The sequence below is a fragment of the Haemaphysalis longicornis genome, unplaced genomic scaffold (assembly GCF_048455015.1).
Source record: "Haemaphysalis longicornis isolate Haplotype H1 unplaced genomic scaffold, Haemaphysalis longicornis Haplotype H1 scaffold_2, whole genome shotgun sequence".
Taxonomy (NCBI): Eukaryota; Metazoa; Arthropoda; class Arachnida; order Ixodida; family Ixodidae; genus Haemaphysalis; species Haemaphysalis longicornis.
This window is the reverse complement of record NW_027526295.1, coordinates 55,955,247-56,099,425: the sequence shown is the minus strand read 5'-3', so window position 1 is coordinate 56,099,425 and position 144,179 is coordinate 55,955,247. Positions and strand designations below refer to the sequence as shown.

The 144,179-nt window shown below is 47.8% G+C and overlaps 2 long non-coding RNA genes across 2 annotated transcripts; both read right to left on the bottom strand.

Moving 5' to 3' along the window:
• Nucleotides 1–27,091: 27,091 nt before the first annotated feature.
• Nucleotides 27,092–113,572, bottom strand: LOC144167124 (uncharacterized). The gene is made up of 6 exons (XR_013321851.1): nucleotides 113,396–113,572; nucleotides 111,101–111,247; nucleotides 99,501–99,673; nucleotides 40,880–40,962; nucleotides 36,463–36,564; nucleotides 27,092–27,340 (listed from the first exon to the last, which is right to left on the bottom strand). It is a non-coding gene; the product is annotated as an uncharacterized LOC144167124 (long non-coding RNA).
• LOC144168910 (uncharacterized) lies at nucleotides 62,381–74,117 on the bottom strand. Its single transcript, XR_013322288.1, has 3 exons — nucleotides 73,829–74,117; nucleotides 70,864–70,937; nucleotides 62,381–62,673 (listed from the first exon to the last, which is right to left on the bottom strand). It is a non-coding gene; the product is annotated as an uncharacterized LOC144168910 (long non-coding RNA).
• Nucleotides 113,573–144,179: the final 30,607 nt, after the last annotated feature.

The following is a 144,179-nucleotide window of genomic DNA, read 5'->3' as shown; positions in this document are numbered from 1 at the left end:
GGGCGGACATTGCGGCAATTCGCGGCGCAGGTGGTAGGAATGCCCATGGTCGCAATTTCTTGGCGCACGACGGCCGGAATGAGGGGCAGCATATGCATGCCGCTATCAGGCGCTTGGTTGGAAAGTGCCGGGGCCATTGCCTCCAGCTCCCGACGTACGACCTGAGTTATACTTGCAGTTCGGGTAGGACTAACCTCAGCTGCCGAAGCAGGGCGTGAGGTAAGGTCCCCACACGACGAAGTCGCGGCAGTGTTGGGGAGGCGGGCGTACTGCGGTGCGATGCGGCGACTTTTTGCCTGCTCGAAGCGACGGCACTCTTTAAATATTGCGTCGACACTCGTGCAGTCCTTGCAGACAAGCAGGTGGAAAGCGTCGTCGGCGATGCCCTTCGACACATTCGCTACTTTGTCGTCTTCAGACATCTGGTTGTCGACCTTTTGACACAGTGCGAGAACGTCCTGAATGTACGCCACATACGATTCAGTAGACGTTTGCGCACGGGAGGCCAACTTGTTTTTGGCAGGAAGGCGGTTAGCTTCGGGCTGGCCGAAAATGGCGCGGAGCTTCTGCTTGAAGTCGTTCCAGGTTGTTACCGTGGCCTCATTGGTGTCGAACCAAGTCTCTGCTGCGCCCCTCAAAGAATAGGAGACGTTCGCCAGCATCAAAGTGTCGTCCCAGCGGTTGTGAGAACTAACTCGCTCATACCGGCGGAGCCAGTCTTCAACGTCGAGGCCATCTGTTCCATTGAACGTACCGGGTTCTCTTGGATGGGAAACGATGACGACCGGTGCCGTGCCAACCGGCGCTTGAGTCGATGACATGGTCTGTAGACCGATGTGGCGACCGCTACGCAGCTCCGTGTCGGGTGAATTTGACTGATAGGGATCAGACCGCAACCTCCACCATAAGATGTTACGAGGAAGGCGCAAGGGATACTGGTGTATTCGCAGGTATTTACACAAAATCAGTCCCAGTAGAAATAGTCACCAGTCCGGCAAGATGGCTGCAATACGAGCGAGAGACAAATCCTCGTCTTCCTCTTCGTTCCCTGTCAGCGATAGGCACATAGCCCCATGGTCTCTCAGGCGGCAGCCATGAGGTTTAACCACATCATCCTCGGAACAATATGAATGAAAATGCTTTTGGAAACGTTGTGCAGTGTCTGTAATGATTATACGACGCCCCAGTACTATGTTTCTAGTGTAAAGTGTATGCGGCAGTCAAAAGTTACCGTAGGCTTATTCACTACATAAGCAGATACGCAGCCAGAAACGCCTGCTCCCCTCAAAGTTGGACGCACGTGGGAACTCACTCGTGTGCTCCAAGAACGACGCAGACCGCAGCTACAACCAAGCTGAGCTGATTAAACTTCTCTATGACAGGTTGCTCTGCCAATCATTCACTGTTCTTTGGTTCGTAACATCCGTAGAAGGGTATACCGACAGAACAGCACGCGACGAAACGGCACGCGACAGAATAGCACCGACATAACAGCGCGGCGACAAAAGGGCACGCGTCAAAACAGCACGCGTCAAAACAGCACAGCGACAAGAGCGCACAGCGACAAAACCGCACACGACAGAAGAGCACGGCGCCAAAACAGCACGGCGTCAAAACAGCACGCGACAGAAGAGCACGGCGACAAAACAGCACGGCGACGAAACAGCACGCGACAAAACAGCACACTGCAAGAGATGAGCACTGTAAAAGTTGGGTGCGGTGGCGTTGCTAGGTAGTATGGCATAGTGCTCTCGCCGGAACGGAATCCAAACTCTGCGGCAAGTAAGGAATAGAAAAGCACATTCATTTGAACTTATTTTTACAAGACGTATCTGTGCAGGAACATATCAGTACATGGACATTTAGGCACCCGCATGTTCCAGTGGAGGGCGATTTCGGTACAGGAAGAGATTTAGGTGTGCCTGTGATAGGCTGAAGCAACACAACATAGTGAGCCGTTGATATCAATTACAGATTTTATTTGTTCGTGTTACTTTCTTTTTCACGCATGGTTATATGTGCAATTATTTCTATGAAATGACTACTCCAGTAATTGCCTATTAAAGGTGGTTCCTCGATCCCGTTGTATTGATTGGTTTTTGGTCATGAATTCAGGGATCTATTTTTATGAAGACGGCATCTGTGCCCTTTTCGTGGTAATTTAACGCAGAGCCATGAATCTGCATATTTCGTGAACACTTTTTTCTGTGTTAATTTACTGAGGATTGTTCCTGGATCCTCTATTATTTAATTACTTTTCTTATAAATGTTGTTTGAATTATTCATTTGCTCATTGACGCCATTCTTTTGAAAACTTCGATGTATAGTGACGGTCTTTTTCACTAAAGTGAAGAATGGGTCACCAATGAGCCACGATCCACAGTAGCTCATATTCGCGGACGCTGCTTTGACGCGCAATATTGTTGCGGAAATATTTCTTACCCACTAAGAGCTCCTCTGTGCTGTTAAACAAATTAAACCCTCATGTATAAATTAGAATTAAGTGGTGTAGGACTTCAGTAAGAAGCAAATTATCCGTCAGAAAAGTAGCGCTTAAGGATTACACTTCGGCTTTTTCGCTTCCATCATATTCCAGGTGATTTGGGTTGCAGCGGCTCATGATAACCTGAGGCATGCCTATTGCAACTGGCACTTGTTCTTTTTTTACACTTTCGATAAAACAGCAGAAAAAGAAAACAGCAGCAAGAGAAAATCTTGTGGGAGCTGAAAGATCACGGCCGCTGCAAAGCATGCCTCGGTACCGGGTTAAGGTCTTTTCTTGCCTTGATGCCGTTTTTTTTGTATTCGCAGTGCGGACTCAATAAAAGAAGCACACAAAAGCTTTCATTTCTTTCAGCTTTTTTAGGCTTCACAACCAGAACGCTAAATTTGGAATATGGGATGCTCCGCAGTGAGGGACTTCACACTTCTTCGCGTGCATTTAAACGGCGACACTCCGGCGTGTTCGCTCTTCTCCTTCATTTGAAATGCAACCACCATTGCGGGCATCTAACTCGCTTTCTTTGGCTCGGCGGCTCAACGCTATCCGCTCTTTCCAGCCCCTACAGGTGGCGCTGCGGAAAACGGAAATAGGAGAAGCGAGTTTAAAACCGGTAGGCGGAGGGCTAACCCGTTAGGGTAATAAAGGGTAGGTTTAATGAGTAGAATAAGACAGGCAAGTTGGTTGGTGGCAACGGACGTCCCGATACAGATGGAGGGCTTCTAATCATCATCATCATAATCATCATCTTAATCATCATGGCGTACCAGACTGTGATCCGGCCTTCATACCAACATGCGCGCCAGCATCAATAGAGGCCCAAAAGCCCGTAGCTCTACTAGAAACAATTACTTTATTAAAGATAAACGCAGGCATATGTTGCTAAATGCGAGAGAACGTTAAATTTGTTTCAGGGTGCCTGGTGCGTCGTAAAAAGAGCCGCGTTATACGCAATCCGCTGTGCATGGCTCCGGCCGCACGGAAGTGGTTCGCGAACACCCGCCTTATTGCAAAAAAAACTGCTATAGGATGTGCAACGCTAATCTCGTGGGGTGTTTGCAGTGTACGTCATCGCAGTGTACGTTAAACTTGAGGCGTGTTTGTTTTTTTCCTGTGTAACTGCTAAGCAGAAGACCATACGCACGATGTGCGGGCGATATGGTCCCGGCACAAATGGTCCCGGAGCTACTGGCCCTGGAACTGATAGTCCCGGAACAAATGGCGCCGGAAAACATGTCCCAACTTCAAAGTAGGAAAAAAATGTCCCACCACTACTTCACCTATGCATGAGCGCCTGTATAAGGGAAGCAGGGAGGGGGTCAGTTTATTTGTCTTTACATGTTTGTATTTGTGCACAATGTATTTGCATCGGTCCGTACATAATATATTTGCTAAGGCTGAAATTATTTGAAATAAATGCTGCATGCGAATTTGTCGTCGTACGAGTATGTTCTCCCGTGCTTCCATTGCTTGTATCCTTTCGTTTATTAACGCTTGAGAAGCGAGTATCACGATTCAGGCTGTGCAGTGAGCGCTTTTACAGGCACAATATTATTTAGGTTACATGATGTATCGAAAATGGGAGTGGGCCGGCACCACTGAATATCAGACAACATAAAGCTGTACTAGCGATCACGCTCGCCGATTTCTCGCTATTTAAAAAAAAAAAACGAACTTTACCCGATGAATGGTTTATTGCGTTACCTAAGCTGCGATACTGTGCTCTTCATCTGAAATGCTTCGATATCTGCAGTTAGAATCAAGCGAAGCGGCACTAAGGTTTTGGACCTTGATACTTTTGCAGCTTGCAGCTTCGATACCTTTGATTTTCCCCGAAAATATGACATATAGCTATTATCTATGACGCCTATTATCTTGCTGCAAGGCTTAGAAGACAGCTGGCTAACATGCTTTGTTCAATTTGCCGGCGTGTTGCGGGAGCCTAACAATTGCTGACGGCAGCAGGTGAGCTCATAAAAACAGGTCACCCACCATAAACAACAAACTCTGTTGTTGGGAACCGCATTTGTGCAGAAACATATGCAGTTCATTCGCTAAAATACATAAACATGTTCGTGTGCATTTTTCTGACGGCTTTACTTTACCAGAAATTGCGAGAATCAAAGACTGCCACTTGTCATGGTACAATGAAAAGCCAACGATTGATGCAACGATTGATGCAAGAACGGGTGGACCACGAAACAACCCGAACGCGTTTTGCCTGTTTCCAAGTCCCGCTCTCAAAATAAACTGGCTCGTGTTCAAAATCCCTCCACTCAATGCGCATGTTAGCAACTGCCCCTTCTCGTTTCCCCTCGACCTCCTCCCTCTCCTCAGCGAAAACGAGGGTTGGGTCGGCTTTTGTTGCCGCCAAGACGAACAAAGGGGCAGTGGCTGCTGTGGAACGCAGAGCGTACAATGCGCACGCGGAGACGTACAATGAGTTGCTCCCCTGCTATACACCATTTTCCATAAGCAGCCGGGAAAGGAGGAAAATACTCTCAAACCAGTTCTCTCGGCGGCCGACCAGCGTTGCCTGAGCGCGCTGGGCTGCTAACATCGCTCGGCGTGGTGTGCTCCACTGCGTAGTTCAGGAGTATTTCGCACCGCGTGCTTAGTTTTTGCGGAACTTTCAACTGTTTTAGCCAATGCTGCGATGCCGTTCAAGGCGCAAACGTCGCCTGGTCAGCACTGCGCGGTGGTGGGTTATTGAACAACCAGAGAAAGCGAGAAACAGTCGCTTACAGCACGCATGTGCACGACACTGCCTGGAGAAAATGCAGTGCGGTTGCGGCGTGTTTTTGCGGCATCGCTTCCCAACGCACACAGAGTTGAGACATCGGTGGATTCCGTTGATAAATCGCAACGACTTTGTACCAACGACCAACTCCAGGGTTTGTTGGGTGCACTTGGACGGCAAGCAGACGGATCAAAATCCATTTATCACACGCAAAGCTGCGACAGGGAACGGAACCCCCTGAAATGTTAGAAGCAACTTTATCCTTTACAATACAGCATTGATTGGTTGGTTGATTGATTGATTGATTGATTCATTCATTCATTATGGTGTTTAACGCCCCGACGCTTCGTGGGTGATGAGGCGCGCAGTAGTGGAGGGCTGCGGGTTAATTTTGACCACTTGGGGCTCTTTCACGAGCGCCGATACAATACAACACTACAATAACTTCTGGTTCCTTGTAGTCAATTTAAAATACCATATATTGTTTGGTCATTACAGCCGATTGGCATTAAACCATCCCCCTTTCATCTAATCTAACCTTTAAAATCACGGCGTTTTGTTTACTTTTTTTTCAGGCCAACGCATTACACTGCCAAACGATTTGAAAGGATAACTTTCTCCATCGCACACTGCTGGTCGATAGCAGGATAAGCAGGCAGCCAAATGTGGAAACGCAGCTCGAGGTACGCGTGAACGCTGCATTTGGAAAATAGCTCAACCTGTTCACAATGCGGTCAAAGGAAAAGCTTTTAATCCTTTTGCGTTGCCACGGAATCTAAAGTGTTACAATTACAAAACAGTTACTGCTGGTCGCGTAAAGCATTTGTGGTGCAAGCAGCGGTTTCACAAAGGTGGGCTCCGAGCGACAGGCCACATGCGCTGCGCAGAGTTAGGTCAATCATAATCCCGATCATGATCAACCAGAATTAACTCGCCCGAACGTCGACCCTTCTGCTCAACCTTCGAATAGTAATTTGACTGGTTGTGCAGTCGCGTTATTTTTCCGTCCGGGTAATTTCGTTTCATCAGTAACCGTCATAAGTCTAGTTAAGAAAGATTATATTGCATTGCAATGCCAACAGCGTAGCAATCGCCTCGTCGAAAGTCCATCGCGAGCACGGATCACCGTGACCCACATATGCTATGCGCGCTCCGCATTCGACGTCCGCGCTTCCGTAAACATGACTAATCAGTGAACATAACAAGCACGGTGGCATTGAAAACACGTATCTACTCCCCGATATCGATTTCTATGTCAGTCGGTGCCATACCGGTACGTTTTCATCGCGGAACCGCGGAGCACCACCGGCACCACCACCACACTGCTACTGCTGCTGGTCTCAACAGCCGGGGTCGGAATTTCCCGCTCCGGCAGCAAATCAGGACCTAAAATCCGTCCGCAGATGATGAAAACAAAACAGAACACACACACACAAGCACTGCAACCGCTAACTTAACGCCAAACCACTACGGTTCACTCGGTAATGCACGGATTCCGAGCAGACGCACGCAAAGAACGGCGCACTTAAAGGGGTCCTGAAATACCTTCCGCCGATGCATGGATGTACATGTACCCAAATAAAGCAATGTATTTGCAATCTCCTCCCGCAAGAATTTTGTTAAAGCGATGAGTACTAGCTGAGAAATCGTAAATCAAAAACCGCGCATTATCGTCGCTCCGCGTTTCCTCCTCCTTTCGACTTACTCTCCGCTGTTGACGGCGCGCCAGCCTTGCCTCCCATGATGCTGCGCTCCCCAGCGGTGACGTACTTCCGCTATTGCGCTGCTCAGACTGTCGTCTGCTACGGACAAGCTTTGTTGACACCATGAATACCGCACTCCGCTCCAGGCTGGAAAAGGGAACGAAAAATCTGGCCGCATGTATGCGGCGGCCTGGCCTTGCCCTTTCGCGGTGTACGCAGTGTACGTTGCTGGCGGCACATGTCTTTTTATCGGCGGCGAACTCGCAGCCGCACGGGGAGGCGTCGTGTGCTCGTTCCCTTGATGCACCGCGCACTGTTTATCCAAAAAGCGCCGTATCAGATGTGGCCCCGCTGGTGCCGGGTCTTATTTTGCGGGCGGTGGTAATTCCTGCCGGCGGCATGTGAAAAAGTCATATTAAACCGATACAGAACCCGGGCACAAAACGCTTCAATCATGTGACCAGTTCAGCTTGGGGCGACGCGTGGTGGAGAGCGGCAACGTTGGCAAAACATGCTCCGCTGCGGATCTGAGCTTTCTAGCGCTGGAGCGAGCGTCATTTCTATGACAATCTCAAGCATCGGTTGCCTTGGCAACAAGGCACAAACCGCTCTAGAAGTCAGTTACGGTTCCGTGATCCCGGTTCAACTTCGGGCCCCACCTCGCGACATGTGGGCATTGCAGGCGTACCACTCACTCCCATTGGGAAGTGCGAGATGCGTTTGGCATTACAGGAGGCGATGGTGTGTGTGTTGTGGACGCCTTTGTTTCGCGATTAAATGCGACGTTGTGCTTCTGCGGGTGGATAGTGCTTCTCATGGTCTGGATTATCTTTCTCGAGCGACGTACGACTCAACATCGCATGGGGTATGTGCAGTGTGCGTGGCTAAAAGCCGTCGGCTTGTGCGCCAGAGTTAAGTGACTTGCTGTTCGTCCCCGCAAAGCGCGCGCGAGGTGAGTACCGAATTTACGACGGGCAGGAGGCAACCCATCCTCTGTCAATCGTGGTTCAGACTTTCAACGCATTTTGTGACGTTGTGTTCGTTAGAAACGCATCTCTGGATTGTTTTGAAGTTGAATAAAATGTATGCGTCAAACCCGGGCATTCGGCTCAGGGCGTTTTCTGCGATTGCACGAAAGAAGTGCGACGGGGCTTCAACGCTTTCTTTATGGAACGTACTCAGGTAACAGAATATCCATGTCGTGTTATGGCCGTGTTGCATTCAATACAAACGGTGAAGCGTTTGTTTTACACTTGTTTCGTTTGTCGTAAAATGCCCAAGCACTCCGGCACTCCGCTGGCAGATCAGTCGGCGAGCCGACGCTGAGCAGACGACTCATCTCTTTGCCGGAAGTGCGTGAAAAAGCCGCCCAATAGCAGGATGTCTAGCTCATGACGAACATCTGGGAATCGATGATGTAGACATGTGAAGATGGCGGCGTCCAAAAACACGAAGGGAAGGGTGAGAAAAAAAAACGACAAACTTTGCAACAAAAGTGTGAGCTTTCCGCTGCGCGTAAAATAGTAATACTTGGCACAGAGGACGTTGACGACCCAATCTAAAGGTTGCGCTAGTTCATTTAGTGTGCTCAAAATGCCTTTCAGGGCCCCTTTAACAGCCCAGCGCGGAGGTTTCGGCGGTCGCTTCACAGACGGCGCTAAAATAAAAAGCTCGTATCAAAAAATTGCAAAATGTTTCTGCGGCGCAAAGCAGACATACCAAGACTACCCTGCGGTTTTTATTACCGATTTTGCTCTGATCGCATTCCGGGCGAACAGTATTTCCTTTGGGTTCGTAGCGCAGGCGTTGACTTTAGACTCGGTCACCGGTTTTAGCCGCGGTCCACTTTGGGAGAGATGTGAAAGCCTGCGGACGAAATGATCCGAGAACTGTCAGCGGCAAATTCGGAAATGAATTCTTCTTCTTATTATTATTAATATTATTATTATTATTATCATAAAACTTGTAGGGCTACCTAAAAAGGAACAAAAGTTTTACCAAATGTCGTCCCTGGCTTTTGCTTCTTTCATTTCAGATATCCCACATGCTGTAATAATTAAAGCCGTAGTATTTTTCCCGAGAAAGAGTAACGAAACGTGAAGAGAACCTCAGAGAGAGCAGTTTGCGCCCACTAAAGTGTTTTTATCCATGTTAAAATCAAAATATTTGCCCATTTAGGCGTTCTATAAAATCGTGCCGTTCTGTCGCTGTGCTGTTTTGACGCTGTGCTGTTTTGTCAACGTGCTGTTCCGTCGCGTGCGCTTTTGACGCCGTGCTGTTTTGTCGCGTGCTGTTTTGTCGGGTGCCCTTTTGACGCCGTGCTGTTATGTCGGTGCTCTTCTGTCGCGTGCCCTTTCGTCGTGTGCTGTTTTGACAGCGCCCCCCGTTGAAGACAAATTCACAATACGTCAGGGCTACTCGTATACACCTTGACAGCATCATAGGTGTCATTGAAAGTTTCAGACAGGTATGTTGGTATGATTCGCTGTGGCGAACACTGACATCAGCTGACCCATCGGTAATTAGCTGTTATTTACTGGCGCGCATTCACTTTTTTGTGGTGGCTGCCACCCGATCACCGTGCCCAGACGGAAACCAGCGTGTGATAGGATTTTAGTAGGTGCTCACAAACTGTTGCACACTTTTGTGATGTGTTGGGCGCACTGTTAGCACAAGATTGTCTTGTTTTCTTCTTTCTTATGCCGATTTTCTCTCATGCAGACATTAGCAGTCAGAGAGACCACCTCACGTATGTCTATGTCGCGTGTTTATGCGTCACATACAAGAGCTCTATTTATTTACTCCCAGCTTCCCTTTTGTCAAATAAAGGATGGGAAGGAAAACAAAAGGCGTGGACACGTGGAGCGTGAAGGAAGCTTAGAACGCACGTTCTTACTAATGAGCGATGGTAGCCAAGATTGGGCCACACTTGTTTACTATTTTCTGTTCCTACCATTTCAAGGTACATTATCCTCGTTTTACGAGGCAACTGTTAGGAAAGACGCCGTAGTGTTTTAGTCAATAGCTGCCTAGTACTTCGGTGTGGAACTTATAGTACGCACGCGCCAGGCATACCGTTCGCGATCTTTGATCATTCAGTGCAGGGTTAGAAAAGGAAGGAGGAGTGTTACTCCTCTGTAGTGCCTCTATCGCCTCCCCTTGCTACGCATGCGCATGGGACACGAAGACATGATTTAGAATAGGATGACTTCACACTGTGTGCCTAATTATTCTGCGGAGAGTGTACATTGTTGAGGCACTTATGGTACGTGCCTTCCCTTTCTACACATTTCACAATTAGAAGGCTCTCCGGAAGGTTACAAAACAAAATCACATGTGTCAACGGAGCTCCTTTGAAATTTGTAGTGCAGATTGCTTTTTTTCATTTTTGTGTTTCCTGCTACTTAGGCCGTGAGCTAAATGCACGAACGCAGTCTTCAAATGGTGCATGAGGATAAAGTGCTGTATAAAGGTAAAATTGTCTATTGCCTAAACAGGATTGACGGCGTATTTGCTCGCTTTCGAACACACGTGGCTCGCAGGCGGGCGACACGTGGCTCGCAGGCGCAGGGTATTTCGCTCGTAGTAGGAACTTGACTTTACCACACCCCCAGCCCTCTGACCTACGTTACCTGTTCTTTTTTCACAGCCACAACGCTCAAGGAACCAATTACAGGACAAGAAAAAGAAAAAAAGAAAGAAACCAGGCAAGGCCTACCACCTCTTTAAGGGTAGTGTGCCTGACAGCCACTACCCGCGCCGTTTCTGCATCATTACGTTTATTTTAGTGTGTAAGCACCACAAGGGTCGGCCACATGGAATCTGCCCATTGCTTAAGCGTGTGCGCGTAATCTGCAGGCTTCCACAGCGTATACCCACAAAAGCAACACTCAGCCGCAGACGTTTAGGTGACACTGGGTACATTGTACTAGCGCAACGACGGAGCACAAGAAGAAACACACAGGACGAACGCTAGTACTTTTCTTCCTGTGGTGTTCCGTCCTTCCGCTAGTACAATGTACCCACTATCATCAACCCAACTAGCCCAACTTTCCCTCCTAATTCGATGTACATGACAACGTTGTGTATGGAAAAATGTATGCTGAGTGTAATTTTGGCGAAGTTAGATCTACATGGGCCCCTTCGTGACACAATTTAACCGAATACGGCCTACTTACGCACCCGAAAGAATCTACATTATATCGTTCAAATGAAGTTGCGTGCTAGGTTAAATCTGCATTAGATCGGCCAATAACTTTCACACCGAAGCTCTTGTTTGTTGAGGCTTTCATGGGAGGAAAGGTGGTAACGCGGTCGCAGCAACGCAGCAAAGTGGACAGGGCATAGCCTAGGGGGTAGGCGAGAGAGAGACAAATTGAGCTAAGTTTAGGTTGTGTGGTTCCTCATTTCAGGTAACCATGTGCCGTCCCGGCTTGTCTGGCCCTCTCGACCAGCAGAAGTTGATCTTGAGGAAGGGAGCTGGACCTCAGTATCTCGCACTTGGGGAAGGAAAAGGGGCTGGCAGGTCTTGATTCTTGATGCACTCCCATATTATGTGCCGTAGAGTGCTTGGTTGAGCACAGAATTTACATAATGCGTCGAATTGTGAGGGAAATAACAGATGCATCCTGACTGGATGGGGAAACGTATTTGTCTGTATTAGTCTGAGTAGTTTCTCGGTTCCTTGAGAGGTCTGGGTGAGGTGTCAAGAATGGTCTTCTGCTGAGCCTGTAGTGTTGGGTAATTTCGTCGAAGGTTGTGAGTGGCGTGGGTTCCGGTGTCTCCTTCGCGGCCTGGTGGGCGAGATCTCGGGCCATGAGATGGGCGTGTTCCTTGCTTCTCATGAAGAAGTGGGCCGGTGTCCACACAATTGCGACCTTCCTGTCTGGCTTCTGCTTTCCAGGATGCGTAGCGTCATGGGTTACACCCATCCCGACATCAAGCTGCGGCATGCCTCTTGTGAATCTGTGACAACGGTCGTGGTGTTGGTTGTGTGAGGGAGAGAGCGATGGCAAGTTCAGTTTCTTTGGCCGTGGCTCTTGGAATGGAGGCAATGGTCAAATGCTTGCACCCGTCCGTCACCACGGTCACCATGGCTCTTTTACAGTTGTCGTGGGATGCGTCGGTGTAGGTCGTGGTCGGGACTCGGGAGTAAATCTGATTCAGCGTTTTTGCGCGTGCTTCTCTGCGACCTTCTCTGCTTCTCCGCGACCTTTTTCGTGTGCATACTTCTGGTAATGGGTGGACTATTATAGATTTACGCCACGATTCCGGGATCACCTGTGACCGGGGCTGGTCTCACAGAACCCACAAAGTTTGGTCAGTACACTGCGGCCCGTTCCTGCACGAGCGAGCCGTGCCCTTTGATTTGACAAGTGGCCTTCAATAAGTTCCGATACTGTATTGTGCAGCCCTATACGGAGAAACGTGTTTGTGGATGCGCTCATGGGTAGTCCAAGGGCTTGCTTTAGATACTTGCGTATGAGCACGTCGATCTTATCCTGTTCCGTTCTACTCAGGATGACGTATGGAGTCATGTAGGTTATCCGTGAGAGGACGAACGCCTGGATAAGCCTGCCCATGTCACCCTCTTTTATGCCTTCGTGTCTGTTAGTGACCCTGCGTACCATATGCGTGACCTGCTCGGTGGTATTGGTGAGTTTCTCTACCAATGCAGGGTTCCTGCCGTCCGCCTGGATGGGCAGACCCAGAATCCTCATGGGGTTTCTTGGCTTGATGTCGTGCCCATCGAGGGTGATTTGGATGTTCTCGACATCCTTATTTGTTCGGTATCTCATCGCCACGAGGAGCTCAGACTTCTGTGCCGAGCAAGACAGCCCACATCTATTTGCTTACTCATTAGGAGTGTCGGCGGCGAGCTGGAGTGTGTCCTGCAACACTCCCAGGAAATCGGGGCCCGTCCACAGGGTCACGTCATCCGCGTACACGGCATGGCTTAAGTTTGGTATTCTCAGCTGCTATGGGAGCAATGATGAGGAGTGATGGGGAAAGGACTGAGCCTTGGGGAGTCCCTCTACTTCCGAGAGTTATGGGATTAGAGGTGACGCCCCCGATCTTGAGTATGGCTCTGCGGTTGGAAAGAAAATCAACAATGTAGTTGTAGGTCCTCTCCCCGCATGCTGTGTTGGCCAAGTTTCAAAGGATCGCCTCGGGTGCCACGTTATCGAAGGCTCCTTTCACGTCCACAGCGAGGATAGCCCTCGGGGAGTGACGCGTGGCAGGGACGAGGACCTCCTACTTCAGTTGTATGAGTACGTTTTGTGTCCCGATAAGTTTTCTGAAGCCGAACATTGTGTCCGGTATTTGTTGTGTTGCATCAAGGTGGTTTTGCAGCATTTTTAGCATTATTCTTTTACGACTTTGCCAATACAGGATGTTAGCGATATCGGCCGCAGGTTCTCAATGTGTGGTGATTTGCCCGGCTTCGGGATGAAGCGAACTTCAGCCATCTTCCATTGTTCTGGGAGTTTTTCTTCCATCCAGAAGGAGTTAAACTGTCTCAGTAGGATTTCCATGGTGGGGTAATCTAGGTAGGCAATAAGCTTGTTTGGAATTTGGTCTTGGCACGGGGTACTGTTCCGCTTACTGTCTGCTATTGCCTCTCGTAGCTCGTACAGTTGGATCCCCTTTTCTAGCTCGGGGTTAGCATTTCCTTTGTACGGAAGGGGAGAAAAGTCTCCATGTGTCTCCTCAGAAGTTCAGAAGTTCGGCGCTGGTTCCCGCATAGGCGTTGAGTGTGCGCCCGGGGTCCCTGTTAGACGTTCCTTTACTTCTCAGAGGGTCAATTAGGTGCCTAATTAGTTGCCACGTTTTCTTTGTGGTGAATGTTCCTTGTAGGACACCGCAAACTTGTAACCAATTCTCTTTGCATAGTGCTGCCGCATATTCGGCAGCCTGCTTGCTTATGACGGCTATACGTTTCCGGAGCTTTTTGTTGTGTCCTTGCCGCTTCCACCTTCTTGTGAGGCTGTGTCGTGCTTCCCACATGTGGAGGAGTTTTGGGTTTACATAAGGTATTCTGTAAGAGGTAACTAGAGTCTGAGTGTGTGTTTGGGCATCTCTAAGAGCCGCCTGCGTCAGGTCTTCATAGGTTAGTTCTAGAATAGAGCTTCTGTGAGAAACCTGGCCTGGCAGAAACCATCTCAGTTCGTAATGCAGGCTGACCCAATACGGGCCCTGTAATATTTGTTCTTGATTAACAGATGGATTATGTCATGGTCAGATCCAAGATTTTTCTGTGTATTAGTCCAGAAAATATCTAGTGGTCCCGCTAACAAAGTTAGGTCGGGACTTGTATCTCTGTACACGCAGGTTTACGTTGGAGTGGGTGTGTCGGGGTCGTTGAGCAGCATTAGATGACCTTACTCGATGGATTCTAATATAGCTTTCCCCCTTTTTGGAGTTGTGAGTGTACCCCCACAATTGGTGTGGGGCGTTAAAAATCTCCCATGATTATGAGGGTTCTCCATTAATGTCTCCATTACGGTTGTTATGACCGCATGAAACCACTGGGGTTGGGCGATCTGCAAGGCATCTGGTGTCTGGACTTGATTCGCTGCGGTACCCTCAAGTGTCGTGCTTTGTGGATCATTCGTAATGGTTGGTGGTTGGGGAGTTGTGTTTATTTCTGTGTACTGTTCTGGGTCAGGGCGATTGGGTTCCTTGCGTTTGTCTGGAACGTTTCCTGTTCGGGAGTTCTCAACTTTTTCAAGTCTGGCTTGGAGTGCTGCTAGTTGTGCTCTGAGTTGTGTGCATTCTTGGCACGGAGGAGGTGATGGTTCGTGTAGGGGGGGGGTGGTTCGGGTTACCGGGAGCAGTGGTAGATACATGTGCCCATCTCACCTGCTTGTTAGTGGTCATGTCTGGCTTGTGCCCACTGTTCAGGGAGGTAGGCCTTGACCTGCAGCCCGTGTTGCGGCGCCTCCGCCGGGTAGTGGTACAAGAGCGGTCCCTGGGCCGTCCACGTTGCAGTATAGAGCCCCAACTCGCGACTTACTCCTCCGCCTGGCTTGCTCTCCGTCTAAGGATGTAAGGCTCACGGAAGCGCTTCGGGCAGCCCTGAGCCGCCGTCAGGTGGGAACTGCCGCAGAGGGTGCACAGTGGCTCACAGATGTGGCTGTGTTTAGGTTCTCGGAGGCCGCGGTGGCACACGCTGGGGTTTGGCGGTGGGCACGCTGTGGATCGATGTCCGTTTTCGTGGTAGGGTGCACTCGGGGACTGTCGTACAGCGAACAGGGGTACTCCGTGCCGAACAAGGTTACAAGGTATGGGACCTTGAGTCCGGCAAAGGTGAGTACCAGCACATTAGATTGGCCAAGCCTGCGACAGGCGTATATTTTGCACTGGATTTGGTAAAGCTTGGCAAGAATCTGGGCTTCGGAAAAGCGCAGGGGCACTCCCCGAATGAGTCCCTTGGATGAGTCATCGGGCGCTAGTTCATACACGGTGACGGCATGGGTAGTATCGGCGATCCTGAGTTGTTTCACGTTGCTTAGAGCCTTGGCTGCATCTGAGGATGGTGTGCTGATCGTGACTATATTTTGCACGGCATCTAAGCGAACCTTGAGGTTAGCCTTGCGCCTGGTGAAGTTTATCGTGTTCAACAGAGCCAGGGAAATTTCGTCCATTTCTACGTTCGCGAGCTTGTGACTGCGTTGTGGGCGCAAGACCAATTTAAAGTCATCTTGGGGCAGGGGTCTGGGCCTGGGGGTGGCTTTGCGTATCAGCGGCGAAGACGGAGTTTTAGGCGAGATGGTCAGGCCTACCTCAGTGTTTGTCTTGCGCAGTCGTCTCCGCTGGTCCTTGGTGACGACTTCGCTCCAGTCAGAATTGTTACCGGACTAGACTTCTGCATTGCCACCTTCGCTGGGGTCGTGCAGCATCGTGTTTTCGCCCGCGTCGCTTGAGTTGGAACTAGGGGACTCTGCGACGCGGCCCGCGTCGGAAGGCGAGCCCGCATGAAACGCAATCGGGCGAGGCCTGAACGCTGGGATTAGGGCTAGCGTGCTCGCCCAGGAAAGAGTCGGAAATTCATCGAGAGTGCACCAGCTGGTCACAAAAAAGCGTCCATAGGTGCACTATGGTGAGATGAGTCCGCTGACAGCGTCGAAGATTGGTGGGGAACCGACTTTCGCACAATTGAATGAAAAACTAGACAGCCCATGGGAAGCGCATTCGCTCGATGCGGCTGCAGGTGGCGCCCCTGAGGTAGGAGAACTAGAGTTCCTGTATATAGCTCCTCTAAAGGAGTAGAGTTGCGCGTCCATCCGCCATCTTGAGTTCCAGGTCGTGCGGGAAAGCCACCCTTCTAGCGTGAAAAAGCTGCCGCCGGGCCGCCGCGCCAGTGGCAGCGGCGAGGAGGAGTGGCGATGAACGGCCGGTCAAAAACTGGCGCAGGATATTGGACCGCTTATCAGGTGAGCCGCCGCCGCTGCCGCCGCTTCCACAACCGCCGATGCCCAGTTGAGTAGAACTGACTGCGCGCAGCACTGATAGAAGGCGTTCTGTGGAACTGGAACCCGCGGCATGTGGCAATCAGACGCGCAACTCTTGCGCTACGCGATATACAGGAACTCTAAGGAGAACCAGAGTCTTGTATACTACTAGGAGTTCGGCCATCAATGTATTTCTGCAAGCACGCACGCAACACGAATAGCGGTGACGTCACGCTCGTGAGGCGAGACGTCTTTCATAGCAACTGGCCCCAGCAATGTTGCAGCGTCGCCCATGTCCGAATGTAGCCCAAACAAACCGCAGGCGTATCACCGGAGGCTGTGCAGCGCAGCGCCCGTCTTATCAGCGCTTTCACTTGCCTGCGGAAAGCAAACCGATTGGCGCGTTCTTTCGACACTCCGCCGAACGATTGCCGTGTTGCAACAGTGCTCTTGAAATGGGTGGCTGCTGCGTGGAAGGCTGCAGCAATAGCAGCCGCAGTGGTTATAGACTGTTTAAGCTTCCGAAAGACCCCGAGAGACGATGGCTATGACTTAAAAACGTCAGCCGTAAGGACTGGACGCCCGGAAATCATGCGGAGCTGTGCGAGGTGAGTGCGTAGCGCGGATGCGAGGTGTTGCGGCAAAGTTACTGAGTACAATCGAGCATGTGCGTGCGCTTGAGACAAGACCCCGCGTGTATGACACTGTTTCACAACTACCCCACGTACGCAGAGTTCCCAAAATCCAAAAAAGGGGAATTCGCTGCACTCTTCCTGTTCTGGAAAGATGTGTCGACAATGCCAGCGCTTTTCTTTGCATGCATGACTGACCATCTCTGAATGGCAGGGGAGTAGTATTAATTTTGAAAAAGTGTGCTAAGCCCGTGACAAGCCATTCTTTTCGAGCCGGTCATGGCAAAACTTTCTGGCTGATTTATGCGCAGGAACACTTCTCGAGTCCGACTTCGAGCTGCACAGGGCGGACGGCTGGAGGAAACTAAAGAGCACATCTGTGCCAACAGTGTTCCGACGGAAGCGCAAGCACACGAGAATAGAGAGTTTTAGCTGACCGTTTCTGACGGTCCGCTCCGCTCCGATAGCAAGCGGGAGCGCCATTGCGCATGCGTGGCACGCTAGTGCGCTACCGGCGATACCGGAGCGGCGCCCCGCTCCGCTAACCGGGGCCTCTTAGCGGACCGTCGCGGCAGCTTACGCTACCGTGCGGAACAACAACATGGCTGCCCCCGCGATGCGAGCGCGCTAGGGCGAACTCCGTTTCTTCAGTTGAAACACGACCAACGAAGCCGCGAAAGCGCTTCCGAATAGGCAAAAGTGCCACACACCTCAAAGATCTTTAGAACGGAAGCGAAAAACGTCGACCGAAGCGCGGGGCTGCTTCTACGCAGCGCCGAGAAAGACAGCCTTGGCTTGGCTATTCCAAGGTTTATCGGCTTGTTTATTGATATTTAGAAAAATTATACCGTGTCAGCGACTACATAATACAAAAAAAGGTTAAATGAGGCCAAGGAACACAGTATTTTGGTGTGCTTGAACGACCAAATACAAATTCTTATGTTTCCTGTAGGATGAAGTTTCGGTTTACACGCGCGCGCGAAACGACCAGTCACGCGAATCATTCCCCATCGAGGGAGATACGGTTATCGCTTAGCTAAAAGCCTTTCGGCTGCTGACGCTCCGGTTGCGCTGAGCGGTACGTCGGGAGCATAGCGGAGCGTCAAAAACGGTCAGCTAAAACTCCCTAATAATACAGGCTGTGAATACACGGACATCACCTTCGCAAGCACATGCCACATGTATGCAGTGCCATATACAGTGGAAATGTGCATTGCTAGCCGAAAATGTATTTCACATAGTGTACCATTATTGCAGCAGTACGGCGTCAAAATTAGCCCGGGCAGGCGAGCGCGTGGCAAAATGCATCGCCGCGATATCTGACGTTGCACTTCTGGTGTCGAGACACCGATGTGCGCGTGCGCGTCCAACGACGCTCGCTAGCCTGTCTTTTCCTTCGCTTCAAACGGCCACGCTGGTCACATTCAGCGCTTGGCCAGCTTGGCGCCAGGGGTCACTTTCTTTGCTCAACCCGTCTTCCTCGCACACGCTTCAGCGGCCGAGGGCGAGGGTGAACGTGCGTTGCTCGCTCTGCCCCGCGCTGACAGATAACTAATATTGCCCGCATCGCGGTGACAGAATTGTTCCCCACATATGCTTTCCCATTTCGGCATTTCTAACAGCGGCGCTGTTCTTGTAGCTGGGCTTGACTACAGCCTTCTTTGTATCGTTTTGCGCTACCTCTGGAGTTCCCGGCAATGCGTTTGTGTTTACAGGTAAAGCCGAATTTATCAAGATCGGCGGAATCTTGGGTTTTGTAAGATGGCTTGTAAGTATGTTTAAAGAAAATGGCTTTAACTCAAGTTTAATGGGAACTGAAAGCGCAAATGAGACACAGACAAAGAAAAGAGACAACGGGACGAGACAACAGGTGCGCTCGTCCTGTTGCCTCCTTTCTTTGTCTGTGTCTCATTTAGGCTTTCAGTTTCCATTATGCATCACGAACAGGCCCAAACCATGACCGTATTTAACTCATGTGTTTTATTAAATGTACTAAATGTATCCAAAAACCAGTTTTATTAAAATTTGCTGATAAATCGAATATACCGCTATGCCGAGTTTCATTCACTTGTAATTAGGTAGTGAAGTTGTCAACGATGGAGAATTAGGTTGTTGTCATGAGAACACAATCTACGGAGAGAGATTGCCATGTATTGGCGAAAACGGTTGTAACTGCGGCTCCGCGCTTGTTCAGTAGGTATCAATTACAATCGGAGGAACGAGTTTTGATATTCCTTCGTAAAACATGCAGTTCGTTGTTAACTAAGAATGACCACGCCAAAACAGAATACTAACTGAAGAGATAAATAATTGATTTTATGAAGGTATGGTGAGACTTACCTTCCACACGTTCTGAAACAAAATAAACAAGGGAAAACGGGAGAAAAGCCTGGCCTGGTCGTGGGTTTTGCAAAAAATAACCAAAATGACAGCCGGTATTCTACACCAGCTAAAAATCAAAGCACCGCTCAACGCAAGCAGCGAAAAAAAGCATATGTGAAGTGCGCTGCTGTGCTTTTTCCCATTACCCAACTTCAGTAGTGGGGGAAATGGCCGCCTGCGGAAATGATGTCGCTCATCCTTCTAGGCATCGACTCGTAAATCGAAACCACAAACTCTTGGTTTGCGCGAAGGCTGTCCAGAATGGCGGTCCAGAGCGCGTCTGCCCTGCGTCCTGACAAGTTGCGTCTGGAGAGGCGAGACTTCATGACCTTTCACAAATTCTCGATGGGATTTGCATCCGCACCGTTTGGAGGCCACTGCAGAGTGTGTACGCCCAGATCCTCCAGCAGGATGGTCACCTGACATGCCATGTGCACGAGGTTTTTGTTCTGAAAGATAAAGCACCCATGGGGGTGCTTTATCTGGTGTCTGCATCATGGATCATCTGGTGTCTGGTCTGGATCATGGATCATGGATGGTCTGGATCATTTATCTGGATCATGGTGTCTTGTATTAGCGCACTGTAGCAGGACGCCGTGAAGCTCCTTTCAATGCGGACAAGAGGTCCTAGCCCATCCCGGCTCATGGCTCCCCACACAGAGACTGCGCAGCGGCCACTTGAAAGGACGCTATGGATAGTCCGGGTTATTGTACCTGAAAATTCAGAAGAGACCGGATTTACAGCTAAAAAACAAAAAAATATGTAGCGGACCATGATAACGGTTACGACACGCGTTGTGTATTATTTCATGCAGACAGCCTGAAAAGCATGCATTACATATGATGCTAACAAGAAATTATTCCAAATGACATTGCACCTTAGATATAAACTGGCATTACCAAAAAGCCTTCACGGAAAGGATTTCTAAAACTTTTTTGGAACAGTTAATCCCCGGGAGCTTTCGCCATTTCCGAACAAGTAAACCATGCTGACATGAGAAAGTGAGAAGAGCCGTTACCTCGAATTCAAGGACCTCCATACCCGCCACTGCTGGTCCCAGCGAGTACAAAAGGTGGAATCGTCAGAAAAAATGACAGTGCCCCATTCTTCATGGCTCCAATGCTGGTGTTTCTTTGCAAACTGCAGCCGCTGCTGGCATTGTCGCAAAGTCAGGAACGGCTTTTTGGCAGCCACACAGTTCGAAAGCCCGGCTTCCTTGAAACGCCGGCGTGTTGTCGGCGTCGACACTTCCAAAGACAACTCGTCATGGATTTCACTCGCATTCAGTTTAAGGGGTCTGCCACAAATGCCGCAACAATGAGTTCGTCCTCGGCGTGTTGCGTGACCCTTGGTCGGCCAGGCCTCTAAACATCCGCAATCCTTCCTTCGTCGCGATAGGCACGAATGATTCGGCTCGTCGCGGTCTTCGATCGGCCCGTCCGTTCGCATATGATTCGCTGCTGCAGGCCCTCCAGGAAAAGTCTCGTTATAGCTTGCGATCTTCCGCCGGAGCACGTGGTACCATTTTGATATACTGAGCCCCCTTGTTCTGCCCTCCAAATTGAAATACGTTTTGCGGGGAAGCAGCGGCCAATCGTAAGCTAGACCGCATGACAAGAAATAGCGTCACTGCTGCATCCATGCCGCACATTTGAAAACAACATGCTCACTATGCAGATACATGCTCATATTATCGGGTACCTTTGGCGCCAGTCTTTAGTAGTTTTTATTTTTTTTTCTTCAGGGCTCTACTGGGTGCTAGTCCTGATATATGTTGCCGCGAAAGAATGATCTTGGCAGCCGGTGGGCTAAAATGTGAAATCTGGCCGTGATATTTCAGAGCAGTATGCTCAAGTCTAGATGGCATAATAATTATGTCGCGTTTTGCGTGGTATATGGGAAGTAACATGGCCACGGGGTCGAAGATGTCGCCAGTGCAACGTAAAAAATTACCCGAGTATTCACCCGCTTCACAGCATATGTGTTCGAAAGACGACTGCAGCCAAAACGCCCGTGTGGTCGAGGTTGCGGCGCACGTTAAAGATACCCAGGTGGTCAAAATTACTCTGGAGCCGCGTGCCCTCCTCCTGGCATCAAACTCCCATCTCAGCAACCTCCTCCCGAGCCCCCAGCTCGTGGGTCACGCCAACCTCTCCTCCCTCCTGCAGCTACCCTTCCTCCCCCAGTCGAGCACGTACTTACACATCCTAAGGCAGCAGGCCTTGATACCACAGAGGCAACTGCAACCACCAACTCATAGACAAGCTCCCTCGCTGCCAGGACAGTTCTGGTCCTCAGAGCAGCCTCTCGCAGCGGACCTAACGAGTAATATCGAGGTTCGTGCAATAGAACTTCGAACCACTAGAGCTGGGCATAACCAACCAAGAAGTATGTCACAGGCAGCACAATGGTGATCTCGTCATTAAATGAGGGCGGAATCACCAAGCCGCAACAGGCCATCGCAAAACACCTAAAGCCATGTGAGGTCAACATGCACATCCCGGCTCCCAAAAAACCACTCTTCTGCATTGTGATGTTGAGGCAGAGCTGCCTGCAACTGAAATCACCCGCCTAATTATTTCTCACACAGAAACCACACTTACACACAACCACACACAACATCACCATCACCTCGGATTATACAAGGAAGAACGGCACACGAACCATCATCATCACAACCATCGTCCTACTCCTGGCAACAAATGCACCTCAAATTAGGCTTGGTGTCATGTGCACTCTACCCATAGCACAAAGTGCCCCCTTGTAACAAGTAGGAAACTCTCTAGCACGTTGAGAAGCATGGCAGGAGGCTTTTCAAGAGCTGCGCCTACTGCTGTGGTCCCCACGCGATAGACCAGTGCCGTTAACGGGGAGCCGCTTAGCCACTCCAGTGCGCCTCCTGCTGGTCAGTTGGCCTCCCAACTCCGGCTCCACACACCGTATTTTCACCGATGTGCCCCCATCCGTAGACAATAGATAGCTCGCGGGGAGGCACTCTGCGAATAAGTCAGGGGGACAACCCCACAGCACTCGACATCCTTCGGGCCAACTTTGCTCGCTGCGGCAAAGCACGCGAATTCCTTAATGTGTAGCAAAATACACACCAACACGACATATCCCTCATTCAGGGGACTTAACATCACCCAAACACAATAACCAGACTTTCACTCAAACATAAAATTATAGGATCCCCGGACAAATTAAAAAATGCAATAATTCTCCGCAACTGCGAAATAGGGGTATTTCCCACAATCATGACGTCCTCATAGCATTAAATATAAAATGGCATGTGCACTTCGTAGTAATAACCAACTGTTACGCCTCCCTTAGGGATGATTTAGGATCCTCGAGGAAATCGCTAAAACCACATGAAAACAAAAAAGCCATGTTCTTGTGGCACGCGATTTCGATGCCAAGAATACCCTCTGGGGAGGTCTCACCCTGCACCGAAGAGAAAAAATCGTAGCCGAATTCTTCAACTCTAGCGGCTACAATATAGAAAACCACCGCCCACCTTTAAAACGGAGAGCAGCAGAAGTTGGATCGAACTGACATGCTCTTTCCCATCGCTATCACAGCACGTACATCAATGGCCCGTCCGTGACGAAGAGACAGCCAGTGATCACAAATACACTCTAGCAGACCTCTTCTGAGGCTTCCGCGAACAAAATAAACGCCTAACTCAAAACGGTACCCACAGAATCCTACAAACATTCAGAAATGACAGATGGCTACATGAAACCGTCTAACCTATCAACACTGCAACCCGACCCAGCATGTTGTTAACTATCTGTACAGCAAAATCACTAGCCTCAAAGCGAAACACACCAAGCATGCAAACAGCAAAGCAAACATTATCGTATAAACCCCGTGTGGGCCAAAGAACTCAAAATAGAAAGGAAAAAAGTCCGGGCATTGGGACGACAGTACCTTAAAGCACAAGGAACCGCCTGAGAACACTACAAAACATTCTGCTATGTGGCTTAAAGGACTACCACAACAATCTCACTGCGACTACTAAAAACCATGGCATGACACCTGCATTGAAGTACAGGAAGGAAACCAGTTCACGCTCCCGTATAAAATCGCAGCCAAAAAGCTAAACAAAATAAACATCATACCAGTTATAGTAAAGGAAGATGAGATGATACTGCCACCAGCAACACGGAAGAATCGGTTCACCACGTCCTATCCACTCTGTTCAACACCACACACCTAAGCATCCGCAACTCAGAACAACACAACACGACACATCGGATGAAATAACGACGGCGCTTTCACGCTTCAAGAAGTGGACTCAGTAGGCCGACATAAAAAAACACATTGCCCCAGGGCCCGACGATCTGAACACAACATACATCTAAACACTACATTCGTATTATTAACACTTTTTTAACATCTTCAATGCAGCTCTCTTTCGGGCACTTTCCCTCAAAATGAATAAAGCACTAAGGTCCTCCTAATTCCGCCCCCCGAAAAATACTTCGATAGCAACCAACCAAAACCCGATCAGTTCCGCCCGTAGCCTTAAACTCCATACTAGGCAAGATATTGAAACTCCTCTTAAGACCCGTATCTATCACTATTTACACGAGCACGACCTTCTTCCTCCCAAACAGTATGGCTTTACACACAATACCTCAACCACGAAGGCACTTAAGGCAGTCCTTGAAAAGTTAAATTCGGGAAAAACCACAACGACACAAGAGTAATCACCTCCCTAGACATCGAGAACGCCTTCAACCACATCAGACACGAAACAATAACAAAATATTTAAAGGACAACGATTGCCCAAAGCGACACTTCAGACAAGTGAGCCTAACTCGCTAGTAATTCCCAGCAGAACCGACTCGTAACTTTCAGTAATGCAAACACCAATGCAAAGTCGACCTTACTCAAGGGTCCCCGCAAGGTGCCCCTTTTAGCCCTTTACTCTTGAACGTAACACCATACAGAGCTCCTAAACACTCCGTTTCCAAACAAGGTACACATTCAAGCCTTCGCCGATGACATCACCCTCATCATACAAGACATCACTAGGAAAAGCACAGAGCAGAAAGCCCCTTCAGACCTTTAGATCGTTCAGCAGGCGGCGTAACCCAGTCAAATTACGTTTTCTCAAGGAATATTTAAATATATAATACCAGTGACTAAGTACCAGGCTCGTCAACCACACCTCTCCCTTGCCTTGAGGGTGTGCAGCCGCAGGAATACTGGCGTCATCCGGCGAAGCTCTCTGAAGCTATTCATATTCTCCTAAGGGAGTCACTGTCCACAAACGACATTTTCCCCGCAGGTAGGAACTCGATTGCAAGAAAGGGCTAGATGGTGGTTTCATTTGAGGCTCACAGAAATATTTAATGTTGTTCGATTGTTTTTACAAAATTTCTTCTAGAAAATGTAGGCCTGGAAGCTACCGACAGTGAACTGTATGTGTTAAGGTGACGTGCTCATCTGTTATTCATAATTGCAGGAAAAAGTAGGACGAGTGATAATGTGATCATCTTAAAGGAAACTCCTGTGTTTGTTGCCATTAACAATACGAATGTGTTGTCTTCACTAAACCAGTATTGAATGAGACAGCTGTTGGTGTTGAAAACTAGTTTTATTGCTTTTTCAATACTATCAAACCAGGATGGCAGCTGTATGCTTGAGTGATACTTTATGGTTAAATATTGAGGCGCGGAAGAGGTTTAACCTCTTCGGCGCCTCTGGGAAGGTGATGTTTTCTGTGAACTTGATGTTTATTTTTTTTTCAAGTGTGAATTTTCACATTTCCTGGAGTACGCCCCGTGTGGGCCCTGACAGTTAATGCAGAAGAGTTGTTCTGAACTACAATTATCTGTGGGATGGTTATGTTGGGCGCACTGGGCACATGTTATTTGGCCCCGACACGAGTTAGTACCATTCCCGAACCGCTGGCACTTGAAACAGCGCCGCGGGTTCGGGATGTACGCTCGGACGAAGCACCGCATGAAACCAGCATTGATGTGGTCTGAAAGGATAGAACGATCAGATGTCAGGATATGTCTTGTGGGTACTACCTGATCGTCTCTTATGATTATGCGCCAGACAGCTGTCACACCTTGACTTTTTGAGGCCTTCAAGAAGATCGGCCTCTGTCTCGTTTGCTAGATCTCGCTCTCCCTGCGAGCTGTTGAGGCTGTGGTGGGGCGTGACCTTGATGTCAGGATCGGCAATGCGTGTCGGCTCCAGGTGTTTTTCGCCCTGCTGTTCATTGTGTATTTCGACCAAGATCTCGCCGGTTCTTTGCTTCTTAGCTTTATAAGATTCTCCTATAATACTTTCTAAGAACTTCGAAATCAAAAACGCAGACTTTGAAGTAATAGGCCTGGTTTGTTCAAGAGATTCAATTACCAAGAAAAGTGGGTAGTTATCAGGTTTTGGAATTGTCATGGTCGGAAGGGGTGGATAGGATACCTCGGTGCGGCCCCTTTTTGGGGGCCGATCATTGGGTTTAGGAAATTTAGAAAAAGCATACATCATGTATAAAAGCCGGGGGTACTTTCTTCGTCAGCCTTACCCTGATGGCTGAAGAGGTCCCGGAGCTCCCAGCCTGGTAAACAGACAGGGAGCCCGTCCGCCGGCGTTTGACCTGGGCTCCGACGGCCACCGTTTGCGGTTTCTACTATTCACCTTAAAACTCATTACCACGGTCGGGTACAGCGTGAGTACGGGGGCCGGGGTTCGTGGTGTCGCCAATACCGACACCAAGATTCCTCAAGGTGCCCGTGCGGGGAACACACGACTGCTCGCAGTAACATTAAGACCCCTGTGCAGCATTCGCCGAGAACACTTATCTGTGATTCACAGTGAAATACGATGGGAGGCACGCCACACAATACGACATACACGCTTCCCGGAACTCAGGAGGAAACATATAGAAGCACACCCATCATACGTTTTAGCCAACAGGCCTATTTTTCCTAGTAGGTGGATTTTTTATATTTACCGGATGATAAATTTTTACGCACCACGCCCAATTTTTACACGATATTGTGAATCTGTGCAATATCACTGTTATTTTGTTACTTCCGCCTTCCCCACATTCTACTATGGTTCAAAGGGTTCGCCCTCCTCAGGAAAAAATCCTGCCTACGCTAATACCCATTAGGTCCAATTAGTAGTTCTTTCCCAAGTGTACTCATATGAATGCAGTACCCCTCGGGGAACTGATATATTTACAGAAAAAACCACATATTTTGTGGCTTGAAAAATATAAATTACGTTTACTTTGAAGTGAGACATGTACATACTAAGAAACTTGTTCCCTCACGCAGGCTTTACACATTTATCTTCATGGGGGGGGGGGCGGTCACGCCCATACGGCCTTTATTTGTCTTCTCATACGCTTCTTCAACCAAATAAAGCCGTCATGCACTGCGTGAAAGAATTACTGTACAATGTCGTAATTCGTTTTAATCCTAAAAAAGGGACGACTAATGTGTTCCATCCATGCTGCAAAAAGAGGAGCGTGCCGTGCGGGGACGGGCCCAGTGTTGCACACATCTGCCGAAGGTGGCGCTCGATGTCACGGGCTCTCTGTCGCCCTCTGGGCGCTGTCCAGTGCCTATATACAGCAGACTACACAATAAGGAGCACCAAGCCACTAACGCTGGTCTGGAGCCAAGAACTACATTGGGCGGCACGAAAATATCTTGTGCGTAAGTGAATTTAGCTGATATTTTATTTTATTGATTGTAGTTTATATGTTACCAAGACATTTCGTGATATCCCAGACATTATAGACAGTGTCGCTCTTGCATGCCTGATAAAAATACTTTAAACACGATTTTGTTTTGGCCAGCGTTTTTGTACCATTTTTAAATTCAACGAATCTCCATTTCTCCCAAAGTTCACAGCGAGGGACAAGCTGGCGTCCAACACTTGAACGGGATCTGGTACCTGCGATGCAAATAAAAAAAATATCAGTAGAAAGAGCTACTGTTTAATACTAGCCTATTAAAATACTTTGTTCTCTTGTCAGCACTGTACACTGGTTGTAGAAATAGGATTTATAAAGTACTTTATTTAAATGCATAATAAACACGAAACATTGACAATCAACTGTGAGATATCTGGTTTCGTTATACTGGGAAAGAGTAGCAATATATGTTATAACACAGCTGCCCTGTTCTGCAATAACGCATATACTGGCTCAAAATTTTGAAGTTCTAATAAATCAGTCCTTGTTTGAACTGCTGTTGATACCGTGTTTTACGCTAGAAGTTTTCGCAGGAACAATAACCTATAAAAGATTAGCTCGATGGTGTTTTTAGCCACAATTGGCATTGGATGCACATCGGAAGCAATTGAAAAAACTTAAGAAAAGGTACATAGGTTACATTTCGGTTTCCGACTTAGCATAAACATAAACACAGCTATCGATGAAGGCATGGAAGAACAAATTCATGTGTATATTACGAAAAGGGAATATTAGAGCTCATCATTATTGCATGTACTGAGACATACAAAATAAACGTACGAGAGCTTACAAATCAGGGCTAGATTGAACAAATTTTTAGAGAACTATTCCTCCCAGTAAAATTACGTAAATAGCGTGCTGTATGTAGTAGCACCTACGAGGAAGTTGGACTGTAACCCTGCTCGATAACTCAATTTATTTATTTATCATTACTACACAGCGCAACAAAAACACGGACTTTAGCTGAGGTACACTGGACGAGCGCTGACTTTCAACTGAGCTTTTATTGAAAAAACACATATTTATACCCCACACACCTACACACACGTGCTATCAATGCACACAACAAAACAAGCGATTCATCATAGCGGTGCTATGACGCGCCACACACACTCTACAAATTCCCATTAAGAACACACGCACTTCAAATGATACTGCACTTTATTTATTTAGTTACAGCGCTTTAAAACCCAAAATGCACTGGAGAGGGGAGTGATTAGATGCAGTAATAATAAAGGCAGCAAATCAAGCAATTTAAATTCGTGCATGTTTTCAAGAGGAGAACGGCAGGAGGCGCATTTGACACAGGCGCCTAATTGCGTGATCAGAGCTTTACATCGAAACTGCTTACCAGTGTTCTAATAATTTGCCTACATTGAAGGAAACAGGTGGGAGGAGGAATACGATGTGGTTGGGGTTGCTGTAGAAACGTATTTTTTAAATCAAACTAGAGTCTCATTCTTCAGAAGATATTTAGCTGTAAAATTGAAGGCAGCTACTGGTGAAAGGGTAAACTGAGACTGTAGTTTTAAATATTTTAGGCCCTGTGCGTCATACAAGTTTACAGAAGTCGTTCGAGCGAGTGACGTAAGTTCGAAGTAATGCTTTGTGTGACTTGGCTGCTGGGAACGTTTGTAAAGGTCGAAAAGTGACCCCTTCCTAATTAAAAGCACAAGCTAAGTTCGCTAAGTTTATAAACACTTTAGAAACACATTTCTCACACGTGGCGTGTGAATCTTACCAAGGATATCGCAGTCGCTTCAACCACAGCCATTGATTGTCTCCTTGCAACCCAATAAGAGATTAATGACGTAGCAGAGGGTAGCAAGCAGTTCGAAAGCGGCTGATATCGAACAAAAAGTTGTAACCACGTAGGGAACCTAAAATCGGGATCCACTGGGCCAAGCTTCTAAGGAAAAAAATGGGACAAACCCCGGCTCTGTGTTTTGGTTTTAGTGCTGTTTGTTTGATCTGCCCGTTTTTGGCGACGCGAAAAGAGGTATCCGTTGAACACACAGTGGCAGCCGTCTCGCGCAGCATTAGTAGTCGTTCGCGCAACAACGCACAATTTTTCGCCGAACGCTCAGAACATAAATCATTTCCCATAATTAAGAGAGAGAGAGAGAGAGAGAGAGAGAGAGAGAGAGAGAGAGAGAGAGAGAGAGAGAGAGAAATTTTGTTTGGGCCAAGTTGTGTTACGGGGAAGTGGTGGCCTCTGGCTTTAGCCTGACGGCGATAATATTAGCTCCATTTGTCAGAGAGGCTTCAACCTCCGGATCGGCGCTGCCGAGCGTGCTCTCCCAGTGCTCGTTGCAGATTATGGAAGGAAAGGAATCATTGGCGCAAGCCTACATGATGTGGGATGAGCTGGCGGGAACGGGACTTGGTGCGCAGTCTTGGGTGGAAAGGAAGACGGGCGCTTCCGATGAAGCCGCGCGCGACAGGGAAAGCTACCTGTGGCAGAAGGCGCCAGATGCGCTCTTGCTCGTTGTGGAAACTGATGTGAGCAGGAAGATATACGCAACGGGCGAGGCGGAAATGAGACACTATGTCGTGTTAAGGGAGTATGCTTCTATAGCTGATCTGGCACCCTTCGAGAGAATTGGGCTAGTGCCGGCTCGGGAAGGTTACTCTCGAGCAGTAAAACGGGCCGCCTGATTACCCCTCAGCCCCCTGTAAGCAGAAGCCCAGATTATCTCTACTGCGCTGGAGAGGGAATTTTGCGAAGGAATATTGGCTGCCTGTGGGGATAGGAGCCTCTTGGCGGAATTTCGAACGGCCGTTTTCGAATCAGAGATCGCAATTGTGGGAGTCGGCCGTGGTTTAAAGCCAGCGCTATTCCCGTGTCCTCCCATGCTGCAGAGCTGATGGTTCGGACAGAAAGGGAGTCAAATGTTTGCTAATTAAGGCGGTCAATGATTGCTATTTCATATGCATCACGGTGGCGGTCGTTGACCGTGCGATCTGATGGGGAGTCGCTTAGTTAACACGCCTACCCTTTGCTCTCGCCGCCCTATGTTGGAAGTCCGACGCACGCTTTAAGAAAATAATGTAGAAAAGGGAGCAACTTTCACTGTTTCTCCCTTGAGCAGCGCAGTTCCTCCTTCCCACCAACTCTTTCGTCCCTCAGTCGCGTGGGTATCAGGCGAAGTGCAACGGGCTCCTTCACGAACCTCTGCCTGTCACTCTTCACGGCAACAAACATGGATGCTCACTCCATTACAAGCGCCAGAGTGCGGCATTAACCGCTGGCTACCGATTTCCACCGTGTTTTGATTTACGCAAGCTATGTGCTGCATGTATGAAATAAGCGAATTTTGAGCGGAAATATTTCTTCACAGGCTGCTGCAAGCGCACCTAATAGGAGCGCTCATCGCATATCGGCGGCTCTACTAAGCAGAACCCGGCAGGCGGAGATGCTTTGCTAAAGCCTTTCCATCACGGCCACGACAACTAAAACAGCGGTATGCAGAGGCTCTAGCCTTGGCCACTCTCAGTGATTCAAAATAACCGCCACCGGCGCTTCTCCCTCTTTGCGATGACGAACGACTGCACCGACCCTCGCCCACTTATTGTAACCAGTGCCAGTTTTCCGTACAGTTCGGTTACAGCTTGCAACTATAAAGAAAAAAAGGAAACATGCGCAACCGTTACGTCCTAATGTTCATCGGTATTGTATTGTGGAAATATTACCGGGCAGTTTTGTAAACATGCAATGAGTGGCACGCCTAACTCCGGCATCGGCGTCCAACAAGCGGCCGGTATATATATATATATATATATATATATATATATATATATATATATATATATATATATATATATATGAAGTGCACTGAAGGCGAACTTATAATGGCGGTGTCGCGTTTGTTTGCGTTCGTGTCGTTTCTGCTGTTTACGTTGTTTCCTTGCAGAAAGCGGTGCGTGTGAATGGATGGTTCTGTGAATCACACGTATCTCCGAAAAGTTGGTTAGGCTCAGCTGGATTTTTTTTTTCGTTTTTGTTCTACTACAGGGCACAAATTATGAACCTGTAATTGAGCTTGGTTCTGAACAATCAATTGATATTACGTGCTACTAACCATTCATTTTTCTCAATAACGAACGCTTTCACACCAACTGAGCCCTGCCGGCAGCGATCCTCGTAGGGCTAAAAATTGCCCCTCCTCCTTCACTCTTCCTTTGTGTAATGTATTGCGCTTTACTCATCTACCATTCACTACCAAGTCCGGCTTAAAAACGAGGAGTTCAGATTTCGTAGGTCAGCAGTCATGTCCGGCTCCACAAGCTTCCTCGATAAAAATTTGTGCTCAGACGCCCTGCAGCAAGCCGTTAACTATATGGAAACCTATCTAAAAAGATGTGGGCTGTGTATTGCCCCAGAAAAATCTGATATTTTCATGCTCAAGAAGCGAACAAGAGGTAGACCCCCCGCCAAGGCCCCCGACCTAGAGGTGACGCTTCATGGCGCTACTATCGCAAAGGCCGATACACTCCCAGTGTTGGGTCTGAGTTTTCGAAAAAACGGGGAAGGGGCTACAACCTTCCAGAAACTACAAAGAACTGTCACCCAGTTAAGCCACATAATCAGGTGAGTAACAAGCAAAAACACAGGTTAAAAGCAATGGACACAATCAGAATGCTACAGGGCATGGTAATTGGCAGAATCACCTACGACACCCCTACTTGGGGCTAAAAAATGGCTGAAATAAAGAAGCTCGACATTTTATTTCGTCAAATCTACAAATTAGCACCGGGATTGCCAGCCAGGACCTCCACAGAGAAGCTTTATCAGTTAGGAATCCACAACACGTGGCAAGAACTTACCGAGACGTTAAAAGCCAGCCAAATGGAGCGACTCAAGCTTACCCCGACCGGCCGCGCTACCTTGTACAGCCTCGGTTACGAGCCAAGCGGGGGACCCGAAAACCAAAAACGACGCATCCCCCATGCCTTGAGGGAATACATCATGGTTGAAAACGTCCCACGCAACATGCACCGGGTTTGCCACAAGGAACGAAGAGAAGCGAGGGTCAAGACCTTGCGAAAAGCCTACAGAAAGAACAGCTCAACAAGGTACGTCGACGCTGCGCGGTCTCTAGACATCCATGTCAGCGCTTGCACACTCAACAGTAACGAAACAACTCTGAACTCTAGCGGAAAAATCGCCGGGAGCCCTTAATCTAGCATAAAATTGTTCTGTGGTTGTGAAGATGCTGTGATAGGAGCAGTTCAGTAACGTGTTTTTTCGTCGATGAGCTATTCTGCCGCACCGGATGGTATTCTGTCAATGCGGGTTTATTAAATAAGATTTATGAGCACAAGATACAAGAACTGCCGATGTTTTTCATCGCGGTTTTAAAGCATAATAATACTATCTGGTCGACGTTAACAAATAAATCATGGTGGCGGAGAACAAGAACCCCAGTGTTTCGGGATTTCGGCATTCTGAAGACACAGGTGGTCGAAATTAAACCGAGTGTTCCTGTACAGTGCGCCTTATAGCCCAGGTGTAGCTTGGGCGCGTGAAACTTAATTTCACAAGAAACACTTTATTGCGGGGTGATGCCTTATATCTACGCTACCACTGAAAGACCATGGTTCGAATCCCAGTGCTACAAAATTCCTTGGGGATAAAAAAATCTGCGTGTTCATGGCATTGCTGAAGGAGGCTTGGGGTGCGGCCTTGTCTTAGCCATAATAACCGGCAACGCACTGCTTCACCAGAGCAGGATTGGCCACCCTGGTGTAGTATTGGCCACAACCTCCCATAACTACGCAATTAACACCCGTCCCTCATTCCCCAGCGGCTGCGAAGCAACTGAACGCGGCGGTGTTCAGAACTGTGATGCAACAGGGGGGCTAAGAATTACTAGGCTAATGAACGTGTCAACATTTACCACGAGAACTGTATCAAGCGAGGCGAGTCTAACGGTGTTGTTACAGTAATTAGAGGGGAATATTGGGATTTAATAGGCATCAGTGAGGTCAGGAGGACAGGTGAAGCCTTTACACTGCCGAAAAATGGACACGTCCTATTTTACCGTGGTTAAATGGACAGCAGAGAATTGGGAGTGGGATTTCTAGTCAATAAAGAGATAGATTGCAACATAGACGAAGGCTATATAATAAACGGAGGAGTAGCTGGTCTTGTGATTAGGCTCAATAAGAGGTACAAATTCGGGGCTACGCCCCTAAGTTAAGCATGACGACCAGCTAGTTGAACACTTCTATGAAGATGTGGAATCGGCAATTGCTAAGGTAAAAACAGTATACCGTAGTTATAATAGACTTCACGGCTAAAGTAGACAAAAAGCAGGCTGGAGTCAAGGCAGTTGGGAACTATGATCTGGGTTGTAGGTATAACTCAGGGTACTTATTAGTCGAGTTCGCAGAACGGAATAATCTACGCATCGTGAATACCTTCTTCTGCAAACGGGAGAGCCGGCAGTGCACGTGGAGGAGCCGGAATGGGGACCATAAAAATGAAATAGAGTTCATACTATGTGATAATGCTGGCGTCGGGCAGGATGAGCATTTGCTTGGAAGGGTGAGGTATAGTGACCACCGTGTGGTGAGATCTAGAATTAGGCTAGTCTTGAGGAGGAATCGTCACCAGCCAGTACGCAACAAGCCCGATCAATGAGCTAAAAGTAAGACGGGAAGTTGGAGAATTCAGGATAGCGCTGGTGAATCGTTTCAGCTCTAAGTGAGGATGCAGAGTTTACGACACAGGAAGCGAGCGGCAAACTTACACGCGTTATCATGGAGTGTGCAGTAGACGTCGGAGGTACGGTCACTGTACAGGATACTGGTAAACTTTCCCAGGAGACGAAAGATTAAAGTAACAAACGGGAAAGCCTGTCAGTCTCCACCCCAACGGAAAGAATGGACCTATCGGAGATGTCGAAGTTAATAAATAAGGGTAAGACGGCTGACATACGGAAGCCTAATATCGAGAGGATTGAGCGTGCTGTAAAAAACGGAGGCAGCCTGAAAGCAGTGCAGGATGTCGAGGCATGGCGAAATTCAAATGTATGCACCTACAAACAAGCAAGGCAATGCATCACACATAGGGATAAAATAGGTATAGTATCTGACGCTTTCTATAGGAATATGTGCAATAGCCGCGACATCCAGGTCAATACTGAACCAGGAAGTGGTTCACAGGAAGTAGGCATCTAACCAGTAACTACAGAATAAGCAAAGAAGGCTTTGAAAGAATGCAAGGGGGCAAAGCACCTGGCGCGGATTAGGTCACAGCAGACCTCTTGAAGGGTGGCGGTCAAATTGTGCTAGAAAAACTGGCAAACGTTTATACGCAGTGCCTAATGATCGCGAGTGTACCGTAATTCTGTATAAATCCAAGCTTCATCCTAATCCATAGGGTGACATGAAGGACTTGAAAAATCAGACCACTCAGCTTACTGTTAGCCATGTGAAAGGTATTTTAATCACTAACAGAATTTGTGTCACCTCAGATTTCAGTCAACGTAATGAACAAACGGTTTCGTAAAGGCTATTCAACAATGGACAATAGTCACGCGATCAATCAGGCAATAGAGAAATTCGCGGATGATACTCAACCGCTATATATACACATGATAGAATATAATGAAGCATCTGACTCGGTCGAAACCTCGGCAGTCGTTCAGGCATTGCGGAATCCGGGAGTAGACGAGCATTACGTAAGAATACTAGAGAATATCTACTATGGGTCCACAGCTACCATCGTCCTTAATAAGGAGAGCAGTAAATACCCATAAAGAATGGCGTCAGACAAGGGGACAATCCCTCTATGTTGTTCACAGCACGCACGTCTAGAAGAGGTATTAAAACATTTGATTGAAAACAGGTGGGCGTAAGGGTTAAGCGATAATACCTCAGTAACCCCAGACTTGCTGATGATGTTACCTTGGTAAGTAATTACCACGGGAGCGCCCAGCGGCTTGGAATAGGTGACGTGGCAGGGGAAGTGGCTAGCAAATATAGTTACTAGACCAAGTACTCACCCCGGATGCCGCCATGAGCCAGAGACAATTAGAAGCAATAAAATGGGGTTGAGTGCATTCGGCAGGCATTCTCAGATAAGAAATGGCAGCCTACCATTGTCCTTGAAGAAGAAAGTGTATCACAACTGCGTCTTACCGGCACTCACCTACCGGGCAGAAAATTGGAGGCTCACTAAGAGGGTTCAACTTAAATTGAGAACGACTCAGCGGGCAATGGAACGGAAGATGACAGGTGTAACATTAAGCAACAGGAAGAGAGCGGAGTGGGCCAGGGAACGAACGCGTGTTTAGGAGCTATTAGTCGAAATTAAGAAGAAGCAATGGGATTGGGCAGGGCAGGTAATGCGAACGCAACATATCCGCTGGCCATTAAGGTTAACACAGTGGATCCCTAGAGAAGGCAAGCGTGGCAGGTGGCGGCAGAATGTTAAGTGGGGAGGTGAGATCAAGAAGGTTGCGGGGATAAAATGGTTGCAGTTAGCACGCGACTGGGATAATTGGAGATCTATGGGAGAGGCCTTTGCCCTGGAGTGGCCGTAGACAGGCTGATTATGATGATGACTTTATTGCAGCTAATCCAATCCAACGCCGGAATTCCTATTGTAATATTTTGCACGGGAAAAGTAAAGAATTTTCGGTCAATCGCCTGGCGCTTGTATCGCTGCGCTTTTAAAAAGAACCTTTTTCCGACTACTAAATTTGTAGGTCCTTGTCTACAGTGAGAACTATTGATTTATCCGTCCTGAATGGGAGTCGGCAGCCCACCTACTGCCTTCAGACCGGTTATCTTGTAGGAATAACCACATATATCGACCCCGGACTTCGTCTTCGGCAGCGCCTGGACGATGAAGGACTGGAAATCGATTGATTGATTGATTGATTGATTGATTGATTGATTTATTGTAGGGTTCAAGGCGCCGACCCAATACAGGTGATGAGGCGCACCGTAGTGGAGGGCTCCAGTTAATATTGACCACCTGGGAATCTTTAACGTGCGCCGAAATCTCGTACACACAGGCGTTTTTGCTTAGCTCTATCACAAAAGCGGGACTGCTAGTCGAGTAGGCTGATTATTTTTCAAGAAGCTTTCTCTTGTAGGGTGCATCTCTGAATTTTTCTACTTACATGGACATGGTATGTCAGCATGAGATGCAAAATTGGTTTGCGTTGGTTTTGTTCTTAGGTATTATGAGCCGAATATTCTTCGCTAAGTCTACTATCACAAGTAATGTTCGACCGCAGTGTTTTAATCGATTCTTGTGTTTTTGTGTTTTCCAAAACAAATGATTGCACCTTTTTTAAGTACTTACCGGTTCTTTCAGGACTCTCTGACAGCACTTGAACAACAGCACAGGTGCGCCTCACGTACAAAAAGCGCCAGTTTGGAGGTGGGAGCCCGTAAAAACTGTAGCCTGCAGTACATGAATTCGCGAAATAAAAATATCAACCTTGAATTTGAAACTTACATGTTACTTTTATGGGAAACTTTTATAATGTAATCAACGTTTTCTGCCGGTAGGAATGCTGCAAGGGTATAGGAAAACTCACACAGTTTATACTATTTGGGAACCTAGTTATAAGCGAAAACGACAGTTTGCAGATTTCATTACCAAGCCGGCACTGCAACTGCATTCGTTCTTACAATCGGTGCGTTTTGAATTCTCAGCTATATCTATATAGGGAAGTAGTGTCCCTACTTCATCAGGGAAGCCGTGAAGAAATTGTAGGTTTGTCTACGAAAACCTTTTTTCGCGGCCGGAACAAGTCGCGACTGTTTAGCTGAGCACATCGTGGCTTCGTTATCATGTTTCAGAATCTGAAGTGGAGACATAAACGTTATTGATATTGTGAGGCACAGGCCAGGAGTCGTCGGGCACCGGTTTATTAAACTAATCCCGCAGAGAGCGACAGGCTAGCGAGCTCAGGTCGAGCGCAGAGATTCCAGAACATCCCGATGATGATAGCGTGGACGACGATGGGCGCGGCGAGCGAGGCTGGTGGCACATAGCATCTGGCACATAGCCACTGAGGAGAATGTCCACATACGGCTGCTAATGTCTGCCTTAGTCATAGCTTACAATATGTAATTGCCTAAGCATTAAACCAATTCATGTGCGAGCAAAGCCCAGTATTGGGAGTTCCCCCTGTTATTCTGCGACCTCGTTCGCAAGGCTCTGCACCCCATAAAAAGCGCCATTCTACCTTCCTAAGGAGTTCCCGGGTGCACTATCCTCCATTTAAATAAGCAATAATTACATTCAGCTCGTGACAAGAATAAGGTTACTGTCTGCTAAAAATTTAAACTGCTGATGGCCGTTTTAAGAAATGCAAGCATTACGCACCCACTACGTGATGTGGAAGCATTGACCTAATTTTCCGTTTGATAGGCTTTGTTTGTTTATCCCCTGCTTTTCTCCTGCGTTTTCGCGTGTTTCTTTCCATGAGCACTGTACCGACTGGCGCGTAAGCATTACCGTTTGCAACTAAGGTTGAATTTGTATTTCTGGCTCGTCATGCACCAGATTTGCACCATTAAACGCAACGAGTGATTACTCAAGTGGGTTCTGGCAGATGATACCCTCCACACAATTTTTTTAAAACGCATCCCAGCAAAAATGTATCAACAGCGCTTGAACAGGGCTTTGCATCTTTCTATGGTCCCAGGCTTCGTTCGTGAACTCCACTTTTACTATTCGTCCTCTATTTTTGAGTATTAGATGTAACTTCTCGTTCGCAATGGTTGCAGGGCGAGCTGATAGAAAACGAAAACCTGCAGAATTAGTAACAATGTGATATCACTGAGTGTATATCGCCGTTGTCACTTTGGCTACATACCTAGTCTTCGTGTATGTCGGTTAGGCATAACGTAATGACGTTCTCGTAACAATGACTTTCCTCTGCCGCCTTGATTGCGTTTTGTTTCATTTATTTTTGTTTGTATTGGCATAATTTAGTATTTATGTTTGCACCGTGGTCGTAACTGACCTCTTTTTGGCGCTCTTTACCTGTGTCAGCCTTGCGCATTAAACACCAACCATCATAGCGGTCGTAACGAGGAATTTCCGGGCACAAGACGACATAATTGTTCGCGTGACAGCTTCAATATGTCTCGACTATCCGAATCTACTCACCAACCTGCTTGCTCGCATAACCTGTTTGTACGGTGGCATGCCGGATGTGTGATACGCTCATAACACGTTTTCACCAATCATACTCTGAGGGATTTTACTGCAGAAGTTACTAAAATAGGGTGCGATCGTGACTCTGTCACGAGGAAACAGCGTGACCGGGCGGTGATTCGTTCGGAAAACAAGTGAAAACCAGCTCTGGAACCACCGTCGGTCGAAGCTCGAACGTTCCAATGTGGTAGTCCACCTGGTTCTCGTTCTTTAGTCTAGAGTGGCTGCTAGCGCGTTGCAGAGGCGTGTACCTCCAGGATCATAGCCTGGGACTCGTGTCGATAGGCGTGAGGTGTCGTCAGACCCTGCCCACGGTTAGATGAAGCTGAGGCCCGTTTCAGGAACTTAGCCTGACCCTCATCCCCCTCTCCCTTTTCCCTCTAGTCTTCCTCTCCGAATCCTAGTATACCCCTTCTGTGGGATTGGGCCTTGTTTTTTCTCAGCATTTTCTTGATTTTTTTGGTGCTTGCGTACTCCTGTGGGGGGTTCGTTATAAAATTAATCCGTGGACACGTATTCGCGATACCTAAGGAATTAGCAATCCCCGTATCTCCTGTGGTATCGGCTGCACAATGAAGGGGCTAAGCGTGCGGGCACTGACGGGGACCAAGTTTTGTACAGATGACCAGGAAATGACGAGTGGATGAGTGCGGAGTGGCTAAACACCCTCCGCGTTACTGCAACGCTCAAGCGGGAGGCGTTTCTCCCGCACCTTCCGAGCTCGCGTGGTTCGTATTTTCAGTATCCACTGTAAGAGGTGCGCTAACAGAAATCGGGCGGTGAGCCGTTTCGGAAAGGTAGCGTACCCGTTTTGGATTCGTACTAGAGCAGGAAGATGATACACCTGTACGGCCTCCTGAAAGGTACGGCCTTGTAAATGTATATTCTGCAATAACGTATAATACGCGGGGGCCTATCCTGGCTTGTACAATGCTGTCTTTGGTGGTTACATTGCAGCATTCCGAGGTGCTGGCTGATCATTTCCGGAATAACACTTGTCGAGGAAGCATCTATATAGTCCACACAGATATCTAATGAACAGCAACCTCTTTACTTATGGCAGAAAAACCAATCACAGTGTGCCCGGCTGACAGACCGTGAGTTCAGCTTGTGCCAGAGCTGCGTCTTGTACCATGGTGTAATGTCAGTCACCAGTCGCACCCACCTTGCGTTCAAACTCAGGGATGCCGACGCTTTGCCTTCAAAGGCCTGGTTTGCGGAAGTTACACTGCAAGGTTTCGATTTGGTCGTGAAATCTCTCGACTCCTAACTAGATACTTGTTATCTTCAGTTTTCCGTGACGACCAAATACCTATTTTGCTGTGACAGAAGGCCTCCTCAGTTTACTAGTCCGGCACGGTGCGCGGGCGGGCCGACCATAGCATTGTGACTGGATTAGAATACATGGGAAAACTGAGCGCCGTATTGCGTCTAGGGCGGTCCGTGGGCGATCCAGGACTGACAATCGAGGAGGCCCACGAATGACTTGTGAATCAGGACCATGCCTGTGATGCCCTTTCAATTAGTCCTTAGTCTTTTGTCTTTTACGGTGCTGCCGCTATGATGGAAATCAACAGTAAGCACACAGTTATGAATTTAGCACTGAGAAAAGACGAATGCTCTTTGTGCTCAAGGCCTCTTATTTCTTCATTTTGATAATTCCGGCTGACCCGCTCAATGCCCACAGCCACACATGCATTGGATAGATCGATTGATTGGTTGTAGGGTTTAGAGGGCCGACGCAACACAGGCGATGAGGCGCGCCGCAGTAGAGGGCTCCGGATTAATTTTGACCGCATGGGGATCTTTACTTCCGCCGAAATATCGTACACACGGGCATTTTTGCTTTTCGCCACCGTCAGAAAAGCGGCCGCCGCGGCCGAGAATCGAACCCGCGTCCTCATGCTCAGCAGCACGCCTTAGCCACTGAGCCACCGTGGTGGGTACATGCATTCATCGTTCCACATTGCGAAAGATAATGCTGCTTGATTACCCTTATTTTCTTAGTCAAAATAACGGACAAAGTGACGTTATTGCTGCGAAGAAATGTCCTAGTGAAGTCCACGGGAAGATGTTAGAAATTTTACGTATCCACGTAACTGTACATAGCCGAGCATACTATAGTACTACATGTTGCGTAAATATCAGTGGCAGATGTTACAGTTGGAGAAACCAAATAAAAATGCCTGTTGGTAGAAAATGTATTCGTAATAACAAATCTGGAAAGACAACGCATGACGTATGCCTGCACTGAATATGTCGTCCGTTTTCTTATCAGATTTTATTACTAATATGTTTTCTACCAACAGGCGTTTTTTTTGTGTTCCCACATCATCATCCCGTCACATCATCCCGTGGTCTTCACCGGGACGTTTCTTGGCAGCACCAACGTGGCACTTTCTGGTATTTTGACTACAAATATAAGGTAATCGACAGCATTACCTTTCGCAATGTGGTGTAGTGAGTGGGTACAACTTTGAAAGGTTTGTGCAGTTTTATTAGAAAAAAAGTGTAAATGGCAGTGACACGTTCCTTGCTGCGTACTTACGTCGTGTAATCGTAGAGTTCATCCAGTTGTATCCCTTGGACCGTTGCTCTTTGAAAAACATCATTTTAACCATGGCGTATTTCCTGGGGAAAATATGTTAAATATTGGATTCGTGTGCATCAATACATTTTTAAAAATAGATTTCTTGTTTTTGACATAGATTTACACATTTAGTGAAATATTGCGATGCTTAAACGGAGCCATCATCCGGGCAATCATTTTGTAGTTGACTCCAACCAGTTTTATATGCACTGCACAGTAATTGATTTCAATATTTTTATGCCTATTGAACACGTTTTTTCTGGGTAATGCCTCGGATGGGGCACCTAGTGTATTGAAGGTGAGAGTATTGTCGACACCGCGAACCTCTAGCTCCCAAATATAAGCTGTAACCAATCGCAGAAAGGTGTTTACAGGGTAAAGGTAAAAAATTCCCCCGCATTTCCCCGAGGGGGAGAATGTGAAAGTGCGAATGCACGGTTGTCGGCCCGCTTGCGGCGCTTGCGCTCGGCCCCGGCAGCCCACCGCCTCGCCGCCTTCTCTTCCATCTCTTCCATCGGGTTTGTAGTATCACGTGTACACCACGCAGTTATCAAGCCGCTATAACGCCGCTGAGTCGCCAACGCACGCCGCTGACGACGTAGTTTGAATGCGTTAAAGATATAAGGCACGTTACTGACATTATCAGCGTCGCGTCCGTGGCTTATGCGGTAGAGCGTCGGGCTGCGGCCCGCAAAGTCCTCGGATCGAAACCTGGCGCCGGATGCTGTTTCTTCTTTAAAGAGCACTGCGGACGCCGCCGCCGCCGACGCCGGCGGTGGATGGTTTGGGGTCGCTTATAAAGAGCATTCGCTCTTAAAAAACCACGAATGACGGCCGTCGAGATCTTGGTCTTGCGGCTCCTTATCTGTCTATCAGGCAATGAGCTCCTGGACCTCACTGACCACCATGGTAAATTCAGTGGATAGAGTACCCTAGTTCTCTTCGTTTAGGAAATGGTGTATGCTGAATTTTATCTGCTGAAACATGATCGGTCCCGCAAAAGGGCTTGCACAGAAGCTTCATTTAGGCCCTGTCAACTACTCCTTTTCTAGTTTCATGACCATAGAACTGTTGACGAATGAAAGCCGATTTCATGGCTAACCATACCATGCTGAAAACGTAGCACCGGTGAATCCTTAACAGACGTCAACACTCAGCACCAAGCAGCGAGTCTCCTCACCCAAACCAGCATGGCATGTCTCGGCATCAAGGTCATACGTCACCGCAACGTGAACAGTTCTTAGCGTGTAATATCTGAGTGATATCTGGTGATGGAAACGAACGCCGAACTTTTCGAAGGCCTAAACGATCAGGGTGTCACGTCTGTAAGGGGCGTCAAATATAAGCTGAGATAATAAGTAAATGCCCCCTAAGCATATCATCTTAAGGTTCGATTGGGTCACAATTCCTGAAAACATAAATGCAAAATGCAGGCTTGATTCGTTGCTCTGCCTAACCGTGCATACTAAACCCGCGCAGATGTTTTAAGTGCGAGTGGTTCAGGCATGGTAATATTCCTGTTGCGCCATAATAACGTGTGTCAAATGTGAGCAACATGATCATCCCGCAGAAAGTTGTTATTCACAAGACTTTTTCTGCACCAGTAACTTCACCCGGCACCTCACCCGGCATACTCCCAGATATCTGGAACGTTTTAGGTCTTTAAGAAGATAATGAACATTAAAATAACTTGAAGCATTCTCTTATCAGAGGCCTGAAAGACGTTCGCTTCTTTCCCTGTGGAGGTATGTCACGCAGCTCGCCTGGGGCAAAGCAGTCCTTGGTTTTGGCGGAAACACAGTGCCCTCAAACTAACTTTTTCGTGTCCCGGACCCCGCTCGGCTTCCTTCGGAAGTACAAAGAGTCATCGCTGCCTACCGTTCGAGGACTCCGGGTATCGAAGTTTCTCTCGAATCACATCAGTTTGCCATAGGCAATCCTCACACCCTGGCTGCGATATAGTATGGCTTGAGCAAGAAACATCTCCGAAAGCAGCACCACATGTCCCCATGCCATCAAGGCACGCATCTCGAACTTGCCCCCGAACATCGAGTGCTTCTCCATTCCAGGTGCGTCTTCGAAAAGGAGCTCAGCTGTCCGACTACGAGAAACAGACAAAAAGAAACTGCCTCACGGGACGGCAATCCGACGCCGCGGCGGTTTAAGCGCAGCTAGCTTCTCATTGCAGGGCTCCGCGATGCCGCCTCCCACTGTGGGTGTGAAAGTTGTGCAGATAGCGATGGTGTCATATCTTTACGACAGAGCCCGCTCAAGCAGGCATTCAACTCACTTGACACTGCACAGTGACTGCTTCTGTGTCTTCCCGCTGTGTCTGCGTCTTCCCGCTCTGTGTCTTCCCGCTCTTCACCACATCAACCATAGGTGGAGCCAGGCCACTGGCACCCACGCATCCGCCACCGCACGCCTAGCGTCGCCCACCATACCGGACGCTACCTAGCCGCCGATGTCGACTACACCGTGTAAGCAACCCCTGCCATTAACGACCGCGAACTGCCAACTCAACTCTCCCCGACTACGGACAGATACTGTACCTACGTGCCCATATTTCTAACTATTCCCTCAAAGTTCCTCCTCCTACCTGCATTCACCGGCCGCTTTGTATTCTCTGGTGTTTCTGTACACTGTCAAACCTTCGCCTTTTTAACCGCGCAGGGTAAAGAATGTGTTCTGGCTTCTTTGTAACGCGCAGCAAGCAAGTAGGGGTCCTCGTAGCGACACCATCATCATCGTCTTCACCAACAGTATCAGCCCAATTGCGCACAGAACACGCTTGGAGCCCGCTTAGAGCGGCACGGCGTTCCCCGATGCTCGTCCTTGCTATGGGACAGCCGTCGCCATCCCCATAACCGTGGGCTCAGTCAGACTACCTCGTGGGTGGCATGCAGTTGGACACAGCTATCGCTGGATAGACGTGGCTGGAGATCCTTGGGGATGGCGTTCGCCCTGCAGCTGACACAACCGGTCTGATGATGCTGAGGATGATGGTGATGATGCAGGGTTATGAGGTATCAGATAATTTATGGACGCTTACGGTGATGCGTCCCAGAACTCACGTTTTAATTAAGTGCCTGAAATTCTACATTTTCGTTTTTGTGACAAATAGGTATTTATTGTTGAACGCAGAGGATCTAATAAACAAAGAAAGCCGACAACAGTCGCTCAAACGAAAGGAATGACGGTTTGGCTGCGTCAATTACAGAAAATCATGGGTAAGCATAATATAATAATGATTTTAAAGCGCTGCCTAATACTCCACTGCGTGCATGCAGTACTCTGGGTATTGATTGTTTGGTATACCTCTGATTACGCAGACAATCCAAAGTATGGAATTGCTGTTGAATTGCTTGTTTTCGTGATGTGCGGAAAAAGACTGTTATTGTGAACACGTTACCTAATAACTCGTATCACACCTATTCATCATGAATTATTTATGCGAGTTATAAGGTTTATTATACCACGAGTAATCACATCATAGGTATGAAATAAATGCTGTTGAATTGCTGCTTACGTGATGGCAAAGTTTTTTCTTGTTGTGCACATGATTACATATGATATGGCATGACTCCTTCTTATCATACATATGTAATGTGACATACCCTGAGGCTTAAGACGTCACGCGTAATGTCACCGTATATATCTAATATAACGCTATTGAATCGGTTCTTCACGTGATTTGTGAATACACGCTTTTTTTGCTATGGTGCGTGCTTCCAGGCACGTCAATTTGGAAGCACAAAGAAGGGGGCCTGATTTCGCGAATTCAGAAAACACATAGGTGTAGTACTGTTCATGACAGTTCCGTCATGACTAAGCAGTATATATATATATATATATATATATATATATATATATATATATATATTGCTTAGTCATGCCTAGGTAGCATAAGAGGGCTTCCCGCCAGTAACCCGCTCACGACAGGCTGTAGACGTTCGAGTCACGCCCCGGGAGTTGAAAAGAAGGTCCCCTTCTCCTCGTGTAGTCAGAGTGGCGCTGGCTACCACCCTCAAGAGTCAGATACACTTCTAGTATATGTAATTAGCCCAGAAAGTGAAGGAGAACACAGTCGCCCAGATAGCCGAATTGGTAAGGCATTCGACATGTAATCGAAAGGCGTGGGTTCGGTCCCACCTCTGGGCGCGTGTTTTTTTTTCTTTCTTTCTTCTGTATATTAAAAAAATGTTTACAAAATTAACCGTAGTGAAAAAGAAAAGAGCCTAACCACACCCCTATGCCTCCTTTGGCATTGTAGACTGCCGACCTATCTTTCTGTATTTCCTCAACGAGCCCCTCATTTCCTTACTATATTATTCTGCGAAAGCCTAGCGAGGGTCTCGGTTCTGGCAGCCTTGATGCCTAGGTAGCATAAGAGGGCTTCCCGCCAGTAACCCGCTCATGACAGGCTGTAGACGTTCGAGTCACGCCCCGGGGGTTGAAAAGAAGGTCCCCTTCTCCCCGTGTAGTCAGAGTGGCGCTGGCTACCACCCTCAAGAGTCAGATACACTTCTAGTATATGTAATTAGCCCAGAAAGTGAAGGAGAACACAGTCGCCCAGATAGCCGAATTGGTAAGGCATTCGACATGTAATCGAAAGGCGTGGGTTTGGTCCCCACTCTGGGCGCGTGTTTTTTTTCTTTCTTTCTTCTGTATATTAAAATAAAATGTTTACTTAATTAACCGTAGTGAAAGAGAAAAGAGCCTAACCACACCCCTATGCCTCCGTTGGCATTGTAGACTGCCGACCTATCTTTCTGTATATATATATATATATATATATATATATATATATATATATAATGGACCTCGAGGTGCTCCGGCTGCCAAGCCGTCAAGAGAGCGGAGAGCGCACGTCAGATGATAATGAGGGCTTCAATACAACTGGTTCGCGTGGAGCGCGAGCGCGTGTCATTGCTCGGTCCGTACTGGTGAAGATGATGATGCAGCGTCGTCTGCTACCGCGTAGAAGAGGAAGAAGTTCCAACATTCTCCCCCGCCGACAGATGACGTAAGTGGGCCAGAGTAGAACGGTTTTTGCGAGCGGAGCTATTGACTGCAGACAAAGCGTCGTCGAATGTCCCTGTTACTAATCGAGGAGTGGTATCCGGAACCGCTTGAGAACTTGGGTCAGGATATGTCGTACTCCCCCATGGTGGACCAGTGCGGGGGCGTGCTGGATCACAGGTGATGTTAAGTTCTTCCTTTGTTCCTTCTTTCAGGTGGGCACCAGTTGTTGCGTCGCACCTCCTCCCAAGATCGACACCTTTTCGTAGTTTTTTCGTTGACCTGTGGAGCCGCACCGTCGCAGCATCAAGGTTATGCCCTAGGTCAAGGCTTGGTTTCCACGGGAAAACCCCTTCTCGCTCGTTCGTCTGTTCAAATGCTTTTTCAAACTTTGTCCTCACCAGTTCAGTCTCTGAGGTTTGTGGGGCCTTGCCTTTTACGCCGATGTTTCCAAAGGCCGAGTAACGATTCAGAGACTTCGAATCCTTGTTGTCTTCCACGCCCGCTCGGAGCACGATAGCATTGGCACAGTCCGTAACGCTTTCTCCTAATGGCAAAGGTCCCTGAACAGTCCAGCCTAGCAAGGTTTCGACGGCTTTGAGCGTAGTGTTCACGGCCTTTACGTTGCCTGTCACAAGATCCCAGTAGTGATCGGATCCAATCATTATCGATATTTTGGTTTCGCAGTATTGTTGTGCGCAGATTGCCCGGCCGTCCAAGTGCATTCCTTCCATTGTCTTGATGACTTGGTAGTCTGGTGTGGGAATATGGTCGTTGCATATTTCGTCTATTTCAAGCGCTTCAATCGGCACAGGCTTTTCTGTCATTGCGGAAACGATGAAGCCCCGCACTCTTCTGATGGTTCTTTTTGTTTTCTGCCCTCCGAAGACCTCCACAGTCACAGTTTCCTCTCCTAAAAACTCGCATCCTAGGTTCTTGTACACTTCTGCAGTGATGAAACTACGTGGGCTTCCGCCATCGAATAGAATTCGGTGGCGTCCCGAGGATGCGGAGCCCGCCGCTGTTGCTGTCAAAGTTTGGAGGAGGACCGTCGGGCCAGTCTGCCGAGAAACCAGGCTGACCGGTGTAAAGGCAACGTTGCGGCTGCTCTGGGCGTCTGCCGTGCACATGGTAGTTGCATGCTTTCGAGCACACTTGCCGCACCGTAGTCGAACTGGGCAGTCCTTAGACAAGTGGCCTTTTTTCAGACATCGGAAGCATCGAGCGTCCTTTGTGAGCAGCTGTGTTTTTCGCGTGAGGTTCCATTGATCGAAGTTGCAGACCTCTGAACGATGCTTTCTGGACTGGCAGAACAGGCACCGCTGAGTGTTGTTCGCTGAAAGGTGTAGAGCCGACATGCTATGTACGTCACAGTGTTGCTGCTTTCTAGGTGGCTCTTCTGGGGTCACAGCGACGTCTGAGGTCCTTACTCCTGTATGGTGCTCCACGGCTTCCCGACACTGAAATTGATGGTCGATGAATTGGAGAAGCTGCTGAAGCTCTTGTTCGGGCTCTTTTGTCTGGTTTTGACGGTCCCTTATTACTTCAGTTGAGGTGGATGCCGTTGTTGAAGGTGTCGGTGGGCTAAAGCACTCGTAAAACTTCGGAACCATGTCGCAAGGCAGTACTCTGAGGAGAATCTCCCGTAGCATTAGACAGTAATTACCAGTACTAATGCCAAGTGCCTTCAAACTTCGTACGTGTACTTGAACCTCGTCGTATAGCCGTCGAAGTTGATGAACGTTCGAAGACGACGAAACTGATTTCAAGTCCAGAAGGCCTCTGAGGTGATCTTGAATGATGAGCCTTTCGTCACCGAAGCGCTTCTTTAGGATGTCGATGACGTCTTTGTAACACTCCTCGCTGGCCTGGAGTCCAGAGATGGCCGATGCGGCAGCTCCGGTCAGGAGGGTGTTCAAATAGGTAAATTTGTCTGCAGTGCTCAGGTCATCATCGTTATGCACTGCCGACGCGAACTGCACCCAGTTTTTCCTGTTTCCGTCAACCTTTATGAGGTCAAGCTGAGGCAACTTAACCTTGCTAGGGATCGGTGTCTGGTAATCCGGCGGTCGCGTAGGTCTGGATGCCAGCGCATCTTGCAACCTGAAGCGCAGGGCCGCTGCCGTGTTCACGACCTTGTCCCCATATTTGCCCGCGTCCGATGTCTGGCTTTCGAGTAGGCTGCCTGGTGTCTCCTCAAACATGAGGTCGTCCTGTTTCTTTATCTGCTGGTGGAGCACTTCGATTCGTTCAAGCAGAGCGCTCACCTTGGACGCCGAAAGTCCAGGTTGCCCTCGCAGTGCCTCTTCTGCTTCGGTTATTATGCCGTCCAGTTGTGAGCGGAGGCTCTGCCGACGTCGGAGTAGCCGTTGCATAGCGGTCAGCTGGCGGCTGGGGATTCTGGGGCCAAGGTCGCAGGTGTAGCGTCGGTTCACTGGCTTGCGCGGCTCCGTGCGTCGATGAGGTTGGAATTGTCTTAAGATCCCGCGTTTCTGGCACCATGTAATGGACCTCGAGGTCCTGCGGCTGCCAAGCCGTCAAGAGAGAGCGGAGAGCGCACGTCAGATGATAATGAGGGCTTCAATCGAACTGGTTCGCGTGGAGAGAGAGAGCGGTGTCGTAGCGGCTCGAGTCACGGCCCGGGGATTAAAAGGATTGGCCCGTTCACCCCGAATTGTCCGAGTAGCGCTGGCTACCACCCCCAACCACAGGAATCTCATACATTAACAAAAAAATACCATAGAAAGTGGAGGGAAGAACAGCCCCACCGGTAGCGTAGTGGTCATCGCATCAGACGCACATTTTGGAGGTTGTGGGTTCGGATACCGCCGGGCAGGCATGTTTTTTCTACTTTCTTTGAGCACGAAATGCGCGTCTATTTGAAGCTAATAAATCACGTACCACATTTCCCCTTTGCTATATAGTTGACCATTTGTTGCAAGGGATTTTGTTTACTGCATGATATTTTATGGACGCCCTCTGTATGCAAGCGACGATGTCTTGACCTCTATCAAATGTAAATTATTAGATCAGCTTTTTCTTCCTTGAGTTGTCAAGATTGCTTACTGTACAAAGTACAATAGTAATACGCAGAACACTAGCATTGGAGAAGCCTAGGATAAAAACATGCTGAGGGGTTCACCGAAGACTGGTGCTTTTCTTCAGGCTAAAGAAAACGCGCAAATAAATCTAAAATGTAGGTGAACATACACCAATAGATTCATTCGCTGAGCGCAGGCTATTCGCAACATTAAAAAACGAGGCTACGTCCTTCTCTAAAAATATAAAATGCTTATTCCTGTATGCGTCTTTTTATGTATTTTGTGGGCACAGAGCGGTCGGAGTCAACAGTTGAGAAAATGAAACGAAAAATACGGATTACGCAAGCACCAATGTAGAATATACAGCGCCTGTTTTGTTGGGCTCACATGTAAATGGAATACGTGAATACAAGCCGTGAGCATGCACCCTAACAATGGTTCGATAAGCTTTTCGCTGTAATAAAACTTCAAGTAAGAAAGTATAGGCAACTACAATGCTGCTCCAATGATTTAGGTAACAGAATCGAGATATAGCACTTTGGAGTTAGGGGGAGGACGGCAGGAACGAGCTTCGCCGCGTTGGCTCTGCTTTCCCGGTAGGGATCGGGCCCCCGATCCACCTTGCAGTTGGTGGCGATGAGTAAGATTTCTCCATTTTTCTGGGCAAACATGATGTGCCTTTAACTGCAACACCTCTAAGCATAGCTCGGCGTACTCACTCTTGAGTCAATCATTTGTACTCATTTGTACTCAAAGTACGATGATCAGTGATCACACACCCAGAAAAAAAGAGTGAGTACGATGACGAGTGAGTACAGGGGTAAGTCCACTACTCGTGAGTACAGTACTCATGAGTACACTACTCATGAGTATGAGTACTCATGAGTACAGTATTCATGAGTATAAGCATCATGAGTTTGAATAGTAATGAGTATGAGTACTCATGAGTACACAGTACTCATGAGTACACAGTACCTATGAGTATACAGTACTCATGAGCACACAGCACTCATGAGTACACAGCACTCATGAGTACAATACTCATGAATACTGTGTACTCATGAGTACTGTGTATTCATGAGTATATGCACTCCTGAGTACAGTAGTGCAAACAAGTTTTATCACGAGCTCGAGTCCGGACGCGCGTGTACGAGTCGCAAACATTTAACGGTGCCGCTGTGCAGCTTAAAGGAGCCATGAAGAGAAAATACAAGTTGGGTTTATTAGAAAGACTGCTTAGTCCCGATAACAATGATACCAATATCATCGCAATCTTCGAACAAATAACGGAGATATGAAAGAAAACGTTTGAAGCAGTCGCGACCCCCTAGCCGATTTCCCGCAACTTTTCTATGACGTCACGGAACCTTGTTTGGGCAATTGGCGGCCGCGTAACTGACCTGTCTCGACGACATATGACTGGACGTCTGTAATGGGGCCTCTAGTTCCATTTCACCGCATCACTTGAATGCTAACGTGCAGTTAGCGCACTGAAAATTATGTTTTATTGTTGGCCCGTATGACGTCATTCTTGCTCATAACACGTCACTGTGGCGCAAAATTTGATAGTTTTTAAATACTTCTTGCTTTTTTTTCGTTAAAAAACATCTTTTCTGGCTCTAATGGAGCTGAGTGAGATACTGAATCCTAGTTCTTTCAAATTAAACAAAGTTGTATTTTCTCTTCATGGCTCCTTTAACTGTCAAGCATGGTAAAATTAGACAACGAAAACTGCACCTCCCTCCTTTCCTGGTCCCTGTTTGGCGCTGTGAGCGTTTTTCGGCGGTCGCTCGCAAAGGGGTCACGGTGAAAAGGGAAAAAGGAGGGGGTGAGGGCCCGGCGGGAAACGGGGCTGCAGTGGCTCTTCTCTGATGGGACTGTTGACTGCCGCAGTTATTTTTGTTGACGCGGCCTGTGAACGCGTGGCGGCTTCATTGGGCTTGCTTCCTTCCAATTTTTTTAGGGGAGAGGCGGTGGAGGCTGCTAACAACGCACGAACTAGGCGTACTGAAGTCCCTCTTTTTCGGTCTTCAGAAGTTTCCGTAGACGCATGTCACGCTGTGTAGTCGTTTCGTGAGCCGAACCGCTCATTTCAACAGTCGCAGTTAATTTGCGTAACTCGCGTAAAAACGACTGCGTGGTTCGTAACGTTCGCTGTGCGTATTCAAGCGACAGTTTGGCTGATGTACGTGCGCCTATATGGTTTTATTAGGTTGCCGTTTTGAAACATTTTGCTCAGGTTCGCTAGCGATATGGTCTCGTGTAGTGCCATTTACAAGTGAGCATATAGCCCCACCGTGCACTACGGCGTGCAGGTGCGGCGGTGGAATTTGCCCCAGCAATGGAAATAAAATATCCGAGTACACCTGAGCATGTTTGTGAGTTGTGAATCGGACATCATAATATCCAGTTCAACGCGTGCGGCGCCTTGTTTTGCCTCGCTTATTTTGTCGATGAGCTCTGTCATCTTGCCGCTGGAGGAGCGTTTTGCTTTCGAATGGCTTTACTTTCGAGTGGCAACCCGATTCGCCGCTTCTCGTTTATGCCACCGTGTAATGAGGGTGCTGACGATGATGGTAAATTTCGGTGGTTGTTATTCCCCTACCTTCACTACTGTTTACAGGCGGGGCGACCACCCCTCGCTAGCAACTATACCGCCGAGTTTAAGCTCGCACTGTGAGAGGCCTCGTGAACGAATTGTTTTGAATTAATGAACGCCAACGCCAGACGCCGGGATTGTCGCTTAAGCTCGCATCTTGGAACGTCTCGTAAAACATGTGGATTGTACATAACGACGTCACCGCACTTTTTGATCGATCGCTGTCAGCTTCATCCCGCGTTGCTCGAGATAAGAGCTGCAGATTTCCACTGTGCTACCAACCCACCAGCACGGCAATACAGTGACGTCAGTGCAAGCTATCACGCCTCCAAAAAACGCATCTACAAACTTTGTTCTCGAGTACACAAAGCACGGCAAAGCAGTTCTACGCTGATGTAACGGCTGCCAAGTACCGGCAGCGACTTGGTGCCCTGCGGCCCTCGACTGCGACCGATACCCTCTCCACGCCCCCCCCCCCCCCGAACACACACACACACTGTTGTGACTGGGCCATTCTAGCTCAGTCACCACTGTTCGATTCATTTCAGTTTATTTCCTTAAAGACCCCACAGGGGGGTGTTACATAAGGGGCGCGTTGTACAACATCGATACAAAAGCCACAGGTTAACAATACAGATGCATAGATGTTGCGACGTTGCCCTGCTCAGTCCGCCATCGACACGGCGCAGAGGAGAGCGATGAAGTTGTCGAGCAGACGGTGATTTTAAGCTGCATTCATATACAATATATACAAAGGTAGCAAGAGCGTTACATGGCGCGCACAAAGGCACTTCTCAACTCAGTGCCTCCGATGAAATGCCGCCGCACAGCCGCTGCTTCAGGGCTGGTTTTATACCCCCGGGGTTCCGCCGCAGCCGCGTGCAGTTCGAATCTTTCCAATCAGGAGTATCACTGGCCGCAGTTTGAATCCGGCGAATGCAGGCGAAGTGATTGCGTCAGCCGAGCCACGAATGGGAAAGGGGAGGCGACTCAGCGGCACCGTCTCAAGAGTCTACTCGTCGCTGCATGTCTTTTGTGGGCCGGTCGTCCCAAGCATGATTTGGAGCGGCGCTCTCGATGGGAAAAGGAGAGTAGACTCGGCGGCGCCGTGTGCCGCCAGTTGAGGCACGTCTGCCGCCGGCTGGCTGACCGAGGCGCGAATCGGGCCTACCGTCGGCGCGTCGCCAGGTGCAGCAAATTTGTGTCGGGCGCTCTGGTTAACGGCACACACTCGCATAGAAAAATTAGTAAGATCAGACCCGTGTGGGTATTGGCCTAGCTGTTAACGGAAATAGACACAACGACGCATAATGCCCGTCCTGTTCCTTTTTCGCGGCAGGACCTCCCTCTTTGATTTTCGCGGGCTAGCCGGTTTTCGTCTTTCTCTTTATCTCTTACTTTGCGGGCTGGCGGCGGTTGCGAGGGGTACGGTTGCGCAATGTTCGCAGAATTCGGAACAGCGTCGGCAGCGTCTCTTTCCAGGTGGTTTTAAAGGCGTGAGCCTTTCTTTGGCCACTTGAGCGCGACAATGTTGGCCTGTCAGTCTGTGTCCGTCATAAAGATAATTCATTATTGCAACCTAATATCAAGCCCCGCTGTACACATGGGAGCTACTGGGTCGCCGTTAAGTAGCTTCATGCACATAATGCGCCCTCTCTACAACTGGCCAACTGCCCCGCGATTCAGCCCGTGATTCAAAACGCGAGTGCGTCCGTCCCGTTTCGCTCTCTCCCGTGTACGTGCGTTAGCGCATTGGGAAGCCTTACGACAATGCACCGTGTAAGACGTTTTCTTCTCGGGCTCGTCTATCCTGATGTATATGTAATCTCAGTATTTCTAATTAGTTAAACATTTTATTTTTTTCTGTTTAGCCTTTCATTCGAGCCACGACCTAGCTAAGATGTTGCAGTCGACAGGATCATGATTTAAGGCCACGGGAGGACGAACGGACGAGCAACCTGGACGGACCGCACCACGACTACGAGAGTGCAGCACGCAGTCATGGGGCACTGACGCACTCCACGCCAGCGGTGGTAGACACAGTGCTGACTTCAACGGAACGCTACGTCCTATGCTCTATGAGGAAACAGCAGTTCGTGAGCGCACTACGATTACGAGGGCTACCCTGCTCTGGCCGTAAGGACAACATCATCTTGCGTCTTCTAGAGGACAACGAAGAACGTCGCCATCTCTCCAAACGAACGAATATGCCAACGCTACTTCAGGCTGCCGCCGACAACAAACGGCAGATGACCCTGCAAGCGGCGCTGTTTGAGAGCAGAGGGCTGCGTGATGAACGAGAAAGTTTTCTGAGACAACTGGCGAGAGTCGGCCGCACGTTTTCCCCGGTGCCTGGACTGCACGAGATCCGAGCACAGGCAGAATGCACGACGGCACGCACATGAACGAGACGACGCATGCAAAATTGTGATTGCGTGCTCACCGGACCTTTCCCAGGTAATTGCCACGATTACGGAGACGCAGCGAAGGTCACTGCATTTCTGGCGAGATCACGAACACACGTTGCTCTGCTACATCGCCCACGCGCAGGTCATTCCAGCAACGAGCAACGAGACGCGCAACGTCCGCTGCGCGCACGAGCCAGAAGGCACCACGTTCCTGGCACCCGCTCTTCGGCTACAGACGTACACGAACGGAACTCTAAGACCACGGAACGCAACGGAGCCGGTACGTACATTTTCCGCACGTGCTGTCCCGGCGCGGGTCCACGCAACCAACGACATCGCATCGGGATTGGTGGATATGGCCACGACAAGCGAGCAAGACGCACGGCGCCCGAAATGCACCATACGTGGCGAACGACCGCACCCCAATTATAGGGGAGTTTCCTAGATAAAACGAGACGCACAGCGCACGAAACGCACCAGAAGTGACGAACGACATCCAACTTGAACCAGTGGAGCTGACCACGGAGAACGAAATGCACAACGTACGGAACGCCACCAAGCCGCAGCACACACGGAGGAAACTGCTGTTCGCGACATCCTCCACTCCCACTGCAAGTGCTATCCGGACTTGGCCAGCGAATGTTACAACCGCAGAAATCACCTGGCCACAAGCAACAAAAGACCCAGCGCACGCGGTTCAACCCTACCGGAAAGTACGAGCTCTCCGACACCCCCTGCTCCCGCCCGAGTCCAGCGGACGAACGACATGACACTCGTGCAAGTAGGTCCGTCAACGAGCAACGACACGGCCAGCGCATGCGGCATGTCCGAGCCATAATTAACAAGATCACCGGCACCCGCGCTCCGATCGATACTCACACGACAAACACCATTTCGTACAAGAGGACGCAACCGCGAGCAAGCGGACTCGCGATAAACGGATCCTGCTTGTATGGGAGAGATAGCGATTATAGCATTCTCGAAGCAACGGGCAAAAGACGAGGTCTTGAGCGTCGACACAGACACGGCAAGAACGGCAACGAATGAACCCGATCCAGACACGAAGCATCGAATGCCCTGACGATGAAGTCACGCTTGCGACGCCGAGGAATGTGGGACCGAACGGACGGCAGGAACTACGCCCGCTTCCCCACAACAACGGTTTCACTTCCGAAACAACCACGGCGACTGCGAGCACGGAGCCGCAACGACTTTGACCGATCAGCCATGCCACCGTACTAAAACGCCCCGCTACCGCACACAAAACGAAAAGCCAAACGGCTCCCGCACCATACGCAACGCACGCGTCAATTCAAGCAACGTCCTCAATGCGCCAAACTATGCCATCCCTACACAGCGCAGCTCGCCACCGGACTAACCAGACGTCTACGCCCCCACATGCATCAAGCACGCGACGAGCTACACGAACACAATCGCCGACGGAAGCGGCGCAACCAACGCAACGCCATAAACACTGTCAAGTTCAGGTCTGACGAAGTGAATCCCACGGCACACACACAATAAAATCAAGCAGATTTGAAATTCACCGAACCTCAACGAGACGAACACCCTCTTAACGAAGTTTCTAGTATCTGGAACAACAAAAAACAAACGCCAGCATCGAGCATCTGTGAGCAAGCGGACAGTGATCTGGATACGAACGGACGTCAATCTACGCGAACGCTTCATTGTGCCTGGGGGCAGGCGCATTTCGGATTCAGAGCCTGATTAGGGTACGTATCAGCGCGCCCGGAAACGAAAACGGACGACAAAAGCTGCCACCCGAATACACGCAGGAAAACGCAGTTTACGGCCACGGCCGCACCGACAAGCCCCGAGCTCCCCTGAGCCCGACCCGGCCTGAGAACAAGACGAGACGCCAGGTGCAACGCGAGTGCTTACGTTCCGTTTTGCTTTCCTCACATGTACAGTGTACTTGCCTTCGCACAGTAAGTCGCCCAACGACAGTGCACCGCGTCAGACGTTTTCTTCCTCTGTCCTGATTTATATGTAACCTGTGTTTTTCTAATCAATTAAACAATTTATTTTTCTACTTAGTCTTTCATTCGAGCTAACAGTGCAGATAAGTTGATTATTCGTGAGTAATACAAATTGAGTACTCATGAGTACTGATTGAGTACTCATGAGTGCAGAATGAGTAGTACTCGCGAGTGCAGAATGAGTAGTACTCATGAGCACTAGTACTCATTGAGTACTCATGAGTACAGATTGAGTACTCATGAGTACAAAGTGAGTACTCATGAGTACAGATTCAGTACTCATGAGTACAGATTGAGTACGAATACTCGTGAGGACAAATGAGTTTGAGTACAAGTGAGTACGATTACAAATGAGTATTTGATGAGTGAGTACGAGTGATTTTGTGAACAGACGAACTTTTTGAGTCTGAGTTTGATTGAGTACGGCGTAAATAAAAAAATTGTGATTGAGTTTGAGTGAGTTTTTTCTGTTTTGCCGACCTATGCCTCTAAGTACCTCTATGTCTAACTATCTCTATGTGCAATTATAAAAAATGGATTTTTTTGGTTTGCAATCCTGCCGAATTCACCTGCGTTTGTGTAACGTATCCACAAGGCTGACTGTGGGTAAGTAGTAGCACGTGGCATGCTTTTCTGACACTATATAAAAAAGCGTGGCTCAAAACAAGGAGAGATGTTAGGGGCTCGGATAAAAATATAATTTAGTCAAACAGTTTGCTTTTGAAGGTAAATTTCCGTTGTTGACAGCACAGACATTCCTAAGAAATACTGACAAAGGCGGATGGTACTTAGGTGTAATTACCATTATGTTTATTACAAGGCAGTATAAGTCTACCCCCCCCCCTCTAGTTTTCATTCCGGTAAAGCCGATTTACTCGCAGCGGTCTAGGGCTCCTCCTCGCCAGCGTGACCCCTCTTTGACAACTATTTTCCCATTATTTCCGCGGAGGCCTTTTTGACACGTTGCGCAGTCAGTTGATAACAGCGGTAGTGACGTTGCGAGTTGATTGCGAAGAAGAAAGAGATGCGCGGATAGGCGTAAAAAGGTCTTACACCCACCGCCGTCCCGCAACATGTAGCCACCGCACTTTCAGCTCAATTTCTACCTCGTCCAGCAGCTCCAAAACTTTTCCGGTTGAATAGCGACTTTCCCAGTTGTAATGCCGGCGTGAGCCCATAACTCCTCTTCAGTTGGGAAGGCCTCCCGGGCGACATTTTCGCCGGTGTCGTTCACGCCTAAGTATGCACCAGCACAGGATACAGTTTATATGTTCACGGTTTAGGAGTTGTAGAAGGGAACGTGCACGCACAGCTATCAAGCCGCTACCGATGGAATGCCGGTTGGGGTCTTGGGTGGCGTAAATGTAAAGCTCACGGCTCAATTGGACGTGTCCGCTGTCCTTGTTTGGATTTATGGGTCACACATACAGTTAGGATGCCTGCGAAATGGAAGGGAAACGAACAGACACAAGACTGTACGCGAGAAAAGCGCTCAAAGCTTCCAGTGTTGGAATCGTTATGGAACGGACGCATTTCCTTCGCTTGGAGGAACTACACCGGGAATTCAAGAAGGGTCGGCCCGAAGGGAAGCGCGAATGGGCGCAAAAACAACGGAAAGCTGCTGCCACCGCCGTTACCGCTTTAAAGGGACACTGAAGTGATTTGTAAACATTGCGGGATTACTAGCGCAAATTGTAGTTCGGAGTCCGTAGGCATTGTTTCGACCACTCTGGCCGCGTTTACGCGAATTTATTTAGTAGAAAAATCAATTCGAAAATGCTGTCCTCCTCTCTTTACGCTCGCCCATTTTCTGTGGCGTTTTCGTGTGACGTCAGCAGGAGATGAGCTGGAAAATGGCTGCGCTACTGCACGGTCCGCCGACCAGCCGACCTACCGATCGAGTCAGCCGGCCCAGCGTTTCGTCCGCCGGCCGCCGACGGGTCGTCGCTATTCGCTCGCTCAATTGAAACTAAGCCACAACACCTTTCTGAATGAAAGAATGTGCCTTTCCTTACTTTGTTAGTTTGTACACTGTGTCAAACTCAGAGTCCGGGTCGCTCCACACAAGCGCTGCACAAGTGCACATGCGACGCTTCGCTGACTTTACGCTAGTAGGAAATCTAAGGCCAATTGAAGGCGGGAGAAGAGTCAGCGAAGTCAATATAGGTACTAAGAAAATAAAATCACCTGAAACTTTTACCGTACAGCGCAAAACTAGGGAGCAGGAAGCACTTTTTGCGCTGGGTAAACAAGCACAGCGGTCGGCAGCACGACCGCACATCTGCGAACGCTTTTCCGTCAAAGAAATGCAGTTGCTAGACGTGAGATATTGTGGAAGTTTGGGGGACACACACTGCAGGAGTGATATACAACAAATAGTCACATAAAGTACTTAAAATGCTTAAAATAAATAAAAGTGTAAACTGGTCATACATTATAAACCTTATATATCCAAACTTGCCAGTGCCGGCTGGTGGCCTAGCGGTCTAAGGCGCTGGAATTTGTTTTGAAAGTCGCAAGTTCGAATCCCCGAGGTTACATGTTTTTATTTTGTAAGTTGATTTTTTCGTATGCGGCCGATGTTTTCTGAACTGAGTTCACCATTTTTGGGCCGTAACGTTCACTGCTCCACGAGCGAGATCGCAGAACGCGCGCATACTGACAATGACGCGCTAGCGAGTTCTCGTTGGCGTGCTGTTGCCACAAGCACCGACTGCTTGCGGGCAGTGGGCCCAGGCCTGAATCGGCACACCCTTGGCCTGGTGCGAACTAGCTTTTAACGAACAGACATGAGTGAGGCAAGCTCCGAATATGCGGGAAAAGCGCATGGCATTTGAGAGTCTGCGGTGACGCGGAGGGCGTTCATCCACTGCGTAGGCCTCGTCTAGTGATTTCTACGATTCGAAGCCGCCCTGGGAGGTTTATCTTAGACATTTGACAGCCGACAACATGGCAGAAGCGCGGTACGGCGATAATTGAGAAACCGAGAATGCCCATCCAATAACGCCATCAGATGTCAAGCATGTTGTTTTACAGAACCGAAACCGCAACCGAAACTTTTGATTGCTAACCTTGGGCATCGTCCAATCACGGTGCCCCCCCTCCTGACGTCACAGCCTTTAGTTGGTGCGGCCGCCGCAAACCGCGCATAGTAGTTTTTCTTCTTTCGCGCTTTGTAAAATAATTACCGATTTGTCAACCGGATAAACGATGAATAGTGTGTTAATTTGAGCCAGTCTACACAGTGCAAGCAAAAACGGGAACTTGACAAATTCACTTCAGTGTCCCTTTAAGTGCCAGCTCGCCGAGTAGCGGAGAACCATTCCGGATGAACGCCAACTTGCCACTTTAAAAACTCTGGTGTAATTCAATATCACATGTTCAGATTAAGGGCTTTCAGAAGAGTATTTTCTACCGATTTTGTCACTTCTAAGCACGCGCACATGGCCGGTTGCCGGTATAGGCATGCATATGCGGTATATGCGGTTTGTAGTGGAGAATAGGGGAGGGGAAGGGGGGCGTGCATGCGCAGCTATTGGTTTCACGCGCGTAGTAACGGAGGATGTGTCCGTTGTGCAGCCAGGAGGTATGAACGCGGACGTCAACTGGCCCAACGGGACTTGTCTAGTGACTTTGGTGGCTGAAAGTATTAGGATGGTGTGTTGCGATAACAGTATATATGTTTAAGATGCGGGAGCGACACAGACAGCTGCATGTTTGTCCGCGAGAAGAAAGCTTGGGTCGTTGGAAGGTTCATTCAGCTGATTAGCTTGGCAGTGTGCTTCATCGGAAATCACAAACAAGCGTGGTTACCTTCGTGCACTACTTGGACTGCATCCAGGTTCGCGGATTATTCTTGCGTGGTAGGAATCTTAATGGTTGGCAAAAACACAAAATTCTTTCTTAAAATTACTTTTCCTTTCTGCGCCCTTCATGTTAATATGGCGCCTTGGACACACGCCACGCAGCGGTGGCAAATTCGCCCCTCACATGTTCTCCTTGCGCAGGGCTGCCCGGATGAAGCTAAAACTGTGCCGATCGTAAGCTTCGCAATCGGCCGGCTGGATCCGCACCATTGAACTCTCTGCGGAGCAGCACAGCAGTGAGCGCCTGTGCTGTTTTTAGTTTGTTGATGGGGCGTTGACAGTATGGCATCGCGCCCAATTTGACGCCCAATTGAAATTTAGAAAATACTTCCTCGATGGGATTAAAAAAGGGGCTGTAAGGGGGCAGTCGCTTCAGAGAATGGCTGGAGCTGGGAAGTGTCGCGTGCTCAGCTCGGCTGTGGGCTGGGGCCGTTGTCAAACACGAAGACAGCCTCGCAACCTGGCTCTGTGTCCTGCACACGGGTCGATACTTCGGATAGGAAGTGTTTGAGCACGACCCAGTGCACTTTATCCACCGTGTTCCAGTGGAGGACACCACGAGCCGACATACACTCCATAATGTTCAGAGTTGCCTCTTTACTTGCTGGGGCTCCCTTTCTCGCGCATCCAAAGTTGTGACAGTACCATATGTTGTAATTGGTTTCGTCCAGATAACACCGTCTTACTTGCTGCCCATCGGCTCGCAGCCACTGGGCATATTTTTCCGGTTATACCTGACGTATGTGCGGTTGCGGTCCATATGTTGTGGCGTAACCATTTTGATGGTGTAGTTATGTGCGTCGAGAAGTCAGTCGATGCTGCTGGTGCTAATTCTCAGCCCAGGCAAGGCTTCTTAGACAGCTTCTTGAATTTGATTGAGTGTGTAGGTAGCGTTTCTAGCCACAATGTTCTTCACTACCGCCACAACGTCACTACCAAACTTCGGGGTAGAGCCACCTTTTTTCTTCGGCGTTCCTCGGTCGGTCGCCGCAACAGATCTGGCAGTCTTGAGGCTGATTCCGAGGGCCTAGGTTATCTTTATATCTCCACTTCGTCGAGCGGCATCTATAATACGCGACCGGTCTGCTTCGGAGACACTTGCTTTTTTTGGCTGGTGGCGCGCCAACAGGCTGAAATGGGGGTTGCCGCATTTTTAGTCTGTCCGGCGCATTCATAGTTGCCGAGCTTTGTTCCGCGATCACGTTTGGTACTCGAATGATGCAACCAAAAACGCCCGACGATGAACGCTCACACACAGCACTGGTGGGCAGGCGACCGAGCAAGCGCAACACCACACAGCGGGGGGTATTTCTGCGTGTTATTATCATCTGCTTGCCTGTCTGCGCGCACACTTGTATTGTAATGTAAACCAAGTTCAAAAGTTTTCTCTTTTAAATGATCGAAATGGTTGGCATTCGCGAAATGAGGCCCCCTTCTTGCTTCCAAATTGACGTGTCTGGAAGCAGGCACCATAGCAAAAAAAGCGTGTATTCACAAATCACGTGAAGAAACGATTCAATAGCGTTATATTAGATATATACGGTGACATTACGCGTGACGTCATAAGCCTCATGGTATGTCACATTACATATTTATGGTAACTAGAAGTCACGCCATATCAGACGTAATCATGTGTACATCAAGAAAAATTTTTTTGCCATCAACTAAGCAGCAATTCAACAGAATTTATTTCATACCTATGATGTGATTACTTGTGGTATAATAAACCCTATAACTAGCCTAAATAATTCATGAATAATAGGTGTGAGGCGAGTTATAAGGCAACATGTTCACAATACCAGTCTTTTTCCGCACATCACGAAAACAAGCAATTCAACATCGTTTATTTGACACCCATGATAGCAATACTCGTGATTTATTAGATCTCATAGTAAGTCACGTGAGTAATTTATGATTCATTGGAGTCATGCGTCGTCATAAGGAATCATATTCACCAGGACAAGATTGTCGTGCACATCTCGAATACAAGGAATTCAGCAGCGTATATTTGACACCCATCATGCCAATACTCGTCGTGTAATAAACCTCATAGTAAGTCACGTAACCAATTCATGATTTACAGGAGTCATGCGACATCAAAAAGAAACATGTTCACTAAGACAAGATGTTTTTGCGCATCATGCAAACAAGCAATTCAGTGTTCTTTGCTTACGCATGATGCCAATACTCGTTATGTATTTAACCTCATGGTAAGTAACGTGACTAAATCATGATGCATGGAAATCATGTCACATCTTTGGGAATAATTTTTGCATTCCCTATCCGAAAAGCCAGCGCGCTGGCGGGCAGCGTTCAGCGCGCGCCTGATTTCCGGACCAGCGCGCGCGTTTTCCAGCGGCGCTGGCCGCTCGAAAGCGCGTGCGCTGGCCGCTCGAAAACGCTTGTGCTGGCGCTGAAAATCGCGCGTGCTGGCGCTGAAAATCGCGCGCGCTGGCGCCGAAAATCGAGCGCGCTGGCGCTGAAATTCGAGCGCGCTGGCCCTGGATTAGCTACACCAGGATATTTCAGAAATTTACATTCCCTTTTATTGCCTCTTCATTTCTTTACAGGGGACATCTCTATGTTGCCAACTCTCGCGCGTTGACATGGAACTGTATTATCCATACACACAGGCTTCATTTTTATTATATGCAACGCAGCAGACGTATTCGAAGATCCCTTGCTTGAAGGCTGCCTTCACTATGCAAGATCCCAAAACAGGAGCCCATAAACCGCGTAGAGCTGTTGCCGTTTGCGATGTACCTTGCTCCAGGCACGTCCCTTGTCTTCCTTTGTCCTCAAGTTCCCATTGGCACCTAAAAAGAAAAACAAAACAAGGCAAAAATAGCTTTCCAGAAATACTGCAGGTAAAAAAATGCAAGTGGTTACTTGCTATTTATGCCTGTAGGTAGCACCACAAAAAACGTTTTAGAAAAATGGCGCAATGTCTGAAACTGGTGTGCAAAGCATGCAATTATGGAAAGCTGTGTGCCCTAGTTCACTGTTAACATGGAATGTTGCAAGGGTATTTGTTCAGCATTGCATGCAGCTGAAGACCTAAAAAAATGGCAAGGCCCATTAACCCTGATGTCCACTGATTGGCCAATGATTTCCAATGATGTCCTTTGGCCAATGTGTCCATTGTTTGTTTGCCAACATGTTTGTTGGCCAATGATGTCGCTTGACCAACAATCCTGTGATGCCCATCAGCCAACATTCTGTATTAGCAAGCTCTCACCCAACTCAAAACTGTGCTAGCACGAGCTCATCGCCATGAAATGGGCCGCAGGAGCTCACCCAGCCGAAGCAGACGGTGCGTGCATGAGCCAATTGCCTTTCAAGCGCGCAGGTGGACATCTGGATCTGCCGCTTCGGCTGAGTGATACACCACATGAGCTATCACTGTTCTTAGCTTGTACCCAAGTATAAAGTGTTTCACTGCAGCTACGAGATAGATGCATCCACCACACTCACATATTGCCATTATATTTAGCTCTTTGAATGACACCCTATGGCCGTTAAGTACAATTTAACATTTATATTACTAAAGAAAGCACCTGCTACAGCACAGATAGCAGTCCAAAGACGAAATTTTAAAAAAAAGTTTGGTTTACCAACTCATAATTGTCTTGTAGAATCACGTGTTCATGACTGTGACTTGCTTAGGTGAAATTTCTCACTAACTGGGAGTTCAAAATTACAGCAGGATTTTCAAATGTTGCGTTGAACAAGCCTAATTTAGGCAAACAAGGAATAAGCAAACAATCCTGTGCCATTTCATGACTGCAACCAGTGTTATTTTAGGTGACACAGTGAACGTGCTTGCATATTCTACATGTTCAATGCAGCTCAAGCAACCGAAAAATCATGCCTGCCATACGCAGCACACTCAATGTGGCTGATGTGCTGCATTTTGCCCCTTCCGTGGCATTCACAAGAATGGACCGACATTTTCTCCCACCTGCTGGAGCATTTAGGAGTGCATGTCAAAGTTCATCTAGGTAAGCCTTCACATTCAATTTTAATTTTGAAAAAACTTTGGTCGGGTGGAAGAAAAGGCTATACAGCGGCAGTCTTTGAATTCTGTCTTGGGTCATGGCGAAAGTCACCACTTCAGCCCGTCAATAAGCTGGAGCATTGTCAAAGGTGAAGACGGCTTGGCCATTGGGGTCATGTTCTCGGGCTCGCTGCAATGATTCTTCAAGAAATTGATCAAAGATGGCCCAGTGTGCCTTGTTGGCGATACTCCAGTGAATGACGCTGCTGGCCAATATTAAGAGCAGGATGTTCGTTTCCTCTTCGGTGTCCTTAACAAGTTTTACAGCTGGAGCACCCCTCTTTGCTCGGGCAAAACACAACTTAATATGCACCACACATTACTATTGGTCTCATTACTCTAGTCGCATTAAACCATCATGCCCACCTTCAGCAACGATTCTGCATACTCGCGGCGCTTCACTGTGACAAACTTCAGCGAACTGCCATGGCTGTCAAACCAGTGGTGAATGGAGGAGGAACTAATCTCAAGGCCTGGCATGGCTTTGTTGAGAGCAGACCGCATCCGAGAAAGCATGAAATATGGGTGGTTGTCAACAATTTCAGTCAGCACTTGCGTGACAGCCTCATCAAAAATCTGTTCAACAACAATGCTTTTTGGCGGTGCTGCGGTTCGTTGCTGCAAGAAATGTAGCCGTGTTGACATTTATGCCAAGCATCTCGGGGAGAAGCTTCAAGCCGCCACCGCGCCAATACACGTGAAGGATTCGGGCTGGGTCGAAATTTGAAACGGAGTTGTACTTCTCTCCACCAGGAGCTTTTTCAGTGTCCCACGAAAACATTTTTTTAATCCATTCTCCATAAAATATCTTATGCGTAGAGATTACAGACATTCACTAACATGCGACAACCAGAACAGCTTTCAGTCAGTGCCTGCCATCTAAATCATCTGCTCGCGTAACATTACACAGAGAATTTCCTTTGGTAAAACACAATTCTTAAATGCCTTAGTTATTGAGTTCTGAATCAATATTTTTTCCCAGTGTTAGCTGTTGTTTTGTAATAGTGGGTGAGAAAAAAGCCTGAACTTCAAGGCAAAGCACTTTGAGTAGGAAGAATCGCTGCAGACACCATCGTGCCCTTATTCTGCAGCGATTCTTCCTACTCAAGTAGCTTTGCCTTGACGTTCCGACAGTTTTTCTTGACCAACACTGTGAAAAAACATTGATTCAAAATTCAATATCAAAGGCATTTAAGAATTGTGTTTTACCAAACGAACTTCCCTGTGTATTGTTATGTTAGCAGGCGATTTAGATGAGAGACACTGACAGACGCTCTCCTGGTCTTCGCGGGTAGTGACTGTCTGTTAAGCTCTACACATAAGATATTTTCCACAGAATGGATAAAAAATGCCACGTTTTCATGGAACACCAAGAAAGCTCCTGGTGAAGAGAAGAAGCACAATTCCATTTCAAATGTCAATCCAGCCCGAATCGTTGAGGTATATTGGTGCGATGGCGACTTAAAACATCTCAGCGATGTGCGTAGCATTAACATCAAAATGGCTATTTATTGCAGCAACAGGCCACAAAACTGACAAAACGCGTGGTGGTTAAGCAAAAACTTTCCACGAGACTGTCGTGCAAGCGGTGACTGAAATTGTTGACAATCACCCATCTTTCACTCTTTCTCAGATTCAATCTGGTCTCAGCAAAGCCATGCCATGCCTTGAAATTAGTTCCTCTAGCAGTGAGAACTTGCTAGACTGCCACAGCTATTCGCTGAAGTTGGCCACGCCGAGACGAGTTGAGACAAACTGCTTAAATTATCCTTGCTACCGGAATAATGAGCTAGTTGGAGCACTTTCCCCAGCCCCTTTGGAACAAGCGAACTAGGATCGCATTGTTGTGCCATGAGTACGCAGAATCACTGTTGAATGAGGGCAATGTAGTGCAACTACATTGATAAGACCAATTTTAATGTGTGGTGCACATGAAGATTTGTTTTTCCAGAGTAAAGAGGGGTGCTCCAGCTGCAGAACTTCTGACGGCCACCAAAGAGGACACAAAACATCCTGCTCTCAATGTTGGCCAATGACCCTATCCACTAGGGCATCGCCAACAAAGTACACCGAGGCCGCGTTCAACAAACTCTTAGAAGTGTCGCAGCAAGACTGAGAGCTCATCCCCGATGGCGAAACTGTCTTCCCTTTTGACAACACTTCAGCACATTGATGGTCAGAGTGGCAATTCTGGCCATGACCCAACACACATTCCAAAGACCGTCGCCATCTAGCTTTTTCTCCAATCTGACCGAAAAAGTTATTTCAAAATTCCGATTGAGTAGGAAGGCTTACTTACCTAGAAAAACTTTTACAAGCACTCCTGATGCACCAGCAGGTGGAAAAAAAAGACCGCCGGTCCATGATTCCAACGCCACAGAATAGGCAAAATGCAGCACATCAGCTGCATAGAGTTTGAAGCATATCACAGGCATAATTCTTCGTTTAAAAGATAAATGAATGCTATGCTTAAATGAGAGCTAATTAGCTGCTTACTTCACAACAAGTGTTAATGTACCACATACAGCTATATGCCATGTGCTCGCCATGAGAAACCAGCTTCCTCACTTACAATGACATGCACATTTAGTGAAAAATGTGAACAGACCTCTCACATAAATCGTTTTCTATGTATATGTAGCCTCACTTGAATGAGAAGCCCTTTTCCAGATCGCATACCTTCAGTGTGCTATACATCTCTCCACAAATATACAAGCTCTTGTTGCCTGCACTGCTGAACGGTGTATACACTGGGCTTTTACCATGAAATGGCACTACCTGCATGGCGGCTCCAACGCCATGAGTGCGGTTGCACTCTGCCGCGCGGGCAGCACATTGCACAATGCGAAACGTGGTTTCTGGCGGGGTATTGGCAAGAACGTTCGTTCGTGTGGACGGTGTTTTCTGCATGATCCGTGGGTTCACGAATTCTTTGTCGTAAGGAGTAGCCAGCATTGTTTTCGCTTAGAAATTTCGGACTGCACTGTTCACGCCTCCTACAACTGTAGATGCTAAGCAGGCCGCACCACAAAAACAAGCGTGCCATTTTTTTTCTTCCTGTTTTCTACCTGAATGTTAGGGCGGTGGTTGAGAACTTTGCGCAGCGAATGCAACCGTCAAATGGTTGGACAGACACAGCGGCGCGGATAGCGCACCTGTTTCGTGCTATCTCGGTATCATTACCGTGTGCTGCTTTCCTTATTTCTTGCCTTGCTTCAAACCGTAGCTCGAGTAAGGAAAATTTCTCTGTCCATGGCTGCAACAAACAAGCCGTTTCTTTTCTCTTTTTTTTTCTGTTTTGAAGTTAATGCTAGGGGGGTGCTTGAAGATGGTCTGATTTAATTTGACAAATTCTCAAAGAAGTTATTCAGCCCCAAATCTGTTCCACCCGTTTCATTTCAACTGATCCCCAGGATGATGGGCGTCTAAGCTTTGACCTCGCGCCTCGTCACATGTTTGATTACATAGTGCTAAAATATTTATAAATTAAGGTAGCTGGTGTACTTCATGGGTGAGACGAACCCGAATGGGCACGCAGCCTTAACATAGGCTACTTCAAGTGTTTTGAGGTGAACGCACCTACATGCCTGCAATGCCACTTTTCAGGTAATTGTGGGCAATCTAACCCTTTTGTCGCATTTGCCTCTTTTCTAATGACCAAGGGTGTTTAGAGGTAACACACTACAGCTTGACGCTGGGTGCACAGCTTGAATACTTCAAAAACAGCGCAGAGACGAAGATGTATGAAGTGATAAACTAGAGCGCTCTTTATTTTTTACTTGTCTCTGTGCTGCTTTTGAAGTCAAAGCATGTCCCATGATCTTGTTCAGCTTATAACTTCCGCTTCATCTACACCGAAAAGAAAACACTTAAAATTCATTCATCAAACCTGTCTTCACTGCTGCAACTAATTTTATCACGTGGTTACCTCGCAATTGTGCACACCCAGACCCTGTGCATGAAAATGCCCAGCTTTATTGGGAGCTCAGGAGAGGACGTTCATGCGTGTGACGCACCAGAGCACTGTCGCCACAGCACCTCACCATCTTCCCTATTCAATATGCGTGCAGTATGCCTGGGTGGCTCATCTTACACGCCGTCATCACATAAAATATCGTTGCAGCCATGGACAGAGAAATTTTCCTTACTCGAGCTACGGTTTGAAGCAAGGCAACAAATAAGGAAAGCAGCACACGGTAATGATACCGAGATAGCACGAAACAGGTGCGCTATCCACGCCGCTGTGTCTGTCCAACCATTTGACGGTTGCATTCGCTGCGCAGTTCTCAACCACCGCCCTAACATTCAGGTAGAAAACAGGAAGAAAAAAAATGGCACGCTTGTTTTTGTGGTGCGGCCTGCTTAGCATCTGCAGTTGTAGGAGGCGTGAACAGTGCAGTCCGAAATTTCTAAGCGAAAACAATGCTGGCTACTCCTTACGACAAAGAATTCGTGAACCCATGGATCATGTAGAAAACACCGTCCACACGAACGAACGTTCTTGCCAACACCCCGCCAGAAACCACGTTTCGCATTGTGCAATGTGCTGCCCGCGCGGCAGAGTGCAACCGCACTCATGGCGTTGGAGCCGCCATGCAGGTAGTGCCATTTCATGGTAAAAGTCCAGTGTATACACCGTTCAGCAGTGCAGGCAACAAGAGCTTGTATATTTGTGGAGAGATGTATAGCACACTGAAGGTATGTGATTTTGAAAAGGGCTTCTCATTCAAGTGAGGCTACATATACATAGAAAATGATTTATGTGAGAGGTCTGTTCACATTTTTCACTAAATGTGCATGTCATTGCAAGTTAGGAAGCTGGTTTCTCACCACGAGCACATGGCATACAGCTGCATGTGGTACATTAACACCTACAGTGGCATTTTTGAAGTAAGCATCCCATTAGCACTCCAATGTTGGAACACCCCGAGTCCTTAAAGAAGTCTCGTCCAATCTGCATTCGTGACCTCACAAAATGCAGCCCTCCTTTTAAACAACCATGTTCACTAAGCACAAAAAGACACAGAAAAAAAGACGGAGGTCAGCATAAACAAGGTGCCACTCATAACTACAATTTATTTTGAAAAGAAGAAACATATATACACAGTCTTGGTGCATGTCACACATTGATACTATGAATTGCATCACATGTCCTCACCTAAATACATTAAGTCTTGCTGTGAGAGTGCTATGGACGGCGCATTTGTTGCCTTGTTTTCTGATTGTGCATTTCGAGTATTTCCCCGGTTCTTTGATCTTTATGTTTGCAAGCAAGTGGTAGCGCCAAACTTTGCGGTGCATTTACACTCATCAAAATAGTTTGCCAACTGTGAGACGTTGCCTTTGTTTGTGATTGTCTTGTAGGAAGCAGGCGTGAAGTGGATGCGGCTTCCCACATTTATTTAGGTCGCGTAGGCCCGGCCAGCACATGGGGCCGCCCAGCTGCTCAGTCGACGTTCGATGTGTTCTGTGGCGCGTAGGACTGCCTACGCAGCCCGGGAAAGCGCCGCTGATGATGATCGTGGGATGATGCAGATGATGAAAGTAGCGCTGCTAGAAAATGAGGTGCATGCCACTACAGTCTGTTCGTATTCCTTTGGTCTTACATTGATGCATCTTCCCATTTGTTTTAGATAGCTCACTGAACCGATAATCCAATATCATAAACCACCCCATGGCCTATCTAATATGCTGGGACTGAGGTTTTATGCCACCGCCTTCGCTTCGTGTTGCGCCCATTGTTTGAGCTTTCTTTTTGATGGCTGCAATATGCCTCTCAACTTCTTTGGTGCCTTAAATACCACCCTTACCCATATCTTGACGCCACATTCTTCAGCTCGTGTGAAAGCTTGTGTGCATTCGGAATCAACACGTATTCCCAATTCTTTTCTTTTTCCTGATGCAAGCTGGATGTTCATGCACCTGCTTTCACCTATCTGGCCATTTTTTTCGCAGGCTAGTGTGAGTGCGCATTTTGGATAACCATCACCCCTCAAACGCGCCATCAGTCTCAGCCAAGGGTTGTTTTTGATATTGTATTGTTGGTCGAGTGAGCTATGTAGGACAAATGGGAAGATGTGTGAATGTAAGACCAAAGGAACACGAGCGTGCCATCAATAACAAAGACAGCCTTTCACACCTGGCTGCCCATTGCGATGACTATAAATACATGGCAAAGTTTGACACTACCACTTGCTTGCATAAACATAGAGATCAAAGAGCCAAGGAAATACTTGAAGGCCACATAATCAGAAAACGAGGTGACAAATGCATCATCCAGCCATCTGTAAGACTATCACAGCAAGAAGTAGTGCATTTAGATAAGAATATGTGGTGCAATTCGTAGCATCAATGTGTGACATGTGCCAGTGGCAGATCCAAGGGCGGGGAGGAGGGGCAGTCGCCCACCCCAAAGCCACTAGCCACTCTACCCCACCACCTTTCACTCCCCTCGGAAGTGATCTTTTGGCACGTGTAATTTTTTAGGCCGCGGTGTGGACCATTACCATCCACGGCGAGCAAAGCACCCCTCATTTGTTGCAACTAATGCAACCACTCCATGCTAATCACTTTCTCCCCACAAACAATTTTTCCCTTCAAATAGTTGAGTGCAGCAGCGAGGAGGGAACCTTTTTTAAACATGTCACACGGTTGTCTGAAATATGTTGATCAACAAGCACCTCCTGAGCAAGTGACAACGAATCGCGGCATTTGGTTGTGCCTACCCCCCCCCCTCCCCCCCCCAAAGTCTCCTGGATCCGCCCCTGACATGCGCCGAGAATGTGTACATATGTTTGTTCTTTTTAAAGTAAATCCCAGTCGTGAGTGGTGGCCTGTTAGTGTTTACCTCTGTCTTTTTGTGCCAGTGAACATGAATTTAAACCAACTCACCCAGTTATCTGTTTTGATGCATTTTAACACGCATTCAACGGTCCTCAATTGTACGCACCTGGTTACAAGCCCAACATGGTGTGTTTTGATGTGGTACATTGCAGCAGTCGAGGTTATTTCGCAGGGTGATCACTGAAACCGAGGAAAAAGACAGGCATGGAGATGTGAAAGTACGCAAATATGCACTGCATAAGCTTTACAAAAGGCATGCGCCATCTCAGACGATGCAGCATGACAGTCTTCTCAGCATTCATGTGACGTAATATTCTGCAGTCAAGTCAAAGTGCTGTGGTTTTGAAGTCAAATTTGGGGCTAGTGCACAGAAGCTATAAACATGGGCAGTAAGATGTACTGCAGTGTGCTATGGATTTATTGATACCATGAGGTGTTTTTAACTTGAGCTAAAAGATGCGGTTTTGTATACTAATGATTGAGCTAGCACAAGTGGTAAGTAATAGAAAAACTCTATTCACACGCTGGCAATAACTAGCAACGGACACCCTACTAACCCTTTCACTGCCACTCCCAAGATAATTAGGGCAAACACACACGTACACCCGTGTACCTGCGTTGCCTCTTTACCTAACTCCCTGCCACTTCTAGACAACTCGTTTAAAAAATATTGTGGGTGTGCCGTGCCATCCATTGATATGCCACAGAAATGCTTAAACCGTGTCAGGTAAAGTTCAGACAACAACTGCATCGGATGTTTCTTCACCCGGGTTATACCTGTACTACACGAGCGTTTTGAAAGACATTTCAGTCGAATGACCTTCAAAATTTCAAATGTCATTCGAACTGGAAGGAGTTCTGTCGATCTACACGACCATTCTCAAAGGCAGTTGAAAGTTTCCGCGTTTGCCCGCCATGTTTTGGTGTCGCCACTGTTGCCATGTCTCGTTGGCAAAAATTTAATTTTAGAGTTAAAATGGGCAAAAAAGCAATTATTCGTGATTAAATTTATAGCAATCTACAAGCACGCACAATGCAGCCAGTTTTTGTCTTTTTTCGCACTTCTGGTATTGAGAGTACTAAGTTACCTCGTAATCGTAGAGCGAGTGACAATGAACGAAAACAAGTGAAAAATTGTCAAGATCTTGCACTTCAAACACCAAGTTTTACTCGTAAATAATTGGTTTTGTTATTATGGCTTGCAGAAACTGAGCCCGAGGGTACGACCGTTCGTGTTTCAAAGGCCTTTGAGACTCTCAAATGTAGTTGTGCTCCTTTGACTCAAATGCCATTTTAACCAAATGACTGAAAAACGTTGTGTAGCAGCTCAAAGGTGTCATTTGAGTCAAATGACATTCGACTCAAAGGCCTTCGAAACGCTCGTGTAGCACGGATATTACTTTGTCTTATCTCAGCGGCATGGCCGCACTGGCCATGGCGAGTCAGGTACGACCAAAACACCAAAGGGAGCCTTGCTTTCTGTGTGTCAGCTGCCAGCTGCCGCTTAGTGTGGTGCATTATTTCAAACATTACACTAAAAAGTTTTCCAAATATTTTGACATCCTAATTAACAGGTAATTATTCGGTAACTAGTTGAGCGCAACCTTGAATAAATTGTTCACGTTTTGCAAAGAATCATACTGCATTACTGTAAAATTTCTCATCATTGACCAGGTATAAGAAAACCATGGCAGTGAAAGGGTTAAGTGTCTTTTCGAATATGCGGAACTGCTGACAAAATTTTGCATTCCACGAAATCCTGTGGTGAGCAACTTCGATGCAGCACTTGATGATTGCTTGACACATAAGCGGTTCCTTCGTGCTCACATATCTGTCAAACCGTTGGCTTCAGCTACACACACTGCCGCATTAAAGGATCCGTGCTGGGTAGCGCGTTATGAACGACCCACCAAGAAGCACACTGCAATTGGAGAGAAACAGCTGCGCTGAACTCGTGAACTGTTGAGTGAAGCCAGCGTGTCACAGCAGGAAGTGCTTGGGCATAGTATTATTTTTTCTTTACACAGCCAAAATTTGAGCACTTCATAGCTGACAGCCTTGACTAGGTGGGCCTTATTCACCCAATAGTGCACGAGCCCACCTGACACACGCAGTCCATCCATCGGTATCACTAGCCTTCGTTAGGGGCTAGGGTGTGCTGGTAGAGGCTCCTCCATTGCATTCCTTGTCTTCTTAAGTTCGATTAATAATTAACAATAAATATTGAGTTGAGTGAGCGCCTACAGTATTCCTTGTTAGTTTCTGTGTGGCCCGCGGTTTTCGGATAATGGTACCTTGCAAACTCGCTTAACTTTCTGCACTAGTTTACAACGATACAAGTGCCTCTAAAAACAAACCCCACACTCCCCGCAAGCTACTTCCGACGGAATCAAGTGTAGCTTTTACGCAAATATTTCTGGGGCACCTCCTGTCCAAGTTACTTTTTTAATCTAACGTGGCTGTCCACCCGGGTGTAGTGGCCACGGCGTTGCGCAGCCCACGCTAAATTTAGACTTCGATCCGCAGCCGCGGTCAATCCTGGATAGACAGGCTGCACACACATGCCCCGGTGTTAGAAAGCATCGCGTGATGTCAAATAAAGTGTAGACCTGTACTACAGCGCCATTATCGTAGTTACGGTCGAGCTTCAGCATGATTTGATGCTGGCTGTCGCGGTAACTGAACCGGTAAATCCAGCAGGCTCAGCAGGGTCACCTAAGCTTTCAGAGCAAATGAGGTGGGGGGTCTAGTGAACTGTGATGGTAGGGTTTAACGCGCCGACGCAACGCAGGCGATGAGGCGCGCCGTGTGGAGAGCTCCGGATTAATTTTGACCACCTGGGGATCTTTAACGTGCGCCGAAATCTCGTACACACGGGCGTTTTTTGCTTTTCGCCTCCATCAGAAAAGCGGCTGCCGCGGCCAGAATCGAACCCGCTACCTCGTGCTCAGCAGCGCAACGCCTTAGCCAGTGAGCCACCGCGGCGGGTCAGGGTCTAGTGAACTCTGATCAACAAATAACAAACATAACTTCCAAACAAGTACTCATTGCAAAAAACGCGTAGTACTTACCGTACTACAAACGACTTTTCCAACGCAAAATCCTTCTTTACTGCAGTCTTCAGCTTGCGAACAGCACACTTGGTTCGGATGCAACGTTATCCATCACTGACGCGTGAAGCAGACGGCGATGATCGTAACACCTGCGTTCTACCCGGCCCCGCGTGTCCAACACGCGCGTGTGTCGGAAGAGCAGACATAACGTTGTGAAAATTCTATAAAGATGACTTAACATAAACAAGAGAAATCTAACTATAAAACTGAACAAAACGAGCCCCAGCACCAGGCAGCTCACATACATACAAACAAACTAGACATGATGATGATGATGATGGCTTGGTGGCTGCCCCTTTGCATCGGGGGGACACTCCTGAGGGCATATAATCCCCCGGCGCCCTAGCCTCAAGAGTTTTGTTCGTCGCCTCCTTTCCTCATGCTAAGGGGCGCAACGGGCTCGTCTTCTCCATTCCTCCAGTCGGCGCTTCGTAGTGCTGACCGGATTCGGCACCACGTCACCAGTCACGAGCCCCGGTGGCGCTGCACTCGCATCCGTGGTGTCGCCCGTGCCCAGTGTGTCCCCTGGCGGGGGATGCGCAACGAAGCCAAGCGCCTCCGCCATGGTGGTATCACTAGGGTGGTGGGGAGTCAATTGTTCGCACCGCAACACAATGTGTTCTGCAGTCTCCTCTTCCTCACCACACACCGCACACATCACCTCCTCCGCATCATCCCATTTCCGCCTCCACATCCGCGTCCTTAGCACCCCAGCCCGCGCTTCGAACAGCATCGCACTTCCTGGCAAGTTGTCGTAAAAGTGCTCCTGGGAGATGCTGTGTTTGTGGGACGCGTACAGACGGAGAGACGGTTTCTCCACGGCCCTGTCCGCCCATCTTTTCGTTTCCGCAGCTACCACTCGCTCCCGCAGCTGTTTCCCGCTCAGGCTGGTCTCCTTGATTCTATTTAGGACCGGTAGCGGCACCTCATTCTTCTGGGCCAGTGCGCGCACCCGTCTCTTCCACCTTGTGGCGTCACCTGCTAACAGCATACACCGGTGAACCCGGTGTACCCAGAGCGTGTTGCTCAGCGAGCATGTTCGGATCTCGAAACCGAGCTTGGCCACGGCCTCTCGTGCCTCAAAGGAGGACCAGCCTACCAGACAAAGTGAGAGGTAGTTGCCAGACTGCAGTAATAACAGCTCTCTTTTTAACGAAAGTCATGTTTGTACTCTAATATTGATAATAATCGTTCTGTTTTTAACAGATATAATAAGTTTAAACATCACATTTGAGATTTTTAGATGCAAAAGTAAATACGCATGAAATTACCCTGAGAATTTTGCGCTGATGGAAATAAAAAAGTTGACTTTCTTTGTTTAATTAGTTCATGGTAGTTTTTTGAGGGAGAGAACTTTTCCACTCTGGGATCATGTAGGGGTTGGCAAGCGCTTGCTGTTGTAAAAGAAGGAGGGAGAAATAATAAAACACTCAGTGCAAAAAAAAAAAAAAGAATTGCTTTGCGAGGATTCGAACCACCGCCGCTTCAGGCTCCAGACGATACGGGAATAGTCGAGCGTTTTACCACTGAGCTACCGCGCAGAACACGCTTTAAAGCGAGAAGTTTATACAGTTACTTTCGTCGTCAGTGATTGTTGTCGCTTGTGTTTAGTTTCGCCCGCATTTGAGAAATTATGGCAATTATCACGCTTGTTTGTCACGCACCGATCTTGCACCCGAGGCCAAATATACTGTGCTACAAGTGATTTCGCGAAAACTACCGTATGTGCTCAAGAAAAGCTTTCGCAGATCATCTCCGACTACTTCTCTGCAAGCCACGAAAGCCACGTTTTAAATGGAATATGCGTCGCTGGCTTTGATAACGCTTGTTTGTCACGCACCCATCTTACAGACAAGCCGCATCATGCTAATTATTATTACAAGCGATGTCACTCCTGGCACGTCAAGCGCAGCAAACTCGTTGTGCAAGACGACCGCTGACAGCAGTGCAGACCTGTGATATCCTGCGAGATGTGTGGGGATGTTGCAAAGGCCACCAAAGCCGCCCTCCGCGATTACGGAGGTGAAATTCTCGTTGGTTCAATTCCAACAAGGGCAGCCGCAAGTGCCGCAATTCTTGCTTTTGTTTCTGGCTTTCTGCCAATTTGTTGCCGTGGGACTTGTCTTAATGGCTGCACCTGATTCACACGCCGCCTAACAAATAATTACTTAGCCGCAGCCCCCAAACAAGCAGCTACTTTTAACAATACCGTTGTTGCATTTGGCAGCTATGTGAAGAAGTGTGATCCAAACAACGTGCAGTGCCTTCTACTGCCGTGACTGAAGCAATTACTGCTTAGTTATAATAACGAAATTGAAATGGAAGATACACGAGGTAATCTACTGATGTTACCAGGAACCATTTGACCACATGGAAAATAATAAATAGACAAGTATATTGTCACCGAGCATAGTGGTATTGCCCACCACTATGCTCCGTGACATTATTGACTATGTGACCATGATATGCTCCCTGTAACAATGGGGCTCTTCAATTTACAGTCTCGGACTCACCGCGGACTCCCTGAGAAGCAGTCTGGCATTCGATTTTCCCATGTATCGCTATGGCTTCGGGGAATCCTCGGACTACCCGCGGGCTATCCGCGGTGAGTCCGAGACGGTAAATCAAAGAGCCCCAATATTGACCACCATCAAAGCAAGAGCCCTGTACGAAAAACCTAGGCATGCTTGCAATATAAAAAAAAGCAAAAACAAATGGCCTCATTGAAAAAAGTCCTGTCTGCTTAAAGCTTGTCCTCTAAGACATCTGTATCGTCAATTCAGTTTGTCATCAACGAAAAGCATTAAAGGCTGAAGCAACGAACAACCGTGCTTGCTGTGGTATGAGCCAAAACATATCTTGAAATGGCGGTGTGAATACTCAGAACCCAAACGTCTACGTCCAGCCTCTTATTATACGTTGTTGGATATGCCACCGTATGCTGTGGTATGCAGTCAAATATTTCACAGGGAACAATGCGCAGGGCGCGCTGCAAGCCGTTGTCGATGCGATAGAACACCAGCTGGTACTGAGATGTTAGCCGAGCAAATCGGAGCTCCTAATACTCCCACCCGCCAACAGCAGAGGCAAGGCCAGGCAATGCAAATATGAAAGATCCGAATCGTGACCAAATCCGGCAACGTGATCCCAGAGGTCAACAAAATCAGGATCCTAGGCATGGTCATAAAAAAGCACGGAAGAAACGGCGTAACCATTGCCCGTCTCACAGCAAAAGCGGCCAACGCGATGCGACTTCTCAAACGAGTCTTGTCCCCAAGGCAGGCATGAAAGAGGAGAGCCTAATCAGGCTCGTAAAATCCTTCATCATCAGCCACATCACGTACATTGCAGCCTACCACAGATGGCTGCAACACGAACGCCTTCGCGACAGTCGTCATCGAGGTGTCAACCGGTGCTTTGAGGGTGGCAACGAGCGTGATAAGCACCGGAGCAGAACAAGTGGGGAGGTGGCCATCACCAACACAGACTGCCACACGGTGCTGAGTGACTGGAGACGGGCAGTGCGAAACATCACCAAAGGCCAAATCTGCAGGGAGGCCGAGCGCTTATTGCAAGCGGCCAAACTGCAAGACAGAAAAGTGCGGATAAAGTGGTTCCCGGCGCACGTGGCGAATGTGTCAAATTGCAACGCACAAGGAGATGGCACACGCAACGGTGTGAGTGCTAACAAACCGCGCCCCGGCGACTGACCGTCCGACGTGGTTCGAAGCCAAGGACCACATAACGAACTACAATGACATCACGAAGGCCTACCGCATGGCTCGCAGGACTCTCCCATCCCCACACCCAAGGCTCAGTCGAGCGGAGGCGGTACTACCGAGACAGCTCCAGACCAGATCGCTACCGAGCCCAGGACTGATGCATCGCATGTACCCCGAGGCATACCTGACCGACCAGTGCAAGGTCTGTCAGAGGGAGCCAGCAGACCACAGGCACATCTTGTGGGACTGCATCACATACCCAGAGGAAGCAAGATCAAGAACGATCTGCCGCGGCTTCAGGCAGCTGCGAAGAGCCACGACCAAGACCAATAACTTTGAGCCGTCCAGCAGGTCAACGGGCGTTCGAAAAGCAGGGGCCCGTGCCGAGCAACGGTAACCCTGAAGATGACGTAGGCCCTCGTCGGGGCGCGCGAGGGCTATATGTGTATGTCTCTGAGTATGTTTAAGGTTTCAGAATGGTTCACTGAATGGTCGACAAAATTGTCCAAGTGCCAGCACACGTAATGTGTCATGCCCTAGGATGGGTACCGGTGTGCTTCCAAGTGTGGTAAGGTGAGGAGAGGGGTAACTGACTGAGAAAGTAGAGGACTCAAAACACAAATGTTGACTAATAGCATCCTTGATAAACATGCACCGGGGTTGCCCCTAGAACCGGCGCGGTGAACAGTACCCCATGATGGTGTGCACCGGCACAAAGCAGTGATCGAAAACAAACTGACTGGTTCTACCCTAGCGCCAGCTCTAGGGCTGTTAGAGCAACTCATAAAAGCATTTGTAAAAAAATGTAAAATGACGCCAGATGACAACAGCTAACAATTATATATACATACAACTTATATCCCTCACTCATATGCAACAAGGTAATTCCGCTCTTCTACTGAACAGCTGCCTACAAGCTGCTTCTCGTCTTCTTTCTGCGAGCCAGAACGTGAGTGCCAGTTATTACACGTTCCCCCCTTCCGCTACGGCAAAGCATGTGGGCCATTCATGGTCAAGGCACTACAGTTACTGTCCGTGATAATTCAATCGAACAAAATAGATGTAAAGCTGCAAAATTACTTTTACTGCAGCCTTCCTTGCAGTACAAAAAGTTCCTACATGGTACAGTATGTTGGCGTGCTCATTTGCAATCTCTGGCTGTTATTAGCATCCCGTACTGAGTACATTGCATCATTGTCTGATGAATTCATAAGCAACTCATCCGTGTGAGCAACATACAGCTGATTCCGCCTTCACACAAGTGCGCTGATGCACTGTCAGTGCAGCAGACGGTGGACGAGGCCACTTTGCCAACGTTGTTTGCGATGCCTGTTGGGATTGCACCCTGGCACTCCGTCGCCTCTCTTGGTGCGCGACAGGGCAACCAAAAATTGCCCCACAGCGATGCACCCCGGTTTATAGTGGACAGATGGTGCACATTGGTGCGGTTTGTCGAGGATAAAAAGATGCACCAGTGCGTCCAGGTGAGCACCGGTGTGGTTTATCGGGGATGCTATAAAAAACGAAAAGATGTCTAAAACTCAGAAATTTCCAAGCAATAGTTGCATGCAGAGTGCATTAAGCACAGTAACACTAATGGATGATGATGTACACAGAAGTACACAGAAGGTACATCCTAGAGATGCGACTGGAAGAAATTCAGGGGAACACACGCACACATGTAGCTATTTACAAGCAATCCGCTTGCAGCTGTCAGCTGACAATTACAGCAACACCCCAAAAGAAGACGTACCCTATAACCACAATAAAAAAGATGTAGGGGACTTGCACATTGCAGTTTAATACCAAGCCCGTGCTGCGAATAGCTGATGAGGCTACTGTTGAAGGTAACTAACAAATGCAGCTGCTCAGTTTCCTTAACTTTTGCTCATGGAAAAAAAAATGCTCTACTTGTCGATTCTGCCTTGCACGTACAGTCTACTCACATTATTTACAACTTGAGGAGACCTAGAGAGTATGTTTGAATGACCAGAAGTTCTGATTTATACGACTCCAGGCAAGGAGACAATGCACGTTATGGTTGGGCATGGATGTGAATCACATTTTTAAACACTTTTACACTTGAACTACACAAAATAGACAAAGCAGAGGTGAAAAGTCCACAACTAGTTTATTGGTAGACTACTGCTGATCCAAAACCAGCAAGCAGGTGCCGGTATGACATGACTGGTCATTTTCAACCTATGAAGTGACGTCAAAAATGAATGTTTTAAAAATGGCCAAACTCTGAATACGGTCTCCTCTGAATACTAATTATGGTTCAGACAGTTGATCTACACTAAGCTTTTTCTTGATTTGTAATGTGTGTTTACCACCCGCAAATCATTTCTTTTTTGATTACTAAGTTTTACTACTCTCATAATGATAAATGAACCCAAATTTTTATCTGGTGGTGCGAAAGCAGCAGATATTTTCCAATGTGGACAAGTGAAAAGTATGAATCATCTGAATGACTGAGTTCAAATTATGTAGCCTTTCAATACATTGAATGAGTAGAAGCAGGCTAAAAATGAAAATTTTGAATTTTTTAAAAGAAATAAGACTACAAGTTATAAGTTTTTACTGTATGGCATCTTGAAAAAGTTGCCAGTCAAGACTTGGTCTCCTGTAGTAACAACTTCCTTCTAACATCTAAGAACTTTTCTAGTAACTTCTGGGCTACAGGTGTCCACAACCTAGATGCATAAAAAGCTTGTCCCCACCTTTGAAGAAGCAGCAGACAGGTGTTTGCAAGGCATGTTTCCAGTTTGCCTGCACTACATCCACATACCTGTGTTGCAGACTGCAGTTAAGAGCAACACGTATGGTAGCCCGGTACCTTTAATGTTTTGTCCCAAAAACAAAAGAAATGCTTCACATTTTTACTCTATCTTGCACGATCTTGAATGTGTTGACATGGAAGATTTCAAGAATGCCATAATAAAGTTCATTACCCGGAAAGTTTGTACGATATCATAAATCCAGTATGATCAATCACGTGGAGTAGGCAGGTATTAATAGCAAGTAAAATGTTGAAGGCTCACTTGTTGCATGCCTAAATCAATCAGACTGCTGTTTCGATCGTTCAAAAAATCTGCTGTATGCTTGGTGTGCTCTATGTTGCGTTTTCTTCTTCCTGACATCATGTATTCTACAATATCTATATATTTCTTGCGGTACGCATTGCATGGTGCGTGCTACATGGTACAGCGGCTTCATCGGTATGTTGTGTGATGGTATTACACTACACATTGCATAACTTTTCAACTATGTAGGACATTGTTACATTTGTCGTTACATATATTCAGCAGGTGGGTTCTCCAAACAAGGAAATAATTCTTGTTCAAACCTTCAGAACATTCCGTTAAGCAAGAAAATTCTAAGTTTTCATCATTCTGAACATTCTGATCCATCTTTATTCTCTGACTTCTCGTGTTCGCCGTGCACTCACAGGCCAGTAGTTCCCACAGGCGCTTGACTGGCAACCAGACTTCGTGTGATGTGGATATGATGGAGTAAATGCTGAAGCTGTTGTGCGTGAGTGATTGTGATATGCAACAACTTTGTTTAAAACACGGAGCACGAACAAGACAGGAGGGGAAACGCCGCTTCCTAGCGCAGCCAGGCAACGTGACAAGCGCTTGGCGATTAATTGTGCGGCCGCCTCGTTCGGCACTTCACTGCGCAGCCCAGTAATGAATTGTGGCAGCTGTCATTTCGTCCATCAGGGTGCCGCTACCCCCACCTTAAGCTTCGCAGTCGCAGCTACGGACTTCAGTTTTTAAGTCCGCTTTTCATTGTGGCAATATCTGGTCGCTCGCCTACGCTTGCCCGGTTCCCCTCTTCCTAGTAATTACGTTTAATCGCGGCTATCGTAAACAACGGTTTTGGCTGTTGCACGCGAAATTACAAGTGTCGACAGCGGTCACTTGGTTGTGAGCGTAACAAAAATAAATTGACCAACTTTTAATCTCACGATGAAAAACAACAGAGAAGCAGTGTAGACAAAAGGAAATATCGTTAAGACAGTTGCTTCAGACCCAAACACACTCGCGCGCGGCGAGGAGAGGGGCCTCCCCAACAGCTCGCTACCGGCTTGGTTTGCTCGCGTCTGATCGGTGTTGGGAACTTAGGCTTAGCATCGCTGCGGATATTTGATAGCCGCTATCTCTGCAACTGTGAATTACAATCCATAGCACAATTTTTCACCACACTAACATCCACTTTCTCGCATGTGGAAGTTTTTTCCGCGATCAGATTGATATCAAAGAGCGGCGACACGCTGTTGCTGCCGTGGTCTGGCCCGGTTCGAACCGCTTGCAGTGCCGTGCGGGCAGTCGGGCCAACGTTGGTCGGGCCGGCGTATTTGCAGGCACGGCCGACGTGCGCGCCGACCGTTTCCGAGTGCTGAAAACGCTTTACGATTGCCTGCTTCATCCATTGTTTTGGCGGACGACGCGCGGAATTTACAAATTTAGCACGGCTTTTGTCGTAGTTGATCGGGTGGATGATGGATCGCGAAACGAGCCGCTGCTGACGGGCAGTCGCGCTGATTGCGAGAGCGACGCAAAGAACGCAAGCACCTCTTGGGGGCAGCTTTGGGACGCCGGTTATTTGAGTGCCTTCGCCTCCTAGGCTCCGAACGCCAGGTGATTTTTTTTTTTTTTTTTCGCCTCCGCTGATGCGTGCCGCCACGTCCGAACTGACTTGTGCGATTTTGAACACTGCGGCTGCGGAAACTGCGGTTAGCGCGACCGAACTGAGGTGGACAAGCTCAGTTTGCGCTAACCATGGTTAGCGGGGTAACCGCAGTTTCGTCTGTCGTGTAACGTAGCAAACTGTGGCTTTGTATAACCGCGGTTTGCTTAACCGTGGTTAAACAGTGCCCGTGTAACTAGGGTATAATCATTGCTTATTGATCATCGCGCGTTGTATGGCGGCGGACGCGCTCTCATTTGATTGCAGCAAATAATTTTAGTTCTAGAAACCAAATATATGGATAGGGGTACGAAGTGCCTCAAACCCCACTGTCTCGATCGTAATCACTACCTATGCACGCGCTAATATGGTAAGCGGTTGCTGTTTCTGCGACAGCAAAAAGGGCAAAGTTGAAAATGTTGGTCAGTTAGGCGCCTTGATTTTGTAATAACGCATTTTTCCAAAGTTAGTGCAGCTAGGCCAAGGTATCCCGGCCTAGAGGAAACCCCCCCACCAGGCGGGTGCCCAGACATCAGCACCTAAGTCTCGCATAAATAAAGTTTTTTCCTCCTCCTCTGACGCAAAGCTTTTCTTTGCTTCACCGCACAGCACGCGCGCGCACACTGCAGTGGCAGCACCGCTTGAGTCCAGCGTACCGCCCGCCAGCGACACGTCAATTGCAGCATGAAAGCGCTGTTCACAAGTGAGGTTCGATTGCCTGCAGCACATTTCAGCACATTTACGCCACTCCGGCGCGCGTGACGCTGCTTGACAGCGTGGCTGAAACGCTGCTAAGCAGCACAAGCGGCTTTCAGCGGGGCCAGCAGCGCAAACCATTGCTTTCAGCGGATTTCAGCACAAAAATGGCGCTGAAATTCACTGCCTTTTCGGATAGGGTTGCCAGATTATTTTGCACATACCGCAAAGAAGCAAGTAAACGGCGATCATTTGATAACTACGATGCTATTACTCGTAAAAAATAAACGTCATGGTAAGTCACGTGACTGATTAATCATCCGTAGCAGTCCCGGGACATTATAAGAAATCCAGTTAACAATTTTCCAACACACCATCAGACTGTTTCTCGCTTGTGTAACTTTCTTTTTACATTCGGGCGGGCGATAACAAGCTCAAGGGCATCACTTTGACTTTTAACCCAATCTATGACTCACGAGACTATCTCATGACTATAACCAGGAAGCAATATTTAATTTCTTCCCTATGATTCTCTCATCGAGACCTTCAATTGGATACCTCACAAGCCCTGCGGCATCACTTCGACTTTTAACCCAATTTATGACTCACGTATTGTCACTGGACTATAACCAGGAAGCAATTTTGAATTTGTCCTACGTCATTCCCCTCATAGCGACCTTTATTTGATACCTCAAAAGGCCTAGTGGCATTACTTTGACATACAACCTAATTTGTGACTCACGTAACTATCACAGGACTATATAACCAGGAAGCAGTTTTTAACTTGTCCCACGGGATTCCTCTCATCGATACCTTTATTGATACCTCACGAGCCCTAGTGGCATCATTTTCACTTTTTACTAAATTTATGACTCACGTAACTATCTCACGACTATAACCAGAAGGATGAGGGAATAACTTTATTTAGTCCAAAGGACAGGCCTATTCAGGCCCGTGGCGCCTTAGACGACGGCCAAGATATCTTGACTCCTGGCGGCGTCTTCGGCACTTTGAACGGCCCACTGCTGGATGTCAGGGTTTTCGCTGCGTTGCACGGTCTCCCATTGCTCTTTACTAGTTATAATAACTGTGCTTTTGGTATTGCTAAAATCTTGTTTCTGGACACTGCGGCATTCCCATAACATGTGAGGCAAGCTTGCAATTTCGGGGCAGTGCTTGTATTTGCCGTTGTGTATATCCGTATGGAAGTGCCTGTAAAGGCCTGCATTAGGATACGTGTTCATCTGGAGGCGTCTGCACGCAACTTCTTGCTTCTTGGTGAGCGAGGGGTCGGCAGCTGGGTAGGTTCGTCTTTCCCCTTTGTAGTGTTGGAGCACGTCTTGGTAAGTACAGAGGCGATCCTTGGCGTTGTCCATTGATTGGGAGCCGGGTTGCGGGGGCTCTCGGTGGGTAAGATCTCGAGCAGCCTCGTTGGCCCGTTCATTGCCTTGTAGTGCCGCGTGTGCGGGCGTCCATATCAACGTGGTTGTGGCTTTTTGATTTGTCTCTCGGTGGAAAAGAACCCTTAGCGCCCCGCCGGAAATTCTTACTCGTGCGAAATTCGGATCGCTGGCTGGGAGTCGCTAACAATTTTCCGCGGTTGGATTGTTGCTAGGGCTAGTACAATGGCCAGTTCTTCGCCCTCCTCCGTGTGTTTGGTTCGGATGGAGCAGGCGGCAATAATTTTGCCTGAGTGGTCAGTGACAACCGAAGCCATAGCTCCACGTTGTTCGTTAGTGGCCGCGTCTGTATAAACGACGTGTGGATCCTCTCGAAGTTGTTTCTTGGGCGCCTGGGCTCGCAGCTGTCTCCGCTTCTCTTTGTATAGCGGGTGCATATTCTTGGGAAGAAGTGCGGATGCCTTTACGTAGTTTGGCGGGGACGAAGAACTTGTCGCCGAAGGCTATTTCGTATGGAATGCGCAGGCTATTCAGTTGGTGTCTGCCGGTGGCCGTCTTGGGGAGGTGTTCGAGGTGCGAAGTGCGTTGTGCCTCGATGAGTTCTTCGAGCGTGTTGTGTACACCCAACACGTCGAATTTCTCGTTTGGGGTGCAGATTGGTATCCCGAGGGCTTGCTTGTGCGCTCTCTTGATGAGGCTGTTGATTTTCTGCTTCTCTACCTGTTTCAGGGGTAGGAACGAGGCTACATATTGTTACGATCGGCGTATTGACATTACGACGCCCGTCTGCAATGCTATCGGGTTCAGATGGGGAGCGACCCGGCTTTGTATGCGATGACGCGGCGGAGAGGGACGCTTCTGCTGGACACAAGGCGCTTTCCGCGGCTTTCCGCCGGCGAGGCAGGGAGGCAGGGAGGGATTTACAAAGACGTGCAGCATTGCTTTTCCGGCGGAAATCGTCAGCGGGGGACTGCTTTGTTGTGGTCCGAGACGGTGCTATTCAACGAGTTCTCCACGCCGGGTTATCGACCGGGTCCGGGCGTCCTCCCGGCGCTTCAACAACTGCATCATCAGGAGTCAACTGAACATTAACCTGTGCAAAGTGCCATCTCTTTGTGAGTGTGTGGACGTCAGCTGAGGCGCCTCTGATTGGACCATACTGACGTCAGTCGAGAAAAGGGGGAAACGGGGCGGACCCAACCTGGTTATTTAATCTCGTGCGCGCAGGAGCGCAAAACCCTGTTCACTCAGTCAAACGCCATGTAGATATCTGTACATAAAGTTTCTTTCGGCGCCCTACAAGCCCCAATGTTTGCCCCAACTCCGGGTCAACGTACGCCACCACCGGTCACGCTACCAGATCCGCAACACTGGTTGGCAGCAAGTGGGATCGTCTCCACCACGGCGAGATCATCTCCACTGCGGACGGGATCGTCTCCATGAGGCATGGGTCGACTCCAAGCTCCGGAACCGACTTCACGGAGGCATGACTGCAAAGTTTGGTGAGTGCGAGGCCATTCTGTTTGAGGGATTACCAGGCTCTGCTTACACAGTGTAGCGAGGGAGGTAAAGTGTATTACTCTTTTGACGCGAGGTTTCTTTGGTGCGTCGGGGTAAAGGATTTTTTTTGTGTATTACTCTTTTGACGCGCGGTTTCTTTGGTGCGTCGGGGTAAAGGTTTTTTGCAGTAAGAGTTGGCAGCACTCGATACAGACATGAACCTGAAGTCGCTACGAAAGCCGCAACTTCTAGAGTTGGTAAAAATGTTGGGGTTAAGATTAGGCGATGAGAAAAGAAAGCCAGAAATCATCGAGGCTATCGAAGCAGTGGGGGCAGACGACGATGAGCTCTCGGAGGGCCTGGAGCTTATGAAAGAACGGGACCAAGATGAGAGAAAGAAAGCAGAACAGAAGCGGAAGCACAACGTCGTGCAGATGAGTTAGAGATGAAGCGGCTCGAACTTGAAATACTGAAAGCCAGAAGCATTAGTGGTGTTGGCGAGGCCTCTAGGGGGTGAGTAGTAAAGCTGTCGTTCAAAATGAAGGACCTCATGCGACCGTTTAAGGTGGGAGATGACATGGGTATATTTTTGGTAAATTTTGAACGCACATGCGAGAAAGTGGATTTCCCTAGAGACACTTGGCCGCAACGCCTACTGACGTTGTTGCCGTGTGAAGCCGCCGATGTGGTAGCCCGCTTGACTAGACAAGAGGCAGAAGATTACAGCAAAGTAAAAGCGTGCTCTCTAAAGAAGTACAGGTTGTCAGCGGAGGCCTACAGGCAGCGGTTTCGGGAAGGTGAAAGAGGGAGAAATGAGTCATACTCGGAGTTCGCGTATAAATTGATGGCGAATTTCGAGGAGCGGCTAAAGGAGGAGGGCGCGTTTGGCGACCACGATAAAGTTGTACAACGCCTAGGTTTGGAGCAGTTCTACCGCCGGATCCCCGCAAGCATGCGTAGCTGGGTAATGGACATATTATGATGTCACAACGGTGACACGAGCCGCCGAGCTCGCTGACGGGTTCTTGTCGCGTCATGCTGGAGAAATAAGGGAGGGTCCGAAGCGGGAGTTCAAACCCAAATGGCAAAAAGACAGCGTTTCCTGAGATGCTGAGGGCGCTAGAGAGAAAGATTTGAAGCACCGTGACGATGAGAAAGCGGAGACAAAAGACGACCAGGCGAAGCATCAGAAAAAGGTTTTCGAAAAGCGACGACCACTGACTTGCTTCAACTGTTGCCAGCCGGATGTAGGAATACCAGGGTAGCTTTTCTGTCGGCAGGTGAAGGCGATGTGAATATGAAGCTGCTGGAACCGTACATTCTGGAGATGACGGTGAACGGCAAATGCTGCCGGGTGCTCCGAGATTCCGCGGCGACGATGGATGTAGTACATCCATCTTACGTGACCCCAGAGCAGTTCTCAGGCGAGTGCGCCTGGATCAAGCAGGCGGTTGAGGCAAATAGCGTGTGTCTTCCAATCGCGCGAATTTGTATCGAGGGCCCCTTCGGGATACTTGACACCGAGGCCGCGTTGTCGCCTAGTCTGCCGCCCGAATATCCGTACCTGTTTTCCAACCGGTCTGAGGAATTGTTGCAGCAAAAGGGTTTGAACTTCGGGGTAGTTGTCCAAGCGCTGACCCGCTCAAAAGCTCGGGAGTTGGCAGCGATAGCGCCAAGTTCAAACGGGGTGGCACCCAGCAGTCAGTGCATGGGTGAGAACAGCACTCTAAGCGTAAAGGCGCCCCTGCCGGCCACGGTAGTTGAGGTGACATCGCAAGGCTCTTAACTCGAGGAACAACCTAGAGACGAGGATGAATTTTCCGACTTCTTAGGTAAGGTGTTTGTCCGACCCACTTCCGAGAGTTTGCAAGAGCGGCTTGAGCCCGTAGTCGCTCAGACTAGAAGCGAGCCGTTTGCGTCGACAGATCGCGAAGCGCGAGCTAACTCCGTAGCCGCGCCGGAAAGAAGCGAGTCGGCCGCGTCGGCGTATCGCGAAGCGCGACCTAAGTCCGTAGGCGCGCAGAGAAGTAACGAGTCAACTGCGTCGGCGGATCACAGAGCGCGAACCAACCAGTAGCCGCGCAGGTATGCCCGGGCAGCCAGAACATGCCATACAAGTTTGACTGCAAGTCGCCTGGGATCGGCGCATTGCCGCTCGAATGCGCCGCGATACCCAAAAGAAGGAAAAGGAGGCGGCCGAAAAACAGTCAGCGTGAGAAGGCAAAGAAAGAACATGAACCCTTTCACTCTGCAGCGTTCAAGGCTAAGATGGCCAGAAGCAGCAGAACTAAACGGAAACTCAGACGTCCGAGGGAAAGAAAGAGGCCGCTCCCTAGCCGTACGAAGGCCGAGGGCCACTATGCCAGTAAGGGGGGGGAGGGGGGGGGGGTGACTGGGTTCCGCAGGAATTATCGGAGAGCGAAAGAGAGGACGTTTCGGGGAGAGTGCGTTCCCCGCCGATGCGTTCGTCATGGTCGGGCGTCCCATTCTTCTCTGGGTTCCCAGCACTTCCGTACTCTCCGCTCGCGTTGCGCCTATTTTCCCCCTCAGTGTGTGTCAAAGACCTCCCCCGTACACTGTGCGGTGTACTTTGCAAAAGATGAGCAGAGCCGGTCGGCCTAAGTGGCAGCAACGTTTCGGCATGCTACACGCGGAAATGTTTGTTTTGACGAGGGCTTAGGATTTTTCCAAGGATCCAGACGAATCCACGTGCGCGTGCGTAACTGCGTACTTTACTCATTTTGTTTTGTCATTCAAGTGTTTCCGTAAGAGGAGGAAGTTAAGCGTGTGTTTTGTTTGGTTACCAGTGTGTCAATCGTCGTGCTCTAACACCGCGTAGTTAGACCTTTTGTTAGGCGTTAGAGGAGTAGTTATTGTTCCAGGTCGAACAGAGCGCGAGGTAAGCGTAAATTTTGTGTTGGTTGGAGAAGTGGTTAATATTTGCGACTTAACGCCACGTAAGGTAGGCGGAATCTGCGTGTCAGTGTTCATTTCGTCTCACCCTGTTGGTGTACGAAATTGTTGTATATAAACACCGGAAGTAGTTGCGTTTTGTACTACGTGTTTATGGTCAGTTTTGAATATTGAGGCATTTGTATACGTGCCAGTATGGTTGTCTTGCGTAATGGTGAGCCCAGCGCAATTTTATGGTTCAGTGTGAAGAAGGAAGCTACAGATTATTGTTGATTGACGTAGCCGAGCTCTGTGAGCTAGCTATGTGTAGGTTATCTTTCAGATAAGTGTTCGTATATCTGTGGATTTCCATGTTATTACAAGTTTCATTTTCGTGAGTGTGGCGAAATGTTATGTTCTTCAAAGAGTCATGTAAAGTCATACTTTGTTTTGCTGTACCGTCGTATCGGTCTCGTAGTTTTGACTTTTGTGCTGTAGACGGTGGCGAAAGGCATGCGTTGCCTCGGTTGCCTCGAATTACGGCAGTTGTAGCTGAGTAGTTTTGACAAATGGTCATAGGCAAAAAGGCGAAGCTCAATGGCAACGCTGATGGCCTAAGCAGCTGCCCTTAGTGTAGAGATGGCCTCGAGGAATATGGTTTCATATTTGTTTTCCTGAACTATGTTTTTATTACCAATATTGAATTCTGCGGTTGGTGTAATTGTGAGTTCCTTTGTTGATGCGTTTTGCATACCAGATTTATTTTTATTCAGTTCATATTCTCGTGTTGAGTGTTGCCACATTAGATGCGTTTTAGTCAGTATGTTTGTTTGAATTTAGAAGCAGCCTGGTGGTCTTTCAGGGAATTGTCCTTGCACCCGCTTGCTTTGTAGCTGTGTTTTTTGTGTTTCTCGGAACCTGTGAGGGCACGTGGGAGAGCCATGAAGCCCTTCGCGACAGGGAAAGCCAGGAGTGTTCCCGCAAGTGTCTGTGCCGTGATTCTGACCGTTTTGTCGTGTTAAGACAATGGGTTACCCTCTGGGAGGACTGATTGAGGTGTTTGTGTGCCGTCCCGAAGTCTCTACCTGGGACAAGACTCCCTCCTACACGGGCTGGAAACCAATGTCGCCGGGGGCTTCCCGCCAGCCGGAGATGCTGTTACCATCGGCGTATTGACATTACGACGCCCGTCTGCAATGCTATCGGGTTCAGTCTCCCAACGCTTCCGTCGGCCAATTATCGCAAGTTTTCCTCTCCCCTACCCTCATCGATGGGGAGCGACCCGGCTTTGTATGCGATGACGCGGCGGAGAGGGATGCTTCTGCTGGACACAAGGCGCTTTCCGCGGCTTCCCGCCGGCGAGGCAGGGAGGCAGGAAGGGATTTACAAAGACGTGCAGCACTGCTTTTCCGGCGGCAATCGTCAGCGGGGGACTGCTTTGTTGTGGTCCGAGACGCTGCTATTCAACGAGTTCTCCACGCCGGATTATTGACCGGTTCCGGGCGTCCTCCCGGCGCTTCAACCATTGCATCATCAGGAGTCAACTGAACATTAACCTGTGCAAAGTGCCATCTCTTTGTGAGTGTGTGGACGTCAGCTGAGGCGCCCCTGATTGGACCATACTGACGTCAGTCGAGGAAAGGGGGAAACGGGGCGGACCCAACCTGGTTATTTAATCTCGTGCGCGCAGGAGCGCAAAACCCTCTTCACTCAGTCAAACGCCATGTAGATATCTGTACATAAAGTTTCTTTCGTCGCCCTACAAGCCCCAATATTTGCCCCAACTCCGGATCAACATACGCCACCACCGGTCACGCTACCAGATCCGCAACAATATATAACCCTGCTAATAACGAAGGCGTAGACGAGCCTTAGCAGCGTCTTTTTTTCATGCCCCTGCTCTTACTGGCAATCCGCGTAATTAGTCACGTGATTTGGTGGGCTGTCTTTTCTACGTATTGCACGGTCTTGCCATTGTGCCCGTTGGCTTCCAGGTGCAGGCCGAGGACTCGTATTTCGGACACCTCGGGGATTGGAGTTTCTCCCACTTTTAGAGTTATGCTGTGTGTCTGGGGCCCGCACTTGGGTTTTGTGCCCCTGCGTGTGTCCTGGTACGTGAGCTGCTCGGATTTTCCGGGGGAGTACGAGAGGTCTAGGGTTTTTGCGTGTACCTCGACAGCGTCGACGGCCTCCTGGAGGCGATATTGTATGTTGCCGTCTCGGCCGCCCGCAGTCCACAGCGTGACGTCGTCTGCGTAGATGCTGTGGTTTACTTCGTCAATACCCTGCAGCCTGTTGGCAAGTTTAATCATAGTGGCGTTGAACAGGAAGGGAGAGAGTACTGAGCCCTGAGGCGTCCCTGTGCTTCCCGTAGGGGTCTCCGGCGGTGCGTGTGGCCCCACCTTGAGTTGCGCCGTCCTGGACATGAGAAATTCTCTGATGTAGTCATACGTTTTTTGCCTATCGCTAAGCTCTGGAGGCTTCCGAGTATGGACTCGTGCTTGAGTCTGTCAAAAGCTTTGGTAAGGTCCAGTGCGATGATTACGCGGGCGTCCGTGGGTGCCGTGTCTTCAGTATTAACTATTTGGTGTTGCAGCTGTAGCATAACATCCTGGGTCGACAAACCGGCCCTGAAACCCACCTTAGAGTGCGGGTAGAGCTGGTTGTCCTCCATGTGGTCGTTTATTCTGTTCAGGACCATATGCTCTAGAAGTTTACCAAGCCACGACGTGAGGCAAATCGGCCTGAGATTGTCGACACTGAGAGGTTTCCCCGGCGTGGACGCATTGTACGACTCGGGGGCATTGACTGAATTTCTCTCAATCAGTAATTTTGCATTACACCTCTGGGTTTGGTGGGATCCGCTGCTATTTGAATGGCCGTAATGACGTGATCGCTACCAAGGTCTTGGTGCAGGTTACTCCATTCGGCGCTGTTGTCTTTGGCAAGGTTTCTAACGAATGCGAGATGCAACGTCGTGTCTCTGGTGACGCTGTTCCCCTGTCGCATAGGTTGGCTTGGATCCGTGATCAACGACAAACCCTCTCTATGTGCATCTGCCCACAAGTTCCTGCCCTTAATCAGCTCATTCGCGTACCCCCATGCAGGGTGGGCTGCGTGAAAATATCCGAGTATTACCAATGGGTGTCCCCTGGCTATTTCAATCGTCTTGCGGAATAGGTTCGCAAATCTGTGCTGCTTCTTGGGGCTACTGTATAGGTTTAGGATGAACAGACTGGTTTCATCTTGTTTGGATGTGGCAAAGATTTCTAAGAGAACGTGCTCGACGGTGGTTTCTTCGGTGTCGTGCTAAAGCGTCGGTACATTTCTTCAAGCCAAGGTGGTAACCGTGGCCGTGTTGCTTGTGGCATTGAGGTCTATGAAGGCCCTGTAGCTTGCAAGATTGGGTTTGCGCCCTGTTTCCTGTAAGGCTATTGTGTTGCAAGGCGTCTGGTGTGTGCCTAAGTATAATTGTACATTGTTCGCTTGTTTCTGAAGCCTCTGCAGTTCCACTGCCATATGCAGTATTGTGGCTATTTAGTTGTCTGCGTCGCCATGGCAGCTGTAGTCGGCGGTCCTGAGTGTATCTTTTGAGCTGGGTCTGTCGCAGGGTTTGCTATGTTTAGATTTCTTATCCATCAGAGTTGCATCCATTTGGCTCAATCTGCTGCTCATCTGTCTTACTAATATTTCTATCTGGCTAAACCTATCGCTGGTACCTGCTGAGGCGCAGTTTATTATTGCTTGCATCGCCGCTGTAGATGCCGATATGGCCGTCCTCACCTCGGCCCTGATGGCTGTGCCGAAATCCTTAAGTTTTATCTCGACTTTTTCCTGTAGTGTGGTCGGTTCGCACTCCTCTTTTGTTCGTTTGCGTGGAGGGTCGGAGTTCTCGCCTAATTTGTTGTTGTTTCCTAAGGTGGGTGCCTCGTTCATAGGTATTGGTTCTTCGTTGGGTTTGGATGCTTGTGCGTTTGTGCTTTTGACCTGAGAGGCCACGGGAGCGGTCTCGTTTCCTCTTTCGAATGCTGCTAGTACCATTTTGAGCTCCCTGTTCTCTTGCAGGACTAACTCTAATAGTTGCCGAATGCGCGCGAGTTCGGACTGCTCATTCGGTTGTGTGTTGGGGGCGGGTAGCCCTATCGGTCCAACATTACCTTTTTGGGAGACCGTGCTAACCCAGCTCACCTTTTTTTTCGGAGTGCTTGGATGACCGCCTTCACTGTAGTAGTCGGCGTGATACTCCCGAGGTAAGCGCCTCGCATCCCGGGATAGGTTTGGAGTGGTCGCCTGACTTTGATCCTTGCGGATGCGGCTCCCTTGTCTCGAGAGTCGCAGGTCTTCGCGGCTCTCGGCTCTCGAATTGTGAAGCAATTTTTAATTTGTCCCACGTGACTCCCCTCATCAACACCTTTGATTTGATGCCTCACAAGCCCTAGCGGCATCATGACGACTTTTAACCCACTCTGTAAGTCACGTGACTATCTCATGACTATAACCACGAAGAACTTTTTAATTTACCCCACGTTATGCCCCTCATAAAGACCTTTATTTTGATACCTCACAAGCCCTACTGGCATCACAGTACTTTTAACATAATCTATAACTCACGCGACTATCTCATGACTATAACCAGAAAGCAATTTTTAATTTGCCCCACGTGACTCCCTTCATGAGACCTTTAATTTGATACTTCACAAGCCCTAGTGGTGTCACTTTGACTTTTAACGCAATTTGATAATCACAAGACCATCTCATGACTGTAACAAGGAAGAAAGTTTTAAATTCTCCTACGTACCAGTCGAAAAACACAACAGGAATTTCTGTCGCACAACAGAAATTTCTGTCGCACGACAGAAATTTCTGTCACACGACAGGGATTTCTGTTGGGACTACATGATGGTCTGTCGTGCGACAGGAAGTTCTGTAGTACAACTACAGAAAATCTGTCGTACGACAGGCATTTCTGTCGCACGACAGGAATTTCTGTTGGGACTAGAGGGTGGCCTGTCGTGCGACAGAAATTTCTGTACTACAACTACAGAAGATCTGTCGTTCGACAGGCATTTCTGTCGCACAACAGGAATTTCTGTTGGGAATGCAGGATGCTCTGTTGTGAGACAGGAATCTCTGCAGAATGATGACAGAATGTCTGTCGTACGACAGACATTTATGTAGTACAACAGACATATCTATCATGCGACCGACATTCTGCAGTCCCCACTACAAAAACCTTTGCAATAGAACTACAAAATTTCTGTCGCATGAGACATTTCTGTTGTACTACAGTTATTGTGCAACACGCTGTAGGCACTACACGAACTTCTGTTGGCCCACAGAGTATCCTTCAGCCACTACATTCAGCATTCCGTAATTACCATTATTATCCGCCGTGCGACAGATCATTTGCAGTCCCTGCAGATTTTTATAGTGTGAAGTTTAGATCAATTGTGAAAGTGTCACATGACAGACCGTTCATTATTGCTACAAAATCTCTTGCTTACCCTGTCGGAAAACCCCGCGTTTTCCGGCATTAGTAGAGCGATGGAATAGCCCGGAAAGAACGGAATACACAGGAAAACGCCGCGCTAAACGACAGCAACGCGGGGAGGTTGCTGGAGAGCATCGAATAACGTGGGGACATTGCCTTTGGGGACAGGGCTTCAGCCAATGCGAAGGGGATAGCACGAACGGGATAGTACGGGATGGTATGGTGCCGCTGCTTGGCTGGACACGGGGATGCCGCACGCCGGTCAAGCGGCATTCACACGACGCAGAAACCCTCTCTTTTTGGCCCGCGGGACCCGCTCACGTGACCGGTTTTAGGCTCCGCCCCTCGGTGGGGATAGCCCACGGTGGCTCCGCGAAAGAAAATGCCTCCGCATGTTTTCGCTTGACGGCGGTGGCCCTCGGCAGGGAATGGAACCTGTTCCTCGGCGCTGTCGTCTGCTAGTCACTCCGCGTAGCTCCGCACCTGTGGATGCGCCGCCAGGCCGGATAATCCGGTCACGTGCTGTTGACGTCACATATCCGTCCGCCTCCGTGAGAGGGTTTCTCCGTCGTGTGATTCCCGCTTTAAGGGGTGGACTGGTTGTATTCCAGCGCCGCGATCGACGCACATGCTCCGAATCTTGGTGTTTGCGGCCCGTGCGGTGCCGCAAAATCCCACTTTTTTAGCGTGCGCTGCACGGAAGCAATGCTGCTTGCGAGTGTCGGTCATCTCGTTCAATTGCATTGCAAGCGTCTTTTGTAATGAACGTTTGTTGCATTGCGGCCATTAGCATTCCGGCCGTGTTGGAAAAAACCTTCGCTACAAATTTGCAATTAACAAAGCAACTTAGCACAAATCACACTAATGTTGGAGCATCTAAGCGTAGCCCCATAATAAAAAAAATGGATACATAGAAAACTTAGGAAATTCCTTGGGTTCTTTGAGTGAATTGCAATTGCATATATTGTACTGTGGACAATGTTTGATAAAAGAATCAGGCAACAAGGGTAGCCACTCGGCAAAACGGACGCATAAAAAACAAACAAGATGTGCTTTTTGAAGACGTGGTGTAATACCGTATTTACCCGATTCTAACGCGCACTTTTTTTCCGAAAAAATAGGCCGAAAAATCGCATGCGCGTTAGAATCGGATACAAAACCGAAACTGCCGAAACAGTGGAAATTTCGTCCCACCCATTGTCATTGCCATCTCAAGATGGCGGCAAAGCTTTTAGCAACAATTTTTCGGACGCAGCAAGCCTAGGCGCCTAGGCTTTTCTATCGGAGTTCACACAAATCGTCAAATCGTTTCACTTGCGCGCTTGATAACAGCAATGGCAGCAGCTGCTCCCACGCGCTAAGAAAGAGCGGTTGGCTGAAGCGTGTACCTCTGGAGAAGCTCTCGGGATGGGCGTGCGAGGCGTGGGCCTCGATCCCATAGACCATGGTTGAACGTTCGTTCCGAAGTGTGGCATCGCGAACGCGCTTGAAGGCACCGAGGCCGAGACGTTGTGGTCAGCGGAGAGCGACGAGGAGTGAAATGAGTGAGATTACTTCGGGAAATAAATCGCCCATTTCTCTCTCATTTGTTTGTCTGGGTCACAAAGTCCCGTGCGCGTTATAATCGGAGGTGCAAGTTTTTTCGTTTTTTTTTTGCCAGGAAAATCAGGTGCGCGTTAGAATCGGGGGCGCGTAAGAATCGGGTAAATACGGTAATTGCAGTGCACATTCTGACGTATTTCTGGGTGTCTTTGAGAGCCCCATTGTTTTAATCTGCGTGCTGTTGTTTTATTTTTTTAGCGAGCAATTTGTTTATATTAACGCAAAACATGTGTCCAATCAAGCCGAAATAGTTAAAATAAGATTTTAAAAACAGCGAACCAGTTGCCGCTACCTGTGTGAAAAAAAAGAAACGCCGCCAGTGAACTCGCTGTATTACCGAGATGTGTTAAAAAAATAAATGTAGAAAGAAAGAAAACGCGCGCCTTCCCTCTAGCCCGGCCCTTCGGAAGAAGTTCGGGGAAGCATCGTCACCACTGAAGGCATGTCGCGGCGTGACAGAACTCGCGGGACGGGGAGACCACAATACGAAGAATCGAGAGGGGTGAGGAGGGGTCGCGAAACAACTTCTCGTGATCGGCCGGTTCCCTCCTTACCCTTCCTTTGTTCCCTCCTGATTTGTTCCCTCCTGCTTTTCGTCTCCCGGTCAAAATTTGCAGTGGCTGCGTGGCCCAGTGGCCCGTTCACATTTCACATGGGTGCTTTGGCTAGTTGAAGTTAGGCTTAACTTTTTTTTAAAAGCGTGCATCTTATGTCTCCGCGGAGTGTCCGCAGCAACATTTGAAGCTTCGGAAGCTGTGGTAAAAGCAAGATCAGTGGTCCGGATTTCAAGCATCTCGATGTGAGGACTCCTCCAGCGACCACTAACCGGGGTGCTTGGAATAATTGGCACTTTAATGTGAGTGAATGCGACGAATCTCGCAGGCAGCGTGATTTGGAATACGTGCGATGTGCTTCGACAATCGACTGAACTTGCAACGATCCCTGCGTGACTTCGGCAGGTATCGTGCGTGCGTACTCTTCAAGATAGTGCAGCACCCCAGAGACGTGCGCTTTTCGCCACAGGATACCCTTCAACGCCTTGCTGTGCGAATGCAACGGAACAAGGTTCACCAAGGCAAGCATTCCAGCTAAAGATTGACTTTCCATTTTAATTTTCTCACGTTGTCTCACGTTTTGCAGTGTAAAAGAAATATTTGTTCACTTGTGTTTTAATGGCCCTAACTAATATAAGGAACGAATTTACGAACGGTTATTGTCGATGCTCGTTTAATATTTTTTATTATCGGGGAGAATAAATTTACTTTTATGAACATGTTGAGCGTCATTGACGGAACGCGATGATGGGACGCGATTTGGCTCTGCTTCCGAAGCACGGCCAAATCAGCTGAAAAGTGCCCAAATGAGTCTGGCTAAATTTTGTAGCGCTACTGAGGTTTCCCTGAAGGAATGACTTCTGTATTTCTTGTTAACAGCTACGCGGGTTTGCAATTACACGGCTAATAAAGAAAAAAAGGCTGAGGGCGAGCATCGGCCACGCTATTCGCTGGAGACGGCGTGGTCTCGGGCGTGTTCCAGCGTTACGTTCCAGCGGCTGCTGGATCCACGAATTTCCGCGTCCGGCGTGTACCAGCGTCCAGGTTCCCGTGAATTTGCAGCAGGCGCAGTTTCGCATGACGTGCGGATGAAAGCTGTTTTGTACTAAAAGAAATTATAGTTCTGACCGTTTCCAAGTCAGCACGATCATGGAGCATACAAATAACTTGCCATATTTTGTTTTTATATTTGGCAATGAAATAAAAATTATTTGTTTGGTGTAACAGCAACATAAGAGGGCAGTAAAAGCCTCTCCATGACAAAAAGTGAAGCCACGGTAGTGTCCAGGAACAGTGTTGTAAAAAGAGGAAAATAAAATGGATAAGCACCGCAAACTGCTTTTTTTTTCGGACTGTGATCAGGCATGTGCAGTCTGCGTAACATCAAACTTTTGTATTGCATGCATGAATGTACCACTAGTTGCATTGCTTAAATGCCTTTTGGTACAGCTTTCTGAAATCAGTTATTCACTGCGAACAATTTCAAGCTTGTACCAGAAATGCAAGAATGACCACAAATGCTTATGTTTGTTGGTCATATTTTTATTGAAATTGTTATGAATATCCTGCATATTTCAGGTACTTAATAGAAAAAAACATCACAGGAAGTAAATTTCTCATGCCAAACAAGTTGAAATTGGAGACATGACAGGATTTACTACGAAAACAGACATGGCAGGATTTACTACAGACTACAGAACAGGATTTATACAGACTACAGAACAGGATTTACTACAGACTACAGGGCAGGATTTAGTACAGACTACAGGACAGGATTTACGACAGACTACAGGACAGGATTAACTACAGACTACAGTACAGGATTTACTACAGAATACAGGACAGGATTTACTACAGACTACAGGATGTCCCATTCCCTCACAGGATTATTCTGTCGCATTTTTCTGTTGTGTTTTTCGACTGGGACGTGATTCCCCTCATTGAGAAATTTAATTTGATACCTCACAAGCCTTAGCGGCATCACGTTGACTTTAACCCAATCTATTACTAGGACCACTAGGACGTTGACTTTAACCCAATCTATGACCAGGATCTCTAGAGCCTGAGCAGAGTAGCAAAGATGCGTATAAACCATACTGCACGAAGGCAGCTTCCATATACTCAAGAATTAGTTGAATCTCATAAAAAAACACGCTTAAAAACTTAAGAAACACTCAAAGTATCGCAAATGAGGATGCCAGAACTACTCCGCCGATACCGCGGTCTTCTTCCTCTTCGATCTCCGTAATTCACACGCCGTAAAACCACCTCCATCGATGAAGGGCAAACTTGCGTTCGACCTTTTAGCCATCGAATACTGAACCGCCGCAGTGTACCATACTGTCAAATATGTGGTTGTTACTGCAAAATTGAATGAACTTATTGGATCTATCCGGGTGCCACTCTTGTGTCGCGCATTACCTAGCCTCCGACACTCCCCGCACTCAACGTTTCCTACCGCTGGCAGGCGTGGACCACTCTGCATGGGAGTCTCGGTGCGACGCTATGCCCTCAATTCGTGGAACACATACATTTTTGTTGCACAGACAGTCTGATCGTCGCTTGCCAGTGCCGTTTCCACTGCCCTAGCCAGTGCCACAGCCGCCACCGATTGGAGCAAGCTTGCAGGTTTAGAACATCGTGCATTGTGCGTATAACTCGTGCCTAAGGAATTTAACTAGCTAACATAGCAAGACGGCATATCTTAAATCCATAGGCCAATCCTGAAACGCTAACTGCTTGGATGTCGGTGTAAGGCAGTTATAAACAAATGAAACACAAACACATTTCAAGTACCAAAGCTCTGTTTAGCCTACTTGTACGGCATTAACCTTGCGTTTCATAGTGTGGATAACCCCTTAAAGTTGCAGTGCGTTTTTAGCAGGGAATAATCGCTGCAGCAATAGGAAGCACGAATGCTAGATCATAGGTGATCTACGATATCTCGCAGAGAAAACTTACGTTTTGTGACTTTTTTTGACATGGTGTGCACTCATACGCAAGTGCGTGCTTTGCCCATGTACATTCATTATTAGCGATTCGGCTCTGGCAACGAAATGATAAACGTACACTTACCATGGGTCACGAGACAGGGTTAGGTTCTTGTAAGAAAATATCTTTTTCAGGACGTGGTCCGGGCTAGGGTACGCAGGCATTGCTGCTTTTACACACATTGTTTCGTTTTGTCCTCGCTCTGGGATGTAGTTTCTTAACAACTCCGCGAATGGCCGGCGACTGTACCTAAAAAACTGCAAAAATTGTAGAACCCAAGAAATCAAAAAATATACTTCCGAGTATAAGGAGGAACGAGCGTTTGTTAGAGCAATCAATGTTGTTTGATTGACCACTAACTCGGGGACATACTTAGTCCAGGAAGCCCTCTCGAGCAAAAACTTTAAAGGTCAAACAGGGTGACATTTTTACTTTTTGTAATGAAAATTACCGCAGAGACGTATAACTTTTTGACAAATATGAAAAAACACCTACAATGGCACATCATGCCCTGTGCGCTTTGATAGCACACCAAGTTGCTTCTCAAAGTTTAAACTGGCTGTAACTTGGCCTTAAAAGCAGTCAACAGTTTTTCTCTTTTTTAAAAATTTCCAGCCGTTTCAACCTTTTTAGCATGTACGGTGAGTTAGAGTTACTATATTCAGTGTCTTTATTGTACATATATCTTTTGGTTATCAATGTCAATTGCTTAGTCAATCTGGGTGCCATTGAAGTGTTGCGTCACTAGTGTCAGTATTGGCATCGTGTATCGTCCTCTGGACATGAATTCGTCGCTCGAAAGCAAATTTTAACAAGGACGGAGTGAAATCTGTACACGTTTTCTATGTTCAGAGCAAAAAGTAATTGTCGACTTCCATTTTTCTGCCATTACTTGTGTACTCCATCAGGGGTCGCCGGCTATTCAGAAGCGCATGCGGTACGCAAGTGTTTCCATAATTTTTCACTAATTTCTCACCGAGCCCACTAGACAATCCACCACCTCAGCCAACATACTTGATGTAATCCTGAAAAATATTCGTAGCCGTGGTTCTGACATCATACATCCCGTTGGGCTATCTGATATTTGCATAATCGCTAGAATTTGATGCATTTACCTAATAAAAATTTCTAAAAACGATAGAGGCGTTTTAGAGAGCGAACTTTCAACGTATTAACGAACAGGATGTTATTTTTCTAAAAGTTTATGCGGGAATATTTCTGACGCTCCATCTATTTTAAACGGACTCATTTCAAAAATAAGTTGAACTCTACATGTTGCCTTTACTTTAGCCAAGTCGCTGACACCACAATGCTCCAAGTTCTTAGCGAAGTCGGTATCCTGTATTTCTCTAAAGAAAATTGAAATCTGTTATGCACCGGGCCACCTGAGTTTCAGTAAGAAAGTGCAACAAATGCTTCCGCTGGTATTTATCGCACCTTACGTGCCTTTTGTTGATAGTACCTTTGATATGATCAACTACCTTAAGATTGCGAATAAGAAAAACAGGATCTATTGCTCAATCCAGAAGTCCTTTATAACCATTCAACTACAGATGGACACAAATAAAAAGCACTCGTTGTAAACTCTTCGAAAATATTACGCACATTTAATTAACTACTTAGAATAGCACCATCATCATCAACAGCCTACTACGTCCACTGCAGGATGAAGGCCTCTCCCGTCGACCTTCAATCACTCCTTTCCCGCGCCGCTCAAGTTCATTTTTTTCTTCCCCTTCCTTCCCTTTTTTCTAGACCTGTCCCTCTGTATCCACTCAGCCACACTGGTAGTCTACCCGTTGTCATTTGGCCTAATTGCGTGGCGCACCTAAGTTCATTTTTTTTTCTTTATTTGAACTTAGACATCTTAAACTCTAGTTCTCTGATCCAGGTGGCTCGTTTGTTGCCCCTGTGTGTTATTCGTAACATTATTCGTTCCACGGCCCGTTGATCCGACCTAAGTCTACTTTCTGGCTGCCTAGTAAGGCGCCAACTGCAGCCCCGTATCTCAGCACTCAATGGCACATTGGTTGCATATTCTCCTTTTCCGTGATGGGAATAGCATATGTTTCAATATTTGGGAGTGCTCGCTGAGTGCACCCGAGCGCGTATATACTCTGCGTCGGATTTCTCTCTCGTGGTTGGGATCAGCACAAACGACCTGACCGAGGTACTTATAATCATCCATTTTTTTCTAGCGTTTCGTTGCATAAGCGGAAGGGCGGTTTCGGCATCATTATTGATCACTACTTTAGATCTATTCATGTTTATTTTTGCTCCGAGGCTTTCCGTTGTGATTGTTGTTTCTCAAGCATTTTTTTACGTGTTCTGCTGACTCGCTTAGCAATACTTTGTAGTCTGCTAACCTAAAATGTCTCACGTATTGCCCATTTATCCCTAATTTCGTGTTTTCCCAATCATGCATTCAGAATACTCCCTCTAGATACGCTGTGAACAGTTTTGTCAAGATGGTATGACCTTGTCGTGCGTGTTTATGAATCGAGAATTTGTGGCTTGGCTTGTGGATGAATATTCAACTAGTACGTCCTTTGAATACACTATTTTTGTTTTTAGATGTGGGTGCCGCCATTTGCCTCTCATGACCAGATGCTAGCACCTTTATGAAGGGAACGCCGAAACTAGTGGGCTGTAATGTGCTGCGTTCTTTCCGTGTGCCGTCTTGGAGTGCGTGCTTTACCGATTAAACCGTAAAGATTTGGCGTTAAGTTAGTGGTAGCAGTGCTTGTGTGCGTACGTTGTTTAGGTCCTAATTCTCTGCTAGAGTGGAAGATGTCGACCTCGACTGTTGCGAGCAGCAGTAGCAGTGGTGGTGGGCCGGTGGCGCTCCTCATTTGTGCGCTGGAAGTGCTACCGGTATGGGGCTGACTGACGTATAAATTGTTATACGGGATTAAATACGTAGTTTTAAAGCTACCTTGCCCATTATGTTCACTTATTAGTAACGTCTACGGAAGCGCGGACGTCAAATGCGGAGCGCGACTGCGTGTGGGTCTCGCTGACCAGCGCTCGCGAAGACTTTCGATGAGGTGATTACCCCGCTGTTTACATTGCTGAGCTAGGCTTATGACGGCTACTGACGAGTGTGAATTAACTGGGCGGAAAAATACCACGGCCATACAACAGTCAAATTACTATTCGAAGATTGTGATAGTGATTGACCCAACTCTGCGGAGCGTAACGCGCCCTGTCGCTCGGACCCATATTTCTCGACCCTCTGTTTGCACCATAAAACTTTACGCAATCAGCAGTGGCTGTTTTGTAATACTACTACTTTATATGTCGTGACAATGCAAATGGATGAAAAAAATAGTAGAGGGGAGGACTCGTTAGAACACTAGATCGCATTTTCAAATCCGGGAAATGTAAACTGAAAGTGCACACCTACAAACAAAAAGAAAGTTTACTTCCCCTTTCTCCTCACAGCCCGGTTTGTATTTCGCGCGTTCGTTTTCCGCACTGCCTTGATAGTAGTTCGCGTCGCATCTGACAGATGGCGCCACCAGTCCACAGCGCGCGCGCAACTCGTGGGATCTTGTTCTCGGCGGTTGCACTCAGTCTCTGCAAGAGGTAGCGTCAACATCCCCCTCGCGAGGGGCACGATCAAATGCAGAGCATTTCCGGGGGCGCACGACGTTAAGTAGTTTGCGTTACGTTAATGTTGTTGCACTTGTGGCAACTGCTGACGAGAGAGCGCTCGTCAGCAGTAATTTGAATGAGTGAAGGATATAAGGCGCGTCGTAGCCTCCCATTCTGTGTCGGCTTTGTGGCGTAGTCGGTAGAGCGCCGTGTACATTGCGTTCCGCCCTCAGGGTCGTGGGATCGGAACCTGGCGCCGGATAGTATTTTTTTATATAGTAGGGAGGGGTGCGGTGCGCACTACGGACGCCAACGCGGGTGACATCGTGAGTTACTGAAATGCTCTGCATTTAAAACATTTTCTTTAACCGTGCTGATTACAGGTTGAGCTATTTTCCAAAGAAAGCGATCGTGTATCTCAAGCTGCGTTTCTACATTGTGCTACCTGCTTCTCCTGCTTTTGATCGGCAGTGTACGACAAGTTCTTGTTTGGCCGTGTATTGCGTTCGCCTGAAAAAGATGAAAAAAAAACGAAACGACGTGATTTTAAAGGTTAGAGTGGAGTAAAAGTAAATTGCTTAATGCTAACCAGCTGTGATTACTGAACAATGTGCATCATGTTAAAATAATTACAAGGAACCAGATGTGATTGCAATGTAAGATTGTAAGATATTAAAGTTATAACATTTATGTGGGTTCAGTGTTGTCGCCCCTGTCGCAGCTTTCCGTGTCATAAATGGATTTTGCTCCGTCTGCTTGCCGTCCAAGAAGTGCACCGAACAGAGCCGAAAGTTGGTCATCGATACAAAGTCTTTGCGGTTTAACAGCAACGCCTAGCGATGTATGTCTGAACTCGGTGTCCGCTGGGAAGCGAAGAAGCAAGAACACGTCGCAACCGCACTGAATTTTCTCCAGTCTGTGTCGTGCAGATATGTGCTGCCGGCGACTTTTTCTTGCCATTTCTGGTTGTTCCCTGACCTACCACCGCACAGTGCTGACTGACTAAACGATATTTGCGAGTTGACCGGCATCGCGGCATAATCTAAAACAGTTGAAAGTTCCGCAAAAATGAAGCACACGGTGACAAACACTCTTTACTACGCAGCGGAACACACCGCGCCGAGCAATGTCAACAGCCCAGCGCGCACAGGCAAGGCTTGTCTGCCGAAAGCCCAAGGCGCACGTGCCGTCGAGATGCGTGGTTTGCAAGTATGTTCCTCTTTTCTCGCCTGCTTATGAAAAATGGTGTATATGTCATCAAGGAGTCTTATGTATGTCTCCTCTATCTCCCGGACTTTTAATGCTTCCTGAACTGCTGCGGTACTGACTATATCAGAGGCGTTTTGGTAGTCCTTAAATGCCATGTTTTAAAGGGGTTTATTATTCCTTGCACATTTTTCTATAAATTCATTAAGAGAGAAAGAAAAAACATTTTAAATAGCTCAAATGTGAGAGTGGAACCTTATTCCGGGAATCCAGGTGTTGCCCGAGCCGTCTTGGCCCGTGTCACCAGGAGTGTGGTCCTCCGGTTGACAGGTGGTCAACACAGTGTCTCCCACAGCTCAGTAAAGGAACGTGGGGAGACGGGTGGTAGGGCTGGGTTGTGAGCGCATTGGAGAATTAATTGTTCGAGGGCACCCAGCTGTGGATGAAATTTGCATAGAGCGGTGTACTCTGTGGGAAACAACAAATGCACTTGAACCGGGTGTACGCACGTGTCTGCTTGTAATTCTAAGAGTGTTATTTCCTGAATATCCTGAGGGATGGGTGAGGGCACGGGAATTTTTGTCTGGTGGTCCGGGAAAACTGAGTAATGTCCTGATAGGTGAGAAATGGCGTCGGAGCTACGGTGATTTTGGGGGCTCGGTGGACCAGTTCGCGAGCCTGTTGGTGGGACACTTGCCCACCCATGCCTCTGTAACAGGCGACAACTTTACTGACAACGTGGCTGTAATCCATTGTCGAGTATTCTTTCCTAAACTTAGCTTGCTCACTGGGTTGATGGTAATCTAGCTATTAAGTATTTTGTTCACTGTTACTGTGGTAAACAGCCTGTACACAACTTAGGGTCGGCTGATGGGGCTGTTGTTCTTGAGGTCTTTTGTGTCCCCCGTCTTGTTATTCAAAATTACATTCGCATTTTTCCAGGCTATGAGCACTTTCGGAGTCTACTAATTTTGAAAATAGTGCAGCAGGATTTTTTAGTACAATATCTCGTCGCTCTCTTAAAAGATCGACGGTTCTGCCGTCGTCACCTGCGGCTTATCCTCTTTTATGCCTTTGAGAGCCTTTTCAACTTCGTCTTTGATTGTTAGTGTGTTTTCGCAAGCTCACCCTGTACGCTTACTAGTATTTTCTGGTACAACATCGCAGGTCTATAGCCTGGTGTAAAATCGCTCCGGTGCTTTGATTGTCACGTCCATGGCGTACGTAACGGTACCTGCTCGTCTCTGAGTGTACATTGTCTCCGCCAATAGCTAGCTTCTTTTCAGTTGCTTTTAAGCTTAATCTTTTTTCCAGTTTTTCTTCTAATGCTGGCATGTTGCGCGCACAAATGTTGTTCGGTTTGCTTCTAATAATAAATTTCGACAGCTTTAGAACAGGCGACCTTGACTCATGCGTTGACGCTGGTCTTGAAATTGACTCAATGTTTCTAGATTTTTAATGATTGTTAAAATGATCCTTTAATGATCGGTTATTGATTGTTAACACATTGTTCATAATACTAACAGAACTTACGATCCACCGTCCTGCCTCATGAACTAAAGACTATTTATCCAAGAGTTCAACACATGTCAGCTATTAACGTAAATCTTTTTTGGTCATGTACACTAAGGTGGTAGCTAAGGCAACGTCCTGGGCCTTTTACATTTTCTAACTTGCCATACTCGCGTTGGTACATTGTGCACACATTGGTAATTTCGAGCCGGTCATCCAATGCCAGTCGCAAACCAATTGGCGCCCATGAAGGTAGTTGTAGGCTGAAGGCAGGATTAGGTTTCCAGACGTAAAACTCGAGAGTAAAAATTACAGCCGCTGATTCTTTCGTTTCTTTTAGGCTATATTCATAGAAATGTCATTTTGCTTGCAGGGAGTGAGGTTCCACCGTGCTCTCTTTGGCCAGGGGGTGCCAAAAACCCTCACAGAGCCAGCAGTGGTGCGCACTGTATGCTGCTGACCTAACTAAGGCGGATCGTCGCCTTCTCTACGAGAACCTCCAGTGTGAACAGTTAGGAAAGAGATCGAAGGAATCCGGGTAACTACTGCCTTTGTAATGGTGCACACCTGCTACTGCGCAAGCGAAGACGACCTCCTGCTGTATATGTGCGCATTCCCAGCTTCGACGTGAATGATCCGCTCGTCAGAAATAGTGTGTTCTAGTGTCTACCAATACCACAACGCTATGACGAGCAAAGCCTTATTTTTTTTTGTTTACTTATACTGCAGGCCCCTTTCGAGCCCATGCAGGAGTGAACATAAGAAATGCATCGACAGGAATGCAACATCCAACTAGACAGTACATGAGTGTTGTTTGACGTAAATTTTAAATGCAAAACACATAGGTGGACGCGTAAATATGCTGACACAAACGGGTGTAGGCGAGAATACAATGATAGTGCATTCCAATTTTGAAACAACACTTCAACCAAAACATATATCACCAACATGTTGAGAAAACACTTCTAACGTCACCGAGTTCACTGTTTCTTCAGGTAACATATTCCAGTAAGAAATTTAACAGGATCTAAGGTGAAGGGTAACAGACGCTGTGGTGACCCCTTTTACCGGCATTCTCGCCACCGCCTGCAGTGCCGTAAGCCTATGCATACAAAGACTGAATAGGCGGAAAAGGCAAATCATTGTCCCACTGCTGCCTGGGGCAAGCCGGCCACATCTGCCGTAACTGCCTTTTGAAGACACCCAGCATTGGCATTTTGTCGTCTATTCACCACGACCACAGCAGGGTCAGCGACAGCTTGGCATCGAGGAACACTTTTTGCCTAATCGTGGTACAGGCGCTCCAAGTCGCAACTGCAATTCGCATCACAAAACCATCACAGAATGGTTGACGTTTTCGCGCAAGGTCCCCCAATCCACGAACGGAATCTGAAGTAAGCAGCTTCGTAGGTACGTCGTCTGACTGCGAATTAACACGAGCCGCGAAATGACGCAAGAAGGCACCGATGGCCGTGCCACACGACGCGCTCGTGGTATAACGCCGAGGTTTAGCCGTGACACATCACGTGAGCGTGGTTACTGCTGCCTTGACTGATATTTGATGAGACTGAGCCTGCGATGTATGTAGAAGACGGTCATGCGGAGCATTTTACCTTCGACGCAAATCACTCGCCATACGATGCCTCGATGAATGCCAAGCGGTGGCTCAGTGGCTAAGGCGTTGTGGTGTTGAGTGTCAGGACGCGGGTTCGACCGAAAGGTAGAAATCATGCGGACGCCTGCCCACGCCTCTTTGGAGGGCAACGAATTTGTGCAGCAACAGGCCCGCGTACTGACCAACCAGGCACTGGAGAGTACGGTCAAGCTTATCCCACTCACTACATTTCAAGAGATTACTTAGCACTACATACTTAGCAGGTGGACATTCTCACTCCCATATCCAAGCCTCACTAAGGATTAGGAATTACCTCTACGACTTCTTCAATCAAATACATATCATCATCCCACGTGACTTAACCTAATGTACCCAAACCAATATTCAGCCGGATGCAAATTCCGCCAGCAGCCAATGACGCTCAGGAACATTATTGTAGAATATCAAGTAACGCCAGGATCGCCACCCTAAATATTCTCTTTCCCCACCCCCCAAGAACAGTGGGAGGCACTGCTGTCTAGCCCATCCCTCCCAAAAGAGCTCATCCTCATCGAGAGTGTAGCCGTGGTGAAGACGGCCAACCGATTCCCGTGAATAGGGGACCACTTCAACATGATCTTCTGATCAATGCGAAAAATCAAAGTTGTTCTCTCTCTCTCTGCAGATATCGACGAAAAGAAAACACACGCGTGTTTCGAGATTTAGGAGCATATTAGTATCGTCGGGTTGTCGAAATGAATTCGGAGCCCTCCAACGTGACGTGCCTGACAGGCCAAGCGTAGCTTCGGCACGTTGAATGCCCCAACTTGGAGATTCGATTCACGTGAAACTCGAGAAAACCACATTCGTGTACTCTATGTCGCTTTAAAGTTTACCGAAAAACTCAGTTCTGGCAAAGTTGGGCATGGTGGTTGCGTTAATTGGTCAAGGTGTTGATCCCGATGTGCGCTTTCTACAGCTTCTCGGCTGGTTGTACAAGCCCGGGTGGAAGGTATTTCTGAAGGCAGGTGGAATGCCCTAGGCTTGCGTGGCGACTTCACGGACCCCTGCGGTGAGTATACCCCGCACCTACACAAGTTTTTTCTTCGTCGCGTGTGAATGAAGATCACAGGACACGGCATACGACAGAAGGAACAATCTCGCTCTCCACTTGGCCCACAGAATAGCAGAGGCGGGCACGGCTGCAACACAAGACATACAAAGAAATCATTAGACAGCCATTCCTCGAGCAGCCTGCTGTGGCGTCCCGAACAGAACACAATGACGCGGCCTACGTCATCCTGTCAAAGACCCTTTAATCGACAGCCGCCGGTCTACTCCTCTCGAGTTCCTTCAGCCAACCCTAGATGAGGGTCCGTGCCCTCTTGACTTTCAACCGGCTTCTGCCTTTCATGGGCCACCAGAATCAGCTGGACGGCCTGAAGTTGGTCGTTTTTGTCGATGCTCCGAGCCGCAGCCTCGAACCATGGCGGGATCGTTGGTGCTGTTGCCCCTTCGCTGGGTCTTGCCTTACAGTCCCACAGCAGCTGAGCCGTGGTGGCTCACTCACTGTGACACACCTTGCACGTGTCATCCTCGTACTGTTCGTAGAACACGCGTTTCATAAGGACAGGGGTCAGTAGCGAACCTGTCTGCATTTGTCTGAAGACCATCGCCTGTTCCCAAGTCAGACTCGGGCAGGGCGGCGCAATTCTCCTCCCGCTTCAGCCTTTCTCACTTGGTTGGGCGTGTAATTAAAGAAAGTTCAATAATACTGAGCTCTTAAGCTTTGTTACGAACGTACTACCAACTTTTAAAGCTTACAGGCCCCGAGAAATTTCAAAAAAATGGCAGAGATTGCACTAGTGGTGCAAGGCTGGAGAGACAGCAGAGCTGGCGGCCCCTCTCCCTTCGTAGAAGACCCGGCTGTTGCAGCTCACATGGATTTCAGAACTTGCCGGTGAACGTTCTCCATGACTGGCAGCCCGCCTCGTTTTGTTCGCTGTCTTTGACATCTCTCCCAAAGTGGACCGCGTTAGCACGCGCTATAACCCGAGGCAACCGACTTCGTGAACTCGGTGCCTGTAGTGCGAACTCGGTGTCTGTGAACTCCACTTCAGGCGCGAACGTACGTGAACTGGCAAATTGAAGAGAACGCGGAATATGACGCCACCAACGCTGTGCAGAGTGTTCTTGTAGGTCGAGCCGGCCGACGCCGGGCGCTCTTCACGGGGCGCAAGCTTACGTGCGCTCGCTATACTTTCGGTATTTTTTTCGAGCTCCTCACTTGGCGAGACCCGATGAGCAAGCCTGGGAGATGCTGGGCTCTTTCCACGTAGCGCACATTCACGCGCTCTCGTTTTTTAATTGGTATTTTTTTCCGGGTAGCGCTATGCGGTGGAACTAAAAGCTTAAACAGCTCTGCTGCTAAAAGTTTTCATATAACCTTTTAGGACTTATCCCTTCGTTAGAGGTGCAATAATAAAAATTCCCGCGAACCCTTGGAAACGCTTCGTTGGGAGAGATCGTAAAATTTTTTGGGTTGGGTGAGTGTGTCGGCTAGATTGCAAAACCTTAATGCTCACAGTTCAATACCAACTGGTCTCTTTTCTTTCCGTTGTCTGTTTTTGCGCTCTGCGAAATATGATTTGGGGCGTTTGTATAAGTAGCATTTGCCCGTGATAACCTACAATATATATATATATATATATATATATATATATATATATATATATATATATATATATATATATATATATATATATATATATATATATATATATATATAGTTATATAAATATATGTACAGTACGAACATGGATTAAAAATCCGTAAGCAATGCAAAATGTGTACTCTCCCCACAGGAGGTTAGCATAGAGCAAGTTCTAAAATCTTTTTTAGACAGCTGAATTGGTTCTGTATATCTGTAAAAAACAATTGATATCTTATACCTGCGAAATGATCAGAGATTTGCGAAAACACACTTTATACCTGTTTACTATCGCATTGCTGCCATTTCTAAAATATTGGCGTATTAGGCCCATACGTTGTTACGGGAATGTACGGGAGAAATTGTAATTTCTAGGTTTAACAGTTAGGTGCTCGACGTTTACTATTCAGTCAGTCAGTCAGTGGGGCAGTTCTCTTTACAGATATACCTGATAAACCAAAGCGAGCTCATCGTGGGGCGTTCGCATCCGCTGTGTTAACTACCGTAGGGGCTTAACGCTGGTTTGCCACCTGTTTCCATGTGATCAGATGCTTGAAAGTTGTGGTGTTTCATAGATTTTGGAGCTAATATGCAGAGTATTGTATTTAAGTTTCTTTTGAATAGGTTTTAAGTTCTGCTGTCTAAACCTTTTAGCGATCTGCTCAGTGGATCACTGCTGGCTTGCCAGTAGTTGTTCTAGCTGACTAAATACACAGGGTCGTTTGTGCGAAAAAAAGCAGGTCTTTTGGATGGCTTGCCTTTTTGTCACGAAAAGCCGTGTAAATCGCCGAAAAGCCATAGAACATGTCTTCCCATTTGAATATTTCTTTTGGGAAGGCTTGTAGCGCTCAATTGAGCATTATTTTGCGGTTTATGTAATAAGAACTCGGTTTAGAGAACCTTCCGCTTGTTATGGTAGTCCCACTTGTAAATGCCGCCGCACAAAATGTGATTCGTGAGATATGATGTACATGTCTGGTGAATAGATCAGTTTAAACGTGTGTCCCAGGGGAAACTGCGCAGCTATCGTTCAAAAGATATTTTAATACGCAGTAAGTAGCTCACCCAGTATCCGTCCATTTCACTTATTTCATTGTCTATCCGTTGGCTTTGAACCACCAAAACAAAAGACGACAGAAGTATGGCCCAGGGAACGCACGTAGATGGACTCCTAGTTTGACGCGGAATTCTCGCAATCTGTGAATAATTACCCTGGAAGTAAAGCAATTAATGAAGGGGTAAGAAGGTCCCAGAACTCCGGCCATGAAGTAATATTACAACGAAATATCTCCGAAGTTGAAATTGTTAAAGCTACTGTATTTTAGTTTAGCTACACAGACAGGAAACAGTTGGTGTTCTCGACTCACATTAATATTTTTATAATGAAAACAAATCATCACTATAACAAAAGATGCACTTTAAGAACATACTTGCGTAGATACTTTAAAATGTTCTACTTACGTTTTGGACCGTTACCACTACAAATAATGACGGTTTAAACTATATATTGACAATACCTGAACATCGTGAAGCACTACTTTCCATCAGTTGTACGTGTGCTGTTAGAATGTGTGGGTATTTGCTTCTGCAGTGTTACTCCTTTCATTTTGCCAGCTGCGTATCCTTGAGGCTGAGTTCACTAGTTGTCATGTGATTTATTTTTCCACCGTGTATTGGCGCCTACCGCCTGACAGTATGAATAAATCAAGTAAACAAAGCGCATCTGTTTAATGTCGGTTGGAGGGAGATCACAAATGACAGCCACGGCGCTTGGTCGGTTGGTCTGTAGGAACATGATAATGGCAGCTCTTTTTTGTACTAGGCGTGTGCATTCGTTAACCAAATTAAAAACAGTTGTTTCCTCTGGAGTCTTCGTCTGCGCTTTATGAAAAAAGCTAAACGTAAACATTCGTAATGAAAATGGTGACCTTCTCTGGTGACTGGCACATCTCCAGTAGGGAGTTGGCGAATCGCCACAGAGAAATACTTACTTAACAGGCTACAGGGAATGCCTCAATGACAATATAAATGCGGTTTGAAAGAACTATGATGTCGGAGTAAGGAGACAAACCCAGTAAAACTAGAAGAAACGGGATACTTAAAAAGAATTCAATAAGATGTATGAATAACAAAAGCTACTGAGAGTGCAAAACCTGCAGAATTTCGGTGCTGCTAAAGATAACACAGCACGCATCCTGGGACAAGAACTAGGGCTTTGAAATAACTAATTCAAGAGAGAGCCCTGTGATGGCAGTTACGAGACTGCGAAGTGGAGCCTCATTGACTTTCTGTTTCAGAGATGGAAAATGTTGGCAGGGTAACAAGTGCTGCTCGATGCTCGGATTCCGTTAACTACAAAAAAGGTGATCGCACCGATCAGGGCCTGTAAAGCTGCTTTTTAAATTAATAAGGCTAACACCCAAGGAAAGTTGTAATAACATCCTGGGAGGTGAAGACCTCTATCCATGCAGCAAGAATGCTAGGAACTCATAATTTTCACCAGTTGTCCTCTTCATTATTGTCTTAGCCTGTGTTGATGCTGGAGACATGTTGACAAGGTAATGTAGCTAATAAAAATGTTATGATATTCAACATAACTGTCAGCGTTCTCTTGTCAACGGATGAACACTCCCCAATGAGTAAAATTGGTCCTCAGTGTCACCATCGCTCAGGTCGCCACAGAACATAGGCTATGATGTAAAGTGTAAACCATCCTAATGGTCAGCGCCAACCCTTATGTATCTAGTTTGGAATTACGTCACTACACAGGAACCAGGAGATCTCCTAAATGCGTAGCTGCGCTTGGAATTCAGGTGCAACGTACGTCAAAACCATCCAGCGAACTGTGAAAATTGTAACATATACCTCGGTGGTGTGGTAAACGTTTTAAGCAGTTTGCCTTTATAATAAAACAAATACAAGTATCGTGCATGTAGCCTATTTGACCAGTGAAGCAGGATTTTCTACCGTGAATTTGTGTGAGGTTTGCAAAATTGCGTGAAATTATTGCAAGTTATCCTGCATAAACTTTCAACGAGTAATAAATTCTCAAAGAGCGGCGGCGTTCTTCGCCTGTCATATTGTAGCGCCAGAGAATCAGCCACACTAAATATATGATTGGAGAATGAAGCCCTAAGTTACAGGACCCGCCCCCATTTGGTTATTCGGCGGGAAGTGAGCGTATCTTCGGAGCACAATAGCGAGAAAAAATATTGTGCAACCGTATCAATATTATCCGGAAAACGATGACGCCTTTTTTTCTTTGATTGTTTTCGGCGTAACGGAGGATGTGCCCTGCCGCATAGTGGGTGCTTACAGTTCGGGAACCTCCTAAGATGCATAAATGGTAAGGATACTCACCATTTCAAGATAATTGGCAGCAATTGTGTGGCCCGAGATCGATCACGCAGTCGCTGAATTACTATTACATATGATACCCTAACCGCATTTTCAAGAAATAGTACATTTTTTGCTATTGAACTAAAAGGCTTTGGACTAGCGAGCAAGCTGCGAATCAAACGCACTCTTTATATCTCATGCACCCGTCAGAACATCCATAAACGTTCTGTTCGTCCATTGTTTCGAACACCAGATGCGGACCATCCGCAGTGGCAACCGAGACAATAGGTAAGTACGTCACCGATGTGCTCTGAGAGGGCTTTATAATTTTGAACTTCTCAAAAAGAAATACAAATATTGGTAAGCCCAATTTCTTGTTGTTGTTTTATAACATATGCTCGATGCATATTTTGGAAGTTCTTGCTTTAAAAGATGTTTTTCTTGGTCGCTGTCATGTTGCGCCTTTCGGCGGAAGGAGCAGGCCGGTTTCTTTGTCGAATGATGTCTGTTACTAAGTCGATCTCACAGCAATTCTGCGTCAATACAAGGGGCGAACAAGTCGCGGTGCACGACTACGCGAAGCAGTATGTCTAACCCCCAAGTTTCAATTCCGGTGACGTCAATTTATTTCACACTGCTCCGGGGCTCCTCCTCTCCACCGCCGACCCCTCTTTCAAGACTTCTATTCCCCTCACCATCATCGATCATCGATGCTTCTCACAATTTCGCAGTCGACTGAAAACAGCGTTAGCGCCGTTATCAGGTGATTGCGGAGAACTAACAGAAGCGCGCATTGGCGTACGCATGGCCGAAAGCCACTGCTGCCGTGCAGGCAGCCGCGGTCGTTGCCGCCTGAAATTCCGCATTGCCTAGTAGCTCGAATCCCGCACGGTTGGAGAGGAACTTGGCCGGTTGAAACGCCAGTGTGAGCCTATAGTTTTAACACGACAGTATTTTATGCCGGGGTCCACCAAAATCTAACTGACGTCATATCCGTCACGGAAATGACATCGCCAGAAAAACTTTGACTGACGCGGTGACGCCGGAATTCGAGCCACGAACTCTTTCGCCGCAACGGGTGGTACGAAACGCGCTCCCGACGGCGCTATGAGCAGACGCCGGAATAGGACGAAAAACGCGCCTTATAGCCTTGCTTTCAGATGGTGCTGCCATCTAGAAGAGGTGAAGCAAGTAGTGCATCATGACGCTAATGAGCGCCGACACTTGGCGCCTCGAAGCTAGCGCCTACGGGTACGCGGGACGCGCAGCGGAAGCTGCGGGGAAGCCGCCTTGTGGATGCCGCACTCGTGACACGGTCCGCTGCTCCTTTCACTGCCGGGGACCGTGTGTTCACAAAACGATTCGTGACAACCTGCTTGGTTTCGTCCGCACGGACGGTTTGCGAGCGTGTGTAGTTTCCATAGGATTTACGCAATGCTCCTATGCATGCATGCCAGTGTCTAACGTTGATGCGTCTAACGCTGCCATTCGGACGCTATACATAGAGAAGTGCAAGTTCATATCGATGCACAATAAACATTCAACTGCTCCTGTGAAGGCACATTTCACTTTCGTGTTTCACCGGCTCCAATGGAAGAGGGAAGCACATTTTTCTGCAGCTTGAAAGGTTTTCCGAATGACACTTTCACCGTTGTATATTACGCCTAACTATGCGCCCATCACTGGTGGCCGGTTTATGTGTGCACAGGCAGGCAGCGGAAGGAGGGCAACGTGTGCGTAAAGCTGGGCTTCATGCCGCTACCGATATCATGCTTGCTGTGCTGGTGGGAGATTTAAACGTGGAAATGTCATGGCCCAAAGCGCCCTGTCCGCTGTCGTCCGAAATCGAGTGGTTTGGATCCGGGTTGGTGTGTAGACATACCGTAATAAATCTACAACGGGGGGAGGACAACGGCAAGCGACGTGTTTGTCCACTAAAATATAGCTCGAAATTTCCCCCTTGTAATTTATAATTTATGCTTCAGTTCCGTGCTTCGAGTTTCAGCTTCCAGTTCAGGAGCGATATATTCACAAGAACGCAGTTACGGGTATAAGCCGATAAATAATTAAACAATGCAGGCTTCACCTGTCCTAGTAATTTTTAACAGGTTTTTAATTAAGGTGTTTATAACGGATTTACTGCAGGGCCCGAGAAATACCCGAGAAATATATAGCGCGCGAAAGTATATATGCATTAATAATATTTTAGAAATCCTGGTGTGGGATGGCTGCTTTTGTCTGCAGAAATGTATTTTGGATTAGGAGAAAAACATTAACATCGCAGAAATATAAAAAAGTATTGGCGTCTCTTAATAATGACGGTAGATTTAAATTTAAATTTTTCCTTTACGATTGGTGTTGTGACAAGTCGTCTTTGTAGCCAAAATCTATTTAAGAAAGAACACTCCTAATATATGAAATAAAGTGTATTTCCAATACAGATGCCAGTTTTCGCTCAATACTATCGCATCCGCGCTTTAGAGTAGCATTAAAGCAAGTATTCATTCTAACCCAATTATACACACCTGCTTGTCGATGTTCCAGATCTCGCGTTTGGCTCCAGTGTGCGAGAATTCAGGACCTGGCTCATTTACGACCTCGTCAGACCTACAGCACCTACCGGCTGTGTCCTGCTCATTTCACTAGCAGAGACGACGCGGACTTTGAACAGACAAGGAATTGGACAGATATTCACTCGCTGGATACCTAGTTATTAACATGCCGCCATGGGGCCTACACTTTCGTATGCGACTAGAAACGTAGAAAATACAAGTTGTGTTTTTACTGTATGAATGGTAGATTTAAGGAATAAACATTAAAAACTGCGCTCTTTATTCTTGTCTAGATTGTGTGTAATAATATACCGAAACAACGTCGTGCTTAGAATAAGAGGTGCAAAAAGAAGAGGACGCGCAAAAATTTAGCAATCAGAACGAAACAGTTGCCCTTTTGATATGTGGCGGGTGGCGCAACCGAAACAAGATCGTGCGCTGGCCATCTGAATGTCTTTTGAATTGACGCTAAATCGCCCTACCCCCTCCCCCGCTCGGCTTTTCAGTCCTCAATAAGATGGCGTCTCCCTAATGTCTGCAACTCACCGCCATTTTTTTAGTACTGCCCCCAAACGCGAGCGAATATCGCGTCCCATGCAAGGTATAGGAAGTTTCACTCCCCTGCAGACGCCGCGGCATTCGACTCGCCGGCGCTCGCCCGCACAGGTAACTTTGTTGACTGCTGCTTCGCCGCCTGTGTATTCTTTGAGTTGTTAATGGAGCACAAGTTCGCTCCAATAAGCGTGTTTTCCTTCAAGACGACTGCGTCGTTTTTGGCTTCGTGACAATATGTATTTCCGCCCAACCGAGTAGGTTCCAAACGACTCTTTATTCTTGGTGATTTTAACGCCGCTCATACTCAATGGGGTTATCCTTACAAAACGAAACGAGGCCCTCTCCTGGCGCAAGCGATTGATGATTTTCACCTCCTGCTTCTAAACCATCGGCGCTCAACAACAGAGAATGAGAACCAGCACAGCCAGGGACACTTCCCCAGACCTGTCTTTATTACTGGGCACCCTGGATGTGTTTTTGTCATCCACTAGCGAGGATCGTGGATCCGACCACGGTATCATCAAACTTAAAATTCGCAATCTTGATTACAACGTCAGGACAGGTGTCGCCCGTCTCACTAACTGGGATGCGTTTCGCAAGGCCAATTCCTCTCGCCCTATAGACCCTAACCAACCTTTATCCAAGTGGATCGATGACGTTATTGGAACAGTCAGGGTAAACACAAAATTCATAATCACTTCCTTCCAGACCCCCATCGTGGATGCTAAACTTTTCCACCTCTGGGAGGCCCATAGTAGCCTCACAAAGCAAAGGAAACGGCAAAGATGGAACCGGAAGCTCCGGCTGAGCATTGCAGCGCTTAATAAAAAAAGCCATTCACCTATGCACAGAGAATTGGCTTCAATTATGTTACAGCCGCTAGGGTACCCTTACCACTCGCAAAACATGGAATTTACTTAGGCACCTCATTGACCCGCTCTCAAGCAAGAGCGAAACCCAACGCAGTATGACCCGGACCCTAAGTTCCTTCAACAGATCTCCCCAGGATCTCATCCAAACACTCACGGCTAAATATCTGAACATCACTCTCCACTTTAACCCACCTCCTTACACGGGATCCACAAACAGTGACTTCGATAAGGACTTTGAAGTATACGAAATGGAAGCAGCTTGGTTCGAATGCAATACAAATAGCGCCCCGGGACCAGACCAAGTCACTTACTGGCTTATTGCCAACCTGGACGGCGGCTCGCTGGATCATCTTCCATACCACATCAATTCTCACTGGAGCTCAGGTCAGCTCCCTACCCAGTGGAAGACGGCTGAAATACGATTCATCCCCAAGCCAAATAAGTCCCCTCATTTTGATAACCTAAGACCCATCTATCTGATCTCCTGTGTGGGTAAGTTAGTGCAAAGAATGAAACTGAAGGGCCTCCAACCCTTCATTGACGAAAAATGCCTTATACCCGACACCATGCATGGCTTCAGGAAGCATCTCAGTACACAAGATATTCTCCTTCGAATTAAAGAAGAAGTCCTTGCTCCAGCGACTCGTTGCTCCCCTCGTCGGGCCATTCTTGCCTTAGATTTAAAAAGGGCATTTGAGAATGTTTGGCATTCTTCCATTTTATCCCGCCTCAATCAAACTGGCTCCGGCCGCTGTACCTACTCATACATTGCAGATTTGCTTACTCATCGGCAAGCTATTTTTCGTGTAGGTGACGTTAAATCCCACCTTTTTGCTTTCGGGGAGCAGGGCACACCTCAAGGTTCAGTTCTTTCTCTTTTAGTCTCGCCCTCCTGGGCCGAGAAATTTGGCCCCAGAAATTTGGCCCTCCTGGCCTTAGAAGTTTGGCCCCAGAAATTTGACGCCATCGCTCACATACATCACGAACATTACGCAGACGATATCACCATATGGACAGACAGAGATTCCAAGGGAAACATCCAAGACTACCTTCAAACAGGCTACCGACGTCGTTCACAACTATGCCTCCTCCGTGGGACTTAAATGCTCCTACAAAAATCTTACTTTGTCATCATCCGTAAACATCCACCTGGTCTACAGAAAGAACCAGTCTGCATCCACCTCGACGGCCATATTATACGGCCCAGCATCTCCCTTCACATCCAGGCCAATAAACGCAACAATGAAACTTTTCTAAGCTCTCCAAAGCTTTTAACCAAGTCTTCTACATGCTTCGACGCGTTTCTAACCACCGCCGTGGCATGAAGGAAAAAGAAATGGTCCGACTGGTCCAGTCTTTCTTTATCTCACGTGTCACGTATGTGACACCGTACCTTATTCTCACCAAAAGTGACACGGACATCATTGACCGGCTTATACATGAAGCATTTGAAGAAGTGCTCAATCTTCCTAAGAACAGCTCTACGGCCCGTCTTTTACAACTGGGCCTCCACAACACGGTGTCAGAATTATTGGAAGGCCATTTATCTTGTCAGCGTCTCCATTTCACCCAAACAAATACGGGCTTAGCCCTCCTGAAAAATCATCACGTACCATGCCAATCCATTGACTCTCAGCCCTTCCATCATAACTGGAGAAGTGTTATCCGGGTTCACCCCTTGCCAAAAAATATGCACCCGTACTGACAACCAGGCCACCGAAAAGCTCGAAGTCAAGTGCACGAGACCATCTATGGAAAGCCTGCAGATGTCTCTTACACGGACGCTAGCACCTACCCCAACAGACAGCATCAAGTAGCCGTAGTCACCATCAAGACCACCCTCGTAGCTTCTGCAACAATCGAGACGTCGTCAACATCGTTTTGCCGAAGAGTTCGCCATCGCATTAGCCCTCATTCATACGAAGACCCCCGTCATCATCACAGATTCTCAAGCAGCCTGCAGAAGCTTTCTAGCCGGAAGGGTGGGCCGCTCAACTTTGAAACTACTGTCTCAGCATCAACCCTGCCAGAAAGTCACCCTCATTTGGAGTACTGGCCATTCCTCACTGACGGGCAATAACTTTGCTCGCCAGAAAGCCTGCGCCCTGTTCCTCCATGCTACTGAGGATACCGCACCGTCCGTCCCGCTACTGACTTTTCAAGATATTACACAATATTACCGGTTCGAGCGACAGCACTTCCCTCCTCCACATCCTAAAGTCTCAGAAGAAGAAGAATCCCTACTTCGCCGACGGCATAGCAATACCTTCCCTCACCCAGTCTGCCTCCGTCGCACGTTTCTAACGCAATTTCGGGCCGAATGCAAGTTCTGCTTACGACGCGGTACTTTTCCTCACACCATATTAGAGTACAAGCACAATCCGAACCTCCTCCCTCTTCTGTCCCCCTTTCCACCCCTGAGCTGTGGGCGAACCTGGTCACCACCAGCGATCTGGACGTCGACACATTTTTGGCCTCCAGAGCAAAGGCTGCCCGGTCATCACATGGCGTCCTGGAATAAGGAACCACTCCCACTTCACCGGCTCAATAAAATGTTTTTCACTCTTCACTGACCCCCTCTTACTATGTTTCTTCCATCGTCTTCGCTTCAGCGTCATTGCGGTTATTGCCCTTGACTTATGACAGACAGAAAAACTTCCCCAGGCACCGCGGCGCTCCTTATTCATGTCTGGTGCCATGAATGACGTCGCATCGAGCGTAACCCCACCGTGCAGGACGCACCCGCGCTTTGCACGCTCGAATGCTTTAGCTACTACCGGTAACTACAGAGACTTTCCGCCGGCGTCACAAGGTACCCTCGGCGCCGCTTGGACCTAAGAAAAGAAACGTGCGGCTAGCCGCGAAAGGACATTTTCAACCTTTCCAAGGTTGGGATTATTTTTATCGGCCAGGCGCTCATTCCGGCTTTCCCAGGCAGACGATGAAAGGCGGAAAGGGTTACCGCTGCTGCTCTTAGCGCCCCTATAACACTTCAGCGCGGCCGGCAGGAATAGGCCACACAGGCTTCTTTGGGCCGGCAACAAGAACAACGCAGTTGCCGGTGGTCTTCATTGATTACCTGAGGTACTTGAACTGGAAGCCCGTCTAAGCTGTTTTCAAACGAATGCAACGTTCCTCCCTCGCTATAGGTGGGAACAGAGCAGACTGAACTACGACTTCACGACACACCGAAGTGGTAGTGGCATTTGCCCCAGAGGCTGGGACATTTCTGCGATCGCAACATATGCGGAAATTGGAGCTTCCCGAATGATCTTGAGTGGCTGCACAATATTACGTGAGACGCACTTTTGCTCGCGCAGTGCCCGTCTAACATTATCCTGTTGACGTTCCGTGAAACTCAACACGAGGTACCAGTGAACTCGGAGTTGAGCTGGGCTTGAGTCATAATGATCAGTCTGTATTTACGCACCGGAAGCTTTATCGCTCTAGCTTTGAAATTTTGCCGAGGTTCTAGGCGGTAAGCGCTCAGGACTGAAGTTAACTTCAGTAAGCTGTTAAGATGGCTAATCTATATCACTATTTTTTGGCACCGCAGCTGCCACGAATACCGGCCGCGTAAACTGGTATCTGTTTAAGTGCAAACTGTTATTCCTAATCGACAATTATGCTCTTCAACGAAAAGTACGATCTATTCTCCATTCGCCTTGGTTTACTGTGGCCTTGCGCCGTTTTTGTAACAAGAAAAAACGGTTATATCGTCCGGCAAAAAAAAACATCTAACTCCAGCCGTTGGTCTGACTATCACCGCATCAATGAGGAATATTGTCGCGCCATTTCAGAGGCTAAGCAAACCATTTTCAATGTTACATTACCATCATACTTACAAGTCGATCCACGTAAATCTTGGAATGTCGTTCCTGGCAATACTCCATACACAATACAGTTGTACCAGTTTAACGACCCTGTTCAATTTGATCAGTCTTGCACTGTTTTTAATGATGTCTTCGCTCCATTTTTTCATGACGCAGCACCAGTGTATTTTCCACCTACTAAGACAGTTCACGCAATTCAAATGGATCCGATTCTTATACACTGGTTTGACATTAGGAAAACAATCGGTAATTTTAAAACATCCTCGTCTGCGGGTTCGGATGAAATCAATTCTAAAATTCTGAAATGTACTAAACTGTATTCATCAATTATTTTTTCTAGCATATTTCAACAATCATTACACTGCTCATCTCTGGCAAGCGACTGGAAGGTGAGGGAGGTGGTTCCGGTTCACAAGTCGGGTAACACCCATTCTGAAAACTACCGTCCCATATCACTGACCAGCATTCTCTGTGAGATTCTTGAGCATACAATATATTCCCACCTAATAGATTTTCTTGACAGCAACTATTTTTTTAACAACAATCAGCACGGCTTTAGGAAATATTTCTCCTGTGAAACACAACTAGCTTGCTTTAGTAACGACCTGTTTTCTAACACTGACCTAGGACTTGACCCTGATTGCATTTTTATCGACTGTGCTGAGGCCTTTGATACTGTTTCCCATAACCTACTAATACATAAACTCTTGTTCTCTTAACATTTACCCGTTAGTACTAGGCTGGATGAAAAACTACCTTGCTAATAGAACCCAATACGTAATTGCTAACAACTCGTCCTCTGCACCCCTTGCGGTAACCTCAGGCGTGCCGCAAGGGTAGGTCCTCAGTCCGTAACTTATTCTGGTCTATATTAATGATCTTGCTTCCTGTGTGAAATTTTCAACTATTATACTTTTCGCTCACGACTGCGTTCTACATGTAAAATTACTGACTTAAGTGATTCTAGCAAACTTCAACGCGACATGAATAACGTTCTATTGCGAAACTTAACTAAATGTAAACGCATGCATGTATCACAGCGTAATAATGTTACTAAATCGAATGCATATCTCCTCAACGAGAGCCCTCTCTCAGATGTCTCATCATAGAGATATCTTGGACTAAACAACACCAGCAACCCATCCTGGCACCGGCATGTCGATATAAGATGCAGCAATGCGAACCGCATGTTGGGCTACTTGCATCCGATCTTCTCGTCTGCGCCATCGTCACAGAATCTAACTGTTTACAAAACATTAGTTCGCTCTGCTCCAACCTAGAATGCGCATGCGCCATTTGGGACCCGTCTACCATCACGCTCGTTACCAGATTTGAAGCCATCCCAAATCGCGCAACACGTTTTATCTTGTCCACCTACTCCCGATATGTTAGCGTGACTTCAATGAAAACAACACTTAAATTGCCAGAACATTCTTTCTGTCGTAGACGCTTCCGCATTTCACTTTTTCATGTAATATACAAACACAACCCTTTGTTGAAAGAACAGCTTATCACCCAACCATCATACATTTCATCTCGCGTTCACCACTGCTTCAAGGTTTGTGCGCCATCTTCCCGAAGTAAACTTTGTAGCAATTTATTCAACCCATGCACAAGCAAAGAATGGAACCACCTCCCCGCCATTGTTGCCGCAATCCTGGATGCCAACACCTTCAAAACCATCATTCATGAAACGCCGTGTTGAAAGATGTCTTTGTAGATTGCACTTTTTTTTGCGTTTATTCACCCACTCCTTTCTGTAATGCCTTCTGGCCTTGAAAGTATGGTAAATAAATAAATATATCAATAAATAAACAAACAAACAAATAAAAATAAATAAATAAATAAATAAATGCCGTACTTACCCGATTCTGACGCGCACTTTTTTTCCGGAAAAATAGGTCGAAAAATCGCATGCGCGTTAGATTCGGATACAAAACCGCACTGCCGAAGCACCGGAAATTTCGTCCCACCTGTCGCCATCGCCATCTCAAGATGGCGCCAAAGCTTTTAGCAACGATTTTTCCATTGAGTTAATACTACTGGATTTTTCGGACGCAGGAAGCATAGGCGCCTAGGCTATTCTATCGGTGTTTACACAAATCGTCAAAGCGTTCCACTTGCGCGCTTGATATCAACAGTGGCAGCAGCGGCTCTCACGCGTTCAAAACGAGCGGTCCGCTGAAGCGTGCGCCTCTGGAGAAGCTCGCGGGATGGGCGTGCGAGGCGTGGGCCACGATCCCATCGACCATGGTTGAATGTTCGTTCAGAAGTGTGGCATCGCGAACGCGCTTGACGGCACCAAGGACGAGATGTTGTGGCCAGCAGATAGCGACGAGGAGTGAGATGAGTGAGATTACTTCGAAAAATAAATCCCCAGTTTCTCTCGCATTCGTTTTTCTTGCTCACAAAGTTCCGTGCGCGTTACAATCGGAGGTGGAAGTTTTTTCGGTTTTTTGCCAGGAAAATCGGGTGCGCATTAGAATCGGGGGCGCGTTAGATTCGGGTAATTTTTTTTTAATTCGAAAGTTTGCCCTGCGGCATAACGGTGCACGATTCACAGGTACACGAGCAAGTATGCGTCTCGAATATAGTCCAGAAGGTGCCGATGAAATGGTCCACGAACCCAGCGCTGCAGGTCTGGAGGGCGGCAAGGTGGACGCCGGTTGCACGAAGGTGCCGTAATTGGATCTGATGCAGTCCGGGGCAGGTCCAGCACATTCACATTCTGTACGGCGGAGTCGCAGAATGGGCAGGTAGATTCGTATGGGCCGCGGTACTGCGATGGCCAAGAGGCAGTCACAGACGGCGTAAGGGCCATCCCAACGCGTATTCTCCGCAGCGCAACCTCCTCTCGGCGAGTTAAGTCACCAGGGAGGTTTGAACCACAGGGGGTATGAGGGCTCGCGTGGTGCGCCGGAGAATTTCCTTCTGTTGTGCCAGGTTTCCACTTGGATCTTCGGGGAAAAGTGGCGGCGGTCGCATCAAGGTATGCGGGCGACTAGCCGTGTCTGCCTCCCTACTGCCGGGTACAGCTGAACGGGGTACCCATTCTATGCGGATCTGCAGTAGGGTGCTTCGTGCTAAGTGGTGAATGGCATCTGCGAACGCTGTAGCTTGTGTTACGCGGCGGATGTCGTGGATGGCTTTCGTAGAGTCTGTGCGTATTATTAGTCGACATTATAGCCATGCCTGGACAATGGGCAGTATTGCGGCCATCCCATTGTGTACCGCTGCTAGTTCAGCAAGATACGCTGGTAGCATCGGGTTAGCTTCATAAGAGCAACATTGGTCCACCTCTGGTAGCTGGGGGCAGATGAGTGCAGTGTGCACCATGCCGTTTTTGACGCTGGCGTCTACATATGCAATTGCCGTTTCCGCGTCTGGGCTATGTAGGCGAGAGACTTCGGCCGTGGCCTGGCGAGGTACCGGGTGACGGAGGCGACCGATTGGTTTGTTGTCTGTTAACTGTACTCGGTGCCACGGAGGAATGTTTGAACCTTTCACAGTGGTACTTGCTACAACGTACCCCATGAACCGGGCTAGCGCAGCGGCGGCACCGGTCATCGAGATTTTACAGGCCCGAGCAGAGCGGCGTTCGTGCACCAGCTTATCAATCGTGTTGAGTTGGTATTACGGTAAATAAATAAATAAATAAATAAATAAAATTTCCCCGCATTTGCCCTAGGGGAAGAATGTGAAAGTGCGAATGCACGAGTTGAATTTGCGCGGTTCGGTAATGTTCGCGAAAGAGAGATCACACACACACACACAACTACAAAGAAAGAAAGATGCATTTATTCACAGACACCTATTTGTGTTGTCGTTGTACTTGATTGCTAGAGCGGATCTCAGCTTTGAAATTTCGTGTCAGTACTCCTTTAAGCGGGTGCATTAGCCCTTCTCACGCCCGATTCCTGGCCAATCCCCCACGTGGGTATGTGCCATGTCAGCGGCCAGGCAGCGCGCGCCCATCTCCCCCCGTTGCCAAGGAAGACGAGGAGCGCGCGCACCTGCAGCTGTTGCTATATGGACGGAGGGCGGTCGCCGGAATTTTGGGTCGCTTATAAAGTGCATTCGCACTTAAAATGACGCCCACCTCCCCTTGCGGGAACCCTGGTGTGATGCGACGCTGAGGGGGGTTCAAGCGCAGCGGAGAGCAACCGTCGACCGAAAGGCCGCCGGAGAGCGGCACACCGGTTATATGCGCAGCGCGCCCGATGGAGAGGAGACCGCGGAGAGAGAGAGTGTTGCGGCTATGACGCAACACAATCCAACACAATCCACTTTAATCCAATCCAAATCCAATCCAATGCGATCCAAGTCAAGCCAAGCCAATCCAATCGAATCCAATCCAATGCCCCTCGCGAGAGAGTGTTCGCTATCGGAGTGGAGAGGGGGAGAGTGGCTGCGGACAACAACGGACGCACGCGGACAACAACGGACGCACGCAGGAAGGACAGGGCCGCGGACAAGGGATGCTCTGAGCGTCGCATCTAATACAGTCGGATCGCATAGAACTCGGGGGATCGGCGCCACCGCAGAACTCACTGCGCGGCTCATATTTCTGAGTTTCGCTATCTGAATATTCAGTGTAACAAACCGAACTAAATAATCTTCGCTTAAATAACGTTATATCTAACGCTGCTTTGCACGATACAAAAAAAAAAAAAAACTCCCGCAAAAACATGCACATGCACAATGTCTGGGTAGGCAGGACTGGCTCCATCGAAGACTTTAAATTAAAACTGGTGTCAGCACGATTCTCAGGAGGCAATCTTTCGAATGAACCAAACTTGCGTTTTGTCTACATGGTCTCTTTAATAAACACCATACCGCAGATCGTTGTATCAATGGGTGTATCTTGTTAATGGTTGGGAATAAGCTACATAAGCTGATCCTAGATGAAAACCCACTAGACTGATGAAATGGGTTAAAACTAAGGGTGATCCAATTTTGAAACCTTCCGCAGTGGCTCAGTAGCTAAGCCCAAGGACGCGGCTTCGATTCCCCGTGGCGGCGGCCGACTTTAGCCGCGAAGCTGTTTAGCGAATCGTGATTTTTCGTGTCCGCAGTTAAAAATAACGAGAAATTTCCCAGCGGGCACACGTGAGAGCGGGCCTCACGGCAGTTAACAAAACCAGTAAAGTGCCTTGCACGCGTGTGCAAGGCACTTTACCGCCAAGCGTCCCCTGCGACGTTTGCCAAGCCAAACATACCCACTTAGCGAGATTGGCCGAGACTGCGGCGGCCGCCCGGAAGTTAATAAAATATCAAGAAAATGCCGAGCACTCCTGTATGCGTGCCTCGCGGCGACCGCCCAGCGCCCCCGGTGAACGTTTGTTAAGTCAAGCATACTCTTATTAGTGTGTAGGCGGCCGATGAGGCGGTGCCGCGGAGCCCACGTTTATTGTGGTTGCGTTGGTTGTGCAATGAACACGACGAGGCGCGTAGAACGCGGGTGCCGTTCCCGAGGTGTGCCGAGTGCCGAGTGTGTTCCGTGGCAGTTGGCCAATCTGCTGATGATGATGGTGGTGCTTAAGAAGATGATGATGGTAGCGCTACAGGGCTCCCCCCCCCCCCTAGCGTGAAGCGCGGTAAAGTGACGAATGTAAATGATAATGCACGAAAATGCACTACGCACTATGTACAGGTATGTACAATTTGTCAGTTGTTAGGAAGAGTCCGTGGGCAGTCAGTGGTCAAGGGGTAGGGATTGAATAACGGCACGGTCCTGGTCGTCGGTGAGGTAGCGTCCGGGATGTGGGAAACCTCTGGTGGACGAGGCTGGGAGTGCGGCAGCGGACGCGTGGGTGGAAGCGGTGCAACTGGATCTTCCGTAGACGGTGTGATTAGCAAGCACAGCTTCCACGGCAGGCACAGGAGCGGCCGATATGCAGTGTAAGGGAAGTTAAAATACCTGCGCGGGTGGTCTTTAGAGTGGGGATGGTGGCTTCATCGCTGTCTTTGCAACTTCCGCACACGAAACGGGAGGCGGCATCGCGGAGCCTTCCGACGATGAGCTGTGGTTGCTCTGCCGTGAAGTCTCATTCTCGTCTTGCGCGCTAGTTTTGTGTGCCTTGCTCGTAGTCGCACAGTTGAGCTGATGTTATAGTGTCGACTGAAAGTTCTGTTGCAGCAGGGAATCGGTCGAGGTCTAGTGGCCAGTTTGTGAGGCGTCTCGCGATGGCACGGAGACACGTCATGGTGCTTCGGCCACGTTTGTTGGGAGGCTTGCCCCGCAATCCTTGTTCCAGTCTTGTCATCGTAGGCAGGACGTCAGGATTGTCGAGGGCAGTCTGATCAGCTTCGACGGTAAGTTGGACTTCCGTGAATCTCGGGCTGTCGTCGGCTGCTGGAGGCTGCCGTACATCCTGAGCCGAGGAAGACGGTGTCGTACAACGGGAGTGGAGTAGTCTCGGAGATCACTCGTACACCTGCCATGCGGAGGTGGTTCGGCGTCAGGATGTGCTGTCGAGTTCACGAAGCAAAAGGTCGACTCTGTCTTGCTGAAAGTCGTAGCTGGGGCTCGCGTTTCCTGGACAGGCGATGCTGGACATTCCGACGAATTGGAATCGACAGGTGCCGTTGGAAGGAGTGGTGGTGTAGACAATGGCGTTGGTTCAGCCGCCGTTGGCGTCCGCTGGGTTCCCATACCGCAGTGGTTTAGGACAGCGGCCTTCAGATTGTCGTATGCACTAGGGCCTGGGGCCGGCAGCTGGATGCGCTCAATTAGGTCAGCAGGTAACTTCTCTAAAGTGATGAGGTACCTGGTTTCCTGGGACTGGATATCGTGAACGTAAAAATGGCTCACCAGGATGACGAACCATGCAGCGTGGTTTCTGATGGCGTCAAACGGAATCAGCAAGGGAAGTTCTGGGAGGGCGATGAACGTTCGTCGCGTGCCGTTGTCAGCATTTTTGCTGGGGAAGCAGCGGTGTGATGCCATGGCGAAGCCGCTTGTCCGGGTCACCAAATTGTAGGCGGCCGCTGAGGCGGTGCGGCGGAGCCCACGTTCATTGTGGTTGCGTTGGCTGTGCCATGAGCACGACGAGGCGCGTAGAACGCGGGTGCCGTTCCCGAGGTGTGCCGAGTGCCGAGTGTGTTCCGTGCCAGCTGGCCAATCTGCTGATGATGATGGTGGTGCTTAAGAAGATGATGATGGTGGCGCTACAAGTGCATGCTTCGACGCCGTGCGCCGGGGTGGTGTTTTTTTTATGCGCTAGCCTTTGGGCTCTCGCCCCTTTTTCAGGCCCCTACTTGCCCAGAATTGCAGTGCGCACTCAAGAAACAAAGTCCCTCACCGCGGCGAACGCGGTTCTGGTACAGAAGTTAGTTGTCTGCCCCGGCGGATGGCGTCTGCCGAGGCGGCGTTCTTCTTTTTAAAGGAAATCTTTTTATTTCGACCAGCCGATGGTGTCTTTGTAGAGTGCGCCCCAAGAAACTCCAAACTAGGCTAAATAAAACAACTGCCAGCGCGTGGGATCGTACCTGCGCCCGAATAGAATCGGAGCGAGAGCCCGTCTTCTGAGCGTCTAAGCCACGCCCACACGTGGAGACGGGGAGACACACGCTGGTTTTGATTCAGTGGCTGAGGAGCGGGAGGGTGATTTAGAGGCGTCATATGAAAGAAGAGTGAGGGGGAGGAAGTGAGGTAGATGACGCAGTAGGCGCGCGTGCCGCCCTCCTCCTGAACCTTCTAAACACGCTCCTCTCCGTTTTCTTTCCGCTGGCGTATGGCCGGGCTATGACCGCTCTAGCCCGGCCGTGGCCGACGGTGCTGCCGCGAATCTCCGGTAACCGCTGGCAGAATCTTTTCACTCTTTGTATAGCCACGTGTGTGAATTGAAGTGATGTCACATGGACAATTGTTCTGGGTGTTTATTTTCTGTTTCAGTTTCAGTTGGATTACAGCTTTTCTTTCCAGATTTACAGTTTCGTTTCCTATTTTACAGCTTTGCTGTGACATCTTTTCTTTCTAACCACCTTCATAGCGTGGATTGGAGCCAATAGGTTTTTGCTCGACCGTGAGATCTTGCGCAACCCGGGTTCTGGCACCTACTTGAGCCGAATTGAACAGCACACAAAAGGAATACCACACACAGTTAGTTTTCCGCCCCGACGGACGCGGTTATTACTCGCCCCGACGGCGCGCTTTTCGGAAAAAAGTTAGTCCCTCGCACCGCGGACGAGGTTTTGTGGAAACAGATAGTATCCGTTAAAGTCCCTCGCCTCGGTCGACGCGGTTTTGGCTCATCTCCCCTGCGCACGCGCTTTTCGCGAGAGTTAGTTCCTCGGCGCCGCGGACGCCCTTTTGCAAAACGCCTAAACTGCTTCGCCCCTAGGACGGGAAGCTAGCTTTTGAACTATACTCGCACGATTCCCACGGAGCTCAACAAGAAAAAGTACTATGATGCTCACAATAAATATGTGGAAAACATTGCAATGGCTAAACAAGCTAGTTGGGGGGAGCTATGCTCGGCGGCACCCAAAAAAACCCATTTAACCTGCCATATAAAATAGCAAGAAAGAAAATTAAAACCCCTATGACCTTCACTTCACTTCACTTCACTTCACTTCACTTCACTTCACTTCACTTTATTTCCTTAAAGACCCCCGAGGGGGTATTACATAAGGGGTGGGTTAACAAATAAAGTTTTTTTTTATTGACAGGGGTTTTCATTGCGAAAGATGTGCAGACAGTTGGTCAAAAAATGTTGATGGACAGGAAATGGCCACGACGTCGTGGGGAACATCATTCCAGTCGTATGCAGTCCGTAAAAAAAAGGACATAGAAAAAGTGGTCGTTCTAATACGTGGACGGGCAACTTGAAGTGGATGACTAGTGCGGTGAGATATGCGGGCTGGTGGAATAATGTAGGGATGACGGAATGGGCTATGAAAAATTTTCTGAAACAGGCAGAGGCTGGAAATGCGACGGCGGACGTCAAGGTTTAAAAGAGCAGATTCTTTTTTGAGGAATGACACACTAATATTATACGCATATGAAGAATGAATGAACCTAGTAGCACGGTTTTGAACTGCCTCAGGTGAGTCGATGAGATATGCTTGGTGTGGGTTCCAGATTGGAAACGCATATTCCAATTTAGAGCGGATAAGGGATTTGTAGGCCTGTAGCTTGACATTCTGGGGGGCGTGGCGAAGGTGACGTTTCAGAAAACCTAAGGATTTGTTTGCAGACGATATAATGTTGGTAACATGCAGACGCCAGTTAAGATCATTGCATAGGGTGACACCGAGATATTTATATGATTGCACGTGTTCGAGGGTGACGTTAGCGATTGCGTAAGGGAACAAAGAGGGGTTGCGACGGCGGTGGAAAGAGACTGTTTTACATTTGTTGGGGTTAAGTTTCATAAGCCAGGTGTCACACCATTCCTGCACGTGGTTAAGGTCATCTTGAATAGCGGTTTGATCTGTCGGGTTAGTGATTGAGCGATAGATTACACAGTCGTCAGCAAACAAACGGATACTAGAGGAGACATACGAAGCTAGGTCATTAATGTAAATTAAGAAGAGAAGGGGACCGAGAACGGAGCCTTCTGGGACACCTGATGTTACTGGAAGGGGGTGAGAAGGCACTTCATCGAGTGAAACAAACTGGGAGCGGTTAGTTAGAAATTCCTCAATCCAAGTTAAAATATCAGGGTGTATATTTAAAGATCTAAGTTTCATTAGCAGTCGCTTATGAGGTACCTTGTCGAACGCTTTTGAGAAATCCAAAAATATTACGTTAGTCGGTAGGTTAGTATCGAGACTTGTGTGCAGATCCTGGACAAAAAGGGCTAATTGGGTTTCGCAAAAGTAACCTTTACGGAACCCGTGCTGGGCAGGATGGAAGAAGTTATTGGCGTCAAGAAAGTGAATGATTTGGGAGTAGATGACGTGTTCCATGATTTTACAGGGTACGCTTGTAAGAGAGATTGGGCGATAATTTAGGGGGCTGTCTTTGTTACCTGATTTAAAGACCGGAGTGAACCATCATAAGACAGGACTCCGGATACACCAAAACCCCAGAGGAATCGATCTCTTACATGATGCGACAACCTATACGCGGTCGTGTCAGAGTTTCCGGGAGCGGAGGGGCAAGGCAAGAGTCTACAGGGAATCGAGGCGCCCAATGATACCCCTTTCACAGTAGAGTTGCCCAATTTGCGCAGTAGAGTTGCCCCTGGTACGGATGGGTTACGCTCAAACTTTTTCAAGAAGCTATATAACTATCATCATAACTTTTTTAGAAATATTTTTAACACAGCATTACGACTGAAGCACTTCCCCGTGAAATGGGAGATGTCAAGAATTACCTTGATTCCAAAGGCAGGGGTTAAACCAGGCGAGAACATCATTAAAAGTGTGAGACCTATAGCCATGAACTCCGTCCTGGGAAAAGCCTTGGAGAAGCTACTCAACAATAGACTTTACTATTTCATGAATATGGGTGGCTTCCTACATAAACATCAATACAGGTTCCAACACAACAGATCTACATGCAGCACACTAAGGACACTAACTAAAATTGTCCAGGATGCCAAATGTCGGGGGGAATCTACTATTTTAATAGCACTAGATATCTAGAACGCCTTTCACTCAATCAATGCAGAGTATATAGACTAATACCTCTGCCGGATCAACTGCCCCGGAGACCTGCGCGCACTGTGTATAGACGGATTACAGAACAGGAAGCTATCATACCAATTAGGCTCCAAAAACCTAGAGTTTAAGATTTCTAAGCGATCCCCTCAGGGATCCCCACTCAGCCCACTTTTGTGGAACATCATGGTGGAAGCAATGTTAAGTAAGCCACTACCAGAAGGGGCCCATGTTCGGGCATTCGCAGACGATGTGGTCATAGCGGTGGTGGCAAACAGCAGGAATGCACTGGAGCAAAAGGCCATCCTCTGCACTACAGTTGCTGAACAGTGGGTAGCAGAAATGGGAGTCCAGTTCAATATGGCCAAAAGTAAAATGTTGGTGATGGGGAGAAAGTATCAGAACAGAGGCCCTAAAATGGTTTTGAATAGCCAAGCTATCCAAAAAGAAAAGCTGCCGAAAATACTTGGAGTCATATTCGATCCCGGACTTACATTCTTACCGCACCTAGAATATGTACAAGGAAAAGTGAACAAACTAAATCCCAACCTCGCAGTCTTTACGGGCCTCGACTGGGGGTTTACTGGCAAGAAGCTCATAGGTGTGTACAAAAAATCTATCGAACGTATAATCGTGTATGCAGCGCCGGTATGGTACTCGAAGAAAATTGCGGTCCATGCAGAGATTCTCGCTACTCAAAATAACCCAGGCATATCGAACAGCTCCCAACACTTCACTTAACATTATGGCAGGAGTACCTCCGGTGCACCTTATCATTGAGAACGAAAACACTATGTTTGCAATTCAACAGGAGAGAGCACCATTCACATGGGAGGAGACCGAGTTTCGGGGAGAGCAAATAGCAACAAACTACGTCTCGTGGGAGCGCCATCCTAGTGAACTCAGTATAGCATTCGACCGCGGGTCAGAACCTATAGGTGTCCTTAGGATCTTCACAGATGGCTCGGCTAGGGAGGAAGGGGTGGGAGCAGCATTTTTCGTATTCGATGAGGTGGGATGCAAAGTACACAGCCTTCAAATAAAGCTGCCAAACTACAGGAACAATTTTGAAGCTGAAGGGGTTGCAATCCTCAATGCTATGGAATATGTCTCAAACCAAGAAGAAGGCACACATGTTGAAATTCTTACCGACAGCCTGTGAACTTTACAGGGAATGGCGAGTCCAGAAAACAGGAATAAACTGGTAAACCAGATCAAGTCAATATACCGGTATATATGCGGAAAATTACAGATACATTTCTCGTACGTGAAAGCACATAGTGGAATTGGAGGCAACGAGCTAGCAGATGAACTGGCTAAAGAGGCAATAAAAAACGGCACAAAACTAGATATCCCAATATCTAAACGTTTTATTAACAAACAGCTCACCAAGAACATCTTCGAAAAATGGAACAGCATCTGTAAAACGGAAGGCAAAGAATCGGAACTCTACCAATGGATTAGAAATGTCAAACATATACCGGAACACTTCCCTAGTGACCCTCGTACCTCACAAGCCTTAACTGGTCATGGAAGGTTTCCGTTCTACCTGTACCGCTTTGGGATCCACGAAAACAACGACTGTTAATGTGGGCAACGCGCCGAAAACATGGACCAATATTTCGAGATTGCCAGCTAACGGAGGGATTGAGAGCAAAACTGAAGAGTAAGCACCATGGCAGGATCATCCAGGCAAAGCCAGAAATAGTGAAGAGCAAAGCATCCCTGGAAATTTTAAGGGAAATGGTGGACCACATTAACCTGAAGGCCATATAAACTTGCTCTCTCCTAAAGGATAGCTCCTATGCTTCCCTTTCAGTCTAATATCAGTATCGTTCGATACTCTCTTCCCCACCAACTCTGCAAGTGTGCCCGCCGTCCTGAACATCAAGGTCTAACTCATCAAGAAGAAACAGGGGGTCGCATTGATCAGGAGGACAAATAAGCCAAAAGCCCAAATAAGGCCCTCGCAGGGGGGGGGGGGGCAGTCGTACGGGTTGGGGAGTCACACCTCTGAAATCACAGGGGATAGGCCACTCGACCAGCGCGATCGTCGAAATAGAGGCCTTAACCGTGAGGAATCAGCCCACCGCAATGTGTATTACTTCAAATATGCGGCTCCAAACCAACACCGGCACAGCTTAGAAGTTCGCCCTGCCGGCCCAAAGTGGGGAGGATGTGGCCCACGCCGGACCGCCGGTAGATCGCGCCACTATAGGGCTCCCAGGGACGCCAACCCCACCGACTACGGCAATTGGGCCGCCGTGGCCGGTGGGTGGAAATTGGGGCCAGCACAATGTCATCCCATTGCGATGAGAGGCCTAGGGCCCCGCAGCACCCCCCGTGCACCCACCGGGTGGCAGGGGGCATTTTTTGCCGAAGACTAGGGTCAAGAGGAGATGTCACTTTCGCTTTCCGCGTGAGACCGGTCCTTTCAAGATAGTCGTCCCCGGGTTTTGCGTCATTGAGATCTTTATGTGGCTGTTTTTATGGCTTCTTCCTCTTGGTTTGGTTTTTGCCTCGTTTTATTTCTCGTTTTTTCTTTACCATTTAATCACACTCTTCCGGAGAAGAGGCCATTCAATACAAAGAATGTCAGAAGTGTTCCAACTAACAATATTTCCACTCCGCTTCGTTTCTAGCTTGTAACTTTTTTTTTTGAAACACTGCGCGTAGAAGAACATATCCAACATTTCCTGGCTTCATCCTCCCCTTTTCATTATATGCCTTACCAGGAGGGGGATGGAGGACAGGATTATAAAAAAGGGGAAAAAGGAATAAAAGGAAGAAGGGAAGAATTAAAAAACCCGAAAAAAAAGAAAAGGACAACATAAAATCTTTCCCTGCGTCAGAAAATAGGGGTAAATCAAATACCACAGGAGCAAGGGTCACGCAAAAGACGCATACACAGGGGAAGCCACAGGAGCCACAGAGGCTGGGAGGACATAAGATGCACTAGGGGTAATTCTAGAAGTTAATAAAGGCATGCTTAGGGGCTAGCTGGTACAGTCTTGAATTCGATAATAACGTGGGCTGCACATTTGGACGGGGAACACGGACCATCGTATGAGCACCATCGTATGGTTTTGTCTTTTTCACTGTCCGTGTTCCCCGTCCAAATATGCAGCGCACGTTATTATCGAATTCTAGAAGTCGCAGTATTTGGGCTAGGGGGGCTTTTTTATGTTCTTTTGGCTCATTCCAGTGGATGACAGGGCTGGAGAGACGACCTGATCACTGATGGTAGGGCGGGCTCGACCCCGGGGACCAGGGCCATAACAATAACGAGACTGGTGGTCACCGCTCCCAGGAAAACGCATCAACCGAGCAAGAACGCGGAACCAACCAGAGCCTCAGGATACCTCCTACATGGGAAACGGGACGAAGCAACCTTCCTTCAATAACTATAAAGACTAAGCCAAGAAAGTTTAGGACGAGTCCTTGCATCCTGGGGGAGGTTTTTTCGCCTGGCTAGGATGAGTCGAGTTATGGTTTCTCACCCTCCAGAAGCCGACAAGCAATTCAAACAAACAACAATGGACCTTAATAAATCCGCATTCTGCCCGGCCACTCCCTTGGCCTGGTTTCGCAGAGGGTAGATTTCCCTATCATCACACCTTCCCCATCACCCCTTTTCAACCTTTTCACTCCTCTTCTACTTTATTTTCGTTTTTTTTTGTTTTCCTCTTCTCATCTTCCGTTCTTTTCTCCCAAATTTACTTTCACCCTTCACGATTCTTTTTCCCCTCTTACCGGTTATACTTCGGTGGAACCGGCTGGCAATCACGCCCCTTTACTCAATGTTAAAATTGGTCAATTACTTTTTGATTAGCAACTAAAAACCTCAAAACACTTTCACTGTGGAACCGTTTTTCCGAAACGGCCGCAGATGTCCAGCATTGCCACAGTGTCCCCTATGTAATTCCGATCACAACCATATCCTATTTGTCCAAATAAGTCAAAAATAGGCCTTTTACAGCCCTTTTTCTAAAAATCGCGCTTGTATACCACCCCCATCGCTAAATTAGCCTAACCTAACAAAACCTAAACTATGTTCTGATATGTGATTAACGAACCAAACATATCACAGAAAAACCACAGGCACCACCGTGAAGCTCTTATCAGCGCGATTCTTTTGACAGCAACCACCGCTTGCTACTGCCAGAGAGAGAGAATAGACTTTATTTAGCTAACGGCGCCAGATGGAGTGGCGCCCTCTTCACGGGTTCCATATACTCATAGGGCATCCAGGCCCCTGGCGATCAGTAGGGTATGGTACTCCAGAGCGGGGCGGAGCAGCAAAGTCTCCCATTGTTCAAGTAAGGCGTTACTGTTCGGGTTAGAGGAGGGGGGCGGCGTTGGAAAAGTCGGCACTCTCCAATTACGTGGGGCAGCGTGCGAGTCGTTTGCAGAAAGGGCATTCCTTGTCGTATCGCCAGGGGTAAATTTTGTTTTGAAGTAGAGGCTTTTGAAAAGGACCCGGCTTCAATTGTCCGATAGAATTGCTACCGCCAATTTTTACCCTGTAATAAAGCATGTAAATGTTTGACAAAAAACCAAGCTCCCATGTGGTAGACTAAGTCTGGAACCACAAGAGGTAGCCTAACAGGAGTACTACCATCGTTTTCGGCGTAACCTAACTAAGAAAGCGACACCCAAATTATCCAAATCTGAATAAGGATGCGCTAATCATTGCTTTTTAACAGGAATTTCAATAACTGTGACCAAACCTAACCTTTCGGTGCACACCAAAGGACTATTACCAGTGTGCTGCGCTTATGCTAAAGTGAATACTCACTCCCCATTCACCAGAGTCGGCTCTGCAATGGCTCAGTTCAGTATTTTTCAGTGAACCTAAACTGGTTCTGGACTTTGAAAATTTCACCCCCCCACAGCCCATGCCCCTCCAAAATGCATGCTCCCGCATTGCGCGGTGCCCCGACCATTTAATCAGCGGACACTAACCAGGCTATGAGTCAGGCCATCGCACCGCTCGTCGCCATGTCTCCGCGCCCAGCCCCTTTTTTCAATGTCGGTGTGAGGCTGCCAGTACCGGGTGTCCAACAGGACCCCCACTCCATCAGCCGGCCACATCACCCGGTCAACTCCTGCGCCCCAAAATTCCCCTGAGCGGGAACCCGAAGTCCGCTCCAAGGAACCCAGCTACGCGTAACATCACTATCGGCCAACCACCGCACAGGAAGCCCTGCTGGGATGCAGCCACAAAGCGAACGCTGGGCAAGTGTCTTTCCCTAATGCCTCAGCGTCAACAGGGTTACCGCATACAAGACGACACAAACAAAGAAGAAAACACGAAAGCAACGAACGCCACCCAAGCCCGCAATGTCTGACTGATCAGTCCAGACCTGTGGTACCTCCCCAGACTCACCACGTCCCAAGCAACAGCCGAGATCATCTGCAAGAGCAAGAGTCGCTTCCCAGGCAAACGTAATGAAAGGTAGCAAGAGACCGACAAGCGTACAATCAAAGTCGGCGGGCCCAAGGCAGTGCCAGGGAATACCCACAAGCTCTGAATCAGAGAGCTGTGCTGAGGGGGTCGAGAGTGAATTGAGCCACTCTAGCCAGGATTCTACATCAGCCAACTCTGCCAACCTGAGCACCTCAGAAAGTACCGCTAAACCCTCAGAGGTGTTCCCCCCAACCCCCTGACAACAACTCCCAAACCTTCGCTCCACCTCCCTTGACCTTGCACAAACCACCCCTAAAGCTCTGATATCCCCCTTTCCCTACCCACAACGAAGGCCTCATGTCCCTCGCTCCCCACCATCCCCATGTAACCACGGTACTGCAACGTCCCTTCTTTTCACCCTTCTCTCCCCCTCATCCCGCTGCACCCAAAGGACCCAAACCACCCTCCCCCTCCCGGAACCCGTGACCAACCAAGGGACACAAACCAACCCCCTTCCACCCTTCCCAACAAACAACTCCTTCCCTGCCCGCCTGCGGACAGGTTCACAGGATGGCATGGTAGACTTCAATAAAGCTTGGTGTTGGGCTAGTTGGTTAGCGCTCTGTTCTATCACGGCATTGTAGACATCACCATCCACTGTGACACTGACTTCATGAGCACTCTCTTCAAAGCTCAGAGGAAGGGTCTCCCAGAGGACAGACGCAAGCTACACGAGGCTTTTCAACGAATTAAAGGGTCTTCATCAGCCTGAATATTCAAGTGTCTGAGCTTGCGGGTGTGGGACAGCAGAACACCCTCGCCTGTACACCTTCATGCAACACAGCACCCCTCCCCCCAGCACGTTCCTGCCACTCCTCCCCTTTGCCTTAACAGCCCGTCTCTGAGAGTTCTTGCTCACCCAACTTGCAATCATGTGCCCCCCCACCGCCTCGAGGAAAACTTCTCCTTCCAACCTCTCACAACTACATGGTCAACTCCCACGCCAAACCCTCCGCATGTCCTCCTCCTGGCATCACACTCCCCACTCAGCAACCTTCTCTTAAGCCTTCAGCTCGTGGACCACGCCAGCCTCTTCCTCTTGCAGCTATCCTTCCTCCCCCAATCCACCGAATCCACTCCCCACAATGTACGCACACATCCGGAGGCAGGGCTTGCCACCACAGAGGGAACCGCCACCACAAGACAAGCCCCTCGCTGCCAGGACAGTTCTGATCCTCATAGGAGCCTCTCGCAGTGGACCTAACTGAGAAGTAATAGCGACGTTCGTGCAATGAAACTTCGAACCACAAGAGCTGGGCCTAACCATCCAAGAAGTCAATGTCACAGGCACACCGTGGTGACCTCATCGTCACACGAGGGCGGAATCACCGAGCTGCAGTAGGCATTCGCAACCCGCCCGCAGGCATATGAGGTCACCATGCACATCCCGGCTCCAAAGAAACCATATTTCTGCATTGTGGGGGCTTGAGCGGAGCTGCCTGTTACTGAAATCACTCACCTAATTCTCACACAGAACCCACACCTACACCCAGCCACACGCAGCCACCATCAACTCAGACTAGGCAAGCACGAACGGCACACGTACAACCACCATAACAACCACCGTTATCCTCTTTAAACAACTCAGAAAACAAAAGCACCTCAGACAAGGCTGCGTAAAATGCACACTCAACCCACAGCAAACCATCCCCACTTGTAACAAGTGCGCAACTCTCGGCCACGTTGCGAAGCACTGCGGGAGGCTTTTCAAGCGCAGCGGCTACTGCTGTGGTCCCCACGCGGTGAACCAGTGCCGTTACCGGTGAGCCGCTGAGTCACCCCAGTGTGCCTCCTACTTGTTAGCCGGCTTCCCAACTCCGTCCCCACACACCGTACTTTCACCAGAGTGCCCCATCCGACAACAATGGATAGCTTGCGAGGAAGCACTCCGGGAATAAATCAAGAAGATAGCCTCACAGCACTCCACATCTTTCAGGCCAACCTTGCTCGCTGCGCCAAAGCAAGCTACTTCCTCAACATGTACCAAAAGACACCCCAACACGACATCTCCCTCATTCAAGAGCCTTACCATCACCCAAACACAATAACCGGCTTTTGACTGAAACATAAAATCATAGCAGCCCCACAAAAACTGAAAAATGCAATAATTCCCCAGAACAACGAAATAGCGGTATTTCCCACAATCATCTCATACACCCTCATAGCGGTAAATATAGCACGGCACGCACACTCAATATCATAATCAACTGTTACGCCTACACCAAGGAGGAGTTAAATAAGAGCCTCCAGGAAATCGCTCAAATCAACAGAAAACAAAAAGGCCACGTTTGTGTGGCAGGCGATTTCAATGCAAGGAATCCCCTATGGAGAGGCCTCACTCTGAACCAAGAGGAGAAACCGTATCCGAATTCAACTCTACTAGCTATAATATAGAAAACCGTCCAAAAATCCTGCTCACCGAAACGAAGAACGGCAGTAGTTGGATGGACCTGACATGCTCTTTCCTATCGCTGCAACAATACGTAAATCAATGGGCCTTCAGTCACGAATACACAGCAGGCGACCACACACATATCCTAACAGACCTCTTCTCTGGCTGTAACGAGCAAAATAAACACCTAATTCAAATGGTACCCGCAGAATCTTACAAGCACTAAAAAATCACTGATGGCTTCACGAAACCTCCAACACACCTATCAACACTGCAACCCGACTCGAGCATGTAGTTAACCATTTACAACAAAATCAATAGCCTTAAAGCGAAACAGTCCAAGCATGTAAACAGCAAACACGATTGTATAAACCCCTTTTGGACCACGGAACTCGAAATGGAAAGGAAAAAAGTCCGAGCATCGGGACGACAGTACCAAAAGCACAATGAACCACTAGAGAACACTACGAAACAACCTATTATGTGGCTTTAAAGGACTATCAACAATCTCACAGCGACTCCTAAAAACCATGGCAAGGCATCTGCAGTTAAATACAGAAAGAAAACCCATTGACGCTTCCGTATAAAATCGCAGGCAAAAATTTCAAGAAAATAAACATCATACCAGCCATAGTAAAGAAAGATGATACTGCCACTAGCAAAACTGAAGACTTGGTTCACCACGTCTTATCCACCCTCTTCAACACCACACCCCTAAACACCCACAACTCAGAGCAACACAACTGCGACACATCGGATGAAAACAATGACGACCCTTTCACACAACAAGAAGTGGACTCAGCAGTCCGAAATATAAAAAAAAACACATTGCCCTGCTACTCGACGGTCTGAACACAATCTTTAATCCGAACAGTATATTCTTGTCGCCCGCGCCCGCTCTTTTTTTTAACATCGTCAATGTAGCTCTTTCTCTTGGGCAATGCCCCTCAAAAGAGAAAAACTCTACAATCGTCGTAATTTCAAAAAAGCGTTCGACAGCAGCCAACGAAAGCCCGATCACTTCCGCCCCATAGACCTAAACTCCATAGTCGGGAGGATATTAGGAACTCTTCTAAAAACCGTATCTACCACTGTTTACAGAATCATCACCTCGTTCCTCGAAACCAGTATTGCTTTACACACAACTTTGTGTTAAGTGCATTTTTCGTTGCGTTCTTGGTCTAATCCAGGACCTCCGAAAACAGATAGGAATATTCTGTTAGAACTGGTAGAGGGACACAGTAAAATGACTGCCACAATTGGAGCCGTACTCACCGCGCATAATAAAATTGAGGATAAGCTCTCAACCTTAACGGGCCGCCTGGATAGATTTGAAAAACAGTTGACTGACCTAAATGCTGTAACTAATCAAGTGAAAGTTCTGGAAACCTCAGTGTCTAAGTTTGATTAACAGATTTCAGAGCTGATGCTTAAGGTTGATGATCTGGAAAATAGGGGACGTCGGAACAACCTAATCATTTATGGTTTAGAAGAGCCTAACAAAGAGACTCACGTGGAACTGGAGGCAACAGTCAAAAATAACATTGTTCATGAAATACTGGGTGAAACCGTGAACGGTATTGAGAGGTGTCACAGGCTTGGACGAAAAAAGTCTGAGAAACCTCGACCTGTTATCCTAAAGTTCGTCGACTACCGTGAAAAAATAGTGGTACTAAAACTTCTCCTCAACTAAAGGACACAGATTTTTCCCTCTGTGATGACTTTTAGAAGAGAATTCGGGAAATCCGCAAACAGTTATGGAGGAGTGCAGCTCAAGAAAAAGAAAAAGGCGCTAAGGTCAAACTACTCTTCGACAAGTTAAGTGTAGACGGTGTACTCTTTGGTTGGAACGAGGAAAAGACGACACGGTTTACGCTGAATAAGAAAACTGCATGACAACATAACACTAAAAATCAGTCATTAAAAATAATAAACATCAACTGCAGGAGCGTAATCAATAAAGCTACGGAACTCGAAAGTATATTATTAGTACACGATGCCGACATCGCAGTTCTCACTGAGACTTGGCTACATGAATCAAAATACGGCAGCGAATTCGTCCCTGCCGGATATAGTGTAATTCGAAAAGACCGAGGCAGTAAAGGAGGCGGTGTATGCATTCTTTTTAAAAAAACGTTTGCGTATAGTGAGAATGCCTCACTTGACTAACGTTGAGTGCATATTCTGCAACGCGTACCACGATCAGGTTAAATATGTAATAGCAGTCATGTATAGACCCCCTAACTCGTCTATTGACATGTTGGAATCGTTAAAGGAGTATCTACATTCGAATATAAAACCTGGCAACAAAGTTATTTTGGCTGGAGATTTTAACTTGCCGAACATAGACTGGCGGAATTTCTCGCTCAATAATCAGAATTATCACTTGGGAGAAGCAATACTAAACATTGCGTTCACTTTTGACTTATTTCAAATTGTAACAGACGTCACTAGAATTCAAGAAAATTGCAAATCAGTACTAGATCTCTTTCTAGTGAGTAAATCCATTAGTGCCAAAAGTTACTGCGAAGTAGTTCCGGGAATTTCAGACCACAAGGCCGTGTTGCTTACCCTAGCTGATACCTATACAAACAATATTCGTACAATTTTGTCATTTCCGAACTTCTCTCTTGCTGATGATGTGTCTATAATTGACCTGCTTTCCTTTAATTTTGATGATTTCCGCAATAGCACTTGTGATGTACACCACCTTTGGGACAAATTTAAACAGATTGTGAATAAATGTATCGAGTGTTTTGTACCCAAGATTACAAAAAAAATGTAAAGGTAAGAACCAATGGATTTTGAGGGAGACGTTGCAATCGAAAAGGCGACTAAAGCGCTTAAAGAAAAGGTTAACAAACAACAGAACATTATTAATAAAGCAAGAAATATCGAATCTTTCTTTACAAAATAAAGACTAAGTAGCTGCTGATAAAAAGCGCTATTACGGTAAATCATTACCAAGCTTCATAACCACGTCTCCCGAGAAATTTTGGCGTTCAATTTCTCCACACTCCACTGAATGTGATACATTTGAAGTTGATGGCTGCCTTACTCACGATAGTTCAAAAATTGCCCATGCCTTTAACAACCATTTTAAATCGGTGTTCACCCAAGATAATGGTATATCACCTGTGTTTCATGCATCCCTACCACCGATGTCTAATGTCATAGTTACTGAAGATGGTATAGTTAATCTTCTCCTAAGGTTTGATATCAAAAAATCATCAGGGCCTGATGACATTCCGAATAGCTTCTTGAAAAGGTACGCTGAGTGGGTGACAAAATGTGTTCATGTCATTTTTTCCAAGCCCTTACAAGAAGAAGAAATACCAAGAGACTGGGGAACTGCTAGAGGTAAACCAGTTCATAAGACCGGAAATAAGAAGTTCGTTAAAAACTATAGTCCAATTTCATTAACATGTACCGTATGCAAGATTCTGGAACATATAATTTACAATCACATCTGCGAATTTCTGGACAACTATAACGTTCTAACAAAATGCCAGCATGGTTTTAGAAAAGGTTACTCGACCAGCACTCAGTTAGTTGAAACAATACATGTATTTGCCAAATCAATAAATAATAGGACACAGACCGACGTTATTTTTATGGACTTTTCGAAAGCCTTTGACAAGGTATCCCACACTAAATTGCTATATAAGATAGGTAAAATAATGAATAATTCTCAAGTAGTTAACTGGATTTCTGCCTATCTAACGAAACGTCAACAATTTGTTGTCGTTGGTGGTTGCTGCTCAAATAGACAGCTTGTTCACTCTGGCGTTCCCCAGGGCTCCGTGCTAGGACCACTCCTTTTTCTCATTTTTATTAATGATATTGTTGATGGCATCCCGGTTAAAATCAAACTCTACGCTGATGACTGTGTACTTTATAACAAAATATGCTGTCCCGCAGACCAACATGTGTTAAATAATGCTCTACAAAAAGTGTCCTTCTGGTGTTATGAATGGCAAATGGCTATTAACTTCGAAAAAACAGTGTTTATGCAAATAACTAATAAAAAAATTCATTAAAGTACGAGTACTCTACTACCCATACTAAACTTTCCGAATTCCCACATTACAAGTATCTTGGGTTATGGATCACAAATGACCTGAATTGGACTAACCACATTAATACGGTAACTAACACTGCAATGCGTAAGCTTTTCTTCCTGAGAAGAGCATTGAAACTTTCTACCCCCTCCATCCGCCCTCTGGCTTATAAAACAATAGTTATACCGACTTTGGATTATGCTTCCATTATATGGGAACCTTTCTCCAAAACTAATATCAACAAGCTAGAAAGAGTGCAAAAAAGGCCATTCGCTTTATTTATAACAGCTTCGGACGCACTTCGATTACGGAACTTTCAACTCCAGCTAATCTACCAAAACTAACAAAAAGAAACCGCTTATCTAGACTAAAATTTCTATATCAACTAGTAAAGGGATATTACAAGACAGAAATTTCTGAAGTTCTTTCATTTTCGTGCGGATATGCAACTCGACAAAG